Source organism: Grampus griseus, assembly GCF_964374135.1.
Source record: "Grampus griseus genome assembly, chromosome: 2".
Lineage (NCBI taxonomy): Eukaryota > Metazoa > Chordata > Mammalia > Artiodactyla > Delphinidae > Grampus > Grampus griseus.
In genome coordinates this window covers 38159340-38303518 of record NC_139018.1, presented here as the reverse complement: position 1 = coordinate 38303518, position 144179 = coordinate 38159340, and the positions used below count along the sequence as shown (strand labels likewise).

Genomic DNA, 144179 nt, shown 5'->3' with positions numbered 1-144179 from the left:
AAATGGCTCAAATATCACAAACGAGGGTGACCTACTTAGGCTTCTTTCTCACAGAAGGTCAGAGAACCCTACCCCAGGAAAGGAAAGAAGCCATTTGCAGCCTCACCCCTCCTAAAACTAGAAGACAGCTTAGGAGTTTCCTGGGGGTGGCTGGGTTTTGCTGCATCTGATCCCTAACTATAGTCTAATAGCTAGGCCTCTATATGAAAAATTGAAGGGAAAGGATGATGATCCTTTCGGATGGAATTCAGAATGTGAAGGGGCCTCTCAAGAATTGAGAAAGCAATTACTTCAGGCCCTTGCCCTGGCACTCCCAGACTCTGCTAAACCCTTTGACTTTTACATGCATGAGAGAAGGGGAATCACCTCTGGGGTATTAGCTCAAAAACTGGGACCCCTTACTCTGGTGGTTGCTTATTTCTCTAAACAATTAGATCAAACCACTAAGGGATGGCCTCGTTGCCTACAGGAAGTAGCAGCTACTACAACCCTAAAGGAAGCTGAAAGTTAATGTGTGGTCAGCCAGTCACTATATGGACTTCACACCAGGTTTAGGCTTTAGTAATTTCTAGGGCAACAGAATGGCTATCCCCCAAAGGTTGATTCAAGTTCAGGCTCTGCTTTTAGACAAACCAGTGGCTACCATAAAAACCTGTCACACACTAAATCCTGCCACCCTGCCACCCACAGAAATGGGGACCCTGGTGCATGAGTGTACAGAAACCATAGACACGATTTATTCCAGTCGTACTGACCTGGAAAGTGAGCTTCTCCCAAACACCAAAGAGGGATGGTTCACAAACAGCCGCGGTTTTATCAGAGAAGGCAAAAGACTGGCAGGATACACAGTCCTGAGAGTCTCAACCTCATAGACCCAAGTCATAGAAATAAGAAGCCTACCCCCAGGGACTTCTGCCCCAAAGGCCAAGCTGGTAGCCCTCACAGGAGCCTTAATGCTCAGGACAGGGAAGGTGGTAAATGTTTACACACACTCCCAGTACGCATATGCCAACCAACAAGCACATGTGGAAGAAAAGAGGTATGGTATGCTTACTGTGAAGAATAAACAAATGAAACATGGCTTAAGTACACTGAAGCTCTTAGAAGCAGTACAGCTTCCAGAAAAGGTGGCAGTGATTCACTGGGGGAGTCACCAAAAGGTGGGTGCAGAGGTAATAAAGGGAAACAACAAGGTGGCTGCAACTGCCAGAAGGGCGGCCCTAGAACCAGTAAAGTAACTTGGCCACTACCCCTCATACCTCCAATTATTCCCCAATCCACACAAGGAAGAATTAGATAAAACCCCAGAACGGGGCTTCCAAAGAGATCTAGGAGGCCATGTGTGGCTAGTTAATGAACATGGGCAATACTTCTTTCCCCAGACTGCAGCTTGTCAAGCCATCAGGGCGGCTCATCAAGGAACTCACTATGGGAGGGAAGCCTTACGTAATTGGTTAGTTGAGGTCATGGTAACTCCTGGCATGAAAAGTATAATCACTCAGATAGTTGAGACCTGCGCCATCTGCACAATGAACAGCCCCAGCACCAGACCCCCCAGAGACCCTAGATTAGGCCCATTCAGGCCAGAGGGACGTCTCCCAGGGAAGACTGGCAGACTGATTTCACATGCCGAGAGTACGGGCAACTTCAGTTATCTCTCGGTGCTAGCAGACACGTGTTCTGAGTGGATAGAAGCATTCCCTGCTACAACTGAAATGGCAGCTGAAGTGGCTAAGGCATTACGAAAGGAAATACTCCCCAGTTTGGGGCTCCCAGGATCCCTACAAAGAGGTCATGGTCCAGCATTTGTGTCTCTAGTGAAAAGGGAAAAATGAGCGCCCTGGGCTAAAACGGACATCGCACTCAGCCTGGAGGCCCCCAGTCATGGGGGAAAGTAGAGAGATCAAATCAGACCTTGAAACAGGCCTTAGCCAAGCAATGTCAGGAGACTCAAGAAAGTTGGATTAAGTTGCTTCCCATTGTCCTGCTCCGCACGCAGTTAGCCCCAAGGGATAAATTTAGTGCATTTGACTGATGTATGGTAGACCCATTCCCCAATCCCGAGAGGAGGGACACTTTAACCCCCTTGAAATAGAACAACTCAAGTATGCTCTCCAGATAGGAGCAACCACGAAAGCCCTCACGAATATGGTAACCAGGTGCTGCCTGCACCCACCAACCTGGCTCTGCACCCGTTCCGGTCAGGAGACTGGGTGAACCTAAAACCCTGGAAAACTGGCAGCCGGCAAAATCAGCTCACTCCTAAGCAAATGGACCCCACTTGGTAATGCCAACCACCCATTCTGCCCTGAAGTTGCAGGGGTAACTCCAGGGGTACATCACACTCGAGTGAAGAGGGGACCCCAAGTCCCAGCCTGCAGAAAGACAACCTGGGGCAATGGACCCCCCGACTGCTGGTGTGAACCTCTCTCTGACCTGAAGCTTCTCTTCCAAAAAACAACAAAAGTATGACCAGGGATACTCAGGCCAGGACAGTGAGCCTCGACAGCAGGGCACACTTGTGCCTTCAGGCAAAAGATCTAGATGCCTTCGTCTTTAGGAAAAATTTGACATGTGACTATTATTCTCTTGCTAGTATATGAGGCAAGCACCTGAAATTGTCTGGTATCCTTTGTCTCCGAAAGGTTAACTAATGCTGGTCGCTCAGGGATAGAACAGTTTGGACTGAGGCCAGAAGACAATCACACACATCTAAAGGCGGCTGGGGAGAAGTTCTGCTCCTCCACCAGGGGTTATGACGATGCCCAGACTCAGCAGGAAGCAGTTACAGAAGACAGACCTGCGCCCCTCAGCGCCCTCAAGAATGAGGAGGACAAAAGGCAGAGGAGGGATTTGTTACTGACAAAGCCCATTAACAATTCTCAGGAAATAAAGATAGAATCTGGGAAATAAAATAAAGTCTAACCGTTTTTTTTCCCTTGGTACCTTGTCTAGTTTCACATGCTCATAAAAGCCCGCGTGAAGAGGCCTGGCACCTAGCCCTTCAGACCAGAGTTCCTGGTGCAAAACATATGCACCGACACCTCAGCCGGGCGGGCCATTCAAGATGGTGGTGGGCTGAGTGGAGAGACGCTGCGCCCGGCACTGCAACCTGGAGCCTGAACAGCGCAGCTGCGCCTGCCCCACAAGAACTCCAACCCCTCCCCATCGACAAGACCCCTATAAGGCAGCCCCACCCACAGCCTGCCTGTCAGGGAGTGTGTGCCCTAGAGCGTGAGCTCACGTTTCTCCATTCTTTGATCAAAAACTAAAGCTCTCCTTTGCTTATCTACTGAACTTGGTCTCATTCTATTGGCAGGAGGATCCTTGCTTAGGACCCACCTGAAAGGGTCAGTAACAATTTCTCCTCTACATCCCTATCCCATTCTTGAACTGCACAACAGAAACTGAAATCCATTTTTGGTTCCTTGACCATGTCTGCTTTCTCCTGCCTCAGAGCCCTTATCTTTTCTGGCCTACTCTGCCTGGAACCTTCTCCCTCTTTCATTCCTTTCTACCCAGAGCACCCAATTCCCATACAGGTCCATCATATATGGTTGTACAGGCTGTGCACTGAAGAACTCCAGGAGAACTCCAATCACATCTGAGTCTATGTGACCACCATCCCCTGGAGTTTTACAGTGTCTACACAGTCATACATGACAGCCCTGGTCCACCAGTGTTATCCAGACAATTCTTGCTCTTTCCTTAAATCTCTGCTTAGAGGTCCCTTCCTTCAGGAAGCTCTTCTAGACTTCCTCTCTTGGTCAAAGTCAGTGCCTGTCTTCTGTCCTCCTTTGGTACCTCATGCTATTGATCACAGCCTTTTTCACAAAATATTGCAACCATCTGTTTTCCTGTGTTAGCCCCTACTTAAACTGTTCATGGTTCAGCGTGTCCAAACCAAACTCAATAACTTCTCCTCACCCCCACCCTACTCACCGAGTCATTCACTCTCCATCCCCCAAACTTCCCTTCTTCTATATTTTCTACTTAGACGAAACCATCTATTCACTCAATTCTTCAACACATCCTTTGATAATATTCTCCATTTACAGTCAGAATTAATTAGTACCCACAGCACTTTTACACAGATTTTCATGATAACGTGTATCAACCTGAGATATACTGTAATTACTGCTTCACATGCTAATCTCGCCATAAACCATGAACTTATTAAAGGCACAAGACTTCTTCCCTTTCACCAATACGTCATATAATGCTTGATATTCTGCATTAATATCTCTAGTAAACTACACATCCAAATAAACTCTTCGTTAAGACACTGTTAATTCATTCATGTGCCTTGGGACATTGATTCTTTTCTTTTTAATATATTTTATTCATTTGAAATATTGGTTTTCATTCAGAAAAATACTAAAATGGAAATTTTTCTATAATCAAATGAACATATTTCCTCATACAAGTAAAAATAATTATAGTATACACTCATATGCATCACTACTTGTAAAATCTATCTCACTGCTGGAAATTTAATTGGCATAAAATATTGGCAGTTATAGTGATAAAAGGATGTTGCTTTGAAGAACACCAGAAATAGTAAAGCAGTCCAAAAATAAAATCAAAATTCTAAAAACTGTTCTCTTAAGTAAATTCCCATCACTTTTTTGATAACAAAACATTCTTATAGTTTAGAGATATAAAAACATAAATGTTTCCATTTAACAATAAAATCTCTCCTCTCAAAAACACAAAGAAAAGAAAATTAAATACTCTGAGTCTGGATGACACTTACTGATTTGGGGATCTTGGACAAGTCAATTAATCTTACAAAGCCTCAGTTTCTTTATCTGTAAACAAAAGAGAAAGTAATCATAATATGATCTCACAAAGTTAAATATCAAGATTAAATGTGACTTCGTAAATAAAGATGATTTCTAAACTCTAAAGTGCTAGGTCACCATTATAACCACTGTTAATATGATTCCTACAAGGCAAATGGCTTTCCAAAGAATGACCCACTCCCCCTATGAATTCGGTCCTCAATCCCTATAGTTATTTATTATTGGAGCTGACTCTGAAATATAAAGTTTCAGGTAGTGTTATCATGAAATTGGAGAAGAAAATCAATCATGTATAAATAAAATGTACATGCACATTAGTATTTTGGTGTAGAGTGTATTTGCATTGGACATTTTAATGATTTTTAGGAAATTAAGCCATAGGAAACAAGTGCTCCAAGTCTTACCTTCAGCCACCAAATAGCATAAAACAGGGTAAATATTTTAGGTTTTGTGAGCCATACAATCTCTGCCACAACTACTCAACTCAGATGTGCAAAAACAACTATAAACAATACACAAATGCATGAGTATGGCTGTAAAACTTTACTTATGCACACTAAAATTTGAATTTCATTTAATTTTCAAATGGCAAGAAATATTATTCTTCTTTTGATTTTTTAAAAACCATTTAGTAATTTAAAAACCCTTAGCTCATGGAATGTACAAAAACAGGGATAAGACCAGATTTGGTCAATGTGCCAACCACTAGTATGAAAGATAACATCTCAAATTGAAGATTATACAAAGAAATGGAAAGATATTCAGCATTCATGGATTGGAAGAATTAATACTGTTAAAATGGCCATACCACCCAAAGCAATCTACAGATTCAATGCAATCCCTATCAAAATACCCATGACATTTTTCACAGAACTAGAACAAATAATCCTAAAATGTATATGGAACCCCAAAAGCCTGCAAATTGCCAAGGAAATCTTGAGAAAAAAGAAAATATCTGGAGGAATCAGGCTCCCTGACTTCAGGTTATACTACAAAGCTACAGTAATCAACAGTATGGTACTGGCACAAAAACAAACACATAGATCAATGAAACAGAATAGAGAGTGCAGAAATAAGCCCACACACCTATGGTCAATTAACCCACAACAAAGGAGGCAAGAACATATAATGGAGAAAAGACAGTCTCTTCAATAAGTAATGCTGGGAAATCTGGACAGCTATATGTAAAAGAATGAGATTAGAACATTTCTTCACACCATATACCAAAAAAAACTAAAAATGGATTAAAGACCTAAATGTAAGACCTGGAACCATAAAACTCCTAGAAGAAAATATAGGCAGGACACTCTTTGACATAAATCATAGCAATATTTTTTTGGATCTGCCTCCTAAGACAAAGGTATGGTATCTAATTAAACTTAAAAGCTTTTGCACAGCAAAGGAAACCACTGACAAAACAAAAAGGCAACCTACAGAATGGGAGAAAATATTTGAAAATGATATGACCAACAAGGGGTTAATATCCAAAATATATAAACAGCTCATACAACTCAATTTATCAAAAAAAAATTTTTTTAATGGGCAGAAGACCTCAATAGACATTTTTCCAAAGAAGACATACAGATGGTCAAAAAAGCACATGAAAAGATGCTCGACAGCCCTAATTATTAGAGAAATGTAAATCAAAACAACTATGAGATATCATCTCACACCTGTCATAATGGCTATCATCAAAAAGTCTACAAATAACAAATGTTGGAGAGGATGTGGAGAAAAGGGAATCCTTGTACACTGTTGGTGGGAATGTATTGTAAATTGATGCAGGCACTATGGAAAACAGTATGGATACGCCTCCAAAAATTAAAAATAGAACTACCATATGATCCAGCAATTCCATTCCTGGGTATATATCCAGAAAATAATGAACACTAATTTGAAAAGATACGTGCACCCCAATGTTCATAGCAGCATTATTTACAATAGCCAAGATATGGAAGCAATCCATGTTTCCATCAACAGACAAATGGATAAAGAAGATGTAGCATATATGTTCAGTGGCATATTACTCAGCCATAAAAAAGAATGGAATTTTGCAACAACATGGATGGAGCTGGAGGGTATCAAGCTTAGTGAAATTTCAGAGAACGATAAATACTGTACGTTATCACTTATATGTATAATCTAAAAAATAAAACAAATGAATACAACAAAACAGAAACAGACTCACAAATACAGAGAACAACCTAGTGGTTACCAGTGGGAAGAGGGCTGGGTGAGGAGCAAGCTAGGGGTAGGAGATTAAGAGGTACATAGCACTATGTATAAAATAAATGAGATACAAGGCTATATTGTACAGCACAGGGAATACAAGCAATATTTTATGACTTTAAATGGAGTATGATCTATAAGAATATTGAATCACTATGTTGTACACCTGAAATGAATTCAACATCGTAAACCAACTATATTTTAATTAAAAATAAATAATTAAATAAACATAACATCTCACATTGGACACTTTTCTCATAAAAGCAAGACAAGTTAACTTCTTTCAATGTAATAATTTAGCCAAGGTTAGTAGCTTTCTAAATTGGAATACTTTTGAGATTTTATTGTATATAGAATCCTTGATTGTTCTTGTGAACATTGTCAGAAGAACTTTGCAAGTAGCCATTCCATGTCTTCTTTAATTCAAGGTCCACCAAAATGTATTTATGCATATCCTATAACACACCATCAGCCTTCAGGTGGCATACCATATAATCTGGAACAACTTATATACAGTGATTTCTCATTATAAATTTGCATCTGCAAAATCCTTGCATCTTGTTTCTACATTCTATTTCCCAGGCAATGTAATGGGAGTGTGGTTTGGAGAGCCACTCAAACCAGGCTTAAATCCCAGCTTCCCACTTAATATCTGTGTGACTTAAAAGGAATTTGTCAAATCCTTTAAAATTAATTCCTCATTTGTCAGACAAGAAAAATGACAGGAATATTTGCAGAGTTGTTGGAAAGTGAAAGGAGATCTCATATCTAAAGAACCTGGGGCAAAGCATGGTTCCTTTTCCTCGTTTTACATCCAATTTCAAAAAAGTTTCAAAACCCATCTGCTACTCTAAATTAAGGTGAATTCCCATCTTTGACTTCTCCTTTGTCTGATTCAGTATGATCATACAAGGAACCATTAATGTTTCTAAAATGCTTATCAGCATTTTATCTACATTTTAAAATGCTTTTTCACAATGAAGCTGAGTGCTCATTTTATGGAAACATTTTAGATGCCTCTGGTTTTTTTTGTTTGTGTGTTTGTTTCTGCGGTACGCGGGCCTCCCACTGTTGTGGCCTCTCCCGTTGCAGAGCACAGGCTCCGGACGCGCAGGCTCAGCGGCCATGGCTCCCGGGCCTAGCCGCTTCGCGGCATGTGGGATTTTCCCGGACCGGGGCACGAACCCGTGTCCCCTGCATCGGCAGGCGGACTCTCAACCACTGCGCCACCAGGGAAGCCCCAGATGCCTCTGTTTTTAAAGCAAAGAGATCCACAAGAACATCCAAGCATTAACCTCAAGTACACAGTGTCAAAAAATTTCAAAAATTATTCTTATTTTCCCTTATAAATCATCAACATCCGTGTCAATCTTTCCATTCTACTTTTTCATAAAACCAAAAATCTCCTGAGAATTTTCATCATCAAACTGGAAAAAGCTGAGGAAAAAATCTGTTGACACTGAAGGGCCAGTGATGTATGGATATCAGAGCCAATCGGGTATCCTTCCCAGCTATTCTCTTGCTTGCCCCTCAGATCACTGTTTTGGCAGACAGAAGGTTCTGGAGTCAGACTGCCAGTTCTTCAACTAGTAGGCTGAATAACCCTGGGCAAGTTTAGTAACCTTCTCTGTGCCTCAGTTTCCTCATCTATAAAATGGGGCTAAGGCTGGTATTAGTTCATAAGAAGGTCTATAGTGAGGATTACATGTGTGTGTCTCAATTTGGGTTCTCCCAAAGTTGAGACTAAAATGGGTTTGGGTTCAGGTAGCTTGTTTGGGAGGTGCTCCCAGGGAGCCAGGATTGTAAGTTAACGAGGGAGAAACTCCAAGCCCACTAAGGATGCATTCTCGGACTGGTTACTACTCCAAGCAACTGGGGCTCAATCCTGCAGGGAGCATTCTGAAGAGCCTTACAGAATGGCCCTCAGAGTTATACCTTTAAAGGATGGAAAGCTGGGGCATTAGTCCACAAACTCCCACTCCTCATTTGAGAGGTTCGCTCCTGGGAGCTTAACTTTCCCCTCACAACATGGCTGGCTTGTTCGCTGGCTCAGCAGCCTTCCCCAGCTTCAGAGGAAGCCCTGAGGCAGGACAGCTGAGGCATGTCCTTGAGCTGGGATAATAGCAACAAGCACAGAACTTTTCATCATAGCTGCTCTAGAAACTGATGTAGTCGCTTCCCTGGTGGTGCAGTGGTTGAGGGTCCGCCTGCCAATGCGGGGGACACGGGTTCGTGCCCTGGTCCAGGAGGATCCCACATGCCGCGGAGCGGCTGGGCCCGTGAGCCATGGCCGCTGAGCCTGCGCATCCGGAGCCTGTGCTCCACAACGGGAGAGGCCACAGCAGTGAGAGGCCCGCGTACCGCAAAAAATAATAGTAATAATAAAAACTGATGTAGGCATTAGGTTCAGAAATTATCTGGCACAATGTATGAAACACCAAGCACAGCAAATGGAAAATAGTTACTGCTTAATAAATCATAGTTCTTATTATTAATGTTAATTTTGTTATCAGAATCAACTCTGTGCTATAGGAAGACAAACACTATTCATCCTTTGGATCCTGAATACTGAATAATAATGACACATACCCAGATAGGCAATGCCAGCAAGAGTGCAAGTAGCAGAAGGGCACAAAATAATGAGCTCAGGTAGGACTTCACAGGGTTCTAGGTGCCTACAGGGTACTGTGGTGGAGATAACCAACAGACAGGTAGGAATTTGGGTCTGGAACTTAGAGAATGGGTAAGAGCTGGAGATGGAGACTTTGGAACCACCAGTATCTACATTAGAGTTTAAATATTAATATGTGATCATAGAGAAAGACAAGTTGAATGGGGAAAAGAAGAGGGCTAAGAATAGAACCTTAGGCCACAGTAGTATTTAAAGAGACCACGGTAGAAGGGTGACACTGGAAAGCAAACACAAAATAATCCTGCCAGGGAGCTAGGAGGCAAGCAGGAGAGGGTGGTGTCATGGAAACCAGAGCAGAGAGGAAGAGAAAAGTTTCCAGAAGGAGGGAGTAGCCAACAGCATCAAATATTGCAGAGACCAACATGAAAACAACTGAAAAATGCTCATTACATACATATTTTTAAATATGTATTTGTTTTTAATGGAGTATGATTTTAGTTGGGAAAAGTAGAAACAACAAGAGCAATTTAAAAATTGAGGCACAGGCAGATCCATCAGATTCAATTCAATACCAAAGTCTTTTACTGAGCACCTACAGTGTGCCCAGAGCATAATTGAAACTGATTATCCAAAAATCACATAAAACTAATAATTTAAGTTTCTTTGCATCTCTTCTTCTTATCTTTTTCTGTCCTTGAAAAGTGAGTTTTAAAATGTGAACATCTGATATCATGAAATTGGCCTCAAGCTTTAACTCTATTTGTGCATTACTTATCAGCAAGCATTCCTGACTGCTCTTCCTCCTCTAGAATGCAAAGCATGTCAACTGAACAATGGAAGCTATGTAAGCCAACCTAATTATTAATTCGCCCACTGGCTTTTCCAAACATATGCTTAAATATCTTCTTCATTCTAGGATCTGATAGCCTAGTATCGCAAAACAAGAAACCTTGCCTGTTTCATTGCCATGATAGCCAATTGTCTTTTAACTTTGTGGTCGGGAGCCATTGGCCACTAGGTGGAGAAAGATACCCAGTGACCCCCTAGCCAAAGGCATGAACTGAACTTTTAGTTCTCCAGATTCACTTAGTGACTTCTCTAAATAGTAGGTTGGATTCAGTTATGAACAAAGGAAATCTCTATGAATCGTGACGCCAAGTATTCCATGCACTTGGGGGTCATTATTCTTTTCCCTGGAATCTATGCATTCACTTTCCAAGAATGAGTTCCCTGCCCTTCTCATCAAGATAACCCTCAGAATTTGAATTAATGAGTTATTGTTCTGCCTCTCAGCCTTTAGCCTTCCACACAGCACTGGTAATATAGTTCTTGCTACATGGGTGAAATAGAGGGGATTATGCCCCTGTGAGCCCTCTTCCAGGTCCTGTGCCACGCTCAGATACCACCCTTTCCCTCAAAACACATAAAGGACCAAACAAACCCTTCAGAAATATTTGACCTCAGAGGGACAAAAGATCTTCAGAATCTTAAGGAATAAAACTCTCAAGGGTGAAATTTGCGAACCATGACTGGCACACCCATAACTCACCCAAGATCTGTATTGATCTGGAATCAATAAATTTACCATTATGTTTGAATAACTTATGTGAATAATATTTTGTAGAGAAATCTGTTGCTCTAGCCAAAAGATTTTTATTCAAGTAAATTTTAAAAATTAACTCTATTAAATGCCTTTTTGCTATATTCTTTATCTTACAAACTTTTTAAATCACAGCATAATTTTTTTCCTTTTCTTTCTAATGTTTTCCTCTGAATACCCCTCTCCTATTTTTAATAAATTAATCACTTTCACAAAAGACCTTAAATACAGATTTTTAACCTCCTCTTCAATTAAAGTTATACATTTATTTTCTCATCCCTCATCTAAACATGTCCAAATATGTGAGTTATTTACTGGAAAATATTTCCCACTTTCCACCTAATCACTGTTTGCAGAGAGGAAAAATAAAATGTCAAAAGTTTTTCATAGATAGGATTTTCTTCTTGTCCAAGAGTATTCTACCATCTGCCAATTTAAACCTTATACTATATAAATTTTAAAATGTACAAAGTAGATCCTAAGAGTTCTTATCACTCAAGAAAAATAATTTTTTGTATTTATATGAGATGATAGATCTTACCTAAATTTATTATGGTAATCATTTCAAAAGATATATGTCAAGTCATTATGCTTTACACTTTGAACTTATTAAAAAATGAAAAGACAAAAGTGGAATGGTGGATGGACAAAAATAGTTAGAGAAGAAGATAATAAAGCTAAAAAGGAAACACAGTGAGAAAATGAAAGAAGTAAAGACTGAATGGAAAAACATCTAATGGGGTCCTGGGGTTGTATCTGAAGACCTTCTTATTGATTTTTATCCCAGACTCATCCCTTTCTAACCATAAGTCTTTTCAGATTTGATTCCTTACTCCTTCCATCTCCAGATTCACTGCTTTCCCTGATGTTTTAGATCTTGTAAAGATAGCGATTGACCTAAAGAAAAGCATTAATTGTATTTCAAGGAAAAACCTCTATAAGCAACTTAGTGATTAATTAACTACCCACTTATTACCTTTTATAATTAACTTAGCTAACCTGAAAATTGTGAGATCAAATCTTTTACTCTGCTAGATTATATCAGCCTTTAAGAAAGCATGCCCCATGCATATGTGCAAACTCCACACACAAACAGGATCACAGAAGTCAGAGTGGAGACCTTGGGAAGAGCTAATTCCATTCAAATGACAGGACATTGAATCCTGGGGAAGAAAAGCACCTTCCTCTGCATCTCCTAGTGCTGGTCGTTGGAATCAAACCTTAAGGCAGTGCTCCTCTTCCTATTCCAGTTCTCATTGTACATCACAATTTTCCTGAAATAAAGACGAGTTCAGCCTACACTTTGTCTGTTTGTTGCACTGATAAGAGAACAGCAGACACTCTCTGATTTCCACCAGCAGAAACAAACAGAATAGTGGTCTGTCTGTACAGCTCAGATTTCTCTAAATGCTGGAACTTATCACATGAGGGGCTAGGAGAGCCATGAGCCCAAGTCTGAAATTTAGACTTTTCACTTTATTTCACTTTATCTCCAATTAAGATTAAACATTCAGTTACAGAATGACACAAACAGAACTGAAAGACATTCCCCACACAACTTTAAACTTGGATCCCTTCCAGACCACCCTGTAGGGCACCAGGATCACATGAATAATACAATCATGTTGCATGATACTATTTGGGTGTGCATGCATGTGTTACCAACATTGATTTGTTAAATACAATTACGTAAACTGTGTATCTGCTTTTGTATTTCACTTCTTCATATACCAGAGGTTTCAAAAATGAAAGTGTTCTGACTTCTTTGGACATCTGAGAAGCTCTGCTGACAGGAATACCAGGTTGTGTTGTAGGAAAATAGGGAATTCCTCCAAAACAGAGGCACTATTCACACTCACCCTCTGCCGGGCATTCTGTTTGGAGCCTTGTGATATCATACCATGTAACAACATATGCAATCCTCATAATACCCTCTGACGTAGCTACTATTTTAGCACCAGTTTACAGATGAGGAAAGTGAGGCTTCGGTTAAGCGCTCTGGCTCTGACAACTAGTAATTATCAATAGTTGAGTCAGGACTAGAGAGAACCCAGTCCTGGCTGACACCAAAGCCATGTTCCTGCCCCTCTGGATCACTACCTCTCAAGGTTAATTTCCATGAAGCAACCCTAGTGATTCAGAAAAATCAGTGGAAGGTCTTCAGCCCCACTGAGTGACCTAGTAATCACATATTAAGCTCTTCCCCTCAGTCCATACTACCCTTATTAACATGGAGGAAGTGAGGCACTCCAACCTGTGCCAGAGACAGTCTGTGAGAGTCTGAGGGTGTACATCACATTCAAAGCTTAATGTTGGAGATGTGAGGACTAACTGCAGGGTGACTTACCTGTAATCCTGCATCTTTTCCCTGACCTCTGTTCCTAATGCATTTCTGACACTAGTCATTTTTTGATCCCTGTTTTACATGATAATCTATTGAATTGGTGAAGTTATGGTTCTTTCCTCAGTTTTTCTGCTCACTTCCAAATAATAACCAAATCCTGTTTCTGTTTCTTTCTCTATTAACCCCAAGAGACAATGTTTTTGTTCAGTCTGCTCTCAGCCTCCATGATATTCCAAACCACATCAAAGCGTAAAGTTATGTGAACTGTTTGCCCAAGACTGGGACCACATAAAAGCAGAAAAATGGGAAATTTGTCCTCAGTGCCCCCCCCACCCCACTACTTGTTCCTTGTATAAGTCTCTTCTGCTCGGCTCTCCCCAGACCTCTTATGCCCACATACAACTCTGGATTCCTGTCGTTAGGGAAGATCATGATATTACTAACTTTGGTGATGAGTGTTTGTGACTGACTGGTCACTGTTCCTTACCTTTGCAGAGGACCCCTGGAGGGAGCAATGCCTTTGGTAGAATTTCAGACACTGTGTACCTAGTAGGGAGATAGTTTTAGGAAGTATTCATTATAATATTTAAGTGGCTATTTGGTCACATAAAGCTGGGCCTTCTTGGAGCTAAGCGCCTCATCTCAAAGGATGGCCAAGTATGTGCCCCCTTCCCTGAGGTAGGATGAGGCACCCTAGGGAAGAACAGACAGAGAACCAGACCCACCCAATGAAGACAGCTAGGCTTTAAGGACAAGCTCAGGCCAAGAAAGAGAACGCACTATCCAGGTGATTCATAGCAACAGAGAAAGGAGATGGTCAGGCAAGCTGTCAGCTTCAGGAACATAAGACAAATTGGCAGGAGCGTGCAGACAGGCAAGTGGAACGATAAGGGGAGGTTCACCCTGCAGCAGGTCACGTTCTGAGATCCAAGCAAGAACGAGCCACGGGGGAAACTAGGAGCACCAGCCAGGTTGGGGAGCAGGGGCAGTGCTTGACTCCTCAGCACACCGAATTGCCAGACCAAAACAGGTTCCTGGGTTTAAAGGGACCAAGACACCAGGCATGTATCTGAGACATCAATCTGGGTCAAAAAATAAGGCAAGAAAGTATATCTCTTAAGTATAAATGGGAAGCCTGGGTCTCAGGGCAAAGCCTCCCTAATCAGAATGGAGACACTGTTCAGAGCCAGACTTGGTGCTCTGACCCCTGGGCAGAGTCCTACAAGCTCTCTATTTGCAGTCAGGACGAAGACTTGGGTGCTGCTGGCCCAGCAGCTGAAAGGATGGTGATCCCAGTTTGGAGGTCTAAGGGTTAGGTTGGCCTATAAGCCCACATAACACTTTATGCTAATGAGGAAAAGGCATCCTGTCCATGCAAAGGTAAACCTATCGACACAGCTCTTGGCAAGTGGACAGCATCTTTGTGTTCTTTATAAAAAGATGCCCCTCACAGTTGGTTGCAGAGCTGTGTAGGGCACAGCCTAGCGTCTAGAACGCCAGCTAGATTCTAGCCTCCTCCATATTCCTCAATCAGCCACCCTTGGGCAGTAAACAACCTGTCCAACATACCCAGCTGACCTTGAAAGTACAATGGCTTAACAGTAGGATAAGATCTGTTCTGGAAAAGTCTAGAATCGAGGGCAAGAAAAGGGCTTTCCTTCTCCTCTAAGGAATAACCAAGCCTCGTCCACATACCCTATGGGAATAAAAACTGGAATCAAGAGGAACATTCATCAGCAGCTGATAAAAAGACTTTTTTCCTTCCAGAAAGGACATTTCAATATGAATTCAAGCTAAGAAATCTGAGAAACTCCAAAATAAATGCTTTGGCAAAAACATGTATTTCATGACTTTCTTTTCATAGACAAGTTATGTTCCTTCTTTGTTTTTTTCAGGCCTTCCTAGCAGAGTTTTTATTATCTATGACCAAGTGGAAGATAAGTTGGACAGATGCACCATTCAGGGGCCAAGATCTGCACAGCAATTTTTTTTCTAGAAGTAACATCTGGCCCTATGGCTCTTTTCCCCTTGGAGATTCAGCGGCTGTGGACATGGCTGGCTGCTTGGTTTGCTTTGCAGCTGTAGAACTGCATCCCAAGTTGTTTCTGGCATAAGCTGCAGCTGGGCAACATCTGACTTCATCCTTCCACACTCTCCCCCTGTCCTTTTATGTAAAGGAGACCCAAAGGAGTTGGGGCAAGATTCTTGATGGTGTCAGAACTCTGGGCCTATGCCTTCAGTAGCCATTGGAAGTGAGACCCAGTGGTGCGGGGACGAGTATTCTGCACTGTGTTAAAGTTTAGGAAAGAGGTTAATCCCTTCAGTCAGGCAGGAGCTGGGGGAAAAAATGAGTTTCTGTTCACAGGGGAGATGAAATGAAAAATCTTTTTGGAGAGTGGGGACTTTCCTGTCAGTGAAGACAGAAGACAAAGAATAAAGAGGGGAGTCTATAAAGACACTTATGAGAGAAAGGAGGCCAACCGTCCCTAAGGGTTCCAGAAATACCTTTGAATTGGAAGGATTCTGGTCTGATAATTCTTTGAAAACAATGTTTTCATTTTCCAAATGATACGTATTCACTAAAGAAACTATAGAAAAAGAAAGGAAAACATACATACCTAGAGAGAACCATATTTCTATCATCCAAACTCAACTCCTTTGAGGCATTTCCTTCCTACTTTATTTTCCCCTGTATGTAGCATCAGGTGGGAGAAGGGGATCTCCCTAGATTCACTCATACATGATGTATGTTTTTATATTCACGATATTAAATTATATGAATTTTGCCATGTTAAGATTCTTCTTAACAATTTTTAATGGCTACATAATCAAGCAGTTGTGTCAATTTTCTAAATTATTCTAACATAATTTAGGTTCAGAGGTCATTGAAAAGACATTTTCAAAGAGGAAACAAAATCAGTAAAAAAAAAAAAAAAAAAAGATTGGATTTAGACAATGAGAAGAAAGAAAAAGTTGATGTAAACTGCAAGATTTATATAGCCTGGGAAACTAGCAGGATGATGATACCAACAGCAGAAATATTGATGCTAGAACTTAGAGCTTGTCTAGTTCTTTGCCTCCCAAAGTGTGGTCCTTGAACCACCAGCATCACCTGGGAGTGTGTTAGGAGTGCAGAATCTCATCTTCTACCCCAGACCTACTGAATCGAACCTGCATTTTCCAAAGACCTTCAGGCAGTTCATTTGTGCATTAAAGATTGAGAATCACTGGTGTAGAACAATCCCTTCGCCTAACCAGAGAGGAAAAATCTGGCCACAGTCACACAGCTGTTAGCAGCAGACTTGGTTTCTGCTTCTTTCTGTTAAACCAAAATTGATCCTATTCAATTAACAATAATAGATAATATTTATCAATGACTATGTGCCAGGAATTATTCTAATAGTTTTATATCTAATTCTTACAACAACACAATCCTATTAGTGTCCCTGTTTTATAAATAATTGAGTTTTAAGTAACTTACCCAAGGCCACATAGTAATTGGCAGAGCTGAGACAGAACCCTGACTCCATGACTTGTGCTCTCCTAACCACTGAACTGGATGGATGGATGGATGGATGGACCCTTTTGCTATACTTTAGCCCAGCTTATCTGACATGTATCACGTTTTAGCATGTTAGAGACCTATACAAGGAACAGTATGCATAGCTATATGGATTTGAACCAAAGAAGTCTAGTTCCAAAACCCCCACCTGCTCTTAATCAATCACTATGCCAGCAGAACTGCAAAAGAGAATAGTACCTCCTGCTGGCTGAAAATCACTAGAGCCAATGTAAGGAGTTTTACATCTACAAGAAGTTGGCTATATGTTAGGTTCCCTCCTTATTAGATTTTCTATTATTTTCTATTTACCCATCATCAATTTCTTCCCCCAGTTTATTCATTCACCTTAATCTTTATCCTGCCCATTTGTTCTTAATTAGTTATTATGGCTCTGCTCAGAAGAGTACGATCATCGAAACACTCTCTGCCCTCATAGATTTTGCAGTCTAGAATGCAAGACAGAGATTAAATAATAATTACACAAAAATATAAATATATATTGATAACATATTATATATTATTTATATAAATATATATTTAACTTCAAGTAGTGCTATGAAGGAAAATTACAAGTACTGAGGGGGTGGTGGCCTCAGGAGTCAACCTTATTCAGGTCTTGGAGTCAACCTTATTCAAGAGTCAACCTTGGGCTTCCCTGGTGGCACAGTGGCTGAGAGTCCGCCTGCCGATGCAGGGGACACAGGTTCGTGCCCCCGGTCCGGGAAGATCCCACATGCCGCGGAGCGGCTGGGCCCGTGAGCCATGGCCGCTGAGCCTGCGCATCTGGAGCCCGTGCTCCGCAAAGGGAGAGGCCGCAACAGTGAGAGAGAGGCCCGCGTACCGCAAAAAAAAAAAGTCACCTTATGCAGATCTACCCACTCCCTGCAGTTTCACACATACGTTACCTACCTTCATCACTGTCTCTCCACCTAAACATCAAACTCATTCTGCAAATATTCATATTCTTTCAAATCACATAACTTCCCTAACTCCCCCTGTTAAATTCAGCCCCTGTATTACTTTCCTACTGCTGCTATAACTAATTATCACAAACTAAGTGGCTTAAAACAAAACAAATTTATTATCTTAAAATTCTGGAGGTAGGAAGTCCAAAATGGATCTCCCTGGTGGCTTAACGGCTAAAATCAAGGTGTTGGCAGGGCTGCATTCCTTTTAGAGGCTCTGGGGGGATTTCCTTGCCTTTCCCAGTTTTTAGAGGCTACCTCCTTCTAGCCAGCAACTGCATAACCCTGACCTCTACTTCTGTTGTCACATCTCCTTCTCTGACTGTGATTCTTCTGCCTCCCTCTTTCACTTATAGGGACCCCTATACTTACATTGAGCCCACCTGGATAATCCTGGATGATCTCCCTAACTCAAGATGCATAGCTTAATCACATCTGCAAAGTCCCCTTTGCCATGTGTAATAACACAAGTTCAGGGGATTCGAAGGTGGACATGTGCTACCACAGCAGGCTCATGCTATCTCCCTCACCCTGTTTCTAGGCTCTGTCTGCACCTAATCTCTTCATCCTATTACCACTGTCTCCTTCTCATTCTTTCCCCTCGTAATACAACCACGTAATGATTCCAGTAACACACTAGCCAAACAGGAAGAAGGAAGCATAATGGGTCAACCCCTGAGCCACACTTTTCCACTGGAGCATAGCCTTTATTCTTTTTTTTCAGACAAAGCTTTTGTCTTGGACTTGACTTTCTAAAAACCAAAACAGCACATTTCCTGGTTCAGAATGTGCCTACAAAACAAAAGAACACTGTCATTTTTTCCAGGTAACTTTTATAACGGAAAAAGTTACCCTGAAACAGTTCATTATATTGGTAGACACTGGGAAGGTCAATTAGTATATAACAAAAGGAACTTCAATTCCAAAACTCTATCCCAAAAGCAATTAGGGATGAGCGCAAAGATGCACAATCATTTATGATGATGCAGAGGAGAAAACAACCTAAATATTCAAGATTAGAGGATTTAATTATTGTACATTTGCACAGTGGTTCACTATGTAGCCTTTTAAGTAATATTTTGATACATATTAAGTGACATGGAAATAGAGTAGTGATATCAATTTTCAGAACAGTACAACATGGTTAGTTAATATATATGATTATGTTCAGAGTTATATAACTAAGATAACTACAGGGCTTTTTAAAAAGTTCTTTTGTCTCTATCTATAGTTTTCTAATTGTTCCACTATAACTTTGATTACTAAGCAATAAAAAAGCAGAGTTTTTACAAGTAGGGCTTACTGATGAAAACATACAAATATTTAATCATTAAAAATAATAGCAATGGGGCTTCCCTGGTGGCACAGTGGTTAAGAATCTGCCTGCCAATGCAGGGGACCAGGGTGCAAGCCCTGGTCCAGGAAGATCCCATATGCCACGGAGCAACTAAGCCCGTGCACCACAACTACTGAGCCTGCGCTCTAGAGCCCACGAGCCACAACTACTGAAGCCCGCGCCCCTAGATCCCATGCCCCTCAACAAGAGAAGCCAAGACAATGAGAAGCCCGTGCACCCCAGCGAAGAGTAGCCACCGTGCGCCACAACTAGAGAAAGCCCACGTGCAGCAACGAAGACCCAACGCAGGCAAAAATAAATAAATAAAAATAAGTAAATTAATTTTTAAAAAATAATAGCAATAATAACCAAATGCATTTAGTTATTTTCAGTTTGCAAAGTATATTCTCATGTAAATCCATAAAATGATTTGGACACTGACCAGGGATATTTATATTCAAAACAATCAGTGAGAATCCACATAGCCATAAATAGCAGATACAAGATCACTTTTACTGTCTACCCCTCTCGCCATTGCCGACTATGCCCTGTCACACAGAGAACTTCTGCCTTTCTTTCAATGTGCCACACTTACTGTCACCATAGGACCTGTACACTGGCTGTCTCCTCTGCCTGAAATACTCTTCCCACAGATCTTCACACAGCTGGCTCTTTCTTATCATGTAAGACTCGGCTCAAATGTCAAATGTCACCTCCTCCTCAAAGAAGTCTTCCCTCATTACGTCACCTAAAATATTTCCCCCCTACCTCTTCTCCCAGTCAGTTTTCTTCATGGCACATATCTGAAATTAGTTTATCCTTTAAGATGTTTGCTTGCTTATATTTTGCTTTTCCCTCCACCCCCATCCTTTACTTCCCCTAAAAGGTAAAGCACATGAAAACAAGGCTATTTTTTGCTCTGTTCACTAATTCCTATGAGAGAACATGCCTCATACACAAGAGGTACACAATATATTTTTGTTAAATAAGATAATTACCAGTGTAGGTTAATTTTGAAGAAATTGTACCTATTGGATTATAGAATGTGGGCTACAGGAGAATTTTCTTTTTCTTTGCAGCATTCAGTTCCTTACCATGATTGGGGGGGGGCTTCTTTTTATTTTTATTTTTTAATAGAATTATCATTTACATACAGATCTTAAGGATACAATTTGATGAATTTTGACAATTATATATAAGCTCACTTAACCCCAACCAAGATATAGCGCTTTTTAATCACCCGAGCAAGTTTATTTTGCCCCTTCTAGTCATCTCCACAGAGGCAATAATTATTCTGATTTCTATCACTATAGACTGGTTCTCCCTGTTCTTGAACTTCATATAAAAGAAATAATATAGTACTGTGCTCTTTTTTGGCTAGCTGCTTTCATTCATTATACCTTTAAGATTTTCCAATACTGTTGCATTTAGCAATAATTTATTCATTCTCAAAACTATGCAATATTCCATTGTGTGAATATTTTTCGATTTTATTTTCCTATTCTTCTATTTATGGACATGTGGCTTAGTCCCATTTTGAGGGTATTATAAATAAAGCTGGGATGAACATTCTTGTACAAGTCTTTTTAACATACATTTTCATTTTTCTTGGCTAAATACCCAGGAATAGGATTACTGGATTATAAAGTAATTATATATTTAATTTTATAAAAAACTGTCAAACTGTTTCTCCAAAATAGTTGTGCTGTTTTACATTCCCGCTAGCAAAGCACGGAAGTTCCAGTTGCCCCACATCCTCTCCAGCATTTGGTGTTGTCAGTCGTTTTAATTTGGGACATTCTGGTAGGTGTAACATGACATCACACTATGGTTCTAAATTGTATTCTCCTGATGACAAATGATGTTGAGTACTTTTCATGTGTTTGTCGTCCATTTTTATATCTTCTGAATAAAATGCTTATTTAACTATTTTGTCCATTTTCTTTTTATTTATTTATTTATTTTTGCAGCACACGGGCCTCTCACGGCTGTGGCCTCTCCCACTGCGGAGCACAGGCTCCGGACGCGCAGGCCCAGCGGCCATGGCTCACCGGTCCAGCCGCTCAGCAGCACGCGGGATCCTCCCGGACCGTGACACAAACCCCTGTCCCCTGCAGCGTTAGGCGGACCCCCAACCACTGCGCCACCAGGGAAGCCCTTGTCAATTTTCTTATGTGGATGGTGTGGGTTTTGATTTATTAGTTACAGCAGGTCTTGTTTATATTCTGGTTGTGAATTCTTTGTCAGATACATGGATTACAGACATTGTCTCCCAGTCTGTGACTTATCTGTTGATTTTCTTAATGATGCCTTTAGATGAATTGAGGTTTTTAACTGAAGTCCAATTTATCATATTTTTCTTCTATAACTAATGCTTTTCGTATCCTGCTAAGAAATCTGTGTGGGCTTCCGGGAAGATGGCGGAAGAGTAAGACGCGGAGATCACCTTCCTCCCCACAGATACACCAGAAATACATCTACACGTGGAACAACTCCTATAGAACACCTACTGAACGCTGGCAGAAGACCTCAGACCTCCCAAAGGCAACAAACCCCCAACGTACCTGGGTAGGGCAAAAGAGAAAAAAAGAAAAAACAGAGACAAAAGGATAGGGACGGGACCTGCACCAGAGGGAGGGAGCTCTGAAAGAGGGAACGTTTCCACACACTAGGAAGCCCCTTCGCGGGCGGAGACTGCGGGTGGCGGAGGAGGAAGCTTCGGAGCCGCAGAGGAGAGCGCAGCAACAGCGGTGAGGAGGGCAAAGCGGAGAGATTCCCGCACAGAGGATCAGGGCCGACCGGCACTCACCAGCCCGAGAGGCTTGTCTGCTCACCCGCCGGGGCAGGCGGGGCTGGGAGCTGAGGCTCGGGCTTTGGTCGGAGCGCCGGCAGACGACTGGGGTTGGTGGCGTGAACACAGCCTACAGGGGGTTTGTGCGCCACGGCTAGCCGGGAGGGAGTCCAGGGAAAAGTCTGGACCTGCCGAAGAGCAGGAGACTTTTTCTTACCTCTTTGTTTCCTGGTGCGCGAGGGGAGGGGATTAAGAGCGCTGCTTAAAGGAGCTCCAGACACGGGCGCGAGCCGCGGCTAAAAGCGCGGACACCAGAGAAGGGCATGAGACGCTAAGGCTGCTGCTGCCGCCACCAAGAAGCCTGTGAGCGAACACAGGTCACTATCCACACCTCCCCTCTTGGGAGCCTGTGCAGCCCGCCACTGCCAGGGTCCCGGGATCCAGGGTCAACTCCTCTGGGAAAACGCACGGCACGCCTCAGGCTGGAGCAACGTCACGCCGGCCTCTGCCGTCGTAGGCCCGCCCCGCACTCCATGCCCCTCCCTCCCTCCCCGGCCTGAGTGAGCCAGAGTCCCCGAGTCAGCGGCTCCTTTAACCCCGTCGTGTCTGAACAAAGAACAGATGCCCTCCGGCGACCTACACGCAGAGGCGGGGCCAAAACCAAAGCTGAGCCCCTGGGAGCTGTGAGAACAAAGAAGAGAAAGGGAAATCTCTCCCAGCTGCCTCAGAAGCAGCGGATTAAAGCTCCACAATCAACTTGACGTACCTGCATCTGTGGAATACCTGAATAGACAAGGAATCATCCCAAATTAAGGAGGTGGACTTTGAGAGCAAGACTTATGATTTTTTCCACTTTTCCTCTTTTTGTGAGTGTGTATGTGTATGCTTCTGTGTGAGATTTTGTCTGTATAGCTTTGCTTCCACCATTTGTCCTAGGGTTCTATCCGTCCGTTTATATATATATATATATAATTTTTTTCTCTTAATAATTACTTTCTTATTTTAATAACTTTATTATATTTTATCTTAATTTATTTTATTGTACTTTATCTCCTTTCTGTTTTTCCTTACTTCCCTCCTTCCTTTCTCCCTCCCTCCCTCCCTCCTTTCTTTCTTTCTTTCTCTCTTTCTACTTCTACTAATTCTTTCTTTCTACTTTTTCTCCCTTTTATTCTGAGCCATGTGGATGAAAGGCTCTTGGTGCAGCAGCCAGGAGTTAGTGCTGTGCCTCTGAGGTGGGAGAGCCAAATTCAGGACACTGGTCCACAAGAGACCTCCCAGCTCCACATAATATCAAACGGCGAAAATCTCCCAGAGATCTCCATCTCAACACCAGCACCCAGCTTCACTCAACGACCAGCAAGCTACAGTGCTGGACATCCTATGCCAAACAACTAGCAAGACAGGAACACAACCCCACCCATTAGCAGAGAGGCTGCCTAAAATCATAATAAGTCCACAGACACCCCAAAACACACCACCAGACGTGGACTTGCCCACCAGAAAGACAAGATCCAGCCTCATCCACCAGAACACAGGCACTAGTCCCCTCCACCAGGAAGCCTACACAACCCACTGAACCAACCTTAGCCACTGGGGACAGACACCAAAAACAACGGGAACTACGAACCTGCAGCCTGCAAAAAGGAGACCCCAAACACAGTAAGATAAGCAAAATGAGAAGACAGAAAAACACACAGCAGATGAAGGAGCAATATAAAAACGCACCAGACCTAACAAATGAAGAGGAAATAGGCAGTCTACCTGAAAAAGAATTCAGAATAATGATAGTAAAGATGATCAAAAATCTTTTTTTTCTTTTCTTTTTTTTTTTTAAACATCTTTATTGGAGTATAATTGCTTTACAATGGTATGTTAGTTTCAGCTTCCCAACAAAATGAATCAGTTATATATATACATATGTTCCCATATCTCTTCCCGCTTGCGTCTCCCTCCCACCCTCCCTATCCCACCCCTCCAGGCGGTCACAAAGCACCCAGCTGATCTCCCTGTGCTATGCGGCTGCTTCCCACTAGCTATCTACCTTACGTTTGGTAGTGTATATATGTCCATGCCTCAAAATCTTGGAAATAGAATAGACAAAATGCAAAAAATATTTAACAAGGACCTAGAAGAACTAAAGATGAAACAAACAACGATGAACAACACAATAAAAGAAATTAAAAATACTCTAGATGGGATCAATAGCTGAATAACTGAGGCAGAAGAACCTGGAATAAGTGACCTGGAAGATAAAATAGTGGAAATAACTACTGCAGAGCAGAATAAAGAAAAAAGAATGAAAAGAACTGAGGACAGTCTCAGAGACGTCTGGGACAACATCAAATGCACCAACATTCGAATTATAGGGGTTCCAGAAGAAGAGAGAAAGAAAGGGACTGAGAAAATATTTGAAGAGCTTATAGTTGAAAACTTCCCTAATATGGGAAAGGAAATAGATAATCAAGTCCAGGAAGCACAGAGAGTCCCATACAGGATAAATCCAAGTAGAAATATGCCAAGACACATATTAATCAAACTGTCAAAAATTATATACAAAGAAAACATATTAAAAGCAGCAAGGGACAAATAACACACAAGGGAATTCCCATAAGGTTAACAGCTGATCTTTCAGCAGAAACTCTGCAACCCAGAAGGGACTGGCAGGACATATTTAAAGTGATGAAGGAGAAAAACCTGCAACCAAGATTACTCTACCAAGCAAGGATCTCATTCAGATTTGATGGAGACATTAAAAACTTTACAGACAAGCAAAAGCTGAGAGAGTTCAGCACAACCAAACCAGCTTTACAACAAATGCTAAAGGAACTTCTCTAGGCAAGAAACACAACAGAAGGAAAAGACCTACAATAATGAACCCAAAACAATTAAGAAAATGGGAATAGGAACATACATATCGATAATTAAATGGACTAAATGCTCCCACCAAAAGACACAGATTGGCTGAATGGATACAAAAACAAGACCCATATATTTGCTGTTTACAAGAGACCCATTTCAGACCTAGAGACACATACAGACTGAAAGTGAGGGGATGGAAAAAGATATTCCATGCAAATGGAAACCAAAAGAAAGCTGGAGTAGCACTTCTCATATCAGACAAAATAGACTTTAAAATAAAGACTATTACAAGAGACAAAGAAGGACACTATATAATGATCAAGGGATCAATCCAAGAAGAAGATATAACAACTGTAAATATTTATGCACCCAACATAGGAGCACCTCAAAACATAAGGCAAATACTAACAGCCATAAAAGGGGAAATCAACAGTAACACATTCATAGTAGGGGACTTTAACACCCCACTTTCACCAATGGACAAATCATCCAAAATGAAAATAAATAAGGAGACACAAGCTTTAAATGATACATTAATCAAGATGGACTTAATTGATATTTATAGGACATTCCATCCAAAAACAACAGAATATACATTTTTCTCAAGTGCTCATGGAACATCCTCCAGGATAGATCATATCTTAGGTCACAAATGAAGCCTTGGTAAATTTAAGAAAACTGAAATTGTTTCAAGTATCTTTACCGACCCCAACGCTATGAGACTAGATATCAATTACAGGAAAAGATCTGTAAAAAATACAAACACATGGAGGCTAACCAATACACTACTTAATAACGAAGTGATCACTGAAGAAATCAAAGAGGAAATTAAAAAATACCTAGAAACAAATGACAATGGAGACACGACGACCCAAAATCTATGGGATGCAGCAAAAGCAGTTCTAAGAGGGAAGTTTATAGCAATACAATCCTACCTTAAGAAACAGGAAACATCTCGAATAAAAAACCTAACCTTGCACCTAAAGCAATTACACAAAGAAGAACAAAAAACCCCCAAAGTTAGCAGAAGGAAAGAAATCATAAAAATCAGATCAGAAATAAATGAAAAAGAAATGAAGGAAACGATAGCAAAGATCAATAAAACTAAAAGCTGGCTCTTTGAGAAGATAAACAAAATTGATAAACCATTAGCTGGACTCATCAAGAAAAAAAGGGAGAAGACTCAAATCGATAGAATTAGAAATGAAAAAGGAGAAGTAATAACTGACACTGCAGAAATACAAAATATCATGAGAGACTACTACAAGCAACTATACGCCAATAAAATGGACAACCTGGAAGAAATGGACAAATTCTTAGAAATGAACAACCTGCCAAGACTGAATCAGGAAGAAATAGAAAATATGAACAGACCCATCACAAGCACTGAAATTGAAACTGTGATTAAAAATCTTCCAACAAACAAAAGCCCAGGACCAGATGGCTTCACAGGCAAATTCTATCAAACATTTAGAGAAGAGCTAACACCTATCCTTCTCAAACTCTTCCAAAATATAGCAGAGGGAGGAACACTCCCAAACTCATTTTATGAGGCCACCATCACCCTGATACCAAAACCAGACAAGGATGTCACAAAGAAAGAAAACTACAGGCCAATATCACTGATGAACATAGATGCAAAAATACAAGCAAACAGAATCAAACAGCACATTAAACAGATCGTACACCATGATCAAGTGGGGTTTATTCCAGGAATGCAAGATTCTTCAGTATACGCAAATCAATCAACGTGATATGCCATATTAACAAATGGAAGGATAAAAACCATATGATCATCTCAATAGATGCAGAGAAAGCTTTCAACAAAATTCAACACCCATTTATGAAAAAAACCCTGCAGAAAGTAGGCATAGAGGGAACTTGCCTCAACATAATAAAGGTCATATATGACAAACCCACAGCCAACATCATCCTCAATGGTGAAAAACTGAAAGCATTTCCACTAAGATCAGGAACAAGACAAGGTTGCTCACTCTCACCACTCTTATTCAACATAGTTTTGGAAGTTTTAGCCACAGCAATCAGAGAAGAAAAGGAAATAAAAGGAATCCAAATCAGAAGAGAAGAAGTAAACTTGTCACTGTTTGCAGATGACATGATACTATACATAGAGAATCCTAAAGATGCTACCAGAAAACTAGTAGAGCTAATCAATGAATTTGGTAAAGTAGCAGGATACAAAATTAATGCACAGAAATCTCTTGCATTCCTATACACTAATGATGAAATATCTGAAAGTGAAATCAAGAAAACACTCCCATTTACCGTTGCAACAAAAAGAATAAAATATCTAGGAATAAACCTACCTAAGGAGACAAAAGACCTCTATGCAGAAAATTATAAGACACTGATGAAAGAAATTAAAGATGATACAAATAGATGGAAAGATATACCATGTTCTTGGATTGGAAGAGTCAACATTGTGAAAATGACTCTACTACCAAAAGCAATCTACAGATTCAATGCAATCTGTATCAAGCTACCACTGGCATTTTTCACAGAACTAGAACAAAAACTTTCACAATTTGTATGGAAACACAAAAGACCCCAAATAGCCAAAGCAATCTTGAGAACGAAAAACGGAGCTGGAGGAATCAGGCTCCCTGACTTCAGACTATACTACTGTAGCTTTGTACTGGCACAAAAACAGAAAGATAGATCAATGGAACAGGATAGAAAGCCCAGAGATAAACCCACGCACATATGGTCACCTTATCTTTGATAAAGGAGGCAGGAATGTACAGTGGAGAAAGGACAGCCTCTTCAATAAGTGTTGCTGGGAAAACTGGACAGGTACATGTAGAAGTATTAGATTAGATCACTCCATAACACCATACACAAATATAAGCTCAAAATGGATTAAAGACCTAAATGTAAGGCCAGAAACTATCAAACTCTTAGAGGAAAACATAGGCAGAACACTCTATGACATAAATCACAGCAAGATCCTTTTTGGCCCACCTCCTAGAGAAATGGAATAAAAATAAAAATAAACAGATGGGACCTAATGAAAGTTAAAAGCTTTCGCACAGCAAAGGAAACCATAAACAATACCAAAAGACAACCCTCAGAATGGGAGAAAATATTTGCAAATGAAGCAACTGACAAAGGATTAATCTCCAAAATTTACAAGCAGCTCATGCAGCTCAATAACAAAAACCAAACAACCCAATCCAAAAATGGGCAGAAGACCTAAATAGACATTTCTCCAAAGAAGGTATACAGACTGCCAACGAACACATGAAAGAATGCTCAACATCATTAATCATTAGAGAAATGCAAGTCAAAACTACAATGAGATATCATCTCACACAGGTCAGAATGGCCATCTTCAAAATATCTACACACAATAAATGCTGGAGAGAGTGTGGAGAAAAGGGAACCTCTTGCACTGCTAGTGGGAATGTAACTTGATACAGCCACTGTGGAGAACAGTATGGAGGTTCCTTAAAAAACTACAAATAAAACTACCACATGACCCAGCAATCCCACTACTGGGCATATACCCTGAGAAAACCATAATTCAAGAAGAGTCATGTACCAAAATGTTCATTGCAGCTCTATTTACAATAGCCCAGAGATGGAAACAACCTAAGTGTCCATCATCGGATGAATGGATAAAGAAGATGTGGCACATATATACAATGGAATATTACTCAGCCATAAAAAGAAACGAAATCGAGCTATTTGTAATGAGGTGGATAGACCTAGAGTCTGTCATACAGAGTGAAGTAAGTCAGAAAGAGAAAGACAAATACCGTATGCTAACACATATATATGGAATTTAAGGGGAAAAAATGTCATGAAGAACCTAGGGGTAAGACAGGAATAAAGACACAGACCTACTAGAGAATGGACTTGAGGATATGGGAAGGGGGAAGGGTAAGCTGTGACAAAGCGAGAGAGAGGCATGGACATATATACACTACCAAACGTAAGGTAGATAGCTAGTGGGAAGCAGCCGCATAGCACAGGGAGATCAGCTGGGTGCTTTGTGACCGCCTGGAGGGGTGGGATAGGGAGGGTGGGAGGGAGGGAGATGCAAGAGGGAAGAGATATGGGAACATATGTGTATGTCTAACTGATACACTTTGTTATAAAGCAGAAACTAACACACCATTGTAAAGCAATTATACTCCAATAAAGATGTAAAATAAATAAATAAATAAAATAGAAATCTGAGTGTCCCAAAGTCAGAAAGATATTCTCCAATTTTGAATCAATTTTGTGTATGATATATATATATATATATATATATATATATATATATTTTTTTTTTTTTTTTTTTTTTTTTTTTTTTTTTTTGCGGTACGCGGACCTCTCATTGTTGTGGCCTCTCCTGTTGCGGAGCACAGGCTCCGGACACGCAGGCCCATTGGCCGTGTCTCACGGGCCCAGCCGCTCCGCGGCATGTGGGATCCTCCCAAACCGGGGAACGAACCTGTGTCCCCTGCATTGGCAGGCGGACTCTCAACCACTGCGCCACCAGGGAAGCCCTCGTGTATGGTATATTGTCGAGATTGGTACTCATCTTTCTCATACAGTTATCTTATTCTTCCAGCACCACTTGTTGAAAAACTATCATTTTATCTATTGAATTGCTATGGTGTCTTCGTTGAAAATCAGTTGACTGAAAAAATGTGGATCCATTTCCAAACTACTGTGTTCCGTAGATCTATTTCCATATCCTTAGTTTAACATCATGCTATCCTGATTACTGTATCTTTATAGTTAATCTTGGAATCAGGTAATGTAATTTCTCTAATTTTGTTCTTTATATTTTAAGGACTATCTATAATTTCTACTTCTTACACAAGCTTTACAAGTTGTATCTTTCAAGGAATTTGTCCTTTTCAGTTAGGTTATTGAATACCTTGACACAGAGTTGTTCATAATATTCTCCTAATACTTTCAATGTCTGAGATCTGTAGTTATGTCTAAATTTCACTCCCGCTAATAATAATTTGTAAGGTTTTTTTGTTTTTCGTTTTAACCTTCATCAGTTTTGCTAGGAGTACATCAATCTTATTAATCCTCTAAGATTCAGTTTGGGCTTTGTTGTTTTTCTCTATTGTTTGGCTGTTTTTCCTGGTTACCCTAAAGATTTTCTCTTTGTCTTAACTGGTTTTTAGCAGTTTGACTCAGATTTTCTAGGTCTGGTTTTCTTTGGAGTTTGTTAATCCTCATGGATCCACGAACTAATGATTTTCATCATATGTGGAAAATTCTTGGCCCCGTTTTCTCTCTCCTCTCCTCTTGTAATCCAAATGCGTCATTACTGTGAACTGCTTCATATTATCCTACAGGTCACTCTTCTGAAACGGTTTTGAATCTTTCCACTTCATTTGGATAATTTTTATTTGAATGGTATTAAGTGCACTGATCTTTTCTTTGGCAATGTCCAATCTAGTGTGAGCCCATTCAGTATTTTTTTTTTAGTTCAGAAATTAACTAAAATTTGATAACTTGGTTTGATAACATTTGGTTTTTATTCAGAGTTTCTAGTTCTCTCTAAAATGCCCTATCTCTTCACACATTATACCCATTCTGTCCCATAAATTATTTTAATATATTTATAATGGTGTTTTAATGTCTTTGCCTGCTAACTTTAACAATTGTAGTCTAGACTACAGCTGTAGTCTAGACTACAGCTTTAGTTTATATTCATCTGTAATTGTCCCCAACCCCTACTGCTGTTTTAGCTTCTGCATTTGGGGGCATCAGTATTGGGGAACAATTTTCCATGGGTCTGTAATACTTCCTCACATCTTACAAGCAGATGCACTGACTGTCTTCCCAACTAATAGTACTCAGACCATCTTTTCAAGGATGTTTGTATAGCAAACAGCCTTGGAAGATAGAGATAGCTTCTCTACTTGGACCAAACAGAAGGTTTGGTTACAGCCCATTATAAAATATTTGGGTTCCCTCTAAGCTCAGTGTTATTTTCCTGGAACAGAACCCATTGCATGTTCAGGCACCATCTGCTCTCTTTGTATCATCCTGTGGGAACTGGGGCTTGGGGAACCAATGCAAATATGTTGCTTCCCTGGCTACTGCTCTTGCTGCAAGTAAGAAACTGCCCTTTATCTCTGATCCATGAGGTCTGTGTCTTCTACCAACATCCATGAAACTGTGGCAGGCTAATTTGTTAGCTTGCAAGTACAGTAAAATCTCAGACCCTCACAGTCTTTGACAAACAGTACTTAAGCTAGGAAGGTTTGGAGACTGCAATTACAGATACTTTTTTATTCATCTTTACATTTAACTCTGGTAGAACCCTGGAATCCACTCCTACAATAATATGTGAAGCAGTAAGATTTCTCTCTTTTTCAGCTCCTCATCCACTGCAGCTTACTCAAAAGTAATCAAGGACACTGGGAAAGGGAGAATTTGGGGACCAAGCAATTTGCTTTTGTCTCTAGTGGTCTTCCAGTCCATCCCACCTGCCCATGTAGTCATCTAAGGCTTGACCGATTTCCCCTCATCCCTACAAGATTTCACCATCTATGGCAGGTTTGCAACACGGTCTGCTGAAACCTAGATTGGTGACTTGATCCAAGGTATGGAAGCTGCCACACTTCTCTGTTCATCCATAAAGAGCCCCTTCCTTTCTTTTTTCTCTTTTTCTTTCTTCCTCTCTTTCTTTCCCTCCTCCCCTCCTTCCCTCCTTCCTTCCTTCCTTCCTTCCTTTCCCTTTCTTTCTTTCTTTCTTTTTCTTTCTTTCTTTCTTTCTTTTTTCTTTCTTTCTTTCTACTTTTTCTCCCTTCTATTCTGAGACGTGTGGATGAAAGGCTCTTGGTGCTGCAGCCAGGAGTCAGTGCTGTGCCTCTGAGGTGGGAGAGCCAACTTCAGGACACTGGTCCACAGAGACCTCCCAGCTCCACATAATATCAAACGGTGAAAATCTCCCAGAGATCTCCATCTCAACACCAGCACCCAGCTTCACTCAACGTCCAACAAGCTACAGTGCTGGACACCCTATGACAAACAACTAGCAAGACAGGAACACAACCCCACCCATTAGCAGAGAGGCTGCCTAAAATCATAATAAGTCCACAGACACCCCAAAACACACCACCAGACGTGGACTTGCCCACCAGAAAGACAAGATCCAGCCTCATCCACCAGAACACAGGCACTAGTCCCCTCCACCAGGAAGCCTACACAACCCACTGAACCAACCTTAGCCACTGGGGACAGACACCAAAAACAATGGGAACTACGAACCTGCAGCCTGCAAAAAGGAGACCCCAAACACAGTAAGATAAGCAAAATGAGAAGACAGAAAAACACACAGCAGATGAAGGAGCAAGATAAAAACGCACCAGACCTAACAAATGAAGAGGAAATAGGCAGTCTACCTGAAAAAGAATTCAGAATAATAATAGTAAAGATGATCCAAAATCTTGGAAATAGAATAGAGAAAATGCAAGGAACATTTAACAAGGACCTAGAAGAACTAAAGAGGAAACAAGCAATGATGAACAACACAATAAATGAAATTAAAAATACTCTAGATGGGATCAATAGCAGAATTACTGAGGCAGAAGCTACAGTATTATTCAGTTTCTTTGCTATAAGATCTTAGCCTTTACCCTAACTAATATACCCTCTGTGACTTAGTTTTAAATAATGTTTGAGGTCAGTTTGAGATTGGTTGATATTCTTTGCATGAAGGGAAAATAATGGGAACACTATAAAATTATTAGGGTCTTTCAATATCCCCCCACAGGAAAAGTGTCTTGTTGCAATTGAACACTGTAAGAGAGTCTAAAACCATGTCGGGCAAGAAAATTTCTTATAATTTATTATAAAGTTCAATGTATTCAAGGCCACAAAAAATTTTCTGTAGTTTTGATTTAGTTGAAAGGTATTCTAAGAGCACTCAAAGCATTCAACCTACTATTGGTCTAGGATTAGTCTTTCCTGTCAGCAATGTATATTTTTGAAGTGTCCAGTCTCAGTACTTGACCAAATGAGGTGAGGTTCCTGTTTCAATATGGATAGTAAATTTTTTTAATTTATTAATAGTGTATAAGACAATTGATTGTTACCAGATTTGCTACACTACTAAAGAGCATGAGATATACTTTTCTTTCTATTTTCTGATCCATTCCATTACCTTGGAGGTCAATCATGGAGACAATATGATTGAATGGAATACATTTTCTATAATTATTTTTAACTCAGTGGAGCTCATTTGAGGGTTAAGCAGCCAGAAATACAGGACAAAGAAGCCAATTTTTATGGGAGAGGATTAAGCACAAATGTCTTATTTGAATATTCATGCTTAAAGGGAATTCTCTCTGAAATCTCTGTCATTTAGAGCAGTCCTTATACAGCAGGAATTTTGGTAAACTTGTTGTAATCTCTGAGCAGATGTGGAACAAGAGAAAATGTGGCCTAATATTATGAGAGTATGAAAACTCACAGAACTGTTCTATTTTATGTTTGTCTGCCAACATTCATACTGGATGACTCATTAGAAATTTATAAAATAAAAATATGCATAAAGCCTTACACAAGTATGTTAGTTTTCATGTTTTTATGGCTGTTACAGAATTTGTGTTAAAACTGATGATAATAGGTCTAAGAGGATAACCATTTAACTCAAGAATAAAATGAAAACAAGCTTTGTTGCACATTTCTTCAAAAATATATGAATAGATTCTTGATGTTTTAAGACCTGTTTTGGCATTCGAAGATTGATAAGTGTTGGGGGTAAGAGACAAGGAAAAAAGACAATACCCAATTCCAGGATACTAGGAATATTAAAATCTTTATGAAAGGGGAAGATAAGGCCATGGTAATTTATGTAAAATAATGTGGATGTATACTGAATAATAATCAGAGAGACTCTCTTTAGACTTTTGTTGTGAGGGAAAGTAGGGTAGGGGTGGTACAAAGACCAGATGTTTTCTTCTGTCTTCGAGAACGGGCTGGAACCACATCAGGAATGTGATCTGGTGCCGCCACCCTGCCAGCTTAACCCCATGGTGTGACTGAGAGATTTAGACAAATGCTTCTTAGAAGCTGAACAAATTAATACTGGTCCCGTGCCAGGTTCAGTTAACTTGCTTCTAGATTCCTAGTGCGTTTTCTTCCTAGGGATCTGGCAATTAACAAACCAGGTTTTGAGTTGTAGATGTAGCTTTTAGGGGAAAAGCTTTATGCTAAAATTTAACTCTTTCAGATTACTTAATATTATAAAGGGAAAATTACAACTTTATTCTGAAGAGTCTGGCAAGTACCACTTTAACCAAGTGACCAAACTTAGCATCACCAATAATCAAGTAAACTGGCATCATTTGCCTCCTGATGTGGTGCACTGGGAATAATACACCCCTAACTGCAAAAATGAACTTATCTACAAAACAGAAATAGAGTTACAGATGTAGAAAGCAAACTTATGGTTACCAGGGGGATATATATCAGATATACATATATATATATATATATACACACCCACACACACCCACATATACATATATGTATATATATGTGTGTATGTGTGTGTGTGTGTATATATATATATATATATATATCTGATTCACTTTGCTGTACACCTGAAACTAACATATTGTAAATCAACTACACTCCAATAAAATACCTTTTCAAATATAACTGTAACTTATATAGCATTCCTACCAAAAGTGCATAACCTGAATCTGATCCTGAGAAAACATCAGCTAAACCTAAAGTGAGGAGCATTTTATAAAACACCAATCTATTTTCTTCAAAAATTACATCTTGAAATACAAATAAAGGCTGAGGAACTGTCCAAACTAAAGGAGATTTAAAGAGACATGATGACTAAATGAAATGCATGATCTTAGGTTGGATCCTCTACTGGAGGGGGTGTGGGAATGGGGGACAGATTGCTATGAAGAAACTTGCATATAGATTGCAAATTATAAAATGGTATTATAAAGATGCTGTTATTTCCTGAATTTAAGCACTGTACTATAGCTATACATGAGAATGAGCTTATTTTTAGGAAATACATATTTAAGTATTTAGGAGTAAAGGAATATGATGTCTGCAACATATTCTCAAAAAGGTCCGGGAAATACTATGTGTATAATATAGAAGGAGAAGGCATGATAAAGCAAATGTGGCAAAATACTAATAATTGGTGAATCTGCATTTCGAATGCATGGGAGTTCTTTATAATATTCTTTCAATTCTTCTTTAAAGTTATTCTAAATTTTAAAATGTCCAAACTATCTTAAAACATGAGGTTATTAAGATGTGAAAGATAAGAAAAGTTATTGTTTTCAATACCCACTATCCTGGTTAATAATACTGGGGAGTTCTAGAACTAAAAAGAAAAAAAAATGTTTATCTCTTAGCAAACTAAGAATACAGATCATTAGGGCTACTCATTAAATGGACAGTTTTAACTGTTCATGGACATGTTCAAAATGGATATTTTTCAGAGTGTTTATCTTTTTTTTAAGATTTTTTTCATGTGGACCATTTTTAAAGCCTTTATTGAATTTGTTACAATATTACTTCTCTTTTATGTTTTGGTTTTTTGGCTGCAAGGCATGCGGGATCTTAGCTCCCGGACCAGGGATCAAACCCACACCCTTTGCATAGGAAGGCGAAGTTTTAACCACTGGACCACCAGGGGAGTTCTCAGAGTGTTTTTCTTTCACAGTAGTTTCATTGGAAACATCTGAGGAGTGAGATTGTTTCGAGTGGATATTATTAACCACCTAACATCCAGAATGATAAACTTTGAATAGCAGGAGTCTGTACTATATACGGTGCACAGCAAATCCAAAGATCCATGGCTCTTCTACAAATGGATTCAGCATCACTGGGCCCCCATTTTGTGTCAGGTACTGCATTGTCTGTGGGCTGACTCAAAGCACAACCATGGTTTCCAATAAGCTGCCGGTTCCCAGATAGATCTCTTCAAGCCCAGACCTCTCTCCTGAGCTGTAATTCAACATGGGCCACAGCCTACTGGATATCTTCACTTGGATGTCTGACAGGCATCTTAGCCTCTACCTGCCAAGCTGCATTCCAAATCTGTGTATCCTTCAGTCTTTCTCTGTTTCAATAAATATGGAATCCTTCTAGTTGATTCAGGGAGAAACATGGGAGTAACCTCTGCGTCTTCCATTTCATCACCACCCATAGCCCATTCGTTATCAAGTCCTCTTGATTCTATCTCTAAGTATATCTTCATCTCCTTTTTTCATTTCCATCTAAGAAAGGCAAATAGTTCAGTGATTAAGATCATGAACTATGGAGTCAGATTATTTGGATTGAAATCCAAGTTCCAATCTCTTAGCTGTGTGTCCTTAGACAAATTACTTTGCTTCATTGTGCCTCAGTTTCTTCATCTGTAAAACTGGGACCAATAACAGTATCTTTTTCATAGGATCATTATAGTAAGTACTCAATAGATGCTAAATATTATTGTCTACCTTGCCACCACTCTAGTCCAAGTAACCATCAACTCTCAGTTTCTTATTGATCTCTGTAATTCCACATTTGTACCTCTCTAACCAATATAACTAGAGGATCTTTATTTAAAACACTGATAAAACTATATCATTCCCCTGCTTAATGTGTTTCAGTGGCTTCCCACTGCACTTGAATACAATCCAAACGTTTTTCCAAAGGCTACATGTCCCTGCATGACCTAGACTAGTGTTTCTCCAACTTTTGACAACTGAAGACCACATCATGGGCAGTCAGTTGACACAGTGCTATGAATTTTAGGTAAAAAAAAAAAAGAGAGACAAAACTCATCCCATATTAAATAACAAAAATATAATTTGAAAATAAAAATGATAATGATTACTTGTAAGTGAGAAGTAGAATATTGTTTGCAATTTTTCATCAAGGCATCCAGCTCCATGCCAACTTACATCAGTTTCCATCCACATATGGGTGATTTATTTTCTAACACTTTATCTCTAATAAGCTGTAAAATCCTAAATCACAATTGTAGATATCGGGAATGGCAATTGAGGATGGGTCTGTCAGAGAGCTTATAACTGAATTAAGCAAAGAATCCAAAACTTATATGATGATTTTTCACTGAAGATCACTCTCAAAGCTCTGTCAGATGCTAAGTCAAGGAGCACATCACACAAGAGAGCAGAAAGTTTAGTGATTTGAACCAATTCCAAATCCACTCGGACGGCATCCAATTCTGACAGCATTTTTTCAGGTTCTACTATAACATTTAGATATGGTTTTCAAATATACCCTAATCATACATAATCGTTTTTTTTTTTCTGGGGCCGGTGAAGAACATCATCATGTCCTGGAGGAAAGAAATCGGACTCTCAGGAGTGGAGCCCTTTTCACTCTAGGTCAATCTTTGTAACAAATCCTGCCATTTTAGCTCCAACATTTAAAATCTTGATATGCCAGCTTTCAAATAATGGATCAGGCCGTTTGAGATTCTGATGTCACTAAGATACACCACTTGAAACCATATTTCAGTGACAAAGCTGTCATTATCAGATCACCAAGAAGAAATATTTTTATCTCCTTCTTCATTGCAAAAATTTGTGAACACCTTTCCTCTCATCAACAATTGTCCCTCTATTCTCTATATCAGTTTTTTCCCTTTTATTAGGTCTTTCCCATCAGCATGAAAAACTATGCTGTTAATTCTTTCTTTAAAAGAAAAAGAACCTCCAATTTCTCTGATCCTTCTCTTAAACCTCTCCAGTCAGTTTTTTGCTCCCATCAACTGCACCAACACCACTCTTGTCAAGATCACCAGTGACCTTGACATTGCAAAATCCCACAGTCAGTAGTCAGTCCCCTTCTTACTTGAAAGTCAGCAGCCTCTATGAAATTTTCTTCTTTATATCCACCCAGCTGTGCTAAAACTTTTAAGTACGTTATATATCTCTGTATTTTAGCCTGCAGATTAATGAAATCTGTGGCATCATTAAAAAAAAAAAGAAGAGTCAAGTATATACAATGTCATTGCTACATAAACTGAGTACCCCTGGGTACCCACCAAGTGGATGATAGAAATCATCTTATTGTAAAATATTCCAAGTAATAAATGAAGAAGAAATTATAGAGTAAGAATGCCATTCTTTTGCAAGCTGTAAAGAATTAATAGATTTAGGTAATGAGCATGAATGACTGCTAAAATCACCACAAAAGAGAGAAGCAGACACCGTGTGCTTTATGAGGGAAAGACCTCACCACCATCTTAGTGGTGCCAAAGGGTAGCCCAGTAGCAGAGCAGATTCTGAGCATGCAGAGCTAGTCTTGCCAAAGGGGCAGTACTGAGTCTGAACAACTTCTGCATCCAGGTGTCAATCAACAAAAATATAGAAAACGGAGGAACACATTGAGCTACCATAGGACGCAGTCAATAAATCAGGACTGTGGGAAACTCTACAGATCAAATGCCCTGGGGTTTTCCAACAGACAAATTATAGGGAAAAGAAAAAGAAGTAGGGGAAACCCATAAACTAAAAGAGACTTAAACGACTTCTTTTACGGCTGAGCTGTAGTATCCTTAGCATGCCCCCAATCAGGGATGAGCGATAAACTATTAGAAATATACACACAAGGAGGTGACTGCTATAGAAGCCAGGAGCCTGGTTACTCTCAGAGAAAAGGATAAGTTGGGATTGGAGCACATGAAAGGATTTCTGGGATGGCTGGCAAACTTCTATTTCTTGACCTGGGGAGTTTATAAGAAAGTCCATCTTATAAAAATAAATAACAACAATAGTAATATAATAACGATACATTTATTTTATGTGGCTTTTTTAATCTGTTTTACTTTACAATAAAGCTTTTTCAGATTCTTTTGCAAAATGAAGAATAAATGTATAAAGCAAATCTAAAAAAAAACAGTCAGCAGCATTCAGCACTGTTGATTACTGCCTCCTCTGGGAAATACCTTCCTCACTTGTCTCCTGGATGCCACGTTTCCTTATGTTCCTCCTTGAGGCTCTCTCCTTGCTCTCCTCAGTCTCCTTTGCTCCTCTAACCTCGAGAGGTTTCTCCTTTCTCCAGGAAGGCAAATCTATCCCAAGCCCCATCTCTCCCCTGAAATCTAGGACCATACATGTCTCTGTCCAATAGACACACTGTCTCCAAAACTGAAATCTTGATCTTCCCTACCCCCACATCTCTACTCACTGTCCCAGCTAATGGAAGTTCCATCCTTCCAGTTGCTCAGGCCAGAATCTCCAGGGTTCATCCTTGATTCATCTTATTATCTTATAACCTACATACAATCCTTCAGATCACTACTGTACCCAGAATACGACCTCTTATCTCCACTTCCTCTCTGTCCCAAGCCACTACCATATTTAACTTGAATTATTACAGCTGCTCTCCTTGCTTTAATCCTCCTCCAGTTCCCAGTCTACGTTCCTCACAGAAGCTAGGGTGATCCTTTTAATATATGCCCAATCACATCACTCCTCTGTTCCAAGTCTTCAGTGGCTCCCTAACACATTTGGCCAAAATCTATACCATGACCTAAAAAACCCACAGCCTGGCACTCTGCTTCCTCCATCACTTTATCCCTCAGTCGTTCTGTTCCAGGCACACTGGAGCTCAGACATTCCAGGGATAACACCATTAGGGCATTTGCACTGGCTGGTCCCTCTGACTAGAATGTAAGCTCCACAAAGGTGGCAGTGTTTTTTATCTGATTTGTTCACCACGATATCCCCAGTACCTGGTAGCTCCTCAATGGATATCTGTTGCAGAAATTAATAAATCCATGGTAAACTATACTTCCAGCCATTTTCCCAAACCTATACATTTAAAATCATATAAACAATTGATTATTAAAAATGATTCTAAAAAAGGCTTAAAAAGCAAGTGAAATATGGCCTTCAGATTCAGACTTGGACTTGAACCCCTGTTCCATCATGTAATCTACCAGCTCTGCGACTTTGGTCCTGAGCCTCTGTTTCCACTTAAGAACAATGGAAACCGTGGCACCCACCTCTCTGATTATTAAGAGGATTCAATGTGATAAGTGTGCAAAATTTCTCAGCACAATGCCTAACATACGATACTTGTTCATTAAATGTTAAAACCTCCCTTTTCTCCTTCCTCCTTGATTACAGGAAGAGTTACTTGCTCTCTCTACTGAAGGTTGAACAGGACTGGAAGACGATTTTATTTTGCATGCCGATCAGTTTGTGGTAGATGCCTGGAGCACAGTGTTGAGAGGGACTTGGCCATCACGTCCAAACTCAGCTAGAACCAGCACACCGTGATGACACCTATCCTGGCACTGGAGGAGAGAATGGTGGCATCTGAGCAGAATCTACCATCCGGGATTTTTTATATATATATAAATTTATTTAATTTATTTATTTATTTTTGGCTGCGTTGGGTCTTCGTTGCTGCACGCGGGCTTTCTCTAGTTGTGGCGAGCGGGGGCTACTTTTTTTTTTTTTTTTTTCCGGTACGCGGGCCTCTCACTGCTGTGGCCTCTCCCGTTGCGGAGCACAGGCTCCGGACGCGCAGGCTCAGCGGCCATGGCTCACAGGCCCAGCCGCTCCGCGGCATGTGGGATCCTCCCGGACTGGGGCACGAACCCACGTCCCCTGCATCGGCAGGCGGACTGTCAACCACTGCACCACCAGGGAAGCCCGGGGGCTACTTTTTGTCACGGTGCGTGGGCTTCTCATTGCGGTGGCTTCTCTTGTAGAGCACAGGCTCTAGGCATGGGGGCTTCAGTAGTTGTGCACATGGGCTCAGTAGTTGTGGCTCGCGGGCTCTAGAGCGCAGGCTCAGTAGTTGTGGCGCACGGGCTTCGTTGCTCCGCAGCATGTGGGATCTTCCCGGACCAGGGCTCGAACCCGTGTCCCCTACCTTGACAGGCGGATTCTTAACCACTGTGCCACAAGGGAAGTCCTACCATTTTGGATTTAATGGCTTACCCTACTGCCTCACAGAAGAACCCTCTGCTTCTCCAAATCCTCATTTGATTTTTCTAGCATAACTGTGAGAGGAGCTATGTCATACCAGTGTCAACTGTAGAATTATTTCTGAGGTTAAGGAAAGGCTTAAGGAAAGACAGTGGAAAATCTATATTTCTACAAAGGCTTATCAAACCAATTGAGCTGTCACTTCATTTTATGGAATCTGCTTCTTTCAGTATATTCAGGTCTGAATCTAAAACCACAGAAGGTTTAGCTAATCAGGCTTTACAAATCCCATCTCCTCAACCAGATTTTGAAAATTCACATTTACTCTAAGGGAGCTTTTCCTAAATGACAGAAAGAGAATTTCAACATTTTTTAAAAAGATCTTCAGTCCAGAATAACTTAAGACTAAGCATTGTATTGATTCCAGTAGTTTAAGAAATACTAAGAATAACTGCAGTGAGACAGACGTTAACTGAGTAAAAGAACTTTAGAAATGGATATAGTTATTCTCCTAGGACGCTGTTATTCATCCAGTTGACTTGGTCTGGTAACAGTATCTTATGTTTTCATGGCATAGAGAATGTGTTGGCTTAGTTTTTTAAAACAAGTTTATGTCCAAAATATATTTTGGAGAAAGGAAGTGAGTGGGCAAAATTGTAGTTAGTTCTTAAAAAAAAAAAAAAGTGGTATCAAAGGCAGTCAACTTATCTGACAATAAGCTTTTGTATCCAAAGTCAGAGGAAATAAACATTTCCTATTATGTGCCAAATTTACCTACCAGGAAAAAGAAAACAAAAATTAAACCAAAGAGAAGACGGCTCCTATTAGATGGTACCTATTCTACATGGAACCAAGCAATGGTGTTTCAGACTTACAGTTCCGATCTTAATTTGATTATGCAAGAGATGGCCATGAAAACAAACAGGAGAGGAGGATATTTAATAGGCATCCTTGATTCAGGCATGGTTGGGATCAGCTGCAGAGATGACACACTAAGAAATATAGTGCTTTATCATCACCTTCAGTAAGAATAAAGGTTTAGAGATAATGGTCTGAAGTACCAGAGTTCAGAAACTGATAGGCTACCCCACACGATCTCTGCAAACAGACCAAATGAGGCATGGATTGTAGGGCACAGCACTAAACACTGCTGCACGTTACAGGCTCTTAAATAAAATGCCATAGATTATCACTGACGGGTGGAAACTGAATTCACTGTTTGTGATTCAGCACCCATTCTTAACATAACCAAGTGAAGAGTAAGGGTTCTATAGCCAGAGTGTTTGAGGGAATCCTGGCTCTGCCACTTCCTAGGGGTGTGAACTTAATCTCTCTGTGTCTTAGTGACTTCATCTGTAAAGTGAGAAGTTAATGGTACCCTTCTCATAGAGTTGTGGTAAGAATTAGATATGTTAATATATGCTAACACATACAGCCATTATTATTATTATCATCACTATTACAACTACCACCGGTAGCACTATTATTATTACTATTACTATTTTTTTCACTTTCTTTCTCAACATCAATATCTAGAGTTTCCTCCCTCAGTCCCATTCTCCATTTTCAGCCCTGTGATTCCATGACACAAGGGGTACAGCTTGATTGGCTTAAACCCATCAGTATCTCGCTTAACCCAAGTCAGAGAGAAACCTAGCCCTTATGAGGAAATGCCAAGATATACACTCTCCTCCCTACCAGGCTGGGTGGCTGAAGAAGTGAAGCTTCCCTCCACTGTGGCTGTGGAGTAGCCCAGAGATGCCAGAGGCCCTTTTGTAGAGCCTGAGGATGGAGCCAACCCAGAAGTAGGAGACCAAGAATGGATCCTAGTGGCAACATTAATTCCTGGATCAGCCAAACCCAGTTATAGCAAATTCCAGTTACATGACTATAAACGTCTTTTAGCTTAAGCTGGTTGGGGTCCAACTATGTTCCTTAGGTCTTTTATATATTCATAACTATATTCTAGAGATGTGATTATTTTTATTTAAAAGACAAAAAGTCATTAGTTAATGAGGATTTTCTTATAGTTTACACAGTAGTGGCGTAAGTGACTTATATCTAGTTCTTAACCATGTGTCTTTGTCTGTTTGGGCTGCTATAACAGAATACTAGACTGTTATAAACAATAGAAATTTATTTCTCATAGCTCTGGAGGCTAGGAAGTCCAAGATCAAGATTCTGGCAAATTTGGTGTTTGGTGGGAGCCCACTTCCTGGTCCATAGACAGCTGTCATCTTGCTGTGTCCTCACATGGTAGAAGAGGCAAGGGAGCCCTCTGGGGTCTCTTTTATAAGGGCACTAATCCCATTCATGAGGGCTTCATCCTCATGATCTAATCACTTCCCAAGACCGTACCTTCAAACCCCATCATGTTGGAGATAAGATTTCAACATATGAACTTTGGGGGACACAAACATTCAGTCTATAGTACCATGTAAAAACAAAAGCGTAAATCTGAAGAGAAATCAACTCAAATTATAATCACATGTGTCCAGAATGCTCCCTCCAGCATTTCATAGCTTTGTTAAGCAAGCATAGGCTTATTAAGCAAGTCCTCTCTTCATGCATTGTCTCAAATACCACATGGTGAAGCATAATTTACCCAAGACTTCCCCATCACTCTTTCAGGCACCAGCCAGGGCTCCTTCATGTGAAAATAATAGAAAATCATCCCAAGTTAATTTAAATCAAAATGAGAATGCATTGGCTCATTCAAGAGGGAAATCCAGGGCTGTGTAAAGAATAGCTGGATCCAAGGGTTCAAATTATATGATCCAGAATCTGTTTTTTCTCTCTTTCAGCTATGTTTTTCTGTAGTATAATGGTTAAAAATATAAGCTCTAGAAGCAAGCTGCCAGACCTAGAATCCTGGATCCACCACTTCTTAACTGTTTGACGCTAACAAATCATCTGATTTCACTTAGCCTCAGTTTTTTTAATGATAGAAACGGCAATAATAATAATGTTCACCTCATAGGTTTTAGGAGAGGATTAAGTGGTTAAAAGACATAAACTACTTTATCACCATTATTATTATCAGCATCAGGCAGGATCTTTACACCTGGTGGCAAAGATGGCCCCAACAGCAAGCTTATGTGATCCTTAGTGAGAGAAATTCCAGGGGAAAAGAGCGCCTATCTCCAGAGAGCATTAGCTAAAACCCCAGAGATAATTTTCATTTGCCACACCTGGATCATGTGCCCACTCCTGCATTAGAGGATGGGGTCAGCCCCAGATGAACAACTTGGACTGAAGATAGAAAAGAGGCAGAAGGGAAATTGCAGTGCTATTACCAAAAGAGGAAAGAAATCTTAGATAGGCAAAAACAATAGATGTCCACTACAGAGCCAACTGCACCCTGATTATTAAAATAGTAAATAATAGTGGTTGCTGCTTCATATAGTGAACAATAGTAGTCATGAAAAGGACACGGCCTGTGAGCCATGCCATAAAGAAAATGCCTTTACTGTTTGGAAAGTTGGATTTAATAAACATAAAAAGTTCCTTCCAGATTCAATAAGATTGAGATTTGGAAAGATTCTGAGACATAATAAAAAATGAAAGTCCAATAGAAACAAATCTTTGGGTACTTGGAATGTGCTATACATTAGAATTAGACATGAATGCTTCAGAGATGTGGGCATTTTTGAAGGATCGTCTTTCTTTGATATGGAAAAATGAAATAAAAATTGGATAAAAAAATCATATGTGAAATTTACAAGAACAAAACCATTTTAAGCATATTGTCAATTTTCCCGATATAAAGTCAGTAAAAGTGATATTATTTTACCATACAAAATTAAAGTAAAAAGAAGTTACCTTTAGACTTCCAGAGTAAACAAAGGAGATATGAATCTCACAAAATCGATTATAATTTTTTTAGTTTTCCAAAAAGTGAAGTAAAGTACAAAATAACTGACAAATATTACATGATCAAAAACAATAGACACAAATTAGGAACCACTATTTAACACTGCTGAAGTACCCACAGTGCCTTTAATAAGTCAGCACAATAAAGAGTGAATAGAAAAACAACGAAAAAAGAAAATTGCATAAAATTGTCTGGAATTCTCACTCCAAAAGAATTCTGCATCTTGACAATTCTTATTGTCAAGGCGCTGACTTTCTAGGGCATTCAACCTGAAAACCGTGTGTCCTTCTGCATAATGACTCCACCCACCCTCTGCCTAGTGTTGCTGGGATTACAGCCATGGAAGACTTTAATTCTCTTCCTTCCTCTGTCCTGGGGCTTTTTATAGATTTGTTTGAAGATGTTTTCTTTCCCCTAACTCTCTCCACTTATCCCACTGGGAGTCAGTTTCCAGATCTTTCCTCTCAGTCCCTATCATGCACAAACACTGAATCTGAGATTCAAGCTGTGATCTCACTTCAGCCTTGGTAGTCTTTATGTTTCTTTCTTCTGATGCATATGATTTCTAGATACAAGTCAATTAGCAAGTGGGTGTTCAAGAAATATAAACACACATTAAGTCTGCAGAGTAGAATTGCATTTCCCTCTGCATTTAGTGTTTCACAACAAGGAGTCGGCCAGTAACCTGCAGGCTCTCAGGAGGACTCATTTTTGTGTTTCATCCAGTCACAACAACCAAAATGCCTCCTTGCACATAACAGATATCCCCTGTTATTGTTGAGAGGCCCTTCAAGTTCTCAATCTATGTATTAATTTTTTAATACATCTTTATTGGAGTATAATTGCTTCACAATGCTGTGTTAGTTTCTGTTGTACAACAAAGTAAATCAGCCATATGCATACATATATCCCCATATCCCCTCCCTCTTGAGCCTCCCTCCCACCCTCCCTATCCCTATCCCACCCCTCTAGGTCATTTTTTATATGACAATAATGCATCCTAAGCAGAGGTCAAATTTTGAATTTTCTAGCAGAGGTGGAAGATTTACACCAATCTTTCTCACTCTCCCAATAGACCCTACATCAAAACCAGGCAACAGATTGGGTGATGGCCCCTAGCCCTCAGAAGTTCAGGCTGTGGTGGTAACACTGTGATGCTTGTCCACCCAGACAATAACCAATCCAGTGATGTTAGGCTTCTTGGGCCCATATCACTAACCCATTGAAACAATCATCAAGGATCTTTGTTGACTAAAATGGTTATTTCCACCAGCTATTTACGTAGCTCCATGACCTCGATGAAGGAACAACCCAGCACCACCTCAATCTCAAATTTCTCCACCTTCCAAAATACACCTCTCCATCTGGAAGATCAGGAATCCATGAAAAATTTCTTTCTAAACTGTTATCTTTCTCCAGATTTTCTGGATAGGGGGAACTTCAAAGTTCTCTAACCACTGGGTTTCTATGGTGAGAGACCCAATTAAAAAGTCAGATCACCCACAGGACTCTTTCTGGAACAAGGCTTTATTTTCAGAATTAAGGTATGCAATAGTGAAACACAGAAAAGAAACACACACACACACACACACACACACACACACATCTTGACTGTTACTGATCAAATCAGCCTCTTCTGTCCTAAGACAGAGAGAAGTCCCCATCTGCCTTAGAGCTGCAAGTAATCTATTTCTATAAGAATTAAGAGATTTGGCAAAGGAAGAAAATTTCTTCAAGCAAGAAAAATGAAAGCCATTTCTGGAACTATAAAAAGATCACACCCAGAAAACGTGACTGATATATGAATAGATGATATATGATATGGTATGACAGGGGCAATAGCCAGAGGCTGAATGCAGGTGGCCTGACAGATAAAAAAAAAACACATATCCAGAAGTATCCCTGGTGGCAACAACTCACCGGCGTTGGCGGGGAGTGGTTCCAGTCCAGGCCAGTCCTAGGACAGCCTGTTAACTTTTAGCAGTGCCCCAAATAATCTTCAGGTTTAGTTCCAGTGGGAGATTTGGGTCAGAACCCCTAGAACTACGCAGCCCTCCTGTCTCACACCATACCCTCTACCACCAGGGGCCTGACTTCCATGTTAGCTCCACAAAAGTCTTTCTCTGGGATGGGGGTGACTCGTGGCTGGGCTGGACTGGGCATCCCGGAATCATAGGAACCACAACACATCCCACATTCCTAAGACTAGAGTCTTAACAGTCTCCCACATAGAGGTTAATCCAGAATCAGAGTATCTGACCCAACTGTATTATTTCCCTGAGTAACTTCTAGTTTCAAGCACAAAAGAAAAAAACAAAAAGTAGACAAGGGAGAAAGTCTGGGCTCTTTTATTGAAAGTCAGCCTAAAACTGGAGTCAATCAGAAGAATCAGAATTTTATGCAAAAACACTCTGCTGGCATTTGGGAAAATTCATGTGAAGCCAAAGCTCACAGGACAAGAGGGAGCCAAGGAATTAAGATCTCTTGGAGAAAGCAGGAAATATCGTCCAGCAAGATTTCACCGTGTACTGGTAAGTTTGTGTAAACTTGGTGCTTGAGGTAAACCAAATAATTAATAACTACAAAACCACCACTCAATCGTTGACATGGTACAGACATCTGGTAAAGAACAGTTTAGCAAATGGTCTTCATACCACTTCTATATTCATACCTATAAACTTTTGAAAGTAAAGTATATTCTTGACCATCCTGTCTGGACAAGTAGTCGCAATTCTACAGACACAGACCTATAAGAACAATGCTGCATTATCTTTACTTTTTTTTTTAAGATTCTGTTATTCTGATTCAGGTCAATTTTTTAATAGTTAAAAAGATTTAGTCTCACATGGACAATATGATCCATATAATCAGCAGGCTAATAAAATCCTAACTTTCTTGACCATTTTTACTAGAACGTCTCAAACATTTTTCCCTATAAATATTCGATTTGGCAGGGGGTGGGGGTGGGGGTAACATAAATAGCGATGGAAGAGTTTATCTTGAGAAATACAGCCAACATTCTCAATGGCCATGATCCATCTTTGCATATAATCCAATATGTCAGATTGGATTTTGAGTGAGAGGTAAAAGACCCATAATTGGTTGCTTCAGGTCTCTTAAATGTCTTACATTGCGATCCACAGAGCAATCGGCATGACCTGAAATATCTGTGTCTGCTGGCGCAAGGTTTAGCTTACACACAGATGTAGCAAAATTTCACCCAATCTGATATCTCCTTTTATTCCTAGGCCAAGTACTCAGTGGGCTGGGGCATATTTGTAATGTAGGAACACAGGCTGGGCAGTCATGTTTGAGAACTCCATCTTGGAATGGAGAATTTACTCCATGCCACATTTACTGGCTGATCTCAGGTACAAGGTCAAAGGCAGAACCTCCTCAAAATTCTACCAAAGACATATCATCGCCTGTGCTCAAAGTGGCCTTATTAATCTTCAGGATGGGGTTCTTGACACTGTCAATCACCCCTTCACCTGCACAGATTGTTTGGCTGCCGCCTTCACGCTTGAGCCAACTGCAATTTTATTATTACAAATTCCAGATGTTTCAGGTAGACTGAATGAAAATGAAATTGCATAAATCACATGCAGTCAGCAGTGCCTTCAAATGCTTCAGAACGGCACTGAACATAAACAGTTCAACTTTCGCACTTGTTACTTAACCTCAACGAAACTACCTCTGGTTGTCTAAACTATTTAGGCTGTTCACCAGTATTTAGTTCTCCCTTCCTGGCACGTGGTAGGATTATACTTCTGACCCTGTTGGGTAGTATGGGTATGTGACTTGCTTTAGCCAGTGAATGTGAACAGAAATGTCACCTCCAGAAGGAAGCTTTAAGAGCTGATGTGTAATGGAATATTACTCAGACATAAAAAGAATGAAATAATGCCATTTGTAGCAACATGGATGGACCTAGAGATTATCATACTAGCGAAGTCAGAAAGGGAAAGAAAAATACCATATGATATCACTTATATGTGGAATCTTAAAAAAAAAAGGAAAGAAAAAGAAGATATGAATGAACTTATTCACAAAACAGAAATAGACCCACAGACATAGAAAACAAACTTATAGCTACCAAAGGGGAAAGAGGCAAGGTAGGGATAGATTAGGAGACTGGGATTAACATCTACACACTACTATATATAAAATAGATAACCAACAAGGACCTACTGTATAGCACAGGGAACTATACTCAATTTTTGTAACAACCTATAAGGGAAAAGAATCCAATAAAGAATATATGTGTGTGTGTGTGTGTGTGTGTGTGTGTGTGTGTGAGAGAGAGAGAGAGAGAGAGAGAGAATCACTGTGCTGTACACCTGAAACTAACACAACATTGTAAATCAATTATACTTTAATAAATATATATAAATAAAATAAAATAAAAATAGGTTTTTATTATGGAAAAAAAAAGAGCCATTGTCACTTACTACATTAATTTCTTCCTCTGCCACAGTAATCATCAATGTCCTCAATGTGGCTACTCCACCATCCTAGATCCCTGAATGAAGATAATAAAAATACATAATACAGATACAATGTGAGCAAGAAATAGGCATTATTTTATTTATTTTTACTGAAGTAGAGTTGATTTACAATATATATTAGTTTCAGGTGTACAGCATAATGATTCCATATTTTTGCAGATTTTACTCCTTTATAAGTTATTACAAGAAAATTGCTATGATTCCCGGTGCTATACAGTATATCTCTGTTGCTTATCTATTTTATATGTAGTAGTTTGTATCTGTTAATCCCTACCCCTAATTTGTCCCTCTCCTTTTCCCTCTCCCCTCTGGTAACCATGAGTTTGTTTTCTATATCTGTGAGTCAGTTTCTGCTTTACATATACATTTATTTGACTTTTTTTAAGATTCCACACATAAGTGATAACATAACAATATTTGGCTTTCTTTGTCTGGCTTATTTCACTAAGCATAATATTCCCTAGGTCTATCCACATTGCTGCAAATGGCACAATCTCATTTTTTATGGCTGAATAATATTCCATTGTATATGTATATAACACATCTTCTTCTTAATCCAATTGTCTGTTAATGGACACTTGGTTTGCTTCCATGTGTTGACTATTGTAAATAGTGCTGCTATGAACATTGGGGTGCATGTATCCTTTTCAATTGTGTTTTCATTTTTTCCAGATATATACCCAGGAGTAGAATCAATGGATCATGTGGTAACTCTATTTTTAGTTTTTTGAGGCACCTCCATACTATTTTCCATAGCGGCTGCACCAATTTACATTCCCACCAATGGTGTACACGTATTCCTTTTTCTCCACATCCTTATCAACATCTGTTATTTGTAGACTTTTTGATAGTAGCCATTCTGACAGGTGTGAGGTGATACCTCATTGAAATACATGTTATTTTAAATTATTGAGCATTGGGAGTTGTTACAGCAACATAATCTAGTAGATACACAACAACCTGACTGAAACACCATCCCTTTATAGGAAAGAAATATTGGGACACTAAACACTATGGCAAGTGTTACTATAATACAACACAGAAGAAATGTGAGGCTATATCTGTTATATAGTAGCATACATATGTGGATATAGATATTATTGATAGCCACTCATTAAAACAGACTTCTCACGCACCCCCACGCACAAAAAAACCCCCTCCTCACATCAAATGGATAATCTGAATTCTTAAAACTGAGTGCTCAAAAATCTCAAAGAAACACATAGTTCCCCCATCAAAAAAGTACTTAACCCATTTGTCAAAATCACTTGCAGAGTTCCACTTCTTTTCTAAGACCGAGTACCTTAATCAAACGCAGAGCTTCAAAGAGGCTTCGTTTTGAGTGACCCAATAGACAAATAAATTAGCTGCCAATGGCTCCTTTGTAATTGAAGAGGGCCAGGCCGACCAAGGGGAGAAGACTAAATCAAAAACGGAACTGTTCAAGCAAAAGCAACGTTTGGGGACCTGAAACAAACCAATACAGCCATCCCACACACTCTCATTTCCAAAAGTAAGGGTGAGCCAAGCACATGTGTGTTTATTCACTAATAAGAAGATGCAAACATCCCACATCTGATTGATTCCTTATGTGCTACAACCATAAAAATGTTTGGGTCTGGAATACACGTTTGAGCGTTGAGCTCAAATGTGGCAGCTTATTAACCCGATCACACATCTTATACCTACGATCTACAAGAACATTTCCCTTTGTAACAGTGAAACTCTGGAAGGTTTTCTTCTTTACTGCCAGGACAAATTGCTTAGGGCTTCTCACTTAAGTATGTGAAGAACTGTCCAGTTTTAATCTGCAGAGCTTTTAACTGGTGACTCAGTGAGGGATGATGTCATATGTTATCCTACAACGGCTGGTGTGGTTCCCTCTGTTTCTGTGGCCGACAGTACTCCCCAGTTTCCATCCTTTCGTCAGCTTCTTCCCAGCCAGCCCACAGGCAAACAACCTCCCCAGCCGTGGATGAAACAGGAAGTCTGACAGCTTGAGTCTGCAGTGGGACCCCTAGTGTTTTCCCACTCCATGTCCTGGCAGCGTTCCCCAGAAGTACAAACACACACACACAGAGCTCCCATTGTTGCAGCCTTCTCCAGCCCACTGATCCTAATATGGAATGCATCAGGAAACCCATGATTTCCTGACACTCGGCAAGCTGGAGGAAGCAAGGGAAAAACTCCATTAAAAAGCCCAGCTTTCCTCCATGTTAGATGTGAAGTGGAAAATGGGGAAGATTTAGCGAAATTCCACTGTGTCTTCAGCCAGGCTTGGTGAACAGGAGAGCAGAGTGAAACCCTCAGGCTGTTGAAATTTCTAGACTCCCAGGAAGCCCCTAGAATTGGGTGAAAAATGAGGATTCATAACTCAAACTGATGGGGGCAAGGGGCAGATGCTTTTAATCATTCTCCCCAGTGTGTGTTACCTTTCTTGACCAGTATGGTAAGCAAGAGGGCACACGCCAGCCGCCTCGGACAATTCTGCATGATCCGAGTTCCCCAAAGTAAGACAGAGTGACCTCAAGCCTGCGGCTCGCTTCATGGGCTTTGGGAGAAGCAGGAGAAGCAACGGCAGCGGCACAGTCACAGCAGCTGGAGCCGTGAGAATGAACTGCCAGGAGGGAAATGACAGCAGCTGCGGCTGCGGTGGCCGCGAGGAGAAGAAGATGCTGAAGTGCGTGGTGGTAGGGGACGGCGCCGTGGGGAAGACCTGCCTGCTCATGAGCTACGCCAACGACGCCTTCCCCGAGGAGTACGTGCCCACTGTGTTTGACCACTATGCAGGTAAGAAAAGCAGAAAACCTCCCCCTGCATACGAGGTGAAGGAGGCGGGAGACGACAGCCCAGCTTCAGAGGGGCCTGGCTTATCTCTAATGTCAGTGCTGGGTCTGGGCCTGCCAGGAGCCAGGTAGCTGAGCATAGCAGACGACCAAGGTCTTTGCTGTTGTTAGGACAACTTGTATATCAATGTTATGGTAACACTTTTGTCCAGTTAAACCAAATGAATAACACTGGGGAAATACCCTGAACCGTCCTCTAAGCTTTGCGGCTAGAGATTTTACTTAACATTTGCCTGAAGATTCATCAACTTTCTTTAATGTGAACTTTTTAAAACGTAGCGTAATTGCATCACAGTTCTTTAAAAAACAACAACGACACTAACCACACAACTGGTGAAAGAAGTGTTCTTGCCACTTCTCATATATTCACCACATGCCATTTATAAAGGAAATGCTGAGATTAGTAACATTAGAACATTCGTTTTTCTATAATAATTGGTGCTGTCCTAATGTACTTTCATTTTCCTGTGGAGGTAGATTGAAGGAAAAGTACTGAAAGATTTTAAATATCTCCTAGGCAATCTGTATCTTGAATTAAAAGAGAAATTTTTAATCAATATGTTTTAAAGGTAAAAATAAAAATAAAATTTTACTTATTTCAACATATGTCCCCAAAGCACGAAATATGGCATAAAATACTTTAAGATCTGACAGTTAAGATACTGTAGTCACAACTTAATTCTTTCAGGTATATTTTTTCAAGTGTTCTAAAGTTTGTTGTGTGATAGCTTATTTAAATTTTTCCATTTTGACTCTTATTTTTTCTCTTAATCTCCAAAACAAATTTTATTAAATTTCTTAAAAGCAAATTCATAAAATGCTTCAGGTTTACAATAGCCTAGATTTTTTAACTTTTTGGAATACGATGATCCACTCGCTCACTATGAGATCAGCTTGAGTTACCAGAGATTTGAGATTTTGTGAGAGGAAAATTTCTCTTCTTCACTTTAGCTTTGGGTCCAGAGTAGCAAAGGGGAAATGGCCCACAGGAAACCTGTGTGAGCGTTGGCTTTGCTGTGAGGTCATTTGAAATCCTTTCTGTAGGAAGCAGCTTCTTTTCCACAGTTAAACAATCACCTACGTCTCCTCCTACTACTACACGTACATGATTTATGACACTATTACATAGCAGACAGGGAGAGAACCACAGTGAAAATAGTATCCACTTTCTAGCAGGTTTTTCTATATTTGTAGAAATTAAGAGCGAATTTGAACACTGGCTCTCTTAAGCTTTTCTGTTCCCAGAGAAGAACATTTTAATGAGAACAGAATGAAGAGAAGTACAGGTAGACTTTCACCCTGAGGGGGGAAAAAAAGTAATTGTAAAATTAGGTCTGCAACTTAAGAAAATTATTGGGATCCTGACCTGTAAACATCTTAGCAAATGTTATTTACTCTACATCCTCTTTCTGCCAAGATAGGGAACTGGCTGGTACCTAATTTCAAAAACCTTTAGATCAAAAATGGAATCCACAATCTACTAAAGGGAGGGGTTTCAAGTGCTTTTAAAAATTACATATCCCATCCCCAACTATTGGGTGAAGCAATTACAGTACAGTGTCAGGAAGAAAGAGGATAAAACCATCTTTAGAGATAAAGTTAGCCTATAAAAAACGTTAGAGATCAAACAAAGGCTGGACCAACGCTAGATTCCACTAAGATCAATTTGTTTTATGTTTCAGTTGTGTACATATTTGCTGTTATTTAAGCAACAAAGCATCTTAGATTTTGGCTATTCCTTGTTTTAGCTCTCAAGAAATCACAGCCACTGTACTCAAAGCAATACTTTGTACATAGTAGGCATTCCCAAACATTGTTACTTTGATTTACACTTTGTATTTTTTTTAAGTACACAGTCATCTCATGCATTTGTAGTTAGGTTGTAAGGGAAATGAAGGTGTAAGCCACATACATCTAGGAGCGCAATGAAGTGAACATTTTCATTTGTAGAGGGGTCTTCTCCATCACGACGACCCTAACTCTTTTTACCACCACGCTCCCCATACATGAACTGATTGAACATAAACCCTTACACAGTCACATGAGAATCTACAGTCAATTGTAAAAGAACTCATGCTCTCTTCTCCACGTGGAGAAATATCCAGTATCCAGTCCCTGGTCCTACTGGCTCATTCTGAAATGACAACCTGCAAATAGTTTACTGAGTCTTTGGAAAATTGCAGTCAAAGAATTTAGAAAAGTTCAAGTCAAAGAGAGCCTATCCCTTGAAGATTTTTCCCTAATAGCTACCCATCCTAGGAAGGTAAAGATATAATAGTAAGGACGGAAATACTTAAGACAGTGAGCTCAAGATAGTGAGCTCTGAAGCTGGACAGCCCAGTTCTAATACTGGCTCTGCCATTACTGTGCGGTCTTGAGCAAGTTGCTCAACTTCTCTGTGCCTCAGTTGTCATGAATTTTTTTAAGGGACAATAGAGGTATTAAGATCATGAGAACAAAATAAATTAATACATGTAGTTCTTAGAACAGCACCTTACACATGACAAGTATTAGGTAATAGTAGCTATTGTGATTAAGAATAGGGTCTCTTACATACAGAATGGATAAACAACAAGGTCCTACTGTATAGCACAGGGAACTATATTTGATATCCTGTGATAAACCATAATGGAAAATAATATAAAAAATAATATGTAGATAGATATGTATAACTGAATCACTTTGCTATATAGCAGAAATTAACACAACATTGTAAATCAACTATACTTCGATTAAAAAAATAGGGTCTCTACAGTTGCACACAGCTATGAAAGGGAATTAAAATGTAATTAAAATATAAAGGCTACAACAAGGAAAAATATAACTACAAGAGTATCCTTCAAATGGAGTAGGGTGTGATAGAGTGTGTGTATTGTCCTGATGATATAGTTATCGTGTTTACTGATAATTGATAAATATGTCTACATGGAGTAAACAGTAGTGGGATATTCACTGGAGAGGAAATATTAGTTCTGCATGAGTGATTGTAGAAAAATCAACAACCAACTAGAAAAAAATGTTTTGAAGTTTTATAAATCTTGGTTATTTTCCCTCCCTCCTACGTATCAGAATCCAAAAGTACATCTGCTCGATGCAGCTCTCCTTGACCCCCAAGGAGAATTCCTTGCTCCATCTCCAGCTCATCCCCAGAAATGTGTTAACATTGCTAGAACGCAACTTGCACCATTGTATAGCAATGTATTTGTCTCCTTATTTCCCCAGTCCCACTGTACGATAAGCTCCTGAGGGGAAGGGTCATGTCTTGCCAAAACCAGTGTTCAATTCTCAGTCCTCATCTTACTTGACCTCTTGGAGGCTTTTCTTACGGTTTATACTCTCCTTCCTGAAACACTTTCTTTGCTCCTGGGATACCACATTCTCCTGGTTTTTATTCCCCTACTGGCAAGTCTCTCTCCCTCTCCTCTGCTGCTTTCTCCATCTCTTTCCCTACCACTATACGTTGGCATACTTCAGGGTTCAGTCTCTCAGTCCTCTTCTCTATTTATGCTCATGCTCTGGTTGACAGTATCTAGTCTCATGGCTTTAAATATGATTTATACACTGATGACTCCAAAATCTGTATCTCTACCACAAAAAAAAAAAAAAAAAACCTGACCTAGACTCATATATTCAACTGTCCATTTGGATATCTAATAGGCATCTCAAACTCAACCTGTCCAAAACAGAATTTTTTAATTGCCCCAGTCTACACCTCCCCTAGTGTTCCCCATAGAAGTATATGACCACTGTTTTCCACCCAGTAGCTCAGAACAAAAACTTTGGTATTATCCTTAACTCCTGCCTTCCTTTGACAATACTTCCCATCCCTCTCCATCCAAACCACTAGTTATTATCCCTTCCTACTACCAATCAGGTCAACATTCAAAATATATCTCAAATCTGATCAGTTCTCACCACCTCCATTGTTTTCACTCTCATCCAAGCCACCACCATTTCTCATCCAAACTACTGTAATCACCTCCCAGCTCCCTGCTTCCAGTCTTATCCCGTATAGTTCAGTTCTTCACACTCCCGACAGAAGGACTATCCACAGCCCAAATCCATCAGTCAAATCCCTTCACCCTGAGGCCCCATCGTTTATCACAGTCTATAAGGTACTCCATGACTTAGTCCCCATTATCCCTCCAACCTCCTCTCCTAACTCTCTGCTCTGCAGTATTTCTGCTTTCAGCCATCTTCATATTCCTCAAACACACCAAACTCCTTCCTTCCTTGAAGATTTTGCATTTGCTTTTCCCCCAACCTTACCTTATCCCCCCATCTTCCTCAGCTTCAATTGATCACATTGTTTAATGCATTCACACACACAAACACAAACACACATGCGTACAGTCACTCTTTAATTTTTCTCCTGCTTCATCTTTCCTCATAAGGTTTAACACTACTTCACATTATATTTATTCGCTTACCATTTTTATCCTACACTGGGATGTAAACCCCATGAGGGCAAGGGCTTTGTCTTGTTCACTGCTCTATCTCCATCTTCTAAAACAGAACTCAACATCTAGTATGCTCTCAATAGATTGTTACTGAATTAATTAATTAATATGTTTTACACATCTCTGTCCTTCCAGTGCATAGATAATTCCTGGTCCATTAAAACTTTGAGGAATAAATGAACAAGCTGTTGGTCCAACAGATGTCTCTTTAGGAATGAACATATAAAATATTTATTAAATGTATTATATTTTTCAACTAGTTTGCTTGTATTTTAAATAATCATTTTATCTCTACCAGGATCATAATACAGCATAGAATTTTCCTGACCCAACCAGCCAATGTCACATCTATTGAATAATATAAATATACAATGTATAAATTTCATTTGGAAACAGATGGGATGTACTCAAATTCCTCCATTTGCGTTATATTCAAAAGCTTAGCTAAATTTTGAGTGGCTCACTTGTTTACAGTTCTTCATAAAAACGCATGTTCCAGAGTAACCCCAAGTTCAACTATGGGCTAGGTCTAAAAATTGGGGGCAGTAGAAGGAAGATAAAAACGGTCACTGACACTTTTCACAAGTATGCCTGAGAAACATCTCCGGGCACTTCTTCCTACTCCCTTCCAGGGATGACTCAAGATGTCCCAACAACCTTTAGAGATTTCACAGCTTACCATGGAATAACCATCATGTCTTCTGCCATCCTGTCTTCATCTTATCTTTAGCTTCGAGTTTTGTGGCAGACATCTCACTGATAAAGTAGTATCAATTAATGTTTCACACGACATATGACATAAGGATAACACTTCCATTTCTAGTTTAGTTAGATTGTATGTTGAGGTAGGTAGTGCACATGGTTTGTCTGTTTATGTGCATGGCTGCGTAAAATAATCCCATTCAAGTTGAAGCCTTTGCATGACGTACCTCATTCACCATTACCATCATCCTCTGTATAAGAATTGGTCGTGGGCTTCCCTGGTGGCGCAGTGGTTGAGAGTCCGCCTGCAGATGCACGGGACACCAGTTCATGCCCCGGTCTGGGAAGATCCCACATGCCGCGGAGCGGCTAGGCCCGTGAGCCATGGCCGCTGAGCCTGCACGTCCGGATTCTGTGCTCCGCAACGGGAGAGGCCACAACAGTGAGAGGCCCGCATAACGCAAAAAAAAAAAAAAAAAAAGAATTGGTCATGTCTATGGCTCCTTCTTCTAAGAAAACCACCTGTATTTAAAAACTTAGATAAGTCACTATTTGCAAACCCAGGCTGCCTATGCAGGAAATTAACACAATTTGTGGAAAGGGGGGAAAAAATCTAGTTGCTCTATCAGCTGAGTGAGATGTAAAAGGAGTTGTTTTCACAGAGAGCTGAAAGTCAATTCTAAACTTTTTCCACCTAATTAAATGATGATTCGTCCAATGTAGATTCCATCATAACCCTAATGACCAGAGCAAGGGGGAAACTATGTCCAATCCACAAGGGAAAAAACAACATAAAATAATAGTGAATAAAAACAAAGCCCCAGGCTTATGAAGTGTTATGACATAGTTCTGCCCATTTGGGAATATTTACTCAGGAGTTTCTCTTTTTTTCTTTCTAAAGACACCCGAGAGTCTCTGGAGAATAGATGAGATTCATTTTTGTAAGCCAAAAGAAAACCTAAAACACCTCTCATGGGTCTATGAAATAAATCACCAGGTTTTTAACCTTAGGCAAAAATATAAAGGAAGTATGTGAAAGAGGAGAAACGAATGGGCCAGTTGACTTGCTCTGTTCCTTCTAAATGCCATGATGCTCAAAAACCCAATGCCTTGTAGGTATTCAACCCTCCAATATCTCTTTTTGAGGCAGTGTGATGCGCGTCTGATACTTTTTTTGGACTCTTGGAGGCCATATCAAAGGTGCAGTAACAGGAATTGTACAGACATTTCCTTCCACGGTCTACTGTGATGCCTATGAGCATGAGCACATCCAGAGGCTCCAGGGGTAGAAATTACACTCAGAAAGCCAAAGCACACTGCAGCGAGGTAAACTGTGAGCTTCACCTCTTAGGAGTAAGAAAGAATAGAAGAGCGAAAAAGAAAATTAAGTATCTGTGACCAGAGTGACCCAAGAAAAATCATGCTCCCAGGATTAGAAACTACATCTGCAGTTCATAACCCTCCTGCATTCCAGCTTTATCTGGCAACAAACCAAGGCCTGTGACCGATGCAGGCTTCAGTGGACAGACTCCCTGTGACCAAGACTTTTAGTTCCACAAGGCCTGGCTCCTTTCACTGTCCAAGCTAGGAAATCCTTCATAAATTTTACTACCTAACTGCCCAACAATGTTGGGCTTCAGGTAAACAGTACTTTATTTCCGGGATAACGTTTTCAGAATCTGCCATCACTACCTCTTCTTTTGGGGCAAAGAGCAAAGTTGGCTCAGAGATGGCTCAGTACATTGGACATCTTTGTTTTTGGATCTAGTTGGCCTGTTCTACAAAGGCAACATGAAGGTGGGCAACTAACATGAGGCAACTAACGTAAAGGACAGGTAGGAAAACTCAACAGAAATGATCTCCCTCACCAATCCTGAGCACAAAATCACAAGGATCGACAGAGGCCCTACCCTCTGTGTAAGGACACAGGTCCTGATAAGGCTGAAAATGTACTTTCCCACAAACAAAAATCCATGCCACCCCTTGGGTGTGTTAGCAGAATCCAAACAGTTAATTTTCCAGGTATAACTCAGTCAGAATTAATTCCACCGTGAATTCAAAAGGGACCCACTGTGAATCACAGAGTGGCCTGGGATCGTTCCTGTAACTCTGAAGTCCACCAACTTTTTGGATATGCCTGATTTTCACAAGCCAAAAGGACCTGATTCATGTGTATTCATTCAGCATTTTGTAATGGTTCACAATACAGCTTTCATTTATGAAGTCCTTCATTTGCAGTCTCAGTGTGAATTTCATTACGGCCACATGTGATCCTACAAGCAGTGTGGTAGTATTTAATGACAAAACTCAAACACCACTAGAATATGTACTGACAACAATAACAATAGCTATACAAAGTTCTTGCTATGAGCATATTTGAGATATTTTCATACATCAATTCATTGCCGCCTCACAATGATACTATGAGGTGTTATTATTTTCCTAATTTTGACTGATGAGGAAACCGAGTTGCAAAGTTATTAACCAAGTTGCCCAAGGTTAAATAACCTGTAATGGAGTAAGTGGAGGCCACAAAACAGTAAATAAATAATGTAAGCAGTGTGTAGGTTTATAGCTAATAAATTAATCAAAAAGCCACCGTTAGGTAGGGCAGGGGTCCCCAACCTCCGGGCCATGGACCAGTACTGGTCCAAGGCCTATTAGGAACCAGCCCACACAGCAAGCGCAGGCAAGCAAGCAAAGCTTCATCTGTACTTACAGCCGCTCCCCATGGCTCATGTTACTGCGTGAGCTCCGCCTCCTGTCAGCATTATGGTGAGTTGTATTTCATTATATATTACAACGTAATAATAATAGAAATAAAGTGCACAATAAATGTAATGAGCATGAATCATCCTGAAATCATCCCCCATCCTGGTCCGTGGAAAAACTGTCTTCCACAAAACTGGTCCCCAGTGCCAAAAAGGTTGGGGACCACTGCTAACCTGCTATAACAAACAGACCTAAACATGTAAGGGATTAACACCACGACAGGACGTTCCTTGCTAATTTATGTTCCTGAACATGTATTCAAGTCACTGGGGCTGCTTTCCTCCCTTTAGTCATTTAGGGACCCAGGTTCTTTGCATCTTGTGACACTGCCATCCCTTAAGATCTCATAGTTGTCCGCATCCAACCAGACTAATGAGAAAGAGTGTGGAGAAACCTGAATGGAAAGTTTTATGGGCCAGGCCTGGAAGTGACGGACATCATTTCCAGTCAAACTTCAGAGGAGATAACTTAGTCACGAGGCCACACCTCGGTCTAAGGGAAGCTGGGAAATAAAACCACCTACATGCCCAGAAGAGGGAAGGACAGATTTTAATGGAAACTAGCCATCTCTGTTTGTGTCAGACTCTGTAGTCACCAAATATCCCTACACAATTTTTCCCACATGTAAAACAAACTTTTTTCCCAAGAGGGACCACCCAGAGCCCCAGTCTTTCACTGAAACAGGTTAAAGTTCAGCCATGCAGGTGATGCCTGGTCCTTTCCATTTGATGGAGACATGGCTCCCTGTGGTCCAGTAGAAGACTCATTATCTCCTCCATATATACAATCACCCCTTAGACAATGATAGAACAGGGATGGGATAACCAAAATATCTCAACCCCCTTTCAGAAAAGTAAAGAATAGGAGAGACATAGCAATAACAGAATCCTGAGGGCAAATGTTAGAAAGACTTCCTGCCCTAGCAGTGGGGGAAGTTTCTTGAATTGACCCTTATGCTGTTCTCTGGGAGGAATTTCTTCGTCTATTATTCTCAACTTCCCCTGGCTTGGGTCTCTGGGGAGTTCTTCTTCCTCATCCATTTTCCTCCATGACACACATCTGAATCAGGCGTCAGGGACCCTGTCTTTCTCAGGAGCTGCACAAATTTCATAGCCTGCTTCTGGCTTGTCCAGTGTCGAGACTCAAGTGTTGTTTTATAGTCAGAAGACTATTTAGTCCAAGCTTGGAGTTTCTTTGGAAATACAATTCTCTCAAAAATTTATTAGGCTTCTGGTAAGTTCCATGTACCAGTAGCCACATCCAAGACCAAAGAATGTCTTTCCTAGACATGCTTCTTAAAAATACTTTGTCTGCTTCATCCAGCCAATGCCTTTTGCTCTCAAATTAACAATAGCTACGTAGAGGCTGTATGAAGCAAAAGACTTAAATGGGAAGGGGACACCCTGGCTCTTCTCTTTGACACAGAGCTGATCCCCTGTTTTAACAGAGAAATGGACATTTGTTGCTCAGATCCTTATTTAACTGTGTCTTCTTTGGGGAAATCCAAAAATAATCAATTTTCCAACTATTAATTAAGGACATTAATATTCGTGTTCTATCAATCTCTGCTTAAACACAACCAATTCAACTCTTTGCTTTCTTGTAACACCTAGTTAAACACAGTAACAATTAATATACTCTAATATTCTGACTTTTCCCAATCTTTTCTTTGAGCATAATAGACTCAGTAAGAACTAGGTTTACCTTCCAGGTTTCACAGACAATAGTTTTACAAACGTTTTGCCATGGTATAGTGTGGATCTTCATCTATCTAGTCTGTTCTGTTTTCTTACTACCTGCCACTTAACAGTTAAGCTAACAGCACACTTCTTTTGGCATTTTGTAATGACGGCACCATGCTAGATAATTTAGGATGCTAGAACAGATCGACTCAAATATATAATGTTTCAAACTGTTAGAATTCTTTTTTTTTTTTTTTTTTTTTGCTCAGAGAACAGACTTGGGCAAGTGTTCAGGTCGGTGAGGTGATACCACTCCATGTAATTATCCAAGGATCTACTTTTTTCCATCTTGTGACTCTGCTGTTGGGTAGGACTTTGTAGTGCTCTAGACAGGAGCACTAGACAGGAGAAGATGAGAGGATACGGAGGGCAAGGAGTAGTGGTCGGGGCCAGGTCCACAAGTGTCAGGCATGAGTTCTCTTCACATTTCTTTGGAGAGAAGTTAAACCCTAGGCCATACATTATTGTAAGAGAGGTTAGCTATATTCCCAAAGACAGCGTGAACAGATTTTAAAGGACTCTTAGTAATCATCATCACACTCACTAAGTCAAACTTTCTTACATCAAATACAATAGACTCATAAACAATGTAAATTGCCCTACATACCATATTTAATTAGACATTTATTCAACTACAAATGATATACCTATATTTCCCAAATTTGCCTGGTCATCAGATAGACCTGCTTGTCAAAAATGCAGATTCTGTAAATTGGTGCAGCCACTATGGAGAACAGTATGGAGTTCTTTAAAAAACTAAATATAGAGCTACCATAGGATCCAGCAATCCCACTCCTGGGCATATATCTGGAAAAGATGAAAACACTAATTCAAAAAGACACATGCACCCCAATGTTTATAGCAGCACTATTTATGATAGCCAAAACATGGGAACCACCCAAATGCCCATCAACAGATGATTGGTTTAAAAAGATGTTTTATATATATATATATATATATATATATGATAGGATATTACTCAGCCATAAAAAAGAATGCAATATTGTCATTAGCAGCAAAATGGATGGACCTAGAGAATAACATACTAAGTGAAGTAAGACAGACAGAGAAAGACAAATATTATATGATATCACTTATGTAGGGAATCTAAAAAATAGTACAAATGAATCTATACACAAAATAGTAATAGACTCACAGACATAGAAAACAAACATATGGTTACCAAAGGGGAAAGGCAGTGGGGGAGGGATACATTAGAAGTATGGGATTAACAGACATATACTACTATACATAAACTATATAAGCAACAAGAATTTACTGTATAACACAGGGAACGATATTCAAGATCTTGTGATAACATATAATGGAAAATAATCTGAATATACATATATGTATAAATAATCTGAATATACTGTAATCTGTATAAATATCTGAGTATATTCCATGACATTTCAACTTTAAAAAGGAAAACTATACTTCAATTTAAAAAAGGAAAAAGTGCAGATTCTTTGGTCCACACCAGAGCTTCTATACCAGACCCACTAAGAGAAAAAGCTGTAAATATACATTTCAACAAGCATCCTAGGCATTTCTTATTAGGTGGACCTATGAAATGACCATTTTGCAGTTCAAAACCATTTGGATATCATAAGTTCATAGAGTTCAATCTAATGTAATTTAGAAAGTTCAGAAAACCCTTCTTTATGCTATCAAGATGCCTAGAAATCAAGAAGAACAATTCTATAACCAACCATCAATCAGTAAAAAGCAAGTTAAAAATAGATATGTGTATATATAATTCCTTGACCTGGTAGTTTCTATCAGGAGAAATTGTTTAAGACAGAAGAGGCCTTTAGAGCCTCTCAGAAACAGCTAGTAAAGTCATAAATGAGAAACCAGAGTGCTTTTTAAAAAGATCTGTGCCCATGGCTGGGACATAGAGAGACCCTGGAAGAAAGAAAATCCACAAAGCTGAGAATCAGGAAATGCTGGGAGAGGTCTGGTGCCTTGGAGGGAAGGGAAAAGCCTCGGAGACTAAGAACAGGGAAGAACGGGAGTTGTAAAACAGAGTGGAAAGAAGATTAATTAGGCAAACTTGGACGCACCAAGCACCAGCAGATGGGAGCAAAGCCTCAGGCATGATCGGCAAAGCTGCACAGTGTTAATCGCTGTTCACTGAGCCTGCTGTCAGCGAAACGATAATCAGCATGACTGTGAGACCTTCGGAGGGGTCACTGAGGAAGACTTAGAGAACACCTGCTCTCATGGGAAGAAACCAAGGAGTCTTAAAAAGTAAGAAAGAGCCTGGGATCCTTGGGGTGGTTGTGGTGCAGCTCTGTCCTGGATGCTGTTCTTGCTCTACCATATCCACCCAGCCCTATGATTGTGAAATGAACATAAACATCTGTTTCCCCTCTGCAGATCTTTCTGTTCTTCTTCACACTTTGACCTAACATTTGGAGAAAAGGAGGAAAAAAAAAACAAAAATGGAAAGTTGCCTAAAATTCTATTCTCAGAGTCCAAAAAAGCTTCCACTTAGGCTAGAATCTGGTTCCTGAAAGAGACAGGACATAAATTCTGGGAGAGGCAGAAATGTTGTAACTGGGATTTAGGCACCCTTATCTGGACAACCAATTGACCAGCACTCCCGCTAGTGGGGACCAGGCCTTTGGAGTCTCTCAAGCTGTTTTAATACAGATTAGTCAGTCAGGCCTCAGAATGTGATTCAACTTGCCAACAAGAGAGAAACAGTTCCCTGTGTGGTCTGAGCAGAATGTATCATAATGAAAAAATTGCTTCCTGATCCTTTTGGAGTAATGTTTATAGTTTATTAATAAAATAGTAAGTAACTAATATTAATTAGCTAGTATTTAATATGCACTAAGCCCTGTGTTACTTTGCTATCTTCTCTGAGCCTCATATTATCTCTGGTGGTAGGTATCTTCATTTAACAGGAGAGAAAATTGGAAGTCAGAGAAGTAATGAGTCCAATGTCACAGGACCAGAAAGTGACAGAATTGGGATTAAAATCTGTCAGCTCAAATGTTACCTCCTCAGGAGGCCAAACCAAACCACCCTGATTAAATTGACCACCCTTTCAAAACCTGTTTATTTTCTCTATAGTTATTAGCCGATCTGTTTATTCACTTGTCCATTGCTTGCCTCACTCTAGAATGTACAGTTCATGAAGGCAAGTTTCTTTCTGTCTCATTTATTCTTATGTCTCCAATGCCTGGAATTAGCCTACAACACAACAGACACCCAGAAATGTCTACTGAATGACTGAGTGAATGAACGACATCCAAGAGTCCCACAGTTTTAACCACTTCTCTACACTGAAGTTAGTACCCCATGTAAACAGTCAGGATAATTTTCTATGTTGAAATTTAATCCTCCAACAACCTAAAAGTATATGTCCTAAGCATCATGAGCATACATTCAAAAATAGTGTATTGGCTTTGTTTATAAGTTGTAAAACAACTTTATTCTTCTAGGAAAAAAAATTTCAAAAGCTTTTGCTTCCAGCCAAATTTCAAACTTGTGAGTTGAGTGATTTCACTACGTAAAAATTGTTTTCCTAATTATACTAAGGATCTGTTTTATCTGTTTGTTGGATGCTATATCCTAGAGGCAAAAAGAAAAATTTAATTACCTAAAGTACGTACTGTATAACTTTTTTTCCAAGTAACTAGATTAACAATGAGGAAAACAATAAGTCAATAATCTCCTTAATGTATGCCAGGTGCAAACTTTCTAAAAATTGTGAATGAGGTTTGTAAAATGCAACCATTCATTTGCTAGAAAGCATACTAACTTTCAGCCAGTAAGAAATGTAGTGAACATATATATAAATAACTGGGCACTTTATACCTGTTATAAGAGGAGTTATTAGGAGAAAAGTGGCTGTGCTCCCTCTCCTCAAGCCTCCTCTCTGCTCATATTGGATAAGTTTGCACTGTGAGCCTTAAGAGCTTCTTTCCTCCACTAAAATGAATTTCATATGACATTTACAATAGTTCAGGCTGGTAAATAAGAGCTTTAAGAATTTTCAATAGTAAACATGTTTTTAACCAAACTTTTCACAAGAGAGAGAGAGTGAATGTTAAATCTTAAGTGTCAATATTAGGCATAAACTTTGCCGTAGAGGTTGTACTCTGTTTATTTCGTTCACTTACCCTCCTGATAACTCTCCCCACCAAGTCCTTCCCTTTAGATAAACTGAACCTTTCAAACTGTAGATAAAAGCCATTTCCTCTCAAGTTAGCAAAGATGGAGAAATCCTCATTGTCATCCTCAGAATAATGGCTTTTAACCTATTTGAAAACCAAGGAAATTTTCATCCCTATCATCCTCAGACAATATACCCAGATCTTTCCAACTCCCTTCATAGATATTTGACCTATTCTTTCCCCATTTTTAATGGGCAACTTCTCATGAATTCCTTTCAACTTTCATTGCAGATCTGTGGGCAGCACACAGTAAGTAGCTTTTGTAATTTTTTGGTAGTAATGGATATCTTGTCAACATGGTTAGGTGCAGTCCTAACAGGATGTAGAAATCTAGACTAAATAATCTTTTTGATCACCTCTATCTTTGTTTTCTTTGTTTGTTTTTGTTTTTGTTTTTGCGGTACACGGGCCTCTCACTGCTGTGGCCTCTCCCGTTGCGGAGCACAGGCTCCAGACGCGCAGGCTCAGCGGCCATGGATCACTGGGCCAGCCGCTCCGCGGCATGTGGGATCCTCCCGGACAGGGGCACGAACCCGTGTCCCCTGCATCGGCAGACAGACTCTCAACCACTGCGCCATCAGGGAAGCCCTGTTTTTGTTTTATTTTTTTGTTTGTTTTGTTTTGTTTTGTTTTTTTCTATTTTTTGGCCTCACTGCAAGGCATGCAGTATCTTAGTTCCCGAAATGCGGATTGAACCGGCACCCCCTGCAGTGGAAGCAAGGTGTCTTTACCACTGGACTGCCAGGGAAGTCCCTATTTTTGTTTGTCTGGGGTTCTTTTCTTTGTTTTTAGGGAAATAATGTGTCCTTCGGTTGACACATTCTTTGGTATTGTAGGAGACATTTTTGTCCCTGTGGACCATATTTTAGAGCACTGGATACTCTATCATTGTAACAGATATGTTACTCTTACTAGGATTTAGTATGTAGTATATTACAAATCATCCTGAGGCATTTTTAGGCTTCATTCACTTTCTACCAGTGAACACATTAAAAGCTTTTTTAGGGTAGCGTACATCAGACAAACATCCTATTTAACAACCTCACCAATTACCACAGATTGAACTCCCGTTTCACAAAAGACATTCTGTTCCAGGGTAATCTAGATTTTTCTGGACACAGGAAGAAATCTTCAGCTCTGAGCTACAAACAAACCCTGAAGTACCTACAAGAGATCATGAGTTATTTTGGACCCTACCACATCATCAATTAATCTTACTTCACATTGTGTTTATTTATATATGTGGGTCCTCAAGTGATTTCCAAAATTTCTACTGATATCCAAGTGTGGGAATTTATGATGGTGGGGAAGGAGTGAAAGGGGGTTGGGAATTAGATTAATAGATGCATAGCTTTCAATGCATCCACACAACATTTGGAAAAACACATTTTATTTGTGTTCAATGTCACAAGGAGCTGCTAAACCCATCATTGTTTCCTTATCTGATATCACTGCTTCAGCTTCCCTATCTTTTACCTTGTCACCAACAGTTTAGAAGCCTGTTCCCGTGAAATGAGGAAGAGAAGTTCTATTCCACTGACAGAGACACTTAGCTCTACTTTTACAGCCAACATCTGGTTACTCCCACAAACCCTGAAAATCACTCAAAGCCTAGAGAAAAAGAGCACCAGGTGAAGCATTTTGAAGATGAGAAGGATCAACCCACAGAATGATCCATTTGTCCATTAAAAATTGTTAGCATTATTCTATTTCTTTGTAAATGGGCATCAACAACCTTTGAACAAAGTAACTGAAAATGGTGACTTTAGAGGACTTAATGCACATTTTATTTCTTTTCATGGTTCTTAAAAATCAATAACCATCTATTGAAAGATATATGACATACTCAAAAAAGAGCCTCATAGAGATTGTTTTAGTTCTTATTTAGTCTCTTCATATTCTCCTACTTTTTTTTAAAAGACCCTAAACTTTCTTTGGTATGTGCATTCAAAGTTTTTCCTCCCCTTCTGAAGTACCTCCATCTGGTGAATTCTACAGGAAAGGGAATGCCCATCTTCTAAGAGAGAGGCAGTGGTATATTAACTTGACAAGCAGCTCCTGATAAGCCAAACTTCATGCTAATACTATTTAAATTTTATCCTTTATTAAGGAAAAAATACTTAAGAAATATTTAAATGGTATATGTGATCATCATAGAAATTCAGTTATGGAAATTACACCCTGATGCAAAAGGAACGAGGAAGACCTGTGTATTTCTTCCTTGGTGAATTAATCAGTGATTCAGAAGGAATAATGCCAAGCCTACCCCTGAGCAATGTCTGAAATCTATGGAAGGAGAAAATAAAGTAAAATTTTTCTCTGTGATTCTTCAATGACAAGGTTCTTTCAGCCCCAAATCCTTGGTAATTTTTCCACTAGGATCCATTAGGATCCTTTCTACAGTGATCTTGCTCTATTAATCTCCAAGTTTCTCCTTTTTTTTCTCATTTTAATATCAAGTCACAGAGACAAAAAGATTCTTGTATTCTAGGGATGAAGACTAGCACAGGAAACTCCTTCCCTGGAATGCCTGACTAGGTAACTCCACCTCACTCCCCAAGAGAGGTGCTGTTTGCAGACAGGACCCCCCTGGAGTCCTGTTCTGTTAGATCAGAGTGGGCCCATAGCATGAGACAGCTGGATGATCTTAGCAAAGGTCCAAAGGTTCTTGAATTATAGAAGATTGTGGTTTTAACTTGACTTCCCAAATGCCTTCTTTCTTTATACACATTATGGCTCAATGGCTAAAGCTGTAGAAATTCAAACAGCAGAACTAGAATTTTGTACTAAAGAATCTGGCATTATGCCCTATCTCTAAATATTTATATTGTTGTGCTCAGTCTCTTGAGGCAATGAGATTCTCAAAGCTTTCCTACTCCCCCTCCTCTGTTGTCTCTGAGCTGTGTGAATACCTCCCATAAAATAGCTGCTTTTCACTGTTTACAATAGCCAAGAAATGGAAGCAACCTAAATGTCCATCGACAGATGAATGGATAAAGAAGATATTGTACAGGGCTTCCCTGGTGGCACAGAGGTCGAGAGTCCGCCTGCCGATGCAGGGGACACGGGTTCGTGCCCCGGTCTGGGAAGATTCCACATGCCGCGGAGTGGCTGGGCCCGTGAGCCATGGCCGCCAAGCCTGCGCGTCCGGAGCCTGTGCTCCGCAACAGGAGAGGCCGCAACAGGGAGAGGCCCGCGTACCGCAAAAAAAAAAAAAAAGATATGGTACAATGGAATAGTACTCAGCCATAAAAAAAAGAATGAAATAATGCCATTTGCAGCAACACGGATGGACCTAGAGATTATCATATTAAGTGAAGTCAGAAAGAGAAAGATACCATATGATATCACTTATATGTGGAATCTTAAAAAAATGATACAAATGAATTTATTTACAAAGCAGAATTAGACTCACAGACACAGAAAACAAGTTTATGGTTACCAAAGGGGAAAGAGGTGAGTCAGGGATAAATTAGAAGATTGGGATTAACATCTACACACTACTATATATAAAATAGATAAACAACAAGGTCCTGCTGTATGGCACAGGGAACCAGGGAACTATACTCCATATCTTGTAATAATCCAGAAGGGAAAAAAATCTGAAAAGAATATATATATATGAATCACTTTAATCAACTATACTTCAATTACAACTTTAATTAATTTTTAAAATAGCTGCTTTTATCCCTTTCTGCCAGGCTGCTCCTCCTAGTGAGGCAAACCTCTATCCCCCTATCTCACTTGGGCTTATAGTAAGTACCAGGTCATAAGCGCTGATTTTATTTCCAACACCAGAGAATGGTGATGAAGGATGTAACACCTTTTCCAGTGTCAGGAACACAAACTGATGCCCCAGGGATGAAAATTGCATTATATTATACATCTCTCATGGACACGCCTAAAGAGATCATCTTAAACTTCAAAATGAGGGATTTAGTCTAGACAGGTTCAAATATGACACTGTTGTACAACTTCCAAAGTAATTTTGGCATCTTCCCCTTCAAAGAATCTGAGATTATTTCACTGTGAATGAACCCACTTCATAAAGGGAGCAGCCTGATGTTGTGTTGGGTCCAAAGGTCAAGAGAACAAAGGCAAAGAAATGCAACTACTTTAAAAGATGTTTTATTTCTTGCTCACCTCCCCTCTGTATATCTGGAGAGCACAAAGGAGGTAGAGAGAGGAGAAGGAAGGATGTAGACTAGTTCCTCCTGCTCTGAGCTCATCTATCATTGTTGAATGACAAGTGACAAGAATGAAGAAGAGTAGAACTTAGGGCTTGTGGGTAGATGAGTGGACCTTAGGTTTGATTCTCACAGAATTCACAGCTAAAAGCCATTTGTGAAGATTCCATCTTGGAGGCACTTCCAGGTCTTATTCACGCTGTTGGGTAATAGTGAAAAATAGGAAATTCTGGTGAGCCATCTGGACTATTGCTAGAGCAGGACCTATCAGTGTAAGGAAGAGATCCTATAGTCCTGTTGTCTCTAAGGCCCCACTGCATCTTCTCTGCGCAGAACTCCCAGCATTGACAGATGCTCTTCCTCAGTGTTACAGATCATCTCCAACCAAGTTCTGCATTTACGCGTGACATTTTTAACAGCAGCCCTACTCTGCTATCATCCTAAGTGATCCACAGAAGGGCACAGAAAAGGGAGGGAAGGGCGGGGACATTCAGTGAGTTGCTTATTGCCCAAAAGTCTCATTCTATCATGCCCAGATCAGTGTTTTCCTTGCAAGAAGGTCACTATCTGCAGAGTTTCATAGGAAAGTTGTGAGATATTCATAGAAGGTAACTTCCATACTATTTTATCAGCTCAGTGCTGGCAGCAATGGTTTCGATATGAGCATTCTAATCTTTAATTTCATGGACACCTCTGGAAGACTAAAACAAGCGCCATCCAATTCACTGTTGATTGACTGTGTGTGTTTGAAAGAGATACAGAGAGACAGAGACAGAGAAGCCCCAACTCTCTTGGTAGAGAAAGAGAAAGAAAGATATATATTGATCTACTCCTCAGGTATGGCCCCTATACAACTCTGCTTTTCCAGATTAGTGTTCAATCTCATCCCTACAAGATGACTTCAACCTGCTTTATTTGTTTTTAAGAAAAAATGGTCTTATCCATAAAAGCCCTTTAAAAGTTTCTATAATCTCATTTCATAGTCCAATTTTTCTCTACCCTGAGAGTCTCTAAGAATACTTGTTAAGCAAATTATTACTCTCTCCAACTCTCTCCAACGTGTAATTTTACATTGAAACAAGGTATCTAGGAAGTAACCTGTCTTCTTGATAACACAATATTATAGAGGTCCCTAGACAACTAATCTGTATTAGCCAAATATCCTCAACAAATTATAAATTATATAATGTACATGAAAGCATTTTGTGTGCTGGAGAACACTATCAAATGTTATTGTTGCTTAATAGTAATAAATCACTTTATTTATTAAACACTCCATGAGTGTAGAACGACATAAAATGTAATTAGACACAAAGTACAGCAAAAGCATGAAAAAGGAACACATCCTCCTTCTCCAGGACTGCATCTCTAAGAATGCAGTTAGCCCTTATTTGTTCCTTCACACATGCATAAGCCATATGGATGCATGAGTGCCAGAAATAGGGCTCAGAACCAGAGGTCTCTGTTTTGCGCCCTGTAACTTGTGCACACGGCCTGCGTGTTCCTTTTATGGATGGAAATGCCTCAGAACTGTTGGCATTATCTCAGTAGCAGGTGTGGGGAGGGGCTGGTCTCCATAGCCCAGATCACCCAGCTGCAGTACCAGAAGAACTGTTTCTAACCAAGCATGTAAATCCATTCTTATGACCTTAAAAAGACGCACAATAAGAACATTGGGATATTAAAACACTCTATTCTAAAGACATAATTGTAATTGTACTGTTTACTGTTGATAATATACCTCAAACAATTTATTGCCTACTGAAAAATCAGGGCCTACTTCATATCAAATTCACAGAGTAGTTAATAAGCTCAATTAGTCCCTACTGGGACAGATCCAGAAGTTTGCTGTTTGGAAGATTTTGTTTGTATTTTTCCTGACTTCCCTAGCATTCTCTGACTTCTGAAGTTAATGCTCACCCTTATCCCACACCCCCAGGCTGGGGACCCCTCGCTAACTCCCAGGCTTATTCCTCAGCTCCTCAACCCCATCACAATTTTGGAAGTGACTGAGGTCAATCTTCAAGGAAGAGCATTTTTCCCAATTGCATCCAACTATCACTTAACCTCTATCATTTATACAACTATCATTTATACATTTTTAAGGTATAGTTGGAGGTTGATGGAGGAGAAAAATTTATCCTTGGAACAATATAAATTACCTCTAGCTTTCCAGGAGAGGGCTGTATTTGCCACCAAAGAAAAGAAGATAAATAATTAACTTGTAATAATCTCATCCCTATCCCCAAAAATATTGAAATCTTTTACTTCTCAAGCAATTTCATCTCTAAAATGTCTATTGAGAGTCTGTGAAAATCAATCTAATATTTTGATGTTTACTTCTATAAAAATAATAGTATTTCATTGGGACTTCTGACATGACCGTTATTACATAAATCCAGTTTTCTCCTCTTCCTGAAACCATCCAAAAGAAAAACTGGAAAGCAAAAATACAAACTATATTTTCAGTAAAACTAGGACATAGATTCCAAAATATTTTGAAAAGGGCACCAAAAACAGCAGAATTCACAGAAGAAACAAAGGAAGGAAATAGAAGCTGAGGAGACAGAGCCCAGTCATGATGGGTCTCAAAAACTGCCAACAAAAATATAATTTTTGAAGGTAAGGGACATATCTGGAAGGGAAAAGAACTATATCCCATGTATATAAAACAGTGCAGAAAAGAGAATAATTTGAAGGTTTTAGAAGACTGCATACATCCAATTCAGATCATAGAAGCCAAGGACCTCATGAAGAGTCATACAGATAAAGCCATGTACAAGAGAGGTTTATTCCAAGTATTTAAGAGTAGATCAAGATTAGAAAATTTATTAATAAAATTTATCATATTAATAGGTCTAAGGAGAAAAGTAGTATTATCACCTTCATGGAGATTGAAAAAGCATTATAAAATTTAATAATGAAAATTTGATTAAAATAACAACAATAAAATAGGGAATTGATGATATGATAGCCTCCAAAGATGACCACGCTCATTTTCCCTTCCTCTATAAATATGTCACTCTTCCATCAAGAGGTGGAGTTTATTCCTCAACCCTTGAATCTTAACTGGTCCTATGAGTATCTTGACCAAGAGAGTGAAGAAAAATTGATTTTCTGGTATACCAGAGCCCAGGATTTCCTTCCTCTTAGAACTTAGGTGTCAATGCTATGAAGCTAAGCTATATGGAAAGACCACAATGAGAAGAACTAAGGTACTCTGGTCCATAGGCCCGGCTGAGCTCCCAGACAAATCAACATGTGAATGAGTCATCTTGGAAGCTTCAACCTAGTCAAGCCCCCAGACAACTGCAGCCCAAAATGACATATTATTAAGCAGAAAAACTGCCCAGCCAAGCCCAGTCAACCCATCGAAACATGAGATAATGAAATAAGTATTGTTTTAAGTCACTAAATTTTGGTATAGCTGTTTATGCAACAATAGACAACTTAAACACATGGGTATTTTGTTTATAAAAATCTATCTTAGTCAAAAAGCCAGGGTAATGCTTAATGGGAAAAAGCTATAAATATTTCCAACAAAGTCAGGAATGAAGCAAGGGTTCCCATACTAACATTATTACTTAACATTTTATAGAAAGTACAAGATGATGCACTTGGATAAGAGAAAAGTATTAGAGGTATTTTTTTAAACTTATTCTCTCCCCTCCATTCATTCTACTCTCTTTGCTGTTCCTTGAAAGGAAGTTTCCCCTTTAGAGATTTTGTTCTTGCTGTTCCCACTGCCTGGCACTTCCGTTCCCAAAAGCCATATGACTGGCTTGCTCACTTCCTTCAGGAATCCACTCAAATGTCACTTTATCAACAAGGCCTTCCCCAGTCACACTATATAATAATGAACTACTCTCCACTTATCCTGCTTTATTTTTCTGTAGCATTTGTCACCACCTAATATATTGCATGCATATATACATGCACTCACATACTACCTTTCTTTATCATCTAGCTATTAAGGTGATAGGCCATATCTCTGGCATTTAGAAGAATGCTTGGCACTCAGTAAACATCTTCTGAGTGAACAAATGTATGTTTACAAAGATACAGTGCCTTCACTTTCTAGTTTTTCTTTAATATGTTGGTTCTTCCTTAATTCCAACAATTATTTGTATCCATCTCTATCTTTTCCCTCAGATTTTATGGGTCCTTTATAGAAAATATTAGATTATACTTATGCATAAGCACAGAAAAACTGACCAGTTCCATAATTCAGTGAATCCAACTATCTTGCTGTGTAATATTAACAGCTAGTCAAATAAATCAAAATTACTTTCTTTATAACATGCTGTGCTTAAACTATTATTTTTCCTGGTTATGTGGGCAAAGAACTAGTCAGGCTTTTGAAAAATTCCATCTTAAAATTATGTTGCATAGCCATGTTAGGAATGGACACACTCACATGTAGAGTAATCAAGAAGATGTGCTTTGGACCAAGCAGCCCTAAATTAGACACTCAGCTGTGTCATTCAGTGGTAGTTTGATCCTCACCAAGTCACTTAAACTCTCTAAGCCAGTTTCTTCATTTGTAAAATGAGGATATAAAAAGATATATTTCACCTAGGAAATATGAGGATTAAGTAAACCAATGTATCAATATATACAATGTTTAGTAAATGTCAGTGGCTTTTCTATTGTTGTTTTTGTTCATGTGTGAGAGATACCTGACCCAGCTTCTTTGTCCTTATGTAACACCTGACCTCAGAGACTGTATTTTCCCTATTGTTAGTTTCCAACACCCAGGGAAAAGTAAACAACACAAAAGCCCATAGAGTAATCCAACATAGATTAATGTTGGTTGGTTTGGTTCATAAGACACTGAAATGAGCTAAGGAGTTATGGAGTATACATATATGAAGATCTCTTCATAAAGAGAACAGACAATCATGGTACTTGTGTGGTTAGGACACTAACATGTCTGAGACAGTTATGAAATGACTTACTGGGGTCCCTTCTAGACCTACATGTTATTTTTCGTGGTAAAGCCTCCCCACACTGTGGGTTTTGTCAAATCATTTTCAACTACAGAATCATTAGTGCCACCCTCAAGTAAATTCTTGCATTCTTGTGTATTCAGGCATACTTTCTTCCTTTCTGACACTTGAAAAGATTACTTTTCACAAGTCTTGTTGAATTTAAATTCAGGGTAGGAAAAGCTGTCTTCCTTCCCCAAAACTACACTTTGCTGATACAATAACTCAAGGAGGATTTGAACAACAGCACTAGGGAGAAATGTATGTTGGGGTGCCTGGGAAGTAGGCAATAGGAAAAAAAAAAACACAATTTATTTCTTAGAGCCACTTCACTAAAGGAACTTTGCCAGAATATGGAGACTACAGCTGATGCAGAGTTGCCCCTGCAGGAAGCTCTTCACTGCACAGTCTATATTCAAACACAGTAAACCATAGTTGGATTAAAATTAAGTCAGATTATCACGTTTCTCGTACAACATTGAGAGGCAATAATATATAAAACATGATTCCTATAAATATAACAGTTATATAAACACCGATATTTTTCAATTAGTGAGTCTGAACCATTTGGTTAAGTGATTAAACAGTTATCATCTTGACCCATTTTCACAGTGGAGTTTACTCCCAACCCCAGCTGAAGGATGGGGAAACAGTGAAATTCTCGGACCTGTCATCTGTCAGGAAAGACATATTTTCATGAGTTTTCTTAACTCTTCAAAAGCTGAGGCCAGTAGCCAAAGAATAGGTGAACCATTCAAAGTTGAGGAAAATGTGAAGATCATGAAAAGTGGCATATAAAAAAGCAATGGGAAAGTTACCAGGGAATAAAAAAAAATAGGGTGCTTTGTATTCTTATACAGCAGTCAAGAGCATGGCTTTTGAGCTAGTACAGAGTGAAATATGAAATAAGAAATTTCTGGCCTAACTCTTAATTTCCTCACTTATAAAGGAGTTAAATACCTATCTCATGGATGTGTTGTAAGGAATAAATAAACTGAAATACACAAAGCCTCTAACAAGTGTTCAATGCATGAAAATATCATTATATATTGTTGTGATAATTTAAAAGTAGCATCATTACTGAAAAAGTATGTATCTGTATCTGACCTCTTATACAGCTGTAAGCAATTTTACCTTCTCTAGAACTCTACAGACTGGAGAGGGAGATAGTCTCAAAGGATTTATTTTTCTTGCCTCATTGCTCTGGCGAGGACTTCCAACACTCTGTTGAATAAAAGTGGTGAGAGTGTCTTATTCCTGATCTTAGAGGAAAAGCTTTCAGCTCTTCATCACTGAGTATTATGTTCGCCAAGGGCTTGTCATATATGGCCTTTATTATGTTGAGTTACATTCCCACTATGCCCATTTTGTTGAGAGCTTTTATCATAAATGGATGTTGAATCTTTTCAAATGCTTTTGTTGCATCTATTGAGATGATCATATGATTTTTATACTTCATTTTGTTAATGTGGTGTATCACATTGATTGATTTGCAGGTATTGAACCATCCTTGCATCTCTGGGATAAATCCCACCTGATTATGGTGTATGATCCTTTTTATGCATTGCTGAATTCAGTTTCTTAATATTTTGGTGAGGAGTTTTGCATGTATGTTCTTCAGAGATATTCCTGTAATTTTCTTTTCTTGTGTTGTCCTTGTCTGGTTTTGGTATCAGGATAATGTTACCCTAATCAAATGAGTTTGGAAGTGTTCCCTCCTCTTCTATTTTTTGGAAGAGATAACTTTTCTTTGTTTAACCACACTTTCTCTTATAAGCCCCAAACCAGCATTCCCAACCATTTGCTAAACATATCCACGGAAGAATGATGACATGTTAAAGAAATCAGTTCCCTTTCTTTTGATTTTAGAATATCTAAAAACCAGTAAACTCAGACACATTGTGCTCCCAAAATACTATTATGTTTCCTGCCAAATTCATTCTGTCCGATCTAAATCTCCTGGGGTTTCTATATTAATATGAAAGTATTCACCACTTTGGTAACTATCTCTTTACTAATATACTAAACTAAGTTCTTAGGCTGCTTCTTTTGTGATTCTAAATTGTCAAAAGTCATATCAAAACTATTACTAGTTCCAGAATGTGATGTATTCCACAAGAAAACTGTCTTGGACTCTTTTTAAAACATCAATAACATAGCAAGGGGGAGAAAAAGATGAACAGACCCCTCTAGATTAAATGCGAAGTTTTAATCTGATTGGATCCTGATTTTGTACCAAAAAAAAGCTATTGAAGTATTCGTGGACAATTAAGGAAACTGTAATATGGAATAATTTAGATTATATTAGGAAATAATGTCAATATTCTTGGGTATAATAACAATATTGTGGTTCTGTAAAAGAATGTCCTTTTTTAGGAAATGCCGCTAAAGTAGTTATGGGTCAAATGTCACCATGTCTGCAATTCACTTTCAAATGGTTCAGAGGGAAAAAATTATGTACGTAAGAGACAAAGCATATGTGGCAAAATGATAACATTGTTAAATCTAGGTGGAGGGTAGAAGGTGTTCACATCATCCTTTCAACTTTTTAGTATGTTTCAAATTTTTTGAAATAAAAAATTGAGAAAAAATCCTCTTTAAAGGAAGATTTTTTTTTAAATGGTAATTGTGCCCTGTGCTACAACACACACTTTTTCAAACTGAGATGGTCATTTGGTTTTAGAAATAAGTAAGTCTTTTGTTAGAATTGATGGCAGTGCTTGTCTCTGATTATTAACTTTGGAACTGTGCTGAAATCAGAAGGTTAAATTCTCTAATCCTACTTTAGAACCTACCAAAAGACTTGAGGTTAGAATTATTTTCTCCCAGAGAGGAAATATCAAAATGCAAATGGATGACTTTCCTTAATAAATACTTTTTTTCACTTGGATAAATATTTCCCCAAGAGAAAAATGTGCATGTGGGACACATGGAAGAAATTCTCCTTTGTAAATACATTTCTTCATTTTTTCAATGTTCTAAAAGCTAAACACAGCACTCACAAGGAATTTAAACTGTTTCTGCATTTTTCTACAGATCTATAGATCAAATCTCCCCTTCTACATCCTTTGTTCTGACTCCAGAAAGCCATACATGCAAACACATACACACACACACACACACACACACACACACACACACACACACACACGAGTGGGAAACTATTTCAATAGACTTAGAGTAGACAAAAGAGGGTGTTTCGTGAGATATACTTTGCCTATAGAGATTAAGAGAAAATATGAGCAAGAGAAAAAAATCAGAGTTTCTCTATTATTAAACAGCTCAGCACTAGCAGGAAACAAGATGACATAACCTAGAAAGCATGATCTGACAAAACATTGACCAGCTCAGTTTAATCTCATGAGAAAAAAAATTTTAAACTTAAAAAGAATAATTTTCTTTTGTTTCCCAAGTACTCCACACAACAGTTGGAACAGTTTTAATGTCAGATCAGTATCGGTCTCCGGAAAAATTTAATTTTAAGCATTAAAACACATCTTCTCTTGAGAGTCATTATTATTTCTTAAATCCTCCTCATTTCCCTCTTAGGCCAATAGCACGAGAGCGGTGCATAACATGGCATTCTGTTAGCCACTCGTCAAAAACTCCAATTACGCACCTGTTAATCTTCAGTTTAATTATGCCTCCAAGGGGTAATTTCTTGTTCCATTTTCCAAAGGGTATCTAAATGTGGTAGAAACAAGAAACATAACTGAGAAATGCTGATGAAAATGTAGGTATACATTTTGTAAGTTCGATTTTATTGCGAATTTCTACTGTATTTGAAGGTTAGACCGCATTAATTGATGTGTATCATTGGACGATCTCCATCACTCCTGTTCTTGTTATCACAGCACAGTGAGATCAAGGGATTTTTCACATGCTTCTTATTCTTTAGGAAGTACAACTTAGGTGTGAAAGGAATTTTCCTTGCCACTTCAGCCTGGCTGTTCTCCCACCCTTCTCTGTCCTGCTGGTCCTGCAGCCGCCAAGAATTGGCAAGCTTCAGACCATATTCAACTCATTTCAGATTTATTCTAACGCGTTCACCTCTTGGCCTTGGTTTCCACCAGCAGTAGATCGTGGCCTAACATGGCAAATCTTTCATGTAGAGAAAAAATTTTCCTTGATAACTCATAAGTGAGAGATGGGGGGGGGGGAATTGTAGATTTCAGGTATATTTAGAACACTGTCAAATCCATCTTAGAAATGTTATTAAATGTAACTCCAATATGTTGCTTGCTTGTTTCTTTGTTTCCCTCAGGCACAGGAAAAAAATACAGTTCAGGCCAGACCACTTTTAGGAAGCTGTGGAAATTGTTAAAGAAATAGTCATTATCAGCATAGTATAAAATTAACTTTTCAAAAATCAGGGTCGGGGAAAGTCTTGAGCTGTGTACTTTTAGTTATGCTTAGGATGATAATACAGTCGGCATAGAATTCATGGGACACTGCTCATGCTTCAGGAACTGTGATGAAGACTTTGATATATATCAGTACATTTTCATGGTGATCCTGGGAGGTAACTGTGATTTCTCCATTTCTGGAGATGAGGATGATGCAACACAATTAAGAAACGTGCCCCTGGTCACATCACACATAAGCAAGCAGCAGAGTTGATACTTCATTCCATACTCATAACCATAAATCCACATCACCTTGTCACACCGTAGGCTGGGTGCTAGGCAAATCAGGAGCCTAAATTCAGCCCATGATCTTTCTAGGTGCTTACATACTGATGAGCATAATTTATTCAAATGAATAACAAATCATTTTAAAGTGGAAATAAAAATGAGAATTCTTCAACAAAGGTGACCCATGTTACCAGAAAAACTTGGGGGTAGTAGCCTCATAGACTTTCCGTGGTTCCCATGTCATTCTAAGAACATTAGAATCAGCAAGTCCAAATACTGATACTTTCATTGACTCTTTGGGGAAATTTAAATGGTTTCAAGTTGTTTCTGAAAGTTGCTTTGAATAGAACTATAAATTTTGTTGTCAGAACCTGACCTGACTAACCCTCTGCACTTGCCAAGGGCTTCTTCTCTATTTCAGGGGTTAAGAGAGTCAGCTCAGAGTGCCTTGGCTGTAATTTTGTGATGGTCACTGCCATTTACCTGCAGGACAGGGAAACATGAAAGCAGACTTCTCTCAAGATGAGCAGAGTAGGGGAAAGAGAGGTTTCTTTAATAAGTGTGTATGATATTTTCTGGAATTAAGGACAGTGAAAAGGGGAGACTATCAAGCAAGTCAACTCTATGCTAAAAGACCAGAGATGAAATTCTGAACAACTAAAATAGAAACCTTTGTGACTACCCGAATCTCTCCAGTCCTCAGGAGCAATGTCTCTGACTTGCATTTCCTTTATAAAGAGTCACAGAATTTTATATTTTATTCTGTATGGTAAATACTCTGTAAATATGTTAGAATGATAAGATGAATAATTTATAATATTGAAAATAGGGCCTTTGAGAAAACCCTAAAGGAGTTGGGTTTGGTTAATAGGAAGAAGCAAAGGCTGGGAGGCGACTCATGGTTAAACAAAAATATAAAAAGTTTTAATAATAAGAGTATGTGTATGAAATCTTGCCAATTGTGACAACATGGATGGACCTTGAAGGCATTATGCTAAGTGAAATAAGTCAGAGAGAGAAAGGCAAATATCATATGGTCTCACTTATATGTGGAATCTAAAAATAACCAAATTCATAGACACAGAAAACAGATTGATGGTTGTGGGGGACTAAGCGTTGGGGGGTGAAGGAAGTCAAAAGGTACAAACTTCCAGCTATAAAATGAATAAGTCCTGGGGATGTTACGTATGCATAGCGACTCTAGTTAACAATAATGTTTTGCATATTTGAAAGTTGCTAGAAAACTCGATATTAAAAGCCCTCATCGGGCTTCCCCGGTGGCGCAGTGGTTGAGAGTCCGCCTGCCGATGCAGGGAACACGGGTTCATGCCCCGGTCTGGGAAGATCCCACATGCCGCGGAGCGGCTGGGCCCGTGAGCCATGGCCGCTGAGCCTGCGCGTCCGGAGCCTGTGCTCCACAACGGGAGAGGCCACAACAGTGAGAGGCCTGCGTACCGCAAAAACAAAAACAAAAACAAAGAAAAAGCCCTCATCATAAGAAAAAAAAAGTTACATACATACATACATAGTTTTTTTGTAACTATGTATGGTGACAGACGTTAACTAGACTTATTGTGGTGATCACTTCACAATATATACAAATATCTAATCATTATGTTGCAAACCTGAAACTAACATAATGTATGTCAATTATACATAAATATTTAAATATTTAAATAAATAAAAACCAATAGAGTCCCTTTTAAAAAAAAAGGAAAAGAGTATGTGAATACACTTTCTGGAATAGTCTAAGCATAGTTGTGTTTAAAAGAAAGAAACTAAAAATCCCTTTCTTTTCTTTTTTACAAATTTATTTATTTTATTTATTTTTAGCTGCACAGGGTCTTCGTTGCTGTGCGCAGGCTTTTTCTAGTTGTGGTGAGCAGGGGCTACTCTTTGTTGTGGTGCGTGGGCTTCTCACCGTGGTGCACGGGCTCTAGGTGTGCAGGCTTCAGTAGTTGCGGGACACAGGCTCAGTAGTTGTGGCTCGCAGGCTCTAGAGCAAAGGCTCAGTAGTTGTGGCTCACAGGCTTTGTTGCTCCGTGGCATGTGGGATCTTCCCAGACCAGGGCTCGAACCCCTGTCCCATGCATTGGCAGGCAGATTCTTAACCGCTGCGCCACCAGGGAAGTCCCCAAATCCCATTCTTTTCTAAGGTATATGTTTATTATTGTCATCCAAACCATTAAGTACTTTTTGGCATGAAATATTACTACATTAGTGGCTATGTGGAGCAATTTGGACAGAAATCTTACCCTTTCCTTTAGGAATTATAGCTTAATTCCTGCAAAGCCTGTTACAGCAACAATATAAAAAATACTTGTTGGTTGATTGATCTCAGAGGGGAAAAAAAATGATATGGATAAAGATGCAGAAGGCTCCAGGCAGCAGAAGAGAAATAGTGAGTAAATAGAAAGATACTGGAATATTTACATTGAGTATGTGGCAGAAGCAGTGAGGGACAGAATAGATGATCCATGCCCAGCACAAGCTGTCAAGAAAAACAATCAAGCCCACAAACTATAGGACCATCTTATAATCATCTTGTTATTAAGTTTCACAGTGGATACTCCATAAACACCTACTGGCTTTATAGAACAAGTAAAAACGTAATGAAATCAAGTTGTGCCAGGATTTCCTGCCTTGTAATAGATTATTCAAGGAAAATTATTCAACTCATTTAATGTAACTAAGACATTTGTAACCAGAATCCACTGTTTTCGTTTTCTCATTTCTGATAATGGTTCCATGATATGAAAATTCTATTTTGCTAAGAATGTGTTCAACAGCAGACTAAGTATCTCAAGATTTTGATTTCAAATTCAATGATTTCAATTTCAAATCCATGGCCAGTCCTCTCCCAATATTTCACTTGCTTTCTTCCCAGAGCACTTGTGAGAAATAATGACTAATATAATATAAAGTATAGATATCAAAGACATTGCTCAGGAAAGTTCCTTTGAAGTTATTATCAGTTCTAGAGTATCTCACAAAACTCTTCTCAGAGATAAGTTGAGCACAGCGGGGGAGGATGGGGGGCACTATACATGTGTTTGTTCCATGGTCCTTGGAGATATACATGTTTTTAACGTGGATTTGAAGCAGTGAGTCAAAAATGCAATGCCATCCTACTAGTATTAATCATCTATCCTCTAAGCTTTCTGGGAAAGCAAAGACCAAAAAATTTTGCTTCCTCCCTAGTCTTTGATACAGCCATAAATATACAAGAGAAAGAAGGAAAGAAGAGATTTCTAATCCCATCAATGACTTGCCAGCTCTCTTTTTCTTTCTTTTTTTTCTTTCTTGCCTTTTTTCCCCCATGCATGGATCACATTTTCCTGTTTCTTTGCATGTCTCATAATATTTTATTAAAAACAGGTCATTTTATCTTCTTTTCCATTATGGTTTATCACAGGATGTTAAATATAGTTCCCCGTGCTATACATTAGGACCTTGTTGTTTATCCATTCTAAATGTAATAGTTTGCATCTACCAACCCCAAACTCCCAGTCCATCCCTCTCCCTCCCCACTCCCTTGAAAAAAAACTGGACATTTTAGGTGACATATTATAGCAACTGTAGGTACTGATTTCCCTCCCCCACTCTGGGGCTTGTTATTTTTGTTGTTTGTTTTGTGAGTTGGGTGGATTATTTTAGGGCAGTCTATTTCCCCTTCTGTGGGCAGCCTCTGACGTCACTCCATCGAGGTCAATGCATTGGCATGTGTACGATCATCCTTGGATGAGAATGGATTTTGCAGGGCTTTCTTTTCCTGATTTCTCTATTAGCTGACTACCCCTGTTGATACCCCAAGTTGCTGCTAGCCGCCACTCACTGATGGCTGATTGCACTATTGTTTTTGATAACACCTTGGTACCTAAATTTTTCCACAGCCTGACCCAATAAATTTGGTCCTCTTTGCAGGGGTTGTCTTTGGGGAGACTCTTTAAGGTCTGTTTCAACCCTCTAGTTCTCTCCTTAATTGTCTCTTTCTCTGGTTCGCCCTGTTAAACTTCTAGGTCGTCTACTCTATAGCTTGTTTCCCACACAGAGCTACCAGCCTCCTCTTAATTGCTCACAACCAAGATCCCAGTTGTTTTCCACAACAACCTTAGGCATGAACTTCCCCATTCTCTGTTCCAAATAAAGTCAGTTACCTTAAGCAGAGTAGTGCTCTTTGCTCTTTAATATTCCAATCCCTCCAAGCAAAGTTTCTGTGCCTTTGCACTGGAATTGCAGCCAAGATGGTGGCCCGCTTCTCCCAGAGTGATACCCCTGGCCTATGAGTGAAGCTCTGAGTGGGGACAGTAGACCCTCATCTCGATTTGTTCCTCCTGCTCTGGAGTCTTTGCCCTGTAAGTGAGCTTGAGCAGAAGCATTTAAGATTCAATATTCTCAGCCTACTGTCCCTGGATGAGAGTTTCTTTTCTGAGTGGGAGATGTGTCAGAAAAGGAGACAGGTTCTCTTGGCTACATGTGTCTGGAACAGTGCTTCTGCAAGATGGGACTACAGGCTGGGGATGAGAAGTGCTTGTGGCCTGCCCCTCCCAGAGTGAAACCACATCCCCAGATGGGGAACAAGGTGGAGAGAGAGCCCTGCCTGCTTGGCTGCACATGCCTGGATAGTTTTATGTTTTAAACAAATGCTTGTTCCCCCTGTCTCTGGGCACACATTCAGAAGAATGACTTGCCAGTAGTTTTTGGTGACTTCAAGGGAAGATTTAGGATTTATTGACATGACGGAAAGAAAGTACAAGCCAAAGACACTCACATTAACTACCTTTATGTGCTTTCTGCAGCTTTGCAGATGACAGGGACATCGATATCCAGTTAACTTTGCAGAGCAGTTAGTTATGCTGTTGACAGCTGAAGAGGAAAAGTGCAGGCTGGAAACACTGTGGGGGGAAGGGGAATGTAGGGGAGTACATCCAACAATGGCAAGTGGAAAATTCCTTTGAAGTTCTATGTTTTATCTTTAATCTCCTTATGAATTTGGCGTTCATAATATATCCTTCTTTGTTTTAATGTAAAAACGAAGTGTTGTTATTTGGTTGTTTTGGGGGAGTTGATGTTGCGGAAAGAAGCTCCCCTTTTCTCTTTGTGCCTCATTAACTCAAACACAGTTTGGGAAGACTGGTCTTATGGAAAGGCACATATTAGCAATCACAATAAGTTTCTTTGCCATAATTCTCCTTAAATAAGCCAGTCCCCACTCCCATTTTATGAGAAAAAGACATAAGCTCTTATCCAAACTAAACACAACTATCCACAGACCTATGTAAGCAGTTATGTCGTACAGTTATACAAAGGAGATAACTCAGAGACGTAAAATGAAATAACCACCATTATTTGCTACATGCAGTATTTTTATATAAATGAAACACTCTAACAAACAGTTCAAAAATAAAGGTTCATTTTCTATTGAGTTTTACAGTTCAAATCGATAGAGGGTATATACTCTGTCGACCCCATCACGAAATACAAGGAACCCACCAGATTCCAGGGGGCATGGGAATGTATATTGTGGGCATCAAGATATTCAAAACGATAGGGTGGCCAAATGGAGAACTATAGTACTTGTACCTTCTATTTTTTTTTTAATTTATTTAAACAAAAAACAAATTAAAGAAAAACTCCCAAGGGAAAAAAGTGATAACATACACCTTCAGGCTCTCTCAACTCCCAATCTGAATAAGCCCCTCTAAAAGCCAAGGAAAGAAAAGTATTTCTCCCGTTATGTCTCGAGGTAACCCAGATGGCATCATTAACTGTTCTCTCAATTGGACTGATCCACCAATGAGCACCAAGGCTAGATCCTCCTATCCCCCTGCCCTGCACAATGACACGCTGGCTTGAAACTTGGTATTTCTGAAGCGCCAGCAAAGGATTTGACCCAATGACCCAAATTATATTTTGCCTAAAAGGTAAGGATAGCCTGAGGAGTAGTGCCATGAAACAGCCCCTCAGCAATTGAGGAAGGCTTAACTCATGGCTCCTTTAAACATGATGTAGGGAACACGTTAACTACTCTGGAGAGCTGATCTTTTGAATTAGGCTGCGAGAGCCATACACTCTTCCCCAAGACAAACGGCCGTCATTTCCATAGTTGCGCAAAGGGCACTATCTCTGATGTGATGCTAAAAGAGCAGCATCATGACCCGCACCTTTTACAGGTGAACTCCTACCACTGACTATCAATTGAGTAACAGCACCTATTCCTACTCAGAACATGTATTAATACAACATTCATTTCCGAAACAGATACTTCTATTAATTTCTCTCTTCCTCAGTCTCATCATCTCTAAGATGGGGATGGTAGAGCCCTGATTTCATCGGTTTGGGGGGAGGTACATGTGCAATGGATGTGCTCATAAGAAGTGCTTGGCAGTTTGTACATCGCAAGAAGGCAATAAATTTGAGCTATGATTGCTATTATTGTTGTTGTTTGTGAAAACATTAGGGACGTTATCAAACCAAAGTAATGCCTGATGGAGAATGAGCAGCTTTGGAAATTAATAACGGCTTCTTTATTTGGAAGAGCTGCCAAACCTCAAGTAATATAATATCAGTGAAATAGGTAGATATACGTTATTGTTAATCCTTAAAATTCCACAAAGGTATTAAGATCCCAATTTCAAAAACAAGGAAACTGAAACTCAAATATATTCATTTGCCCAAGGTTTTACAGCTAGTCATCATATAATTAGCTAGTTTGTTATTGCTAGTATTCGTTTGTTACAGCTAGTTGTTAGTTTGTAGAGCTAGCTAGTTAACAACTAAACTGTAGTAGTTTGTTTGTAACTGCTATAGCAAACTCCAACAATTCGTTGGCTATTCACAAAAGCGTATTTCCAGCTCACTAAAATCCAAAATCAGTGTTTCTAATCTGCAGGCATTTCTCTTTCATGTGCAGATTCAGAGATCCAGATTCTTTCCCTTCTGAGCAGCATTGCTCCTCTTTTATGGCCGAGGTCACTCAGTCACACATACAGCAAAGGAGGCTGAGAAATGTAGTCTACTTATGTGTCCAGAAAAAAAAAACAGATTTGGTGAGCAGTTAGGAAGTCTCTGCTACAAGCTTTGAAGTCAACAAAACTTGGTTTGAATCTTGGCTCCACGATTGACTAACTATGTGATCAGGAACAATTTACTTAAACTCTCTGAGCTTCTTCATTTGTAAAATGAGGATTACAACATCTTCATGTGGTTGGTTGTGAGGATAAGTAAGAAAATAATAATAACAAACATCCAACATTCCTTAAGTGCCAGGTCACATCCTCATTATCTCATATAATTTTCCCAATCCACCTATAAAGTAGAAAGTATTATTACCATCTCTGTTTTACAGACTGAGGTTGTAGTAGATGAGGTACAAAAATCACCAATGATTGTTCACGTCCCCTTGTATCCACATCCTGTACAATGTGATGTTGCAGTAACTGTCATCAAGAGATGGATCCCCACCCATGAATCTGGTCTGGCCTTGTGACTCGCTTCAGCCAACAGAATGTGGCAAAAGTGACACTGCCAATTGTCAGCCTAGACTACTAGCTATTTTGGACCCCCTGCAACAACAACAGCAATTTAAACAAAATCTGCCCAAGATCATAAAACTACATAAAAATTAATTGTCAACAAATAAAGGAGTTCTCAGGTAAGCAAAGCCTTAGCTCTGATGTCATTATACTTGCCTCTGATTGAGACCACTCACACATGGGCATTTGTGTGTACATAAAATCAGCAGCATTTACTGAGAACAGCATGAGTCTTGGAGTCAGACATGAATTTAAATACAGTGCCCAGGGTTTACTGGCTGTGTGATCCTTTCTGCATGTCAGGGTCCTTAACTGCAAAATGGATGTGTCTACTTCATGGACATTGTGACTCATCCATCCTTCACCCCTCTGCACATTGGCTGTGGAAACTGCAGGACCAAATTCTATCTCTCATGGTGTTCTATCTCTCACGGATCCGTATACAGGAGCTTACACCGTGCTTTTTTTTTTAATAAATTTATTTATTTTATTTATTTATTTTTGTCTGCATTGGGTCTTCGTTGCCGTGCGCGGGCTTTCTCTAGTTGCGGCGAGCAGGGGCTACTCTTCGTTGCGGTGCGCGGGCTTCTCATCATGGTGGCTTCTCTTGTTGCAGAGCATAGGCTCTAGGTGCATGGGCTTCAGTAGTTGTAGCACACAGGCTCAGTAGTTGTGGCTCATGGACCCTAGAGCACAGGCTCAGTAGTTGTGGCGCACGGGCTTCGTTGCACCAGGGCTTGAACCCATGTCCCCTGCATTGGCAGGTGGATTCTTAACCACTGCGCCACCAGGGAAGCCCCACCGTGCATTTTGTACAATAACATGTCCTTTGCATTCACTTAGTTTTTCCTTCATTAATTTTCTTTTCACCCTGATTGCTTCACTTTTTGAAAATCTTATATTTGTTTTGGCAAGCCCCTTTAAACCCTTTCTGGAAAAGCATAATATTGAACACACAAAGAACAAAATTGAATAATTTATCAATTATTGATAAACAGTGGATCCAGTACAATGTAATATCAAGTCACTGAATAACTAAAAAACCAAACATTTCCTCATCACCTCAATCACATCTATGGAAATATTAAATCCAAAGAGCTTCCATCTAGTTCCACAGAACTCTGTGTGCATCAAGGTACTAAACCAAACTAAACTCTTTCAGGGCTGGTGCTTCTGAACATTACTTAGCCTTACCTCCGAGTTATCACAGTATAAACCCAACACGGGAAAAATGTTCAAGATTATTTTGCTTCATTGAAAAGAAAGGCAAAAGACCCAGTTGGCTACATTAGTACACAGCCTATATTATTTAGAAAAAGATGTATTTTTTAAACTTTGCAAATCTGACCTCAGTGTAAACCAATGTATAAATCTGGGACTATGATCTCTTCATGGGTAAATGCTTGCAAACTGACGGGTCTGGAAAACTTCTAATATCCCTATCTACCGAGACTTCCCTGGCAGTCCAGTGGTTAAGACACCGCGCTTCCAGGGGTGCAGGTTCGATCCCTGGTCAGGGAACTAAGATCCCGCATGCCGCACAGTGTGGCAAAAATAATTAATTAATTAAAAATTTTAAAATCCATACCTACTTATGGCGGGGACCCCATAGGAGACGTTCACAGTCACACACAGTAGCTCAGACCTTCAGAAACATAAAAGAAGGGGACAGCTAGAGCCCCGGCTTTGAATTCCAAGAGACTGGATCCTAATCCTGGCTTTGTCACCTATTAGCTGTGTAGCTAATGTTACTATAAGATGATTTTTTACCTTTTTATAAACCCAAAGGAGACCCCGTAGTGCAGGGATTCTGAGGTTTCAAAGACCCAGTTTAGGAGTGTCTTATGCTTCCCTCCCCAACCCCTAGCTTTCTCCTGGCAACTACCCAGGGGACTGGGCCAGAATCCAGGGAAGGGCCCAACCCCAAGTCTGTTTTCCATCACCTTCTCAAGTACTCACTTTCCCCTCCTCCCTTCTCCTCCTCTTCTTACTTCTCACCACTCATCTCTAGTCCCCGCCTTTCACCTCTGTCTTCAAAATATTTCTCTTTCAGTCTCTCCTCTTCCATTTCATGTGTAAGCTAAAAGCACAACATGCAATGAAGAATCAAAAAAGTCCTGAGTGTTTAAGAAAATTGGGCTTGATAATAAGCCAGTGACATCAAGAGCCTGGTAAGTTTCCAGAAGCTGTCTTCAGAATCTCTACAGAAACTACATAGTGGGTAAAGCCTGGGCTTTGAAATCAGACAAATTTACATTCTACTCCCAGCTCTGAGCCTTACAACTAGTGTGTTCTTGGAAAAATCATATAAGAGACTCCATTTTCCTTAACTGTTAAAGAGAAATTGAATGAGAGAATTCACATAAAGCACTTAGCACAGTTGTCTACATGGCAAGTATGCAGGGAATGTTAGCTATTATTAATCCTGTTATCACCCTCTCCCTATTTCTTGTACTTAGCTTTTCTTTGATGACTAGGATTCAAGATACATTTTTAACCTTTTTTTTCTGTAACAGTATGTGGGGTAAGAAAACTTCCTTCTGTTTTTTATATACATTTATAAGAATTCAGCTTTATTATATGCTATCGTAGGCTAGCCTAGAAACCTAAACAATGAGGGGAGGTGGGGAGGGAGGTTGGATTCCAAGTTGCTAATTCAGCTTGACAAAGCAGATCGCAGTCTGTTTTCAGGTTTATAAGAGAAGACCTTAGAGTCGGTCCTTGGTGGAAATGGACTCATTAATTCCTTTTAACTATTCCCTGGGTTCCTACCCAGCTCCATGTCACAAGTCTGGAGACAGAATTGGAAGGGGATGCAGAACAAGGGTGGAATCGGAAGGAAGTGGAACTAACTCATCAGGGAGCATCCTAAGAGACATAAGGATCTTGGGCCTTATTGCTAGATGAAGTGAAGAATGGAGTAACCAGATCAAAGACTAAGCAGAAGTTTGTAATTGTGTTGAAATAATACACTGAGGCTTTCTCAGTAGACACACTCAGTATGTATTGGCTCCGCAGACCCTCAACAAGTCTCCTGAGCTGTGGACGTGGAAGGGTACATCCTATAGCCAGTACACAGCTCTAGAGCAGCATCTCCAGTGGCTCTTACCAGCTCACCAAATGTATCTGAATTTTCCAAAGCATGAAATTTGATATGAAAACCTATGCTGTCTCTACCCTCTTTTCATCACTCTTCTGTTTCTACTTCCCTCTTGCTGGTAGGCCTAGAACCTAGTATAGTCTAGTAAGTTGGTGAAAAAATTAGAGAAAAAAATCAAGAAGGGAAGAAATGATGAAAATTTTCATTGCTTTTTGTCTGGGAGGAAACTATATAAACTTCTATTGGCAAATGCAAACTATCTTTTTTCCCATATAAAAGTGAATTGTCTCCTTCTCATATTTGAATATGTCCTTGGGTAAAATCATCACAGAGGTCACTGCTAAGTCTTCCTTTTGTCTCTCCTCACCTATGTGTTATATCTGGAATGAGATAGATTTCCTATGTAAAGTATGCTTGTAGCCCCGAGTAAGTATCACATAAAGAATTATGATGTAGATCATTGACTGTATATGTTTCTCTTTTGACTAGTATACTGAAACATGTGAACATACTTCCTTTCATGATACAGTGATTCTACAAATTTGAATATGGGCAAAATTTTAATAATTTATGTCAAAGTAAGTGCAATTAAATTGAGTGGAATATTTGTAAAGCTAAAAAAATAATAAAATATATCGGTTTGGGAACTCATTGACTTACATGCCTTAAATCTGAGTCAGATTTCCCCTGATACTTGTGTTGAAGAAAAAGGATTTTCTCCCTCCCATCCAACCCAATTTATTATTTATTTCTGCTTTTTTCCATTTAAGCTTCCTTTGCCATTGTAAGGTAATCAGAAGAAGTTCCCTATTTTGCTATTTCAAGTCGATGTCAGAATCAGAAAAATGATGAGAGTTTGGCCTCCTAGATAATGGTCTTTTCTTCTGCAGTTACATAAACTCAATACTGATTTCCATTTCCTAACACTGCTCTCTTTCCTCTATTTACCATTCATTCATTTGACAAATGTTTACTGTCATGCTGGAGCTACAGTGAACAAGGCAGACACAGTCCTTATATCACTGCAAGTTACAAAGGTAGTCCTGGCTTCAGATGAAGCTTTATCCATGACTAACACAACATCTTTCAGCCCTGCTTTCTCAGGAATGGCTCCATTCTCAAAGAGATTTCTTTTCACAGCTCCAAAAAAATGGCCACAGCAGCTACCTCCTTATCCTTTCACTTTCAGTCGAAAAGAGGGTCCATTCCCCTATACCTCAAGTAAAGAACCTGGAATTGAGTCTTGTTGGTCCCAGTTGGTCTGACTTGGGTCATGGGCCAACTCCCAACCAATCAATGTGATCAGGGATATAGGATATGTGATGGGCTTACAGTAATCACAGCTCACTCTTAGAACTAGTCAGAGCCCACTGCATGATGCTGAGAACCTCACAGCACTTGCAGGAAACAGAGGAAGGTATGAAATGGATGCCGGAAGGAACGAGGTGCACCCACTATACTCCCAGTCCTTGCAGAGTTCATAGCCTCTGTGGAATGGGCAAGATGATGGGAACTCACCAATTCAGTGTATGCATGAATCATTTCTGATACATGAGGACTAACAAGTGTTTAGTCCTGGGAGTCTTCCCATAGCAACAGGATGCAGGCTGATTGTTCCGTTAAAAGCCAACACTGAGCAGCAGCCATATGCTCAGAACTGCTGGCCTCTGGCAGTGATCTAGAGGTGAAACGTTTCGTGTCCAATTAGCCTACACTGATTCATGCAGTGCCTAAGAATTTACCTTCACTTAAGAGTCCAAGGTTTCAGATAAATTTGACAAGAGCTGCTGTAAGTTAAAGTGTTTACAAGGGTGTTAGTTTCCTCAGTGAATCATGATTTAATTTTCGTATGTGGAGCTGGTTAGAGAAAACTGCCAATAGTTGGCTCCATTCAAATCTCACATTAGTAAAAATATTCCTTTTCCACCTTGTTTACAACCTTACGTATTGGATTTAATTCTAATCTCACATGTTACATCCCATCGTTAATCTAATGCTCTATGGCAGGGGTTCTTAATCTTAGCCACACGATGGAAGCACTTGGGGGGGCTTTAGAATATATCTGTGCCTAAGTCTCAGTCCCAGAGATTCTGTTATCATTGGTCCAGGGTGTGGTCAAGGTTAAGAACCATGGCTCTAAGTAAAATCTTGTTAGGGATGATTATGTGTCTCCTAGGAAACCTGCCCAATTTGCACATGCAACTAATTTAGATGCTAGAGCCAATCAGTTAAGAAACAGTTGAAGTTGATTTAGGATTAAATCAAATTCAGAAATAGGGAGAAATGTTCCCTAGATCAACAGCAAAGCACCTATCTGTGCCTGTTTTTGCCCCCATCACCATACACACATCTCCACCTCTCTACTGCCACCCCCTGGTCTAAGCCACCATCATCTTCCTGGGCCACGGCAACAGGCTCCCAGTTCTCTCTCACCTGCTGTCACAGAGCAGCCAGAGTGAGCTTCTTAAAATATAAATTAGAACATGTCACTTCCTTCCTCAAAAACCTTCAAAGGATTCCCACTGCTTACGCTAAAAAATACGCAAGCTCTCCAAGCCACTGTCTGCTCAGCCCCTCATTCATTACACAATGGCCACACTGACCTTTCATTTCCTCCACATCTCTCCAATCGCAGGGCCTCTGTGTGTGTTGTTCCCTCTGCCTAGAATGCTCTATACACATACATACGTACACACACACACACACACCCCTGGTCTTTTCCCACTATACACACATTCTTTGCCTGCTCACTTTACTTATTCCTATAGTCTCAGCTTATATGTCACTTCCTCAAAGAGGTTGTCCCTGACCCCTAATATAAAGTGACTCCCCTGTTTTATACTCTCTTAGTGCCTGATTTTATATCTTCCTAGGATGGGGTTACTTGTACAGTATCTGGCTGCCCCTCTAGACTCTAAGCTCCCTGAAGACCAGGGTGGTTCTGTTTTGCTCACCTATGTATGTCCCAGTACCAAGCATTGCCCCAACCCATAGCAGATGCTCAATAAATATTCAATGTAAATGAAGGAAGTGTGTTTTATTACACCATTTACTTACACTGAGGGATATTATAAAAAATAGCTTCTAAAGGTAAGTATAGCCATATTTACTCAAGATGATGTTTAGAATCCTGTTCACTACATTATATTGTTATAAGTGTTCTCTTTATGAAGAGCCATAGGAGAGAGTTTTTTAGTTTCAGTTCTAGGAATAGTTATGTTTTTCTTGAGCAACCAGTTGGTGTTTTGCTACCATATTCCAAAAATCATACTATTTTGATTCTATAATGATTCTATTAATCATTAACCAATTAGGCTTCCCCCTTTGCTTTGACTGATAAGAAGCTCAAAGCCATTTGTAACCCTCCCTAACACCCCCCCCCCACCGCCAGCACCAGAAGAGACTCTAGTGATATGGATTTTGCATTCTAATCTTGCTACAGTTTAATCTAATCAGTCCTTCATTGCCCCTCAGCTTATTTTTAATTATAATGTATTTGTAAACCATCTTAAATAATCTCTGGAACTAAGCAAGACATAGTAAATAAATTAAATACTGAAAAACAACTTACTCAATGAAAAGAGAAAGAATATCTATGTGATGAGTTGTGTTTCAGGAGTTTCAATAAATGACACCTCTTTTCCCTGCTTGAGAGAGAGAAAAAGGAGTCAAATAGAAAAAGAGCGGAATGGGTTTAAGCACATAACCCATCACAAACAGTATTGGAAAACAAAGGCTTATGGAGGGAAGGAGGGAGGATGAGAGAGAGAAAGAAGAGAAACAGCTTTTACATCTGTGTCAGACAGATCTCAAACGGAAAGGGGAAGGGCTGAGCAGTGCCTACCCAGTTACCGTTCTCAAATTTACCAGTCAGATCATTCTCTCCACTCCCCTGGGGGCAGTCAGGCCAAGAGTATTAATACTAAGTGATGCCTTCACACGGAAACATTAGGCCAAGGGAAAGGTTGCCCCCTCTCCCCAAACATTATTGACTTTATAACATTTATTTCAGCTAGTAGATATTTTATAACATAAAGTTACTGTATCAGTTTCCTATTGCTGCTGTAACAATTTACTGAAAGCGTATCATCTTATTATCTTACTTCTGACCTCCAGAAATGTATCTCATTAAACTTACTGGGTTGGCCAAAAAGTTCGTTCGGTTTTTCCTGTAAGATGCTACAGAAACCCGAATGAACTTTCTGGCCAACCCAATACAATCAAGGTTTCAGCAGAGCTGCATTCCTGCAGGCTACAGGGGAAAATCCATTCCTTGACTTTTCCAGCCTCTAGAGGTCGCCTTCATGTCTTGGCTCAGGGTTCTCTTTGCATCACTCCAACCTCTGCTTCCATCCTGACATCTCTGACCCTTCTGCCTCTCTCTATCCCTTGTAAGGATCCTTGTGATAACATCAAGCCCACCAGGTAATCCAGGATCATCTCCCCAACTCAAAATCCTGAACTTAATCAAATCTGCAAAGTCCCTTTTGCTATATAAGGTAACATATTCACAGATTTGGGGGATTATGAGGTGGGCATCTTTGGGGGACCATTATTCTGCCTACAGTTGTTACACTAAATAGATATCTGTGGATGTCCCAAGGTATGAATTTGGGATATGCTTAAAACCATATCAAAGAACTGTCTCCAGCGTCCGGTACCATCCATTCAAACCAGCCCATGTATTCCAACAGTTCAGTCCAAAGACAAGATATAAAATGCTTTTTCACCCTGGAAAAGTAGTTCAGGGATATGCCTAAGCTGATTTTAACCCTAAAATAAAAATGACTCCTTCCAAATTAATAGCTCTCTAGCATGCAGCTGTGATGAAAGAGGCTATTTTGTTATTCCTCCAGCCTGGACTTCACCATTCCCAAACTCTCTCTGCCCTTTCCACCCCCTACTCCTAGCATCTCCTAACCTCCCTTCATTCCTCCACTCCCAAAGTGCAACAGCATCATAAAGATGGGATAAGAAGCATCTCTTATGAACAGGAATGTAAAGGTGAGATAATATTTAACAGAGAAATTAGGAAATTCTCCATAATTGTTCAAGAAGGATTTGCCTGGATGTTTAGACAATTTTTCTAGCCCTGCTCCTAGCTCTAGGTTATATATATAGTTTATTTCTCTTGCCTTTCCTTATTCTTTTACACTTATACTTACTTATAAGCCCGCAAAGGTCAATGCCTCTATAATTCTCAAGGTGAAAGCCCTTTAGAACCCAAGGCAGTATCATGCTAAGGGGCATTCAACAGATGCGTATTTGTTAATAGATGCATGTTTTTCAATAGTGCCATCATTTGCCTGTGAGTGCCAATTCCTAATTCCTTCATATGCCAGCAATACACTCACCTGACTACTTCAAAAGCACGTAGGTTACAGATAATATTTTTAATCATTTTCTTTCACTGATGTAGGCTACTGCCCCCTTCTTGCCTATCTCTGCTTTCCTCCAGGCTTTTCTAGTTTTAAGCAAGTCAGCACTTATTTGGAAGGCTATTCCCTTCTCACCCTTCTTGAGATCATATACAAAAACAATCAGTTACAAATGCCATACCTCACAGAGAGCCAGAGCCAGAAGACCTGATCCTTGGACAAAATCTGAAAGAGAAAACTTTTTGCTGACAGTTGAGGGGTCAGCCAATGTGATGATTTTTTTTTTAACTGTTTGAATTTATCTCAGGAGGTATGACTACTGTTCATGTACTCTCATTAATTCTATATTTTTAAAAAATCTGTAATGTAGTTAACAGGTGTGCTTTTCTATTTTTCTCTCCTCCTCGTAACTGGGAGTCAGATTCAGGAGCAGAGTCTACAGCTCTAGCACCATCCACCACAGTGCTCCTGGGAAGCATGGAGTTGGAGTGATGATAGAACAAGTCCCTGGCAGAGATCAGGGTCAAGGGTTTCGGCTGCTTCCCCCAGACTATGAAATTAAGAACTTCAAAGGCTGCCTTATGTCACACAAGCCTGGATCAGGGTTGTCTCGACTGTCAGTGCTGGAGACTAGCCAAACACTCGATTACTGTCTAGCTTGGAGCGTGCCCAAGCCATGGGTTCAATAGCTTTCCTTGTTTCCTAGAATTGATCAGTTTCAATTCAACAATTGCCTCTGTTAGCCACACCAGAAAGTATCACCAGGACCTCCTGCTGTGATTTCCTGAGTGCTAGGAAAGCTACAGTCTCACATAAACTCCCCTCCTGCATACCAGATGCTCCTGAGGTCCTATTAGAGATTTATCAGCCTGATGCCATCCTCTCCAAAATGCACACCCTCTTGTTGGGGGCGGGGCAGATTTGAAGCTATCCATTTATTCAACAAATACCCATTTATTGAACATCCATTTTTTTAAATTAATTTTTATTGGAGTATAGTTGCTTTACAATGTTGTGTTAGTTCCTGCTGTACAGCAAAGTGAATCAGCTATACATATACATATATCTGTTTTGGATTTCCCTTCCCATTTAGGTCACCACAGAGCATTAAGTAAAGTTCCCTGTGCTATACAGTAGGTTCTCATTAGTTACCTATTTTATACATAGTAGTATATATATGTCAATGCCAATCTCCCAATTCATCCCATCCCCACCATAAATTTGTTCTCTACATCTGTGTCTCTATTTCTGCTTTGCAAATAAGATCATCTGTATCGTTTTTCTAGATTCCACATATAAGTGATATTATAGGATATTTGTTTTTCTATTTCTGATTTATTTCACTCTGTGTGACGGTCTCTAGGTCCATCCACGTCTCTGCAAATGCCACAATCAAGACACTATGCTGGGTCCTAGAAGTTTGTCTTTGCCTGTAAGGAGTTCACAGTCTACTCAGTTATTAAGTGTTTGTAGAACCTCAGTGTGTTGGGGAGAGGGGTGGGGGAGAAAAGAGGATACATTTTGATAAAGAAGAGGAAAGAAGGATACCAATTCCTAGGCCAGGGAGGAGGAAGTGGGGTGAGGGGAGCTCACCCGGAGAAGACAAATTTGCCTGATTTCACCAGCTGCCCGTTAAGCCGTGTCCACACAGGCCCTACAGTGGACAGACAGGCAGCGATAGTAGCTACTTCCGCAGGTCCAGAAACACACTTGTGTAAATTAGGTCACAGAACTTCAAACAGACACTCAGAAATCCCCACATAGAAGAAAGCACATTGGTTTGGTTTGGTTTTTTGGAGTATAATTGCTCTACAATGTTGTGTTAGTTTCTGCTGTGCAATGAAGTGAATCGGCTATACGTATACATGTATCCCCTCCGTCTTAGACCTCCCTCCCACCCCACCCCCCGCATCTCACCCATCTAGGTCGTCACAGAGCACAGAGCTGAGCTCCCTGTTTTTTTTATTATACTCCAAGCTTCTGAGTATAACCTACTGAAATACTGAAATAAATGACTGAGAAAATAAGCCCATTTCATGGTCCCATTTGCCCCAATCGTTTGCCTCCCTCCCTTTCCTCATGCTCTCACATTTTGAGGTCAGTTTCCCCTCAGTGATGATCCAGGGGAGTGAGACAAAATTTTCCAAGCCTCAAGATTACTTGTTTCTAATTCCATCTTTTGACCGTCCTCTTTTTTGGCTGCAGTCCCTTCCATGCCTCAAATCCCCACCGAGGAAACTGGCAGCCCCGTCAGGAGGTTTCCCCCATGGTAGACACTTTGGGCTCTTTGCAGGACCGATAAGGTGACTATGCCCCACCCCCTTAATTTCTGAAGCCCAGTGAGGGGGCAGGTGAGAGTGACTACTCCAGCTGCGGACCAGATCCAGCTTCCTTTCTGCATTGCCTTTGTGGGGTACACTTGCATGCATATGTGTATATATATATATATATATATATATATATATATATATATACACACACACACACATATATATATACACACACACATATATATATACACACATATATATATATACATACACACACACACACACACACACACACACACACACCATATTTAAGGGAAGAATAAGAGCCTTGTCACTTGAAGTGAGGCCTGCAGAGCAGTAGCAAGGGCACCAGCTAGAAGCTTATTGGAAATGTAAATTCTCAGGCCTCAGCAGATCGACTGAATCAGAATCTGCACATTAACAAGAGCCATCATTACCAGCCAACCCCACCTCCCCATCCTCCACCGCACATCCTCATGATTCACGTGCACTTGTGATGACAGCAGGGGATAAAAACAGCTCCTGCGCTTCTCTCTCCCCATCTCACACTCAGATGAAGGGCCACCTGCTCCGTGTGCTATCTTTTCTATCTCCATTTTGGAGCTATATTTCTCGACTTCACCAAGGATGCCTCCTGTATCATTAATAGAGGGTCATTGGTGACCAAGCCATTTGCAAATCAGCACCTTTATTTATCAACCTCATGCTTCTATAGCTCATGCCCTGTGTCCCTCACCTGCCACACTATACACCAACTGGCACTGGTATCAGTTCTCACCTAACAAACTCTGTCACGAAAAATATCCTTTTATTTATTATCCACTTGTTGAATCATCACGGTAGGCCAAATATTATGCTATACACTTGTCCTCTAGCTGAGAGCTTGTAGATCAGACTGTACAGTCCTAATGTAGAGCCCTTGTATCAGTCAGGGTTCTCCAGAGAAACAGAACAAATAGGACGTGAATATATAGAGAAAAAGATTTATTATAAGGGATTGGCTCAGGTGAGTACAGAGACTGGGAGTTGCATATCTGCAGTGTGGACCAGTAGGCTTAAGACCCAGGAGAGCCAGTGGTACAGATGGAGTCCAAAGGCACTCTGTTGGAGAATTCCCTATGACTCAGGAGAGGGTGGGTCTTTTCATTCTACTCAGGCCTTCAAATGATTAGATGAGGCCCACCCACATTATGGAGGACAATCTGCTTTACTCATTAAAATGTTAATCTTATCCAAAAACAACCCCCACACAGAATAATATTTGATCAAATATCTAGGCATTCCATGGTCCAGCCAAGTTGACACATAAAACCAGTCATCACAACCCTTATTAGAAATTCATAATGGGAGGAGAGGAGAGGCACAAGCATCACAAGGTAGGGACAGCAGAGCCGCAGCAAAGGTAAGAGACATGAGCTGGTGTGGCCTTCCTGATCATGCCAACACTTTGGTCTTCTGCAACATCCTTGGTCTACCTTTGTCCCATTACCAGTGCCGTCATGGAACACAGGACTCAGTAGCATGTCATTCCATCCAGAAAAGAACAGGCCAGACAGAAGTGACAACAGTTTCTTTATCAGCCCTCTCTCCACCCAGTTCTAGGCACCCCTGACAGCTAGCCACTCAAGAACTGAGCCCAGGCCCATACGCCCTTCCTGACACAGCCAGCTCAAATCAGGAGTTTAATAATCCTTCAGAATAGGTGTGGGTTTTCCCAATGTAGAGTCATAGGTCAAGACTGAGGGAAGGACAGAGAAGCCACAAGTCAGAGAGCTCTCTGGGTGACCAGGTCAGTTTAGGGCAACCCTGGAGATATCCGAGCTAGGCCCAAACCGCCTAGGTATCTAGACTGAACCAGCTCGTGGACCTGCACTGGGGTGGGATCCACACTGGGCTTCTGAAGACTGATGCCCATTAGAATAACCCACCACCTTCCCAAGTCCTCTCTCCTTCCTCTCCATCTTATTTCTCACTCCCACCCCCATTTTTGTCCCCAGCAAATTTGACTTCTTTTTCTCCTCTTTGATATGGTAATTTCTCTGTAGTTAGTGGCAAAGACTCCCCAGCTCCACTGCCCTACCAGGTCTTGCGTGCCTAACTTCACATTCTCTAGACCACAGTGCTAGTGGCCTGTGGTATTCACACCCCTCCACACAGGCAGTCCTGATCCTGTGTCCACACAGCTTCCACGGGCACAACCTCCTTTTGCTTTTGACCAGTTAGTGATGACTCAGAAGGACCATCATCTTCTCTCTATCCACTTTCTACCCTTGAGCCTTTCACCTTGTGGTCTAGCAGAGTCTGCAGTTCCATCTACCTATGGTGTCCTTGACAATGTGGTTATTTAAACTGCGGAGTGTCTGTGGGTTCCAGGAGAAAGACATGGTGCTACTATCCTAAGAGTCTGGCAAACAACCCCTTGACTTATAAAACAAATACCTGAATTATAAACATGTCAGGGACACAAGAACAGATATTATAAATGTTTATTATCCTTCCCTTCCCCCTTTTGCTGAAGAGAGAAAGTGCCTTTGGCTACTCAGATTTCCTCTCCTCCAAAGCCCAAAGGAGAGCGCCAATCAAGTCTTGGCTTTCCTGTGTGGCAGAAAGAGACGAAGATATTTACAGAAGGTGTGCTGGTGATGAACGGAGAGAAGGGGCAAAACTTCAAGGCTGTGGTAGGCTGAGAAAAATACTGAGAAAAAGATGATTTTAAGAGGCAGTGCTACGGTTTATAATTTGAATCCCCTTTTGGTATCTTTATCTTTCACTTAAGGTTAGAATGGTTTATGAGGACTTTGGGCTGTTAGTGTTGTGTGTCCTTGAATGTGAAACCACATGAGACCATATACCACATGATTCCCCACTTATTTGTTACATTTTTTAAATACTTGAAAATGCCCAGAAACTCTACTAAATTAATGGTACCTCACCTAAAATCTGACAGAAAAGCAAAAACATGAATAAGAATTCAAAGCCTCACATTGCTAATCCACTGACCCAGTTGACCTCAGGTGCCAAGCATTTCAGGAAGCCTCTTTCTAGCTTTGGGTGACAATGCACACCACAGGTTCTGATGGTAGCTGACATTTGGGGCATCCCTTTACTGGCTATGAACCTCTCCTTGATGGGACTGACTAGCCATGAACTTTACATGGCTAACAAGCATCCCCAAAATTATACTTTTCTTTTTAGATGGTTTGAAGAAAAACAATTGGGGAAAAACATGTGAAGAAGGACATAAAAGTGGTAGATGTTACCCTATGCAAATTCTGAGAAAATACTTAATAACGTTATACAAGATGGTCTCTTAGATATTCATTGCAGAAAAGAGCCAAGAACTGTTTTATCTCAAATTGTCACACATCCTCCTTTGATCATAATTAACCAGCAACTATTAATATTTCTTGACAGTTCTTAAGAACTAGAAAATAAATATGCTACCTGTAAAGAACCCCATATTAGACTAAGATAAATGAAATAAATAAAGGGAGAAAACTACAAATACATAAAATTCTAGGATCCTGAATAACAAAGAGGCAAATGAGTAAACATAATCCAGGACAACAACCATACACGAAAGTAGAAAACAGAGAAAAATCACTTAATGTTCTCCAAATAATCTTGTAATACTTTGGAGAAGAAGTTATTGAAGTTATTTAGAGCAGAAACACACGCTCTAAATATTCACTTGACTGACTGGTTTATTTCACTCTGCCTAGACAGTGTTCTATATTTAGAACCAATTTACTGCTGTTGTCTTTACAGCTCATATATTTCTTTTGGTTTGCAACAAATACATTTGGCAGATTCCAACATCCTCAAATGCACAGTATTTTCTTGGTATCTACGAAATGCAAATATAGGTAGAGCATTAGTGGTTCATCATAATTCTCTGAAAATGATGAGTTGCTCTGCAATACACAGTTCATAAACCTCCACTGCAGTAGACCTATTCATCACATGTTCCTCCTCATAAAAATATAAGCTTGGTCCTACAACCTAAAGTAAATCTGGATAAGCCTAAGACAAAATTAGAGAGTGAACCAAGAAGAAATGGTAGAACTTCCGTGATGGGAGACAATTTAGATGACGTTGACTCCAATCTACATATAACAGTGATAAGAACAACAAAATAAACACAATTTTTAAGCACCCAAGTATCTTTTTTTTTTCTGATTTACATGTTCATGGTAATCAAGTATGGAAAAAATAAAAAGTGTTTCCTATAAATATTTTTACTTATTCAATATAGAATTTTATCTCCTACTCCCTAGACATTATATCCTAAATATTTTACCTCACTGTTCTTTCAAAGTTTCTATTGTAAGGTTGTTCCATAACTGATAAGGGCCAATCCCCAACTGCTGAACATTTAGGTTGTTTCCAACTGTTACTATTATAAACCATTGGTGATATATAGTCTTATACGTGTATATTCTTGCGCACTTGTATGATTTTGCCTGAGGATACATTGCAGAAACAGGATTGCCGAGTCAGAGGGAGACCCCTGGTTAGACTTTTGATCTATACTGCCAAACGACTTGACAGAAAACTTGAATCAATTTACATGTCCTCCAGCAGCATATACATGCCACCTCTTTATTCACCAGCCCTGGGTGTCATTCTCTTCATCTTTGCCAATTTGACAAGCCAGAGATTGCACCTTGTTTAATTTGATTTTTTTTACTCCAATATTCATTGGCCCTTTATTTACTCATAAACTTTCTATACTCTTTATATATTTTCTTTTGTTTTAATTATTATTCTTATTAATCAGAAAGCACCCTTATGCATGAAAGATAATAACCTTCTTGACCATTTTTCACAATATACGTGAACATGTGTGACTTTTTTAGTCAATATATCAATCATTTTCTTTATGGTTTTTTTCATTTGCTTTTATATTTTCAGAGTCTTTTTTTATTTCCAAACAGTAACCAACTATCTAAATGCCATATATTGACTACTTCATCTTTCCCCATTGCCACTTATCATATACTAAATCCTTACATATGTCGCATAGGTTCAGTGGCTGAGATTCCTGTTCTGGATCATTGATTTTGTGCTGATGCTATACTGCTTTAATAACTTTATAATACATGTTAACATATATTAGCACAATTATCCTGTCATTCTTTTTTAATTATTAGCTATTCTCCCCAACTAAATTTTGAATATAACTGCTATAATCACTCTGTCATGTTCCCAATTCAAAAATTCTATTGGAATTACTATAAACATATTAAATTGAGAAGATCTAACATCTTTACGATACAGAGCTTCCCACCCTAGACCATGAGCTGTTTCCCCACTTTTCTTCTTTTATGTTTCTCAGCAAGTAATGGGAAGACCTTTTTTTCATAAAGGTCTTCCCATTACTAGACACTTTATAGTTTTTGTTGTCCTTGTGAAAAGGATATTTTCTAAGTAGTTACAGCTGGTACCGGATAGAATTTTTATGAGGCTAATAATTCATTGAATACTCTTAACAGGAACACACTATTCCACTTTTTTTTTTTTTTTTTTTTTTTTTGCGGTACGCGGGCCTCTCACTGTTGTGGCCTCTCTCGTTGCGGAGCACAGGCTCCGGACGCGCAGGCTCAGCGGCCATGGCTCACGGGCCCAGCCGCTCCGTGGCACGTGGGATCCTCCCAGACCGGGGCACGAACCCGTGTCCCCTGCATCGGCAGGTGGGCTCTCAACCACTGCGCCACCAGGGAAGCCCCCACACTATTCCACTTTTATCATCACCTAGGTGTTCGAATTTCCTTAGTGACTAGTTCTAGACAAGGAGAGGAAAGGACTGCTGCTACACACAGACCACCTTGTGCCTGTATTGTGTGTCAGATAGGATCAGATAATATCTGTGTAGCATTTTATAAATTTTAACTTTTTTTCCCTTATATTACCTCATCTGTTATTTACAAAACCATCTACAGTGGACAGGATGCTCTAGAGTAATTGAGCTTATTATTATTCTCATCTTAAAGATGAGAAAACTGAAATTCAGATCTGAATCACTCACTTAGAGAGTCTGATAAAAATGCAGACTTCTGGGCCCGACCCCAGACCTACTTCCTTGGAATCTAGGGGTGGGATGTGAAACCAAGGACTCTGTGTTTTTTAAACTAGCTTCCCCAACCTAAAACTAGCTTCCCCAACCTAAATGCCCATTGACAGATGAATGGATAAAGAAGTTGTGGTACATACATACAATGGAATATTACTCAGCCATAAAAAGGAACGAAATTGGGTCATTTGTAGAGACGTGGATGGATCTAGAGACTGTCATACAGACTGAAGTAAGTCAGAAAGAGAAAAACAAATATCGTATATTAACGCATATATATGGAACCTAGAAAAATGGTACAGATGAACCGGTTTGCAGGGCAGAAATAGAGGCACAGATGTAGAGAACAAACGTATGGACACCAAGGGGGGAAAGTGGCGGGGGCTGGGGGTGGGATGAATTGGGAGATTGGGATTGACATGTATACAGTGACATGTATAAAATGGATAACTAATAAGAACCTGCTGTATAAAAAAATAAATAAATAAATTCTAAAATTAAAAAAAAAAAAAAAACTAGCTCCCCCTGGAGACTGCCGTGAAACATCGATTTCACCAAGTCAAGGTCAAGGCTGAAAATAAAAGTTTCTGCCTCTAAATTAGGTATTGATTCCACCATACCTCAATGGCAGCTTAATTATTATGAGTTTCTAGCAATGTATGAATGTCACTGAAGGAGCTGGCTTTTTTTTTTTTTTAAGTATCTCTTTATACAGAGGATCATGCAAAAAGCACACCCTGGTTTGCAGGCCACACACCTCAATGTGCAGGCTTCACTTATAATTCAGTCACTGATTCGCAAAGTCCTAATCAAAAGACAGCTCCCCTGTACTCTGTAGTTCACGCCGGGGAGCCAGGCTACTATGGCCTATATGGCCACAGTGAACCTCAGGACACCTTGCCAGCGGTCCTGCCCCACCGATGGAGTCTCGCAGCCCCGTAGCTGGTGAAAGTTGCCTGGAAAAGTGGCAGAGTACCCCAAACACTGATCCCACCCAGGGGAGCCACATTTCCATGGCATCCCCTCGTAAAAGGCAGGCCAGCTTTAGTGTAGGACACCACTGCTGATGAACTCATCCTCCCACGACTACTACCATCCAGAAAAGCTCATGGCGACCCTTTGGGAAAGGCCAGAGACTCATCTGGAGAAAATATATGCCTCAGAGAAAACCTCCGCTTTAGCTGGAACTTAATTCACGTTTCCGTCACTCAACCAATATTTATGGAGCCACGTGCCAGGCCCCTGCCAGATCTTGGTACATGAAGATAAACGGCACACAGCACTTTAAGGCCCAATGGGCAAGGAAGCATGGAAAGACACTTAGGGTAGTTGGAGGACAACAGGGAGGCGTTACAAAAGTGAGTTTTCCAGGTTATGGAAGTTTTCCAGGCTGACAGGTGTGGGGAAAGCATTCCAGAATTTCTTTTCCAGATTTTCAGAAGGAACAACTTGAGCAAAGGCATCGTGAGTATCACAGACTGCAAGGGCTTCCCTGGTGGTGCAGTGGTTGATAGTCCGCCTGCAGATGCAGGGGACTCGGGTTCATGCCCCGGTCCGGGAAGATCCCACATGCCGCGGAGCGGCTGGGCCCGTGAGCCATGGCTGCTGAGCCTGCGCATCCGGAGCCTGTGCTCCGCAACGGGAGAGGCCACAGCAGTGAGAGGCCCGTGTACCGCAAAAAAAAAAAAAAAAAAAAAAGAAACAAAAACAGACTGCAAGAAGTTTGGATTGTAGGAGGGTAAAATAATAGGAGGGATCTGGAAAGGTAAACCGGAGGCCAGATTACAAGGACATTGTACACTCTTGGAAAGTATTTGAATTTTATCTCGGAGATGATTGGGAGCCACAGCTACGTTAAGCCTGAGAAATGAATGAGTCTGGAGAAATGAATGTTGATTAGGAGACTTTTGCAATTGACAAGGTTGGGGGTTGCATGAGGACAGTTACACAGATGGTAAAGAGGAGCCCGAGCATCTACAGATACTTAGCAGGTAGAATTGGCAGGATGTAGAGACCAAATGAATGTTGGGGAAGGAAGGGTGAGGCCAAGCAAGACTCTAAAATCCCAGGATGTGAATGTCATGGAATCGTGGCTCTGTCTTTGGTTTGGCCTCATCCCCAGCCGGTTCCAAAGGTCTTAGAACTGCACAAGCTCCTCCCCTTCCTCTTGCCTTTCACCCCCCCCCCTTCCTTTTCCTCCTCCCTCTCCTCCCTCATCAAACAAGTACTGACAAGGGTAGACCTTTCCTGAACACCCCCCCATACCCAACTTCATTCCAGCAGGCTCTGTTCCCAAAAGTACTGTTAAGAAGCCATTTGCTCACTGATGTCACCTTGTATTTGTGTTAGCTTACTTGTACACAATTTTTATATTCATGATCTTCTTTTCTCCTCAAACTTCCAGTAAGAACTGAGAACGTAGGGAAGCTGTAACTTGCTCAGTAACCCAGAGTTTGTTCACAGTGAGTTCAGGCCTCCAGCCAGTCCTTCTGCCTTAACATCTGGGGTGGTTACACTACAGACTAAACAAACAACTACAAATGAAATCCCCTGTTGCAATAGCCATACCTAAAGGAGAAAAGAAACATGACCAGGGATGGAGATGCATGGCAGAGGCACGTTCCCCTGTTCAAAAGGAGCTCTTGTTACTGCAGGACGAATACACACACCTAACGAAAGAAAACCCTCAGCTCAGTGTCCTAATGGATTCTCAGGGAGACTGTTTGGTTTTCCCCTCAGTCTTTATTCTGTGGAAACAGGACCTCACACCAGTACCTCAAATAAGAGACTTGCCTGAACAACTTGTATTTCACACACACACGGGCTGATGCTTAGGAAACAAGAGGCGTTCTCTGCAAAGAAAGGAAACGAGCTGGCTGAGGGGGGCCAGTGTAGACGGATGAGGTTTTCAAGCCGCCTTAACAGGAACACATTAAGTTGGAAGGATGAAACCCCACCAGGAAGGAATTCACCACCATTCATATTTATGAAAGTGTATTATCTATTTCTAGTTTCATTCTGTTTTCTAGCTTATTTTAATTTGAGGGAAATGTCATCCCAGATGCCTCTGAGTTGCTTCCTTATAAAATGAACATGCACGTTTGTGAGGCTTAACCCACGTCACAACACACACAAGCAGCTCCTGAGAGCGGACCCTGGTGCTAGGTGAGTCACAGTCCCAGATGGGATCTTCTAGAAAGAAGGAGGAGCTGGGGATGAGAGTCAGTTCAGAGAGGGAAAAGGTCAGCGAACACTGCTGAAGATATTCAGTCAGCAAGCATGACGAGGGTCAGAATTGAGATTTTTCATTTAAACTCTCCTTTTTTTGCAGCACCCCAGACATAGACAAACTGCAGTGGTGATTACCCCTGACTCTGGAACAGCTAATAAAGAGTTTTTATACCCCTTTAGGGTAAAGACAATGTGTTTATCTTCCAGGTGAGGGAGAAACCTACTGACCTACCCAACATCTCACCAAATGAGTAGATAGCTAAGTATGGACTTGAATTCGGACGTGAAGAAAAATTATCTGGAAATTGGATATAAGGCCGAGAACATGCAACTGTCCATGCTAAGGCAGTGTTCAACACCCTTCCCCCGAGGCTTAGTAATCTAGGGTAACTTGCCTTTGTCTGATTCTGCTATTAACTGAAAGTTTAGATTCTCTGAAGTTACATGTTAACTTGTAAATCTTGTTGGGCCAAGATGCAAATAATTCCTGTTTAGTAGAAAGGAGAACACCAAAGCTTATCTTTTCCATAGGACAACAACCAGTTTTCCATTGAACTTAGCCATCTTATTCTAACATTTTGCTTTTGAAGTACCTATAAATGCCCAGTTCTTCAAAATGCTCTTTGAACAAGATTTATCATCTTACTGATTCTCTCATTAACGAGTTAATAAATCTTTGACATAACATCATTCTATATTTGCACGGGGCCATGTTTTTAACTTAATTAAAATTGTATTTCTTGCTATGTCTATAAATCTAGTGTTTCTTCCTCCAAAATAGTGCCTAGGATGGTACTAAAGGTCCTATTAGTACCTTTAGTACCATCCTAGTACATTTAGGATGAGACATAGTCAGGTATGCCTCATCCTACCTGCCAAATACAGTACATTTGACATGAGTGATGCAGACAGCTGGCTGTGTGCTGGGAACGGAGGGGCACTGGGCATTTCCGCCATGCCAGTTCTCAGGATTCATCAGATATTCATCACATCGGCTCCAAAAGATTGCTCTTGGCGGATGAGATGACCAACAAGGCAGGGGCTGTGAACCAGGTTCCTAGTGCTGCTAATGGGCTGGACTTATGGTCTGAGCTGGCTTACAGGGAATGACCAACACTTCCTCATCCAGGTTTGCAAATGACATGCAGTTTCATGCGGCGACTGAAATGCTGAGAGGGGGTGGGGCGGGGGCAGGCTCACGTCCTGCCGGGACACTTTCTCTCTGGGTGAAAGCAACTGACTCTCAGGAGAGCAAACCCACGACTTCAACTTCATCAGCACCTCACTCCAACTCATAAAATTAACCATCCAATCTGTACCAAGAACAAACACAAGGAAGCCAAGAGCTAAATGGATTTGGAGAGGAAGGCCTTCGGTTTACATACTTAACAAGCCACTGACAACTTTTCACGCTTTATTGAGAGAACCATCTGAGCCATTAGCAGGTCATTTGACCCACTCTCTTTAAAACCTCTCTAAGCTCAAAACAAAACACTCTAACAGCTTGGAGAAGAGAAGGTGATCTGGGATTTTAGCCTGACCACTGTCTGCGGGGCAGGTTTGCTGGCTGCAGGTACTTCCCAGCAGTTAGCGTCTTGCCAGGATGCTTCAAGCTGAAGCTCTGCACACTTCGAAGGACCTCCTTCTGCCTGAGTTGCCCCTGGGGCTTCATTTCTGCTCTGTGGATTCAGCAACTACTACGTATGCCAAGAACTGTGTTGTGTACTGTGTGGGGTATGGGGTATGGAGATTCTGTCCTCAAGGGCCTACCTGTCCATTCAGAGACACAAGACATTGATCTAAATAGCTACCATTTAGCGTAGAAAGTGACTGGGAATTCACAAATATTATAAATTTGTTGTGCCATTTCACATGCACTGGGTATACAGGGGAGAGCAAGACAGACTGTCCCTGGTCTTAGAAGAGGTCCAATAAGCATTTGTTGAAGGAGGGGAAATAACAACTTCTCAGCACCTACTACGGGCCAGGCTGTGTGTCAGGCATTTTCTCATTTAACGTCCTCCTCACAAGTATTCTCTTTGATGGGTGATGTTCCCCCCATTTTTAACAAATAGGGAAAGTGGGGCTCAGAGGTGTTAGGTGACTTTCCCAAGGTCATTCAGACAGTGAGTAGCAAAGATAGGATTCAAACGCAGAACCATCTGACTTAAAATATCCCGCTCTCTCAACGTCTCTACATTTCCTATGATCATTTTTAGAGCATACCTTCCTGCTATGCTGACCTAATTCATTTCCAAACTGAGAAGCCTCAAAGAGCCCAGGTTGGCAAGCGATAAGGCATCCATTGCTAGCCCAAGATAAGGACTCACAAAGCCATTTGCATATTCCACAATATGTGAGTGATGCTTGGATCTGTCTCTGGCTGTCTGTCCCTTGATGTTCTCAGTCATCAACTGTGTGATCCATTTACCTCCCTTCTGATAAAATGGGAGAATCAAAGGGCAGAGAAGAGAGAATAAAAGTGATTTCCAGAGATGGGGGCACGAGGGCACTGCCCTGTTCCCTCAGGATTCCTCCAGCAGGGCTGGTCCAACAGAGTAGGCAGCAAAGCTGAAAGCTGACCTGGCTTCCACCCCAAAAACCTCATCCTCCCTCCTCTCACCATTTTGCCTTAACGCAAGTAAATTATTTTAGTTCCTTCTCTTTCGCTTTCTTTGGGAACAAGAATAATTCAGGACTTTCATAGTTTAACAAAGCCTTCAGAATAAAGGCTGTATTAGTGAGTCGGGTTGGGCCCGAGCCTCATGCCCCATCTCCCCCAGTGCACCCTGGGTAATTCTTGGCCATCCTCGGGACGCAGCTCGGACATGTCCTCCAGAAAGCCTTCTCTGACCACACTCCAGCAGGGCACGTGTGCACGTGCAGTGGTGCCCCTTCTGCATGCTCCCCCACCCATCTGCACTGCCACCAGCAAAGTGCTCACTGCACTGCCTTGTACCCTCCTCTCCACGCTCCGTGACAGGACGAGCTGTCTCTGGCCTTTACGCTCCCAACACTGAGGGCAGTCCCAGAACCCAAGAAACTCTTGAGGAAGGGAAGGACAGAGGGAAGGGAAGGCTGGGCTCAGACTCTCAGCCCGACGGCCACCTTTCCCGGGCTGGCACTCGCCTCAGGCCTGGAACAATTCTCTGCAGTCAGAGCTGCCAAGGGAGAAAAGGGTGAGGCCTGAGGAAAAGCAGGCTGGAAGGAATGTTTGCTCTCTGAGAAAACTCAAACAAGAGCTTCAGGGCTCCAGTGACAAAGGTCAGAGCCATCGCTCTGGAAATTCTGCAGTGCCCAGTGGGGCCGTGAGGGTGAGTCAGCTTCTAGTCCTCGCTCCACAGATGGTCCTGGGCCTCTAAGTCGGGAGACCATCCAAGGGGGTCTCCGGAACAGCTGCCCCTAACCTGTGAGTACTGGGCTCACTAGAGGCAGGAAATTCCATGTTGTAATGGCTGGCTTTCTTCCCCTCATTCCTGATCCACGTCTAGGTGGTGAATTAGCCATTAAAGAAACAATTCAGGCAGATTTCAGGAACATCCGACTGGGCTCCAAGTGTGCAGGAAGAGGAAAATATAACAGGACGAAGAGCTCGGGGCTGCGCCATCTCACCTTCATTTCCACTGCTAGCCTGGTTTATGAAGGGAAGGAAAAACGGTTAGACGCCCCTCTTCGGTGTCGTCACTAGCGTTGGATGGAGCCAGGTTCGCCCCTTAAAAACACACATGTGAAAGCTCATCTGTGCGGCTGCTGCCATGTTATCAAGCTGAACACACGTTGATCTGAGCAGATTAGAAAACTTGTTCCCAGTGTCTGGGAAGGCAGTGCTTTTAAACAAGTGCTTTTCAAAGAAAGAGCCGTTAAGAAGCACTTGGCGTACATGTAGGCCCTGAACCTGAAAACAAATAAAAGTCAGATCAGTACCACAGCAGCAGCTCCGAGCAGCAGACTAGAGAATTTGGCTGGCATATTTTAGAGATATGGTTATAAAAGGTTGCTCTTCCATTTATCTTTCGTTTCCTGCACAGCTAATGGTAGGAGAAATCAAAAATCATTTTTATGTTGGACTTGCACATTTGTATTAAAATATGGTTGACTCACAATAACGTGTTAGTTTTAGGGGAACAGTATAGCGATTCAGTTATTTTTTCTGATTATATTTCATTATAGGTTATTATAAGATAGTGAATGTGAATCCCTGCATTTGTACGTTTTTTAATCAACTAGGAAAAATCACATTCTCCTTCATAGTTTACTTTCTTTTTCCAAAAAGAGATTAAATGTCTGTGGAAATTTAAATCTGCTCTTTCCATTCACCAAGAGAATCATATTACTCTTGCCTTCGATTTGTTCAATCTCAGTTTAGTTTCAAGTTGAGACTTTATTTCATTTCCAGCCATGTAAAGAGCAGCTGGTATCCCTCTATTACCTCCCACTTTTGGACATCGTTGCTTGGCAAGGCAATAAGCCTGCTGAGTAAATCAAACTCTCTACTTTGCACTCTATATGTGCCCTTCAGTTATGTGAGATGAAACCCATATACCACACCTCCTTCTGCAACTAAGGTTCAAACTGTAATGAATCAGTTGAGCTAAAGCACAGAGATATTTAATAAAAACGCTTTTTGAAATAAATGTTAAGCCCTTGGCATTTCATTATTAGCTTTGCCTTATAGACTATAACATAGGCAGGTGGGTTAATAGCCTTTGTTTTCAGGGTCTTTGAACATTTTGATGACAAATAAAAGCCAAGAGATTTCTAACAGAAAGGTTGCTTACACGAGTCTATATCCCGAAAGGCGGCTCAAACCAAATGAAAGAAGAAAATAAACGAACCAAGAAAGAGTCCAGCATCCTTTCCCTTCAGGAGCTTGATATGACAGGGCCTAATCAGGATCAGTGAACAGCCGGCCTAGTGGCACCAATAGTATTCACCTCGGTTGAGACATTTGGACTTGGCTCAGCCCATCTGCTCTCACTGCCGCCCAAGGTTGCCTTTCATTTGGCAGGCGTGCTGTCAACTTGGTTTCGAATATACACGGGTGAGGCATATGCTTGTCCTTGCTGCCCAAGGAGGTGCTGGCATAGAGAAACATGAAGACTCCTGATTGAAGCTTGCATTTACAGACTCTCTTTTCTCTTCTCCCCTAGTTACCGTGACAGTGGGAGGCAAGCAACACTTGCTCGGACTGTATGACACCGCAGGACAGGTACATTTTTCTTACCTTGATTCATTAAGAGTTTTTTGGGGGGCGGGACGGGAAGAATGATCCATTTGGCTAGGCATAAGGGGACTCACGGTACAGATATTACCTCCTCTGATCACTTGGGGCAAATTTATTGTCTACCTAAATGACAACCAAAATATTTTGAATATCTTAAAAATATTTTCAATTACAGAAAACTAAATCATTGTAGGATTCAAGGTGTTGACAGGCAAATAACCATTCATTTATGGATTGACGACTATCACTAACCAAAATACCATATTTGGCCAACAGTTCCAATTTCTTCCTACCCATACCAATTCCAGATCCAGGATTACTGAGTCAATTTCATAAATTTTAGTTTCACCCATTATTTTTTTTCATGTTATATTCTTTGCCTGCTCTTTATTTGAATTGCCTAACAAGCTGTGGAAAGGTACAAAAAGAGATAGGGGATGGGGATCAAGGAGTAGGAAGAAGATGGATTAAGTGCTAGAAAGAAGAAAATCCAGGATCCTGGATGTTTTCCCAAAGTGAGGGTCAACCCCTGAATAACTGGGGTTAACTCTGAATTCTCCAAGATTCCTGAAATATGCTCATTCTGTCAGAAATATTTCTTCAAGTTGGAGAACCTGGCCAAACAATAATGTAAGGCAATGGACTGGAACCCTCAGTGCTTAATCAGTTAGCACATGCTCTGCTTGGGTGAAAATGCCACTTTATCTTTTTTTCCTTGCATCCCACACTCCACTACAAAAAAGTTTCTAATGTTACAAGTTCATGGGCTAGAGGGGAAGTGGTTAAGCAACTGATGGTTATGGCCCAATTTCTTTGACAGAGCTTTTGGTACCATACATCCTGGGTCATTTATTTAGGTCAAAATCAGCGGGTTGTTCAGTCTGTCCAAATTCATACATCTTAAGTCCTTTGGAGTGAACATTAGACCATGCTTATTCCCACTGTGAGTTTCCTGGTAATTATTCTTTGTAGTTATGCATTTGTCTAGATTTTTTTCACAATTATCTGGAGATACGTCTTTTTGCTCAATTTGATATCTCTATACTAAAAAAACAAATCATAATAAACAAAATTCTCTTTAGGATTTCTGTGTGCATTTGCAAGAACCACTGTATAAATGTCTGTAGAACATCAAAGTCAGATGTTGGGCAGGCCCAGGCAGCGGAGAACTTGGAAAATCTAGCACCAGACTCAAGGCTCTTAAAAGCCTCCAGTTTCCCCTCGCTGGCTGATGGGTGTTTTAGCCAACTACTCTCAGGAACTGGAAAGTGGAGGAGACCTCTCACATCAATACCGAGACACACGACTAGAAAAGGATGCCCACAGATGCCCAGATTGGAAAGGTGATTTGGCTCCTTTGAGCTAAGGTACAGGGCTTCAGTGCAGCTCATGCTTGACTGCCCCTCCACCAGAAATCGTTCCAGCAATAGAGGGAGACTGCTCTTCGGGCTGGAGTTGCCTACCTTAATTCAGTCATTGGGGTGTCCCCATCCATCAGGGACTCACAGCCTGAAAAAAGAGCTTACACCCTTTTCCTCCATAATCATATTTTATTAATATAATCCAGTTTGAAAAATTCAATACAGCAAGGATTATTGCCTGATTCTGAAACCTCTGTTTCCCTTGCCTTCTAAAAATACTCTCTGTGCCCCTTGTGCCCACCCAGTTCTCCCCAGTTCTATAGCAATCCACCACAATTGTTTGCTTCTGTGCGTTAATTGCCCCCAGAACAGCCTCCCTGGCCTCTATTTAATTTTGAATCCAATAAAACTGCATAAAAGCAGTTTAATTATTCTTTCCCACTGCTCTGTCCTTAGAAAAATTTAATAATACTAGTATAGGAGTTGAGACTCTAAGGCAGAGGAAAAAATATCTTTAAACTCCAAATTGACCCAAACCTCTGACACAGAAGAAAGTGATGAGCATCGATAGAATATAACAACAAATGGGTTATAGATATTTCTTCAATTTAACTTTCACTTTAATGCTTTCCACCAGCTACTCTGAAAGCCCAGAGGTGGACAAGGTTCATAGGGGAGAGTAAAGCATGGGGAAAAGAAATCAGAACACATCTTAAAGCTCCTTATAGGACTAAAATTCTATGATTAGGACCTTTAAAAATGACCTCGAGAATGCCTAAAAGAACTGGAATAGGGCTTCCCTGGTGGCGCAGTGGTTGAGAGTCCACCTGCCGATGCAGGGGACACGGGTTCGTGCCCCGGTCTGGGAAGATCCCACATGCCGCGGAGCGGCTGGGCCCGTGAGCCATGGCCACTGAGCCTGCGCGTCCGGAGCCTGTGCTCCGCAATGGGAGAGGCCACAACAGTGAGAGGCCTGCATACCGCAAAAAAAAAAAAAAAAAAAAAAGAACCGTAATAATTAAGCAAAACAATTTGAGGCTAGACCCAAGGGAGACCTCTCAGCAGTAAAGAACTGTTAGGTATTGGAATGCATTCCACTGAAGGATGACACGTATGAGTAATTCATTTTGTGGAACAGTGGTTCTCAAGCTTGAGCAGGGATCAGAATCACCTGTAGGGCTTGTTAAAACCCAGTCACTGGGCCCCACCTGCAGTGTTGCTGATTCTACACGTCTGGGATGGTGCCTAAGTATTAATACTTACATTTCTGACAGGTTTCCCAGTGATGCTGTTGCTGGTCTGTATACCATACTTTGAGAACCACGGTTCTAGAACCTTACCATTCAGAGTCTGGTCCACCAACCAGCAGCATTGCCAGGGACCTTATTAGAAATGCAGAATCTCAGGCTCTGTCCCCAGCCTACTGAATCTGAAAATGCATTTGAAGAAGATCTCCAGGTGATTCGTATGCACATTAAAATTTAAGAATCATGACCCTGGGAGTCTTTGGTGGTTGAAACATTGTTCCTAATGTTAGGAGGATGTGGTGGAAAATAACCATTACCCAAGTTGATTCCCATGGTTCTACGACTCTACCAATAAGGCTTAGTGACAAATTTAATTTAGAAGCATTGTCCCAACATTTCCATTGCCAGCCTCAAGGAGGATAATCTAGCCTCCTCAGTTATATTCGAACAAATGTTGCTGAGGTCACATGGCTAAGGAAGATCTATAACTAATTCAAAATTATTCATCTGGTCAGAGTTCCTAACAAGGAAGAGCAGCGATCTCAAAACCAATTGATTAATCCCTGAGCCACAGAAAAAGAAATAAGTCTCTGAATCTGGCTATAGGGTTCCATCTTGCTGTAAATAATTAGATTTTCTCGCATCAACAAATCAAGGAGCAGTGCCCCTCATCTTTGTCCTGAGCTAACTGTGGCTCAGAGTGAACAAAAACAACTTCAAGAAGCACGTGTGTTCAGAAAGATAAACTGATAGGAACTCGGTATTTCTACCCTCAAAGCCAGCCCTGGACAAAATCACTCGACCTGGTTCCCTCCACCTCGCCACACCTGGTCACCTCAGGCATCACTGCAGCCCCACCAGCCTCGCCTGACACACGCTTGCAGCACTGCACGAGCCAGCCAAGCATCTGCCGAAGGCAGGTTATAATGAAGTTCACGTGCAAACACGGCCAGCACGCGGCAGCTGCTACTAAACATTAGCTCTCTCCCCAAGCCCCTGAAACAAACTGATACTTGGACTTTGAGTGGAGTCTTTTGAAGACAAAGAGCCTTCAGAACTCTGGTTCATCTGTTGGGTAGAATTCCAAACAGTCGGTTAGGCAATGAAGTGAGGGGTTTTTGTACAGGGTGACTCGGCATGTTACCCACTCAGCTCACACTGGGGAGGCAATAAGGCCTGGTCTGTAGACCAGATCTATTTAGGTCCTGCCAACCCAGCCTGTGCGACTCTTGCCCCTCCTAAGTGCATTACGGAGAGTCTCTCTGAAAGGGATTTCTAGAGCTCAGATCTTTGGCTTGACTACAGAGAGTCTGAGAGCCGACTTTTAAACGACGTGATTGCAGGCCAGTTTCTTTAGAGTGTGTCACGAGGGAGAGCAGGAAGCTGGGGTGGGGATACTGCCACAAGCCTGGGTACTGGCCGGCTAAGGAATGCCAAAGTGGGAGAGGGGCGTTTCCCAGGTCACGGCCTTGAACCAGGCATCCTCCCACCCCTCAGCCGACCACCTAGACTGGAACCAGTCCTGGTACTAAGACACCCTGTCTCTTTCTCTCGTGGGCCCTGGCCTCCAGGAGCAACATGGGTAAAACCCTGCTGTGATTGTGGCCTCTCAGGCCAAACTCCAGGATGGACGTATCTCAAAAGCAACATTTGCAAAAGTGGCAGTTAGCAGCAGTACCAGGGAGGAATGAGAATCTCCTGGTGTCAGGAGCCTGGCTTCTCAGCAGGATAAACCCCTGAGTTCTCTGCACACAAGCACTGCTGGATCGGGGGCCGTCTGCTGGTGGCCGAGCACAGAATGGTGTCTGTCACTGAGAAACCACAGCAGCCCAGCTGTCACTGGTAACCACGAAAGTTGGGAAGCAGGAAGGCCATCAGCTGTACCCCTCACTCAGCCAGGGCTGCACACCACGCGTCTTCACCTGTCCTGGATTCTGAAACCCTTCTCCTCCCCTTCTCCCTGCCCCCTGCCCCCGCAAGGGCTGAAGAGAGAGACATAAGGACCAGGCAGGGAGGCCAAGTACACCTGGGGTTCATTAATGGCAACCTGGAAGGACAGGAGCCTTCCTCTTTGCTATTGGCTGACCCAATAGGCCATCTGGATTTGAACCCAGAGAATATGTCTCCCTAGCCCATGTTCTTAAACACTAGGCTGCACTCCTGCCCTACGTGTGCTGTCCACATTTTCCAAACCAAGACTGACAGATATGAGTGTACTTATGGGAGAATATGAAAGTGAGAATGTGTTGAAAATCTGGGGTAAATACCATTAAACCCACAGGGCTTGGAAGCAGAATTCCATTTCCAATTTAACATAGGTATGGGGGTGGGGAGGCGGGGAGGGGATGCTCAGTGCAACGCTCCTAGCCTCTCAAAGTGTGGTCCCCGGACCAGCAGTATCAGCACCACCTGGAAACCTGTTACAAATGCAAATTCTCAGACTTCACCCCAGGCCCGCTGCTGAATAAGAATCTGCATTTGAACAAGATCCCCAGGTGATTCAAATATGCATAAAGTTTGAGAAGGGCTGGTCTAACGGTTTCACTTGCTCCCCACTGTGCCATCATGATGCGGCTGTTCCAGGCATGTTTCGAGCCCAAGGTGTTCGGCCCGTCTGAGGCTGAGGCTGTCCCTGAACTTTTCTTGTTTGATAATCACCCACAGTTACCCCAGAACACCAGATTGCCTTAAGACCAAACACTCTCCTGCCTTTGGAGTGAAGTTGGGTGGAAAGCACTCAAAAGCCTACCTTGGGCTTCCCTGGTGGCGCAGTGGTTGAGAGTCCACCTGCCGATGCAAGGGACACGGGTTCGTGCCCCGGTCCGGGAAGATCCCACATGCCGCGGAGCGGCTGGGCCCATGAGCCATGGCTGCTGGGCCTGCACGTCCAGAGCCTGTGCTCCGCAACAGGAGAGGCCACAACAGTGAGAGGCCCGCGTACCGCAAAAAAAAAAAAAAAAAAGGCTACCTTGCCCAAATCCCACCCTTCCCTCCACCCCCATACCCTGCCCAGCCTCTTTGTCCACTTTAGCCCTTAAAGCCCCCTTTGAGTCACTCTTATAGTCTTCCATTCTCAGTTTCAACATTGGAACGGGCCTCAAATACAAAATAAACCACCGACCCAATGCTCAGAGCCCCTTTATATCATCTCAACATGTGCACATCCAACCAAGACACAAAACGTGCCCCATTGCAAAAAAAAAAAATCACCCGAGTTATCATCTGGTACAAATTCAAGTCCCCCAAACTCCCAGCACCCAGGCCTCAGTCTGAGGGGACACTTACTTTTATTAATCCTGAACCCACTGCCATGTGTCAGCTGCAGCCAGTGGCAAACGGGGGCTGAAACGAGCCCGACCAGCCTAGGTGTGAGCCTTCTTTAGAGGTACGTTTGCTCTGTAGTCCTGATTAAATCATTCAGTGTCTAGACTTGAGCTATGACAGTCACCTGGAGGGCTTGTTAGGACACAGGTGGAGCAACCCCTCCCCCAGAGCCTCAGCTTCAGGAAGGCTGGGTGGCACCGGGGAATGTGCACCCCTAACAAGCTCGCAGGTGATGCCCATGCTGTGAGTCGGGACCCTACTCTGGGAGCCACTGCACTAACTGAACTCTAAGACCTCTTCCAGCCTTGTAGTTGTATTTTCCCAATTCAGTCAAATAACTATTCTACATTATTCTATTATCAGAGAGCTTACTAAAAGCAAGAGACACTTCACCTGTCTCATTTTCACATAAATCGAATTGTTTCCCATATTTTCATTTTTCCCCCACTAGCTTTTCCCCAATTCTTTTCGCCTTACATAGTTCATATAGCATCCTGACTGCTGTATGCTAGACATTCAGTAGGCAATTAATACATCTTTTTAAATGGAATTATACAGCAGGACTAAGGTTTCCACAGAAGAGAGATCCAGAATACAGAGCAGGACAAAGCCCAATGAAGGACACAGTCAGAAGTCACTCAGCTGGACCTACCAGGAGGGTAAATTATTGAAAAACCAACTTTTCTCCTTCCCACCTACAGTTAATCCAGCAACCAGGGGGTCTTCCTAACTTTTCCATAATGTGAGCAGAATTCCTTTGAGAGCTTCTAGGTAAAGAATCAAGTAAACATGATCCTTTCAGACTACCAGTTATTTGCTTACCTAGTTGTGACCCAACTTACCTAGTTCTGACATTTCTCTCATTTGTGCTTTTTTAAGCTTTGAGGTTTTAAATATACAGTGTCTGCTGCCATCTGGTGGTAATTTCTGGTAGATGCAGGCCTAGAGATATGCCTCTCTATAGCTCTGTAGAAATAGATACTATACCCACCCCATGGTCTCTAACATTTCTTTTCCTAGATCCTTGGGTAAAGTATGAACCCATATTAAGGTTCCTGGATAAATGAATTTTCAAGAAAATGCTTAATCTGTCCCTTAAAATTCCGGGCTGAAGCAAATCGTGTGGTCACAATTAAGAGCTAGAGCTGGATTCAGGCTAAATACCCCCATCTTGGTGCTTAATAGCTCTGTAACATTGGTCCAGTGCTGAATATCTCTAAACCTTAACTTCCTCTCTATGAAACTCAGATGTTGATGGTACCACCTTTTCAGTGCTAGTGTGAGGATTCAACTAGATAATGCATGTAAGAGCTTGAAAGAGTGCCTGGCCCTTAGTAATAAGCCCCTGATACATCCTCTGTTGACATTTAAGATGATGTAAATCAGTTGTTCTCAACTCCATGCCAACCTCAGACCAATGAACAGAATACCCAGATTCCCAAGCCCACTCTCCAGAGATTCTGATTTCACTGGTCCCAGAGTAGGGAAGGTAGAGGCAGGTAGTTGGTTAGCAGGGCATTAGGATGTTTTTAAAGCTCCCTGGATGGTTCTAATGAAAACTACTGCAGTAAATGATAGACAGAAAAACCATGTGTTCATCTGCAGGTCACTGCAGACCGGTGTCATCAAAATCGGTCAACAGCATTTATGGAATATTTGCTATGGACAGAGTACAAGTGGGGCATGAGAAAAAAACAACACGGCCCCTACTCCATTTATGACAATGCAGATGAGAGGGTGAAGTGGCAGGGAGCAGGTGGTATCATGAACAGCTGTAGATTATGGGCCGGGAAGGAGAGGTCTTGGCTTGTGGACTTCACAGCTACTGTGAGAGAGAAAGTCCCAGAGAGAAAGGAGAGAGGCAGAGAGACTGTGGGACAGATTTGGCTTTCAGGGCTAGCTGTGGAAAGAGGAAGAGTCACTGACAAGAGACAAGCTGTCCCCTCCCACACTCCCACCCCCGCCACGCAGGCGCGCGCACACACACACACACACACACACACAGCCATGGGCACAACTTGGCTGAGATGCCATCGCAGGCCTGGCCCAATCAGTTTTTAAGCAATGTACTCAACCACAATGACTGATTGTTTTGTGTGTTCTTTTAGTTCACTTTTTAGGATTTTAGGATTTTTCAGCATGCTTGCCAGCTTGCATTGAAATTGCTTAGATTTTGTTAGTATTAAAAGCAGTAAGAGTGCCAGCCATGCATACTGAGTCCCTGTGTGCTGGGCACCTTGAGTAAATGATAGATAAATGCACGGCTACCAGCCAGAGATGACCACCCTTGACATTCCAAGGGGCTTCCTCCCCTGGGAAGGGGCATACGTGTACGTGGCTGTGTGCGCCCCCTTTTTATAAAGACATTATTAGGGTCAACAGAAAGATAGTGAGGTCAATATTTTTAAATATCCATGACCTATTAAGTTGAAAAAGGTAAGTGTCACAACAATGAGCTATATAATCAATTTCTTTTTTAAATAAACATGTGTATGTTATATACGTAAATAAATATTAAAAGTTCAGAAGGATACTGTTACATAGCTGCTTCCTCTGGGAAGAGAGGAAAAACTCTTAGAGATCAAGTGCAGGATGGGAACAAAGTTTTACTTCTACCCTATGTACTTCCGTAAAGTTTGAATTTTTGCAAAGAGCATATATAAATTTTGTAACTTTTTTAAGTGTTAGGAAGAGTAGTAAGGACAGACCCTAATAAATGAATTGATATGTTGCCCATGTCTATGTACACGTGTGTGTGAACATATAGATTTGATTGCACCTATGTTTGTATGTGTGCCTGTATGTAGTGTGTATGTGTATATAAATTACACATAGTGTGTACGAACATTTTGTCATATTGTGGTATGTGAGAACGTGTGTGTATACATAGTATATGCATGTAAAGTATACACACACATAAAGTTACTTTGGGCTTCTGTGTTACCAAATTCTATGAAAATAGATTAAACCTTCTAATGAAATAGATTTTACCTTGGAACCTCCTAAAACATTTTACATACAATAAAAGGTACTTGCTGACATTTTCCCAAAGTTGAGATGATCCAATGTTTTTCTTTGTCTCTGTCGTCTCCCACTAAAACAGCATATACATAAACATCTTATGCAAACAGGAGCTCTTCAACTAGAGCATATTCTGGTCTGAAAAGTCTTTGGGGAAAAGTCATTAATCTGGCATTTTATTTATTAGGCCACAGTATGGCTTTTAGGTAGCTTTAGAAACAAATCCCCAAATTCTTAGCTCTAAACCCTCAGACAATATATTTATTCAAATATTGTGGTGTATGATTTGGCAACAACTCTGCTTTGCATTCAAGTTAGCTTATTCTTAATTAAATTTCAATGCAATTTTTTCAATTATATAAGGAGAGAATTTCTGTGCCTTGGCCAATGGCCCACTAATTTAAATCCATATTCAATACAACACAATTCCCAAGGGACAGAATTGCAATAATTCTTACTGACTTATACACATTAAATGGATGAACTTCATGGTATGTAAATTACCTCACTAAAGCTATTTTAAAAACTTTTTTTAGGTTTTTTTTTTTTTTAGTTCATCTTAAACGGAGGCAATTCATAATCTTTATACAGAACAAACAGGTGTTTTCTGGATTGATGGCTCCTTTACTTCTTGTAATATAGGGAACCACCAGATTCCAGGGTCAGGGAAGGAATGGGGTCGAAGGGCTTGGCGGTGGAATCTTTCCCGAGGCACTCCCTGGAACCACGTGGCCACACCTCACCCCGGCTGTACAAAAGCCCAAACTCTTTGCTCTTCCCGCAGGAGGATTACAACCAGCTGAGGCCGCTCTCCTACCCCAACACGGATGTGTTTTTGATCTGCTTCTCCGTGGTAAATCCTGCCTCTTATCACAACGTCCAGGAGGAGTGGGTTCCGGAGCTGAAGGACTGCATGCCTCACGTGCCTTACGTCCTCATAGGGACCCAGGTTCGAAGGCGGGCATGGCAGGGAGGGTCGGTCGGTGGAGGGTTTGTGAAAAAGAAAAGACCCTTTCGCAACTCCTGAACATCCTATTCTATCAAACACTATAGAAGAGTGTCTCAGATACATCAATCCTATGAACAGCCTTTATTAAGAACTGAATGATTATTTAGCCCATGGTTGAAAAGACAGTAAAGCTATTTAATATTAAACAGGAAGTTTTGATGGGGCCTTTAAAAATTAATCTCTCCGCTTTTTGCTTTTAAATAACAAAGTAATTTTTTAAATAGACAGCCTTCTCCAGTCCTGAGCCAGAGGAATGAGGTGCAGATGTCAATTACACTTATTATCTAATATTTTTTATATCTAAAATCCATTATTGTTTGAAAGTCACAAAATAGGTGTGAATGTCAAAATGACCGCAGCAATCAGAACTGGCTCATTACGACAAAAACTCTTCAGGAACAGCCGTTGAAAAGGAAGACAGAAATTCATTGCTCTCTATTCCCTTTAAGCCCCCGATCTCTCAGATCTTAAAAAAAACATTAAAACAGATATATACCAGATAAAGCTGTGATTGTAAAAGCCTTTAAAGTGTTTTGAAAGCTAATAAATTTCCATAGTTTGAATCTCCAGCAGTAAGCCAGTTGCACAAATGCGTTAAAGATTGTTCCAGCTTTTTATAGTTTTAAATAGATTTTGTTCTTTGCTATGTTAAAACCCAAATTACTATCCCAAAGACATATTGAAATGTAACGATACCAAAGAGCTTTATTATCTGTTTCATATGCTGCTCCTTTCTATTTCTCATTTTACATTGTGCTTCACAAAGAGAAATTTTTTAAAAAGTAAAAGAAAGGAAAACATTTCCTAGAGAGTGTATGGACAGATAATGAATACATCCATAATTCAGAATACAATTCATGCTTCTGCTCTGAAAGATCATTATTAGTTTGTTTAAATGAAATCTTTTGCCTTAACTCCAGATGATAGTGTTTGACCATTTGGTGGGAAAATATGTGATGGGACATGTAAACATCTTTGTATGATTTGAATCCTTTTTATAACTGGTGGGCACTAAGTTGAAAAATTAAGGCCAAAAAAAAAATGCCCACACACACAAATTAGTAAAGCTGAGAAATGTGCTTACGGGACCCTAATATATGAATATATTATTTTTCCTTTAAAACACAAGCCTTTATGTGCCCACATTTACACCCATGTGTGTATGCATGGGTTCACACACACAGTGAGATTTTAAAGCAACTTAAATATTTAATTAAATTATCAACCCTAATCCAAACACAGATGCTATTTTCGAAGTAGTTCTGCCTTTGAAAAGATGAATGCTTATTCCTTGAGCAAGCCCTTTTCAGGACTTGCCTTCAACACATTTGTTAGAATATCCTCACAGGTGGCAAATCTTCATCCCTTTGAGGGTGAAGATTGGGTTTGGAAACTGTCCCCCCACCAAAATATATATATATATATATATATATATATATATATATATTCAGAGCCAGGAAATAAACTATTAGATAATGAGTAGTATAACCGGGGATCAAATGAGGCATCACCGTACAGTAGTAAGACTGATTGATTATTTTGTATATCCTATAAGTGGGACCTAGAAATAAACAGGAAATTTCAAAAACATTTGAAACAGCTACAGAATCATTCGAATCAGCTCCCAGGGTAATAGCTTTGAAGGGGAAACGATAAGGAAAGCCTGGTGTATACATTTACAAAGAACTCACTCTAATTTTTAGACATAACATGGCCACGTGTGTGTGCCTCCTTAAAGAAAATTCACAGGTGTCAAGGGGAAAAACATCTCTATTATGTGACAGTTTTAAACATCTGGTGAGGCCTGAAAAAATAAATACGTGTATCACATGTGTGTTTTTTGCCAGATTGATCTCCGAGATGACCCTAAAACCTTGGCCCGTTTGCTGTATATGAAAGAGAAACCTCTCACTTATGAGCATGGTGTGAAGCTTGCAAAAGCGGTACCGATTTGAATTTCATTTTAAATGGATGCTGAGAGAAGAGTTTGCGTATGCTTTGGAATGGAAGAACGACATCGGCTTTTGCTTTAAAATACAGTGTGTTCAGAGTCATCTCTCTGCTTTATACTCTCCCCTCTATTCTAGTCAGGCTGGAAGGGACCATTTGGTTAGCATTCTTGTCAGCCAGCACTGTCTGTTTTTCATTAAGAAATTTGGTGAATTTAAACAGCTGAAGCACTTATCATCTGATTTAGCAACCTCTAAAATTATCCATTTGCCATATTAAGTATGAATAATGGGAATCATTAGATACATATTTGTAAATTTCATTGCTTACTATCTGTGTGACTCATTTAAATGACTTCATAAAAGGCATTTTGTGATTTTCCTGAGAGAGACTTCGATTTGCATCTGGCAGGGTTATATTTGTTCAGTATTTCTCACCCTATAATGAACAGCCACTTAGAGAGGCTGGATTATGTCACAAACAGCATCTTAAAAGAGTAACACAGACCAAAAGGTAACTAGTTGGAGAATCCAAGTGGCTGTTCGACAGATAATAGCTACTTGCTCACAGCTGGAACAATTTCCACAGGCCGTTCTTCATTCCTAAGAGCTTAACAGTGATTTTGTTGGGCAAATGATTCAGACCAAGTCTTTGTCTCCCATTTACCACCAAGATGTGTACAAAGACAGACACTAAAATGCACATAAGAGGATAAGGTACCATATGCAAGAGGAGGTTTATAAATCATATTTCCATAACCTCCTCATTGATTTAGTCACAAACCCATCAAGCCCTGCCAGAGCTTTCAGAAATTTCTCTTTTACTTTCTAAAGTAACTAACCCTGCAAATGTATGCCCTGGGGCAGAGTTAGGGGTCCCTCTTTTAAATAAGTCAAGAATAACATTAACTACCGATTCTTTGTGAATAAAAATGCATGCATTTCTCTTATTAAAACTTTCTTATAGGCAACAAAATTAAGTGATACACTCGAATAGAAATGGGTTAAAGTTATGTTTTATGGATGCAATATATGAGAACATCTTACAAATATTTGATAAAGTTAACGCTTCCTACTTCTATGGATAGTAATGTCAGAACCAGCAGTGTGAGCCATCCATTGCGTTCTCACTAAGCACTTTACAAGCTCTGTCTATTTCAGCCTCATGCTCACCCTCTTAGGCACATAGTCCTGGTCTCCTCTTACAGGTGAGGGAACAGAATCTTAGGGAGATGAACACGTTTGATTCATACAGCTGATAATCACACAATAAAACAACTCTAAGCCAGCCCTGTGGACGTCATCCCCATGCACCTGACCTTGTGTAATCTCTCCTCCAACCATTTGTTTTTCCTCCTATAAGATGGGCATACATCTACAGGTTCTTCTACCTGTTCTTCACGCATCCAGCTTCCATTCTCTCCCTAAGGTACATAAATATATAGCTCCATAAATGATTGTATGTGATTCCCCACTAGGCATTTTTCACAAAAAGGAGGTCCCGGAGGCCTCCTTTCTGCAGGAGCTTGTTTTCTGTGTCTCTTGCTTCTGGCCTCTCTCTCACCACCATCCTGTCAGTGTCCTAGATTGACTTCTCATTTGGGAAGTCGTTTCTTCCCTCTGAGAAGTTGTTCCAAAGCCTCCCATCTCATTTCATATTTATTTTAGGAACAATGGCTGAGTTCACCACTTCATTGCCTTTTGCCAGTTTCTCCTAGCAACTGCTCTCAGATACTGAGAGAATCATGTTTAGCTCACAAAATCCAATTTAGAAGAAAACCAAGCAAGAATTTAACTTGTTTCATCACAATTCATGTAATTATAGAGATGCTTTAAGTTTCTCTGCTCCCTGACTTTCCTGTCAAGTAGTTTATAATAACAGCTAACATTTATGGTGTGTTTGCAGTGGGCTGGGTCTCATGCCAAGCGCTTTACATGCTTTGTCTTAATTAATCCTCACAGCAACCCCCTGAGGTGTATATATTATTACCTCCACTTTCCTAGAGGAAACTGAGGCTCAGAGAGGCTAAAGTCACACCGCTTGAAAGTGGCAGAGCCAGGATATGAAGCTGTGCTTTAACCACCATGCTCTTCTGCTTCCCTTCTACAATCTGAAAAGAAACCCTTAGGTTTGGGGCTTCTTTGTTTATAGACTGAAGCCCCGTATTTTTATGTGTATGTTCTCCCCATAGCTTAAAGGCTTTGCAAGTTCAGACTTTTTATATCTTTTTGTTCAGTACTTTTCAATTTCCAAAACATTTTTTATCTATCATCTCTTTTTGGTCTCAAAGGACATTTTATTTATAAACGACATTTTCATATTGTACATATTTCCAGTTCTTTACACTCCAAAGGCAACTACATTTACGTAAATGTTTTATATCAATTTATAATAAATATTCATTGTTATCCCTTTACTTGTTTTATCCTCCCTCTTCTCTTCATTATTGTATTTTTTAATCTTCAGCCTACTTTTCCCATGCTTTTCTCATTTGTGTATGTCCATACTGCCGCTGGACTTACTTGGCAATAACTGATACCTAATATGTGTCACTTTAGCTCTAAGATGATACTTTTGTGCATTCTCTTTCCCAATTCCATTGGATACAACCTAAACATGATTTTCTAAGCTCAGACTTCCTAAGGTATTTCTTGATAAAGCACATGACCATCTTTCCTTTTTTTGGTCTTTGGCCTCTTTTGGGCCTCTCCTGCCCTCTTCTTCACCCTGTGCCTTTTTTATTTATTTATTTTTTTTGCGGTACGCGGGCCTCTCACTGTTGTGGCCTCTCCCGTTGCGGAGCACAGGCTCCGGATGCGCAGGCTCAGCGGCCATGGCTCACGGGCCCAGCCGCTCCGCGGCATGTGAGATCTTCCCGGACCGGGCCATGAACCCGTGTCCCCTGCATCGGCAGGCGGACTCTCAACCACTGCGCCACCAGGGAAGCCCACCCTGTGCCTTTTTTATTGCTGTTCTCACTCTTTGTCTTAGCACCTGTTTCCCCCTGGATTTTTAACTTGCACCAAAAAGCAGCAAAACTGCCGCAAAAATCCTGTCATCAATGCTCATGGAGTCTTTAGTACCCTCCCCATGACTGCAAGAGTCACCACGACCTTCCTTGTTTTGTGTGCCGGCCATTTCCTCTTTCTCCCATGGTCATTAGAAATCAGTCACTTCACCGCTGGGGTCTGGGCTACAGAGGTGAGAGACAGATAGCCCCTGCCCTCAAGAGACCCACAGGCCAGAAGATGAGAGAGACAGACAAACAAAAGTACACCAACTGAACAAATACAACAGAAAGGTGCGCCAAGGGCTGAGGTAACAGAGAGGAGTGAGTGATGGACACATTCAGGGGAGGAGGGCTTAGAGACGATTTCTTGGAGTAGTTGAGAACTGAGCCAGGTTTACAGGATAGGAACAGGTTTGTCAAGTGGACAAAGTTAGGGGACTGGGGAGATGAAATTCCAGATAGGGAGACCAATACATGCAAGTAATGGGCCAAATTTCACCCACACGTGTTTTGATCAACACACACAGGTATTTTTGATGTGATTTAGTGGTCAACATTGAACAATTTGGAAACTTTATGTAAATGTACACATTTCTAGCTTCTTTAAAAAAAAAATCAGTACATCCGGCAGCACTATCCAGCATTTCCTCATCAACTGCAACTTTTCAACAGTCTTTTAAACAATGTATATACCCTTCAGTAAGCCACAGTCCCCACCACTCCATAATAACCTACACTCAAGCAGTGCACTCACATTATCCACCCTTGGATTGGCAAATTCTGCCAGTTCTTGAAAAAAACATCAGCAGCAAATGCATGCAGCCTGGAAACCCTTCTCTTTCAGCAATTTGGTCATAATGTTGATTTGTTGAGATGGAAATTCTCTCACAAGCTATTTGGCTCCTTTTCCTTTGCCTGGCTCTCAAGTTGCCCTCTCGCTGCGTGTACCCTTCCTAGTTCTTAAATAAGAAATAAGGAACTTCTCTGCTACTAGCCATTCCTTAAGATACAAGCCCACTCTGTTCATTCTACTGACATGTCTTCTCTCCATTTACAGGAACTGCCTTATTTTTCCTTCTCTGCTTCTCTCACTACCGTCACTCAGCCCATAACAGCATCTCCATTTGTTCGTCAGTTTTGCTCTTTCAAACATATTTCTTTACACTTGCTAGAGAGAGCACAACAGAATGGTTAAGACTCAAGAGACAGACAAATTCAAATCTCTGCCATTTTCTTAGTTGTGAGGACTTAGAGCGTTTACCTAACCTCTCTGGACATCAGTTATCCGAGCTGCAAAGGAGAATGGTGATAGACTTACCTCCTGATTGAATGAGCCAACGTACCAGGAGATCTAGCTCAGCAAGCTAGAGTTGTTGAAACTGTGTCCTCTCAGACACGTCTGCAGCTGGGAAGACCTCTCCACCTTTACTCTTTCCAGTTACACCTTATCTTGTTCTAGAACGTGTCCCACCTCCGTGAGGACCATCTGGAAGAAATACTAGGTTTTCTTCCACTTGATTGGTCATTGTGAATTTGTTTGCCTGTTTTCTAATTTCTTCTTGTCGGACTCAAAATGTTCTCTACACCTCTGAAAAATTTCCCAGCATTTGAGACAATAAGTTTTAGCTATTATAAAGTCAGCAGGGAAGTGTTCTCTCAGTTTACATTTCTCAATCTCCAGTTTGTTCTTGAAAACATATCATTTTGGTAAAGCATGTCCCAGACTGCTAGCATGTGTATCTAAACAAAGATCTGTGAATCCTGAGCGCACACAGATGTGTTCTAAATATTTGACTGTGTAGATCAGTTTGCTCCAAAAGGCAGATGAAGTTGCTGCTGTAAGAGAGGCTGTATTTCCTTGGGGTGGTTTTCCATTTTGCATCTTTGAAGGCACACATTTTTTCTTCAGCAGTCCCTATAACATGGCTGTGCCTTTTCCCTGAACCTGAATAAATTCTCCTCTCTGACCCTCAGAGCCCTTGCACCATGGTTAACAACACTCACCTCACAACTGGGTTCTGGTTCTCACACATATTTCCCAAATCACACCCAAAATCTGTTTGCTACTTTTCCTGGAACTATCAGTACAAAATAATGTTATATTAACCCAGTTACACAATAATGCCTTGCTCTGCTGTTTCATTATCTTCAGAAATGTCTGAATTGGGAAAGACAAGTTTGGACTCCTCCTGCACCATCAAAAGACAAACTCTGACACGCTGTCAGCAGCACTGTGGGGTGGAGGGAGAGGGTGGGGGAGGGGGAGGCCGAGGTGGGGTGGAGGAGTGAGGGGGTGGGGAGAGGGGACAGGAGGAGGAGAGAGTGTGTTCGCCCATCTTGCAGGACCAGACAGTCCAGAACTCCACGTGTGAGCCCAGATCAGCCCAGCTCTCCTGTAATTTCCAGAATCAACTGAGGCTGTGATCATTAGTGGGGAGGTATTCCAGATAGAACAGCCCCACAGTGCTTTCTGTGTATTTTTTCAAGATGACTGACAAGAGCCAGCACATGACAAGCACTCATTCAGTTGACACATTCACTAGATTAGTGTGCTTTTCACATGTGTTCGTATCGAATACTGAACACAATCCCAAAATGTAACAGATGACATTTCAGAACATTATTAGGAAAAATTTCTCTATCCTTTATCCCTCTCTTGCATTCAATTGTTTTTAATTATATAAAAAAGCCATATTCTAATCCAGACCATGGTCAAAACGAAACCATAAAATAAGTTATCAATATCTAACATCTTTTCTTTGAGTATTTTCCTTTGGCTCATACAGTAACCATTAACCATACAGGAAAAAAGCAAGTGCATAATATCTGGATGCCACCAGAAGAGTTTTACCTCATGCTTAGCTTTCTTATCTGTGGACTTTCAAACAAGTGGGCAGCTTCATTTCATTAACTGTCAGCTTGACCAGCTTCTTGCAGTGTTGAGTGACGAGCGTCACAGTTTCCATCATGGAACTAGGAAAAGAACACACATCAAGTGACACAGATTCTAGGTCTAGATCATTTACTTTCTAGTTGGATGTCCTTAAACAATACATTTCACCTTCTGGGGCTGTTCCCACTCTATTCTAAGCTAAGTCACCAGTCCCTTTAATCCACGCATTGCAAACTGGCTGGTTGCTGCCAAAGACATCGCACATCAGCATCTTGCTTGAACCATAGAGTGTTTTTCAATTGGTAAATATTAACTAAAATCCAAATGTCCAAGTCCTCTTGAAAAATACAAAGATGGCAAGGATGAACCAACGTGCCTGCCTGGCAACAGTTGCCTAAGCCGCGTAGACTACCAGCTCTGGAGGGGGTGTTTACTTCACAGGCCACCACAGACTCTACCTCTCCCTGTTGTCTGGCACCAGCCCTGCTTTGCTCAGTTACATAAGCTACTGGCCCTAATCGGCATGTGATTTTGTTACCCTGTTTTAGTCATTTATCTGTTGTTGGTTTCCAGGAGCTCACCATCCAGCCATCCTCTTCTGAATACACTTTAATTTTTCAAAGTTATTCTTATAATATAAAGCATATAATAGAAGCATTTCTCCAGATATCCTTAATATTAAAAGGTCCACATCAAACTGTTAGCTCATATTGAGCTTGGGAGCAATTAAAACCCCGGGTCTCCCTCACATGAATTATCTCATGAAGTTGATTGCCAACTTCTGGTCTGCTCTACCCTGCAATTTTTTTAATGAGAATCTATGGCTCTGGCCTGAATTTTTATATTTCTCATAGGGATCTTGTGATTATCAAATACATCATAATATGAAATCATCAAAAGCTTTGAAACAAAGCCCTAAGCAAGCACAAAATATTTCCTCATTTAAATACACATAGACTGTATACTGATAAGGAGGGTGTCTGTGTCAGTAAATGCATTTTATGATTTTTATTTTTAGTGTTTTGGAGTTTAACTGCTTAAAAATATGCCTTTTAATGTATCTTAAAACTGAATAATATGACCAATCAGATATTACTTTGCCGAGAGACACCTTCTGTCAGAAGAGCGTTTTAATCAAGAATGACCTATAAAACCGTATCACCCACTCTCTTTCTTTGTGCTTTATTAACCACGTTGACACCCTGCCCTACTATATACAGAAGGGAATATGTTTCACTCGCACCAGATTTACATGTTCTGCATACAAATGAGGTACTAAAAACAACATCATGTACCCTGTTGTTCACAATATATATTTAAACCATATCACTGGTTTGAATCCTCTCAATTTTTATATTATTTATATTCTTATATTTATGAATAAATGGTTATGGATCACTTTCAGAATTTGCTGCTTATCAAAAGCACTCCACAATCATTTATTGTTAATATCAGAAAGCAAAAAATATAAAAATACCAAAAATCAGGATAGCAGATGCAAATTGAAATGCAGAAGAAAAAGACATGATCCAAACCGTCCCCCAGGCTGTTTGTGAGACAAGCAGCAGCAGTTGGCTGCGCAGAGGGCAGACACCACTGTGCTTTTCTCTCTTTTTCTCCTCTCATGCCTTTCTCTCTTTTGTGTTTAAGATTGGAGCACAGTGCTACTTGGAATGCTCGGCCCTGACTCAGAAAGGTCTCAAAGCCGTTTTTGATGAAGCGATCCTCACCATTTTCCATCCCAAGAAAAAGAAGAAACACTGCTCCAGGTGTCACAGCTGCTGTTTAATTATCTGAGGTAGCTTGAGACCCACCTCCACCCCATCTAAGGGTAAGAATGGCAGCCAACCTCTGAGACCCAGCTCAAGCCAAAAGGAGGGCATGACCAGAGAGGAAGTCTCTGACACCGAGGCTTGCTCCCCCACCCTGTGTGCCCTCCCAAACACGGCACACTATCAGCTAACTGCCACATCCTCCCTACCAGCCAGAAGCATCCACGTTGCACACTCTACGAGAATGCTGAGCCCGGATTCCAGCCAGTGCCACAGCTGACCACGTAGGAAACAAAGTCAAAGGCCATCTCGCATTTTTTCATCGCCCCCTCCAAGAACATGAAGCTGATAGGAAATCATCGCAGGAAAAACAAAAAAAGAACTCGGTTCCTGTATTGGTGGCCTTACTTGATGTCTTTTACAAAACATGGGAATACAATACTAACCTATTTTTCTTTCTGAATCTGCTGTTCTACTATGTGTCTTACATTCATTGGTATTATTTTAAGAAATTTACTAATTTACCAGTTTACTCAGGCCTTATAAATCCACACCAAATTAGCCTAAAGACAAAGGGTTTTATATCCATTCCTATTTCAGCATGTTTCTACCAAAGCTATTAAAACCAACACGTACCTCTGAATGCCTGACTGTAAGGAGATACAAGAAAATGCTGAAACTTTTGGAAATATATGGAGCCATAATTTTTGAAACTGACTGAAAGAAAATACCATCTGAATTATTGCAGGTCCACATTTTTTGCCTAAGATTCACCCCAGATATGCTTACGTTGATAGGTAGCCTTATTTTTTCCACATTATATTGTGATGGAAAATTGCAAATGAACTGTGTTTCAGAGAGTAGTATTTCTGCTTTTCGGTCAAACTGATTGGGGAGAGAATGTGGTAGACCTATATTTTAAAAGATTCTTTATTCAGCAAAGTGAACTTTCCTGCTCCCTCCCTTCCCCATTGCATGCACCTCTCCTTTCTCGATTTCACACTCTCTCCCACACCCAATAATAACTTTATTCCAAAGAAGGATCTGGCCATGGGGCATGAAAAAGTTAAGTGTTTAAAAGTCCCCAAAGCTTAAGCAAAGTGCCTCAATTTTCCCTCTCACTTCAACTGAAAGTGCTTCTCTGCTTGTCCATGGGAGCTCCCATTCTTTTTAAATGATATTTTCCAAGTACAACTGGTACTAAAATATTGCCCCTCCCTATTTCCTGTACTCATTGTCCCAAATGTGTATTTCAGGGCTAGATCCATGGGTACCAAGCTCTGGATCCCCTGCTTCTAAAATGGTATGCTCCATGCAACAGGGACTTTGGCCTTGGGGAAGTGACTCTTCCAAACATCCAGGGATTCTTGTATTGCAGAGTGAGTTATTTCCTAGCTTTTAATTAGAGACTGTGAAGGCTTCTAATTAGTCTTATTTGCTTACAGTTACTCTGGAAACACCCAGGTAGGCACTTTATTTTTTATTTCAATTGCATAAGCAGAGTGCCTCTTTGCAGCATGAAATTATACAAATTTTTGTTTAAGAATTTCCAGATTCACACTCCTGTTGGAAAAAATCCAGTTTTTCCAGTTCCTTCTGCTCCTGGAGGAAGCACATTAAAAAAGAAGTGTATGGTGAGGGTCTTTTCTGTTAAGACCTTCCACGAAACCCCCTCAGTTTTGGGGGTTTTGTTTGTTTGTTTAGAATTTTTGAAATGTGCTTTCCCTACTACATTTCAAGTTTTATTTCCCTCCTCCCCTATCTAGTTGCTAAACATTTTCTTGAACACACACACACCCCCCCCAACCTAAAAGAAAACGGGAGTTTTGTAAGTCAAAGCTTGACATTTAGAGAAAACAATGACTTTCTCTCTTTGTAAATGGAAATCAACCATGTATAAACTATAACTCTGCAGAGGTTATGAATTCATCCTTTACAAACAATAATGAGCATTTAGCCCTATAATAAATGAAGTGCCGTTAGCTGGTTTTGTTACGTTATTGTGTGGTCGCGTCTTGCTAAAGAGCCACTCCTCACATCTCACTGATGTGGATGAAAAATTGAGAGCAGTATGCTTGTTCTGCCAGGAGAATTTTCCAGATATGTGCACTCAATAGGCGAACGGTTCCCCAAGCCATCACCTCCCTAATGGGCCACAGAGATTAACTTGTTCATGGTGGGAGATCTCTCTCTCACCTGGAACCAGAACCTGGAGAGAGACTGTTAGTGTCTGTGTGGTGCACAGGCTCTTAGCAGTCTTATGAGCTAATTGTTGAATAAAATAATGAAGAACAAAGCAACCTAAATGTGTTAATGTCATTCCACCAAATTAATCATGTATTCCCTGTTTCGTGGCGATTGGTAGTTCATTTCACTAAAAAAAAATGTTTTCTGCCATAAGATTGAATAAAACTATATTCTGAAACCAAAGATAAAAAGACATAGAAATCTCAACAAGGATCCTTTAAAGGTCTACACTATCTTCCAAAGTCAAGGAGGGGCAGCTGATCTCCATTGGAGGGTAGAGTCTTAACTTTTCAGAGACAGAAGAAGCTATAGTCCAATCCCTTCATTGTACAGATGAGAAAACTCAAGCCCAGATGAGTTAAAAGAGATGTGTTGCAACAAAGCTGGGACAGATCTCAGCTTCTCTGCTTCCCATCCTTCAACGCCATACTATAATCTATTCATTATCAGCATATTAAGTTGGAGTTTTGTAGGTGTATTACCCGAGTTATATCTGTTTATCCTATATAGATCCTAGCCACATTTCAAACACATGGCATGGGCCACTATAAGAACATATTCCATCAAACTAGTAATAACCTAGAAACAAGAATCTGATCTACATGCTAATATGCCTGGAATCCGGAATATACAATGTAATGTAATCTCAATCTAATGGCTTAATCAAGTAGCTAGTTTGACAGATTTTTTTTTCAGTCAGATGGTGGGTTGTTTGGTAGAATTAATAGACTCCTTTGGAAACACAAAAGGACTAAGACACAAGTCAGAGCCGTGTTAACAGGAGAATTCTGGGCTGCTTTCTGCCAAGTAAATTTATATTCAAAGAGCAATTACTGAATGCAGTAACTACATCCACCCTAAACCAGGCAGCACTAAACTGGGAAATCAAACACTTGAGTCATACACATATGAGAGGATGAGAGATTTGGTCCTGAGACTATAATAATAATATGTTTGATCATGACATGCAAAGAACCATTTGAAAGATTTCCAGTCTATAAGAGAGGTACCAGATGAAGTGGCCGTAACCATACACAACTTTCATAGAATACCAATAAGGAAATAATATTCAAACGGTAGTAAAGAGGCAGTCACAACCACATTCACAATTTTAGGAGAAAATTTTAAAAAGTTAACCCAGAATTTGAAGGCAACAAAAATATCATCATTAGGAGTGTTGGTTCCTATGAGCAATAACCGCGCGAAGTAGAGAGTCTTCAAGAAGAAATATTTGACTTGAGGTCAGCCTTTAAAGAAACAGTATTGCATTCATAAAGGCAAACTCATCCATTAGACCAAAGCGGAGGATTAAAAATCAAGGTTTAACTTTAAAGGAATGTTTGACACCATGCTGGAGATAATTAACCATTTATGTCTTCATTTTTAAATCTACCCCTATGTTTAGAGGCCAGATTGCAAAATGTGCATTCTCTTCACCAGAGAGGACCACAGGTCGCCAGCGATTCTCGTGAGTCATTGAGTAGGCTGCCCAAGTACAAATAAGGAAACTCAAGAAAACATTTTCATTTCAAGGACCATTAGAAACAGAAAAAAAAAAGAGAGAGAGAGAGAGAGAAGGTCAGGGAAACCGAATTTCTTGCAAAGAAAGTTAGGTACTTTTAAACAGGAAACATTTAGAGAATGGAGAAAAAAGCCATAACCAAATACAAGGCAAAAACACATAGCTGACAATTCTCCCAGGGAATTGCTAACCTCTGACTGGTCTCTAGAGGCATAGGGAAGAAAGCAGGACCATTCACATGAAGAGCATTCCATGTTTCTGGGTATCTAAGCAGAGTCAGCCAACAGAGTTAATCGTGTGATAATCCTAGATAATTCCACCTCGTGATTCATTAAAAATGGATAGGGGCTTCCCTGGTGGCGCAGTGATTGAGAGTCCGCCTGCCGATGCAGGGGACACGGGTTCATGTCCCGGTCCGGGAAGATCCCACATGCCGCGTTGCGGCTGGGCCCGTGAGCCATGGCCGCTGAGCCTGCGCGTCCGGAGCCTGTGCTCCGCAACGGGAGACGCCACAGCAGTGAGAGGCCCGCGTACCGCAAAAAAAAAAAAAAAAGGATGAAATGCTGGACAGTGCTCTTTGGGTCTTAAATAGCAGTGCAGGTCATCCCCTTCACACTTTCTCTGCCAATATGGAGCAGGGATTCAAGGGAAACTTACTGAGAAATATGAGTGAATAAATTATTTTGAAAGTTTCCTTGAGAATGAACGTGATTTAAAACCTGCAAAGGATGACTGTGGGATATCTGGAAAGACAGTTACTTGTATGAAGGATATTTATTTATCTTGGCAGAATATCTCTAATTGCATTGAAAATGCACAACAGCATTGCCTTCCTAAAATTAAAACATTTCTAAACTGCAAAACAAAATAAAATAAAATGTACAATAGCAATAACGGAGTACCAAAATATGAGATAAAGCAACAATTCATGGTGTTTCCATGGTCAACAAAGACCAGAAGGGAAATTAAAGCTCCAAGCTCTACGCAGAGGCACATCAGGCATTAGAGGCTCAGCCCTGCGCTTTGGAGGTCTCTTGGGGTTAGGACAGGAATGAGTCAAGGAGGGTTTGGCTCATCTGTGAATTTGGAGGATGCAAGTTCAGTAACAGTTCTTGGCTTTTAACTTCTACTACAGGAAATTAGAGGAAAAGCTGCATGATTAGTCTTGGTCACAATCTATGTTTTTTTTCTCCTTAGGGAATATTATGTTAAAATCCAGAGTCATTTTGTGCATGTTTTAAACATGTTCTACCCTGGTAATTTCATTTTATTCTGAGTTCTGCAGTGACTCGGAAACTTCATGATACTGTAGCTGGCGTGATTTTGTTGTATTTTCAGCCATGTCCTCCAAGCCTCCCAGTATATGCAGTTATCTTTGATGAACAGGACCTGATCAGTGTTTCAGGGGATGTGATGCCTGGGGTAATCTGAGGACAGAGCTGAGTCTCACCTAGAAGCCATAGTAGCACACTTCACCTCCCAGAGACCCTGAACAAGGCAGTCTTTTGAGTTTACGTTAATTCTTTGGAGAAAAAATAGAAACTCTTTCATGGCAGGGTGGTACGTTTGGGGTAGCTTTGTAAATATGCACCTAAAAGTATCACCACCTGCTATTTTTTAAATCAATTTTTGTAAGCAATCAGATCTTTTCTCGTAGAGGGGCTGTGGGCAGAAGGCTAATGAATTCTACATTCTCCTCATCACCTGGTTTAAATTGCTTTTTACTCTGAGTACACAGTAATTGCTGTTTAAGTACATCTAAGCAGAATTTTATCCCAATGGAAATGGTCCACCCTCCTCCCCATGTAATCTCTACAGAGGAAATGACAGACAAGGGGAGAATGGCTGACCTGCTCACGGATTGCCTTTCTTACAATCTGCTTCTTATGTATTCTGTGTATACTTTTCATAATTAACGGAATATTATTTCATGTACTCTAACCTTGCAGTTTATCTTGTGCCATGTTCTTTTAGTTCATTAAACAGTCTTTTTTTCCTACTGTCATTTCTGGGTGATCTGAGGGTGTCCCTACCAGCCACTCAAGAAAACTGCCTTCCCCAGGCCTCTGTTAGAATGGGAAATTTGCTACTCAAAGTGTAGTCTGGGAACTAATCGGGTGGGCACTACCCAAGAGATGTTTAGGACTATAGAATCTCAGCCCCAGGCCAGACCTACTGAATCTGAAGCTGTATTTTAATAAGACCCCCAAGTGATTTATGTGCACATTAAAATTTGAGAATACTGGCCTATGAGACAACAAAAAGTTTACCATCAGTCTTTACACCCAAATATGTAGCTGCCAAGATGACGAAATCACCAGCTTCGCCTGTCCCTCTGATGCTACCTTTTGGGTATTCCTTAGGCTAATATTTGAGCTGTTCACATTTACTGGATGAATAAACAGGCTTTCAGGAGTCCTTTCTTTTACTTGTCATGTGCTTCCCAGCTGCAGAAACAGCATATTTTGGAATCAAAAGCAGAAAAGCAGCATCTGGTTTGAAAGATCTGATAAATCTAAAGTACTTCTTTTCTGAAAGTCTTTCTGGTGTTTCTAAGGGAGAGGAAAAATACCCTCCAAAATTATTTTCCATGAAGAAATAAGAAAGAGACCAGTGTCCTTGTCCCCAGACTGAGGCACTGCAGCCCCCGCCTCTGCAGGAGATCCTCCAAAACCAGCAGCCTCCAATCATCCAGTCACCTAACATTGATAACTCAGGCGATCTGCAAAAGAAGCTTGTGCCCTTCGTCACAATATTAAACTCCTACCTAGCCCACAAGTCGGAGAAGATGAAAGAGGGAGGCTGGATGGGAGCTGATGGGGTTGTCGCCTGAACGACTACCCCAAAACTACAGGTTTCCCAACCAGGGATAGAACCCACACCCCCTGCAGTTGCAGCACAGAGTCTTAACAACTGGACCAGCAGGGAATTCCCCCGATTTACAATTTTTATAGGATAGTAGGGGCCGTGTGGCTGACAGGGTCTTGGTGCTCCAGCCAGGTGTCAGGCCTGTGCCTCTGAGGTGGGAGAGCCGAGTTCAGGACATTGGTCCGCCAGAGACCTCCCGGCTCCATGTAATATCAAACGGCAAAAGCTCTCCCAGAGGTCTCCATCTCAACGCTAAGATCCAGCTCCACTTAACAACCAGCAAGCTACAGTGCTGGACACCCTATGCCAATCAACTAGCAAGACAGGAACACAACCCCACCCATTAACAGAGAGGCTGCCTAAAATCATAATAATCATAATAAGGTCACAGACACCCCAAAACACATGACCAGATGCAGTCCTGCCCACCAGAAAGACAAGGTCCAGCCTCATCCACCAGAACACAGGCACCAGTCCCCTCCACCGGGAGGCATACACAACCCACTGAACCAAGCTTAGCCACTGGGGGAAGACACCAAAAACAACAGGAACTACAAACCTGCAGCCTGCAAAATGGAGACCCAAAACACAGTAACTTAAGCAAAATGAGAAGACAGAGAAACACACAGCAGCTAAAGGAGCAAGGTAAAAACCCAGCAGACCGAACAAATGAAGAGGAAATAGGCAGTCTACCTGAAAAAGAATTCAGAGTAATGATAGGAAAGATGATCCAAAATCTTGGAAATAGAATGGAGAAAATACAAGAAACACTTAACAAGGACATAGAAGAACTAAAGAGCAAACAAACAATGATGAACAACACAATAAATGAAATTTAAAACTTTCAAAAAGGAATCAATAGCAGAACAACTGAGGCACAAGAATGGATAAGTAACCTGGAAGATAACACAGTGGAAATAACTACTGCAGAGCAGAATAAAGAAAAAAGATTGAAAAGCATTGAGGTCAGTCTCAGAGACCTCTGGGATAACATTAAATGCACCAATATTTGAATTATAGGGGTCCCAGAAGAAGAAGAGAAAAAGAAAGGGACTGAGAAAACATTAAAGAGATTATAGTTGAAAACTTCCCTAATATAGGAAAGAAAACAGTCAATCAAGTCCAGGAAGCGCAGAGATCCCATGCAGGATAAATCCAAGGAGAACCACACCAAGACACATATCAATCAAACTATCAAAAATTAAATACAAAGAAAAAATATTAAAAGCAGCAAGGGAAAAACAACAAATAGCATACAACGGAATCCCAATAAGGTAAACAACTGATCTTTCAGCAGAAACTCTGCAAGCCAGAAGGGAGTGGCAAGGCATATTTAAAGTGATAAAAGGGGAAAAACTACAACCAAGACTACCCTACCCAGCAAGGATCTCATTCAGATTCCACAGAGAAATTAAAACCTTTACGCACAAGCAAAAGCTAAGAGAATTCAGCACCACCAAACCAGCTTTACAACAAATGCTAAAGGAACTTCTCTAGGCAGGAAACACAAGAGAAGGAAAAGACCTACAATAACAAACCCAAAACAATTAAGAAAATGGTAATAGGAACATACATATTGATAATCACCTTAAATGTAAATGGATTACATGCTCCAACCAAAAGACATATGCTAGCTGAATGGATACAAAAACAAGACCCGTGGGCTTCCCTTGTGGTTCAGTGGTTAAGAATCCACCTGCCAATGCAGGAGATGTGGGTTCAAACCCTGGTCCGGGAATATTCCACAAGTTGCGGAGCAACTAAGCCCATGTGCCACAACTACTGAGACCATGTGCCACAACTACTGAAGCCCATGTGCCTAGAGCCCATGCTCTGCAAAAAGAGAAGCCACTGCAAGGAGAAGCCTGCATACCACAATGAAGAGTAGCTGCCACTCGCAGCAACAAAGACGCAATGAAACCAAAAATTAATTAATTAATTTTTAAAATAAAAGAAGACTCGTATGTATGCAGTCTACAAGAGACCCAGTTCAGACCTAGGGACACATACAGACTGAAAGTGAGGGGATGGAAAAAGATATTCCATGCAAATGGAAATCAAAAGAAAGCTGGAGTAGCAATTCTCATATCAGACAAAATAGACTTTAAAACAAAGACTCTTACAATAGACAAAGGAGGACAATACATAATGATCAAGAGATCAATCCAAGAAGATATAACAATTGTAAATATTTACACACCTAACAAAGGAGCACCTCCATACGTAAGGCAAATGCTAACAGCCATAAAAGGGGAAATCGACAGTAACACAATCATAGTAGGGGACCTTAACACCCCACTTTCACCAATGGACAGATCATCCAAAATGAAAATAAATAAGGAAACACAAGCTTTAAATGATACATTAAACAAGATGGACTTAATTGATATTTATAGGACATTCCATCCAAAAACAACAGAATACACTTTCCTCTCAAATGCTCATGGAATATTCTCCAGGATAGATCATATCTTGGGTCACAAATCAAGCCTTGGTAAATTTAAGAAAATTGAAATCGTATCAAGTATCTTTTCCGACCACAATGCTATGAGACTACATATCAATTATAGGAAAAAACCTGTAAAAAACACAAACACATGGAGGCTAAACAACACACTACTTAATAACCAAGACATCACTGAAGAAATCAGGGGAAATCAAAAAAACCTAGAAACAAATGACAATGAAGCACAACGACCCAAAACCTATGGGATGCAGCAAAAGCAGTTCTAAGAGGGAAGTTTACAGCAATACAATCCTGCCTCAAGAAACAAGAAACACCTCAAATAAACAACCTAACCTTACACCTAAAGCAATTAGAAAAAGAAGAACTAAAAACCCCAAAGTTAGCAGAAGGAAAGAAATCATAAAGATCAGATCAGAAATAAATGAAAAAGAAATGAAGGAAAGGATAGCAAGATTCAATAAAATTAAAAGCTGGTTCTTTGAGAAGATAAACAAAATTGATAAACCATTAGCCAGACTCATCAAGAAAACAAGGGAGAAGACTCAAATCAATAGAATTAGAAATGAAAACGAAGTAACAACTGACACTGCTGAAATACAAAGGATCATGAGAGATTACTACAAGCAACTCTATGCCAATAAAATGGACAACCTGGAAGAAATGGACACAGTCTTAGAAAAGCACAACCTTCCAAGACTGAACCAGGAAGAAATAGAAAATATAAACAGACCAATCACAAGCACTGGCATTGAGACTGTGATTAAAAATCTTCCAACAAACAGAAGCCCAGGACCAGATGGCTTCACAGGCAAATTCTATCAAACATTTAGAGAAGAGCTAACACCTATCCTTCTCAAACTCTTCCAAAGTATAGCAGAGGGAGGAACACTCCCAAACTCATTCTACGAGGCCACCCTCACCCTGATACCAAAACCAGACAAGCATGTCACAAAGAAAGAAAACTACAGGCCAATATCACTGATGAACATAGATGCAAAAATCCTCAACAAAATACGAGCAAACAGAATCGGACAGCACATTAAAAGGATCATACACTATGATCAAGTGGGGTTTATTCCAGGAATGCAAGGATTCTTCAATATACGCAAATCAATCAATGTGATAAACCATATTAACAAATTGAAGGAGAAAAACCATATGATTATCTCAATAGATGCTGAAAAAGCTTTTGACAAAATCCAACACCGATTTATGGTAAAAACCCTGCAGAAAATAGGCATAGAGGGAACTTATCTCAACATAATATAGGCCATATATGACAAACCTACAGTCAACATTGTTCTCAATGGTGAAAAACTGAAACCATTTCCTCTAAGATCACGAACAAGACAAGGTTGTCCACTCTTACCACTAATATTCAACACTGTTTTGAAAGTTTTAGTCACAGCAATCAGAGAAGAAAAAGAAATAAAAGGAATCCAAATCGGAAAAGAAGAAGTAAAGCTGTCACTGTTTGCAGATGACATGATACTATACATAGAGAATCCAAAAGATGCTACCAGAAAACTACTAGAGCTAATCAATGAATTTGGTAAAGTAGCAGGATACAAATTAATGCACAGAAATCTCTTGCATTCCTATACGCTAATGATGAAAAATCTGAAAGTGAAATTAAGGAAACACTCCCATTTACCATTGAAACAAAAAGAATAAAATACCTAGGAATAAACCTACCTACAGAGACAAAAGACCTGTATGCAGAAAACCATAAGACACTGATGAAAGAAATTAGAGAGGATACAAACAGATGGAAAGATATACCATGTTCTTGGATTGGAAGAATCAACATTGTGAAAATGACTCTACTACCAAAAGCAATCTACAGATTCAATGCAATCCCTATCAAACTACCAATGGCATTTTTCACAGAACTAGAACAAAAAATTTCACAATTTGTATGGAAACACAAAAGACCCCAAATAGCAAAAGCAACCATGAGAAAGAAAAACGTAGCTGGATGCATCAGCCTCCTGGACTTCAGACTATACTACAAAGCTACAGTAATCAAGACAGTACGGTACTGGCACAAAAACAGAAATATAGATCAATGGAACAGGATAGAAAGCCCAGAGATAAACCCACACACATATTGACACCTTATTTTTGATAAAGGAGGCAAGAATATACAATGGAGAAAAGACAGGTTCTTCAATAAGTGGTGCTGGGAAAACTGGACAGCTACATGTAAAAGAATGAAATTAGAACACTTCCTAACACCATACACAAAAATAAACTCAAAATGGATTAAAGACCTAAATGTAAGGCCAGACACTATAAAACTCTTAGACAAAAACATAGTCAGAACACTCTATGACATAAATCACACCAAGATCCTTTTTGACCCACCTCGCAGAGAAATGGAAATAAAAACAAAAATTAAAAAATGGGACCTAATGAAACTTAAAAGCTTTTGCACAGCAAAGGAAAACATAAACAAGATTGAAAGACAACCCTCAGAATGGGAGAAAATATTTGCAAATGAAGCAACTGACAAAGGATTAATCTCCAAAATTTACAAGCAGATCAGGCAGCTCAATATCAAAAACACAAACAACCCAATCCAAAAATGGGCAGAAGACCTAAATAGACATTTCTCCGAAGAAGATATACAGATTGCCAACAAACACATGAAAGGATGCTAACATCACTAATCATTAGAGAAATGCAAATCAAAACTACAATG

General features: G+C 40.4%; 1 protein-coding gene across 1 annotated transcript; it reads left to right on the top strand.

The window, feature by feature from the left end:
* The first annotated feature begins 51641 nt into the window (after positions 1-51641).
* RHOJ (ras homolog family member J) lies at positions 51642-134353 on the top strand. The gene is made up of 5 exons (XM_082647585.1): positions 51642-52221; positions 112711-112769; positions 122522-122686; positions 124594-124689; positions 132250-134353. Exons 1-5 carry the CDS (start codon positions 51978-51980, stop codon positions 132394-132396), a joined length of 711 nt encoding a protein of 236 aa, XP_082503711.1. The 5' UTR covers positions 51642-51977; the 3' UTR covers positions 132397-134353.
* Positions 134354-144179: the final 9826 nt, after the last annotated feature.

Bases quoted from the DNA above. Each gene is read 5' to 3' on its own strand.
- RHOJ (XM_082647585.1), top strand. From the start codon at position 51,978: ATGGGCTTTGGGAGAAGCAGGAGAAGCAACGGCAGCGGCACAGTCACA. The intron at 52,222-112,710 runs GTAAGAAAAGCA...CTTCTCCCCTAG, and splicing joins TGTGTTTGACCACTATGCAG to TTACCGTGACAGTGGGAGGC. The intron at 112,770-122,521 runs GTACATTTTTCT...CTCTTCCCGCAG, and splicing joins TGTATGACACCGCAGGACAG to GAGGATTACAACCAGCTGAG.